The 125,258-nt window shown below is 40.2% G+C and overlaps 5 protein-coding genes across 14 annotated transcripts; 3 read left to right on the forward strand and 2 right to left on the reverse strand.

Annotated features, from left to right (window-relative positions):
- The first annotated feature begins 2,771 nt into the window (after positions 1–2,771).
- LOC127413869 (transmembrane protein with metallophosphoesterase domain) lies at positions 2,772–5,849 on the forward strand. The gene is made up of 5 exons (XM_051651391.1): positions 2,772–3,859; positions 3,965–4,075; positions 4,550–4,715; positions 4,856–4,995; positions 5,128–5,849. The coding sequence occupies exons 1-5, from the start codon at positions 3,142–3,144 to the stop codon at positions 5,316–5,318; spliced, it is 1,326 nt and encodes a 441-aa protein (XP_051507351.1). The 5' UTR covers positions 2,772–3,141; the 3' UTR covers positions 5,319–5,849.
- A 1,140-nt stretch (positions 5,850–6,989) lies between these two features.
- Positions 6,990–7,974, reverse strand: LOC127413904 (exosome complex component MTR3). The gene has a single exon (XM_051651476.1). The coding sequence runs from the start codon at positions 7,884–7,886 to the stop codon at positions 7,074–7,076; it is 813 nt and encodes a 270-aa protein (XP_051507436.1). The 5' UTR covers positions 7,887–7,974; the 3' UTR covers positions 6,990–7,073.
- Positions 7,975–12,481: 4,507 nt separating this feature from the next.
- On the forward strand, positions 12,482–21,880 carry LOC127413867 (putative sodium-coupled neutral amino acid transporter 8). The gene is made up of 10 exons (XM_051651376.1): positions 12,482–13,019; positions 14,074–14,272; positions 15,053–15,206; positions 15,421–15,525; positions 20,065–20,122; positions 20,271–20,385; positions 20,521–20,668; positions 20,778–20,977; positions 21,096–21,147; positions 21,365–21,880. Exons 1-10 carry the CDS (start codon positions 12,822–12,824, stop codon positions 21,465–21,467), a joined length of 1,332 nt encoding a protein of 443 aa, XP_051507336.1. The 5' UTR covers positions 12,482–12,821; the 3' UTR covers positions 21,468–21,880.
- A 266-nt stretch (positions 21,881–22,146) lies between these two features.
- LOC127413912 (gamma-secretase subunit Aph-1b-like) lies at positions 22,147–26,886 on the forward strand. The gene is made up of 6 exons (XM_051651484.1): positions 22,147–22,484; positions 24,506–24,676; positions 24,821–24,894; positions 24,979–25,101; positions 25,191–25,318; positions 25,513–26,886. The coding sequence occupies exons 1-6, from the start codon at positions 22,372–22,374 to the stop codon at positions 25,678–25,680; spliced, it is 777 nt and encodes a 258-aa protein (XP_051507444.1). The 5' UTR covers positions 22,147–22,371; the 3' UTR covers positions 25,681–26,886.
- Positions 26,792–114,962, reverse strand: LOC127413792 (probable E3 ubiquitin-protein ligase HERC1). 10 transcript variants are annotated; one of them, XM_051651247.1, is made up of 78 exons: positions 114,770–114,962; positions 112,108–113,065; positions 111,807–111,902; positions 111,420–111,614; positions 110,995–111,306; positions 110,785–110,881; positions 109,759–109,902; positions 109,435–109,562; positions 109,181–109,325; positions 107,564–107,735; positions 107,110–107,244; positions 106,093–106,258; positions 105,872–105,997; positions 105,554–105,766; positions 105,025–105,177; positions 104,792–104,924; positions 104,496–104,687; positions 103,614–103,829; positions 103,340–103,513; positions 102,371–102,485; positions 102,159–102,279; positions 101,890–102,064; positions 93,308–93,590; positions 92,699–92,819; positions 92,545–92,596; positions 90,792–91,060; positions 89,222–89,446; positions 85,950–86,070; positions 85,626–85,863; positions 84,631–84,800; positions 84,240–84,395; positions 84,052–84,158; positions 83,855–83,965; positions 82,062–82,232; positions 81,733–81,972; positions 81,532–81,615; positions 80,873–81,399; positions 73,004–73,785; positions 71,789–72,005; positions 71,244–71,404; positions 69,562–69,678; positions 69,238–69,445; positions 68,691–68,812; positions 68,386–68,615; positions 67,394–67,662; positions 67,241–67,293; positions 66,875–67,075; positions 66,229–66,403; positions 59,992–60,259; positions 59,623–59,836; positions 59,043–59,299; positions 55,690–55,817; positions 55,434–55,570; positions 55,107–55,307; positions 51,336–51,466; positions 50,959–51,170; positions 50,748–50,868; positions 50,473–50,619; positions 50,235–50,336; positions 49,947–50,120; positions 47,542–47,859; positions 47,341–47,406; positions 47,128–47,253; positions 46,896–47,034; positions 46,617–46,798; positions 46,015–46,170; positions 45,314–45,436; positions 44,242–44,344; positions 43,935–44,104; positions 43,676–43,814; positions 43,380–43,549; positions 43,093–43,262; positions 42,795–42,960; positions 42,564–42,640; positions 29,960–30,212; positions 27,971–28,123; positions 27,516–27,821; positions 26,792–27,425 (listed from the first exon to the last, which is right to left on the reverse strand). In XM_051651247.1, the coding sequence occupies exons 2-78, from the start codon at positions 113,035–113,037 to the stop codon at positions 27,240–27,242; spliced, it is 14,643 nt and encodes a 4,880-aa protein (XP_051507207.1). In that variant the 5' UTR covers positions 113,038–113,065; positions 114,770–114,962; the 3' UTR covers positions 26,792–27,239. The 10 variants fall into 10 exon arrangements, with proteins under 10 accessions (XP_051507207.1, XP_051507197.1, XP_051507176.1 ...); XM_051651237.1 differs by having other exon boundaries at positions 83,855–83,968; XM_051651216.1 differs by having other exon boundaries at positions 111,384–111,614.
- Positions 114,963–125,258: the final 10,296 nt, after the last annotated feature.

Here is a 125,258-nt window from a genome sequence, read left to right on the forward strand (position 1 = left end):
AAACACACCCCACTGATTGGGGACCATAAAACGCAAATCACACTCACATATGCTCTCTCTCTCTCAACTCAGATCACTTTAAGGACACCAAAAACTAAGTTATGACTTATCCTGTTCTGTAATGTAAAAGGTTTTCTGATCATACATGTTTGGTATCATTCAAGAGGTCTCAGTGCAACTGGTAAAACGGTCTCATTCCCTTTCAGCAAAGTCAAATCACAAGTAAGATTTAAGAACTTAGCAAAATACAGTATTCTATCTGGGGCATGACCCCTCCCAAGTCTCACACAGAGACCAGATGCTGTATGCAGATTAGGTACATTCTTTGTAAACATCAAACAACCTACTCAATCAAAGGTCGACTTACAACTCCCTAAATTGTAAACCAAATCCTAAATAACTACAAATCTGTGGTCAGAGTTGACTTAACTCAGCTACTTCAGAAGTAACTCATTAGTTAAGTATGTACTAAAAGGCTAAACGGCAAACCGAGAATCTATAATAGAATTTAGCCAAGTAGAATTAAACGGGAATACTAAGAGTAGGACCGGTAATCTGTAAAACAGAACTTAATTGACTGGGGCTAAACGGTGAGTCGAGAATCTATATGAACAGCCAAATCAGACTAAACGAATAAAGCCGAGAATCTATAAGGACTTAGTCTAAAACTTACTAATATCTGAAACTGATGAATTTGTAGTTAAAGGACCTGTGTCCGGCCGGCACAGGACCCAAATAACATTGAAATAACAAATGCAGTCTAGAAGAGAGAATTACTAAAATTCAGAGCATAGATACATCAACGAGGTTTTTCATAATTGGAGTCAGATGAAATAAAGAAAATAATTAATGATAAGATTAATAAAACATGGAACTCAAATCAAATAATCAAAGTATTATTTAATGTCACGCACGATAAGACAGAACACGCAGGAGACCTTCAGCCACGCCATTGGATACCGTCCTTGGACCAGTGGGTGACTTCCCCCTTACAGGATCAATAAATTATGAACAATTATACTTTGTAATAATATTTAAGTATTTTCCTGATTAATATGTAATCAAGTAATCAATCAAATAGTAACTGTAATCTGATTGAGTATTTTAAAATGTAATTTAATCTAATTACAAGTACTTGATTTTTGTAATCTGATATCGTAATTTGTTACTTCCTAGCACTGTGCCTTTGGGGAGTAAAGGAATACATGTAACGGGATTACGTATACAAATATTAGTAACTGTTTTCCACTACAGTTACAATTTAATTTGTTGGTAATCAGAATACAGTTACATTCAAAGAGTTTTTTGATTACTGAAGAGATTACTTTGCATTTTATTGTCATTTTTTCATTTAATATTTTGTCTGTTTAGTTGGAAATCATTTATCTGTATAACTGATGCGATGTGATCATCAATAAGGAACTTTCCCTTTTGGAGCTTAATAGAGAAAATCCACAAACGATCAGAAAAAGATGTGGTTGTGTACACTCTGAGGGGTTTTGAAGTAAGTTTGAAGAAGCAGAAATAGTTAACCTTGTGTAAATTGTCATGCGAACATTTAACGTTATGCTAAGCAAAAATGCTATTTCTTGCCCTTTTTCATGCACCTGTTACCAGCCATGATTATATTTTTTCCTTCAAGAAAATACACGTTAGATCAAATGATTATTTTCTTTAGTAAGACCTTTGATATAAAGTCGAAGATGTACAGCAAAAGTCTTCTTTATAGAAATGTTTTCCAGTTAATTTTTTAAATCCTCAAAACAAGATACATCTATAATTTATCTTGTTTTAGAAGCGACACTGCATAATATATTTAGTTTTTTTTTTCCAGAGAATGTATTTTCTAAATGAATGTATTTTGTCTAACTGTACTGGCAGATTTTTTTTTCACTTGTTATTAACTTGTTTATAGTCAAAACAAGTGAAAAAAATCCCAGACAGCACACACATGTCTCTGAGATGTCTGTTTTAGATCTTTCATCTGGAAAGAATCACATTCTTAAAATCAGATTTAAAACATTCTAAATCATGAATGTCTCAAAGACATCTGCTGAATGTCTTATTGACGTCTGAGAGGAAACATCTTATAGACGAATTGCAGATGAGCAAACAACCTAAAAAATACATTTCCCAGATGTAAACAAACACATCAAATAGACGTCTGAGTGATGTGCATATGCTATCAGGTAATCTTCCTGTGCTAAAGAACTAACCCAAAGTATTTAGAATACATTACTGACCTCGAGTAATCTAACGAAATACGTTACAGATTACATTTTACAGCATGTATTCTGTAATCTGTAGTGAAAAACATTTTAAAAGTAACCCTGACAACCCTAACTGTGCCTAATACAAAGTTACCACAGTTATATTGTAGGCTAGTAACAATAGTTGTAAATATACAGCAGTTGTTACTAGCCTGGCATTTTGGCGGAAAATATGAATACCTTGCTAAATTGGTAACAGATATACGATAATTGTTCTAAATGGAACATTTGATAATATTACATAATATATATGCATATTTAAAAAATGCAAAAGAAGTTCATACAAATACCAAAACGCCATACGTCATACTGGACATCATATCCAAGGTATGTGTTCCTAAATGCACAGCTGTGAAAACAAGAACATAAACGTTTTGTATGTCAGTCCATACAAAAGAGAAAAGCTGGTATGAATACTTCAAAATATTGAGTCTCTAACCATCCGCATTAAGAACATCACATTAGCCCCGCCTCTTTAACGTAATGAACCAATGATATTGCTGCACACACTTGTCTGCTGACCAGCTAGAAACGTGACTGGCAAATAACTGTCGAGGAGATACATACTTTTATATATTAAAGAACAAGAATTATTTAGAAGACGATTTTATTGCTTGGATTATTTTTTTTGCCATGACGGGAACCGTGACGGTACTCATGTTGTCTGTATAGGCTACAATCAGGTCTTTGTGTACGGAAGTATTTCTACTGTATGTTGTACACAGATGACGTATATTTGATAGGACGTATCTAAATGTACCATGAATGGAGATGTATGACAGACTCTTATAATTCTCAAAGTGTATAGTGTGCTGTCATAAGAATGCACACATATTTGCTTTAGACCGTGCCTGGGTCAGGGACCGAACACATGCCGGTCAGTACGTTTGGGTTCGGTCGCCTCTCCGCCGAGGGGAAAGTCGGAATCGCCTCGGGGGTTGTTTTTTTCTCCATACTCATTTCTAGAACAGTAATCTCGGAGCGGGTTGACAAAGACACACGTGCACTGTTGTTTCGTATTCAGTTTCTCCTGTTGCTCAACACCCTGCTGCTCCTCGGCTCTCTCTTCATCTGGAAACGTGTGGTGAGGCGTCTGTTGGGGACCAGAGGTGCACCTACATCCCCGCAGAAATGCTGGCGGCTCGTTGTTCTGCTGTTTCTCACTCTCGCTCATGGCAGTTACCTAAGCATGTTCTTCCTCGTGGACACAGAACCACACTGGTTGTCATTGCTGAGCTTCTCTTGTTTGGGTATTTATGTAATTCTGTTGTTCTTCCTGATGGTTTTTGGCTGCTTAAACCGCCTTCGCAGGCTTCTCTCCCCCAGCCGAGGTGATGAGGATGTGGTTGCAAGTGGATCAGCCAGCCAGCCAGTGCTGGCATTGATAGTAACAGCAATATTGGCAGTGTATGGTTTAGTAAATGCTGCACAGCCTCCGCAGGTAATAGAGGTGGAAATCCCACTGGAGAAGCTCCCAGAGTCTTTGAGTGGGCTCAAGTTGGTGCTTCTGTCTGACATACATCTGGGACCCACTATAGGCCGCTCCAAATTGCAGCGCATTGTTACTATGGTGAATGAGCTGGACCCAGGTGACTACATCTCAGCATTGTGAGGTATCAGTAGTGTTATGTTTTTGAGTGCTAATATGTACCCAACAAACCTTGACCTTCAGTGTTTCTGTGTATGAGCTGTAGATGTGGTGGTGATTGTCGGTGATTTGACCGACTCTCAGGTGACTCGGTTGAGGAGTGCTGCAGAACCACTGGGACAGATGAGGGCTCGACTGGGCTCATATTTCGCTACAGGTCAGATTTAGTGGTAGTACAACATACTATTTGCACTAAGTGTAAATAGCAACATAAAACATCTTTACACTAAGTGCAAAATGCAAATAGTGGCAGATACTGTTTGCACTCCTAATTAAATACTAACATATAGTATCACCGCATTGTGTTTATTGTGTTTATTTAGACTCCCACAGACACCCTACACCAACCACTACCCCTAAACCTAACCCTTACCTTACCTTACAAAAATGTACCATGGTTTTACTACAGTAACCATAGTATAACCATGATATTTTGTAGTCAAATCATACATGTAGGGAGTGAAGTTTGTCTTTAATTTCTGTTTTTCCACTTGACTATTTGAGTGCAAAAAGTATGCTGTGTAGCAGGTGCTATTTACACCTACTGCAAACAGTCACTCCATATAAAAAATAGGGATTAAAAATATGTACTAATGCTGTATGCATATAATGTTTTTGGTGTGTTTTTCAGGCAATCATGACTACTACACTGCTGATGTTGAAGGCTGGTTTGAACTATTGCGCTCAATGGGGATCGAGCCACTTCACAACAGCCATGCAAAAGTGTTCCGCCCTGAGCAAACTCAAGACTGGATTTGCCTGGCAGGCATTGATGACTTAGAGGCCCGCATGCTACGGTTAGTCTGCAGTGAGGTTATCACCCTCAGCTAAGCACCTCCTCTCCAAGAGGCTCCTTTGAATATAAACAAATCTAGTGCTTATAATATGTGTTGCCTTTGACTCACCACTCACGTCGGTGGTGTTGCTTTGGTTAAAGATACCCCGGCCATGGCATGGATGTTGAGAAAGCTCTTAGTGGTTGCAGTGCACAGAGGCCCATTATTCTTCTTGCACATCAACCCCATGCTGCCAAACAGGCCCTCCAGCAAAGGCCAGACATCAACCTGGTGCTCTCAGGTATTGTGCAAAGGCTTGATGTCAATGAGATTTTTTTAGTGGTGTTCCTGGGTGTAGCGTTGGTAGCATATTTTGGTTTTATTCAAACAAGTATATCTGTACATAATTAAATGCATTTCTGTGTTTGTGTAGGTCATACACATGCTGGTCAGCTGTTCCCCCTCACCGTCCTGGCATACCTGGTCAATCCGTTTTTCTGTGGACTCTACCATGTCTCTGAACACACTATGGTCTATGTTACCCCTGGGACTGGTTATTATGGCATCCCAATGAGAATTGCAAGCCGTTCAGAAATCACAAAAATTGTACTTACACGTGCCTGAGTGTGCACACATTTTCCGCCATACACAATTATCACCTTGCATGCTGTCACAATCAGTTACATTGTAATTATTTTGTAATGTATGCATAATTATGTTATCCCTAGGCATACAATCTTTTCAAAATGGAAAGTGTTTGCAATATGAATTGCTATAATATCTGCACAATCTTGATGAACAAAATGGCTCATGTGCAGCATCTTGATCAGAGACACACATTCATTCAGAAGTTTTGTTGTCTTTAAGCTAATAGCTTTTTTATTATCAGTGTGGTAATGTTCTGCTATTTGTTTGCCAACATATTTGAGCAATTCAAGCATTTTAATGTGATAATCATTTTCCAAAAGCTAATTTGAAAGGTTTTTGGACTGTTATACCCAGGCCTCTTTATTTTAATTGCAGATTGTGACAGCTTGAATCAAACTTGAATTCAGTGCACTGTTTTCCTTGTCACAGCTGTAAGTCAATCAGGGATTTCATTAATAATCTGCTGTGATCATTAAAAGCTTTGCTTATTAAAGGTTGTTACAGCAGCAATGCATCAGTCTCAAACTGTCTCTAGTTTGAGTAGGTTTTGTGAATTCTATCATCCAAATTATTATTCCAGTATGATCATATTTTTTTAAAAGCTATTGTCAAAAAAGGTCAATGTGTGTTAGGAAAAAAAAAAAATTCCTGGGAATTAATGGCAAAAATGTTTAATACCCGTTTTGTTGCCAAAACTCGAATCTACTCGAACTACTTTCTTCCGTGGAACACAAACGAATATATTTTATTAGCGATCTTATGTCTGTTTGTCCATTCAATGCAAGTGAATGTTGACCAAACATTCAAGATTAAAAAAAAAAAAAAAAAAGACAAAGGCAGCGTAAAGGTAATCCATAAGCCTCCAGTGGTTTAATCCATATCTTATGAAGCGATCCAATCGGTTTTGGTGCAAACAGACCAAAATATAACTCCTTTTTTACTATAAATCTTGACATCAGCAGTGTCCTTGGTGATAATGATTTCAAGCTCGATTGAACTTTTTAGCACCACGAGCTCTTTGCGTGTCAAGAACTAGGAAGTGTAATCAAGCTTGAAATCATGATTGGCCTAGAGACTGCAATGCCAAGATGTACAGTCAAAAAGGAGTAATATTTAGGTCTGTTCTCAAACAAAAAATACTTGAAGATATGGATCTAACCACTGGAGTCATATGGATTACTTTTATGCTACCTTTATGTCCTTTTTGAAGCTTCACATTTTTGGTCACCATACATTGCATTGTATGGACCTTCTTTTGTTTTTGGTGATTCGCATTCATCGTGCATATTGGGACCTACTGGACAGGGAGGAGAATTTATAGGAAAAAAGGACTTAAATATCGATGCGTCTCACCCACACCCATCACCGCTTCTGTAAATATGGTATAACCACTGGAGTCTTTTAGGTTACTTTTATGCTGCCTTTACATGCTTTTTGGTCCTTCAAAGTTCTGGCCTACAAAGCTGAGATATTCTTCCTAAAATATTTGTTTGTTTTGCAGAAAAAAAAAGTCATACACATCTGGGATGGCATGAGGGTGAGGAAATTATGACAGAATTTTCATTTTTGAGTGAACTATCCCTTTGAGCTTGCTACAGACTGAAAGTGCAGACAGTTTGATGAGAAATTCACTGCACTGCATGACGATAAGAATCTATTTACTTTTTATTTTTGTTTACACAAACATGAAATACAAATAGTACAAAAAACGATTCATGACGAGCAACAGTCTTATTTCTCAGGTGGTGGAGCTTTTCTCTTCACAGCTCGTATCAGAGCTTGTTGTACTACCGGGTAGAGTTTGTGGCAACCGTCCATGCATGTTCTCACAGCATCTGCCAGTGTGTCTTCCCGCATCTCCCCGTCCGCATTCAGACCAGACACTTGATTCAGATTGGGAAGAAGAGCCACGGTGACACATCCCTGATTCTCCCCGTATCCCTCCTGCCAGTTCCCACACTCTTCTGTGTATGATGGGTCGACGAGACAAGAGTCTCCATTCTGCCGCAGCGCACTACCCAACACCACATCGTACATTTCAATACCAGCATCCGCCAGCGCCATAGAGGCGCATGTGACTGCATGTGCGAGAATCGAGCCGTCATTCTCCAAAACCATGACGTTAACTTCGATCTGAGAGCGTGGGTATTTGTGCAGACAGACTCCTGGCTGTAAGCTCTCGAGCAGAGTGGCGGACTGGTCTCTCTCCTCGCTGCCCTGAATCCAGGCGCCCCGTTTAATGCAGGAAAACGGCGCAAGCCTGAAGTCGCAAATAAGGCGACCGGTTTTCATGTCTGTTTCGTCTTTGCGTTCAATTTCTCGTGGGCCGTACACAGAACATATGATCTTAGTGTTGCCAGCCTCGAGGTAAGCCGAGCCCTTCGCCTGACTGATGAGCCCACAGCGCACAAACACTGGCCGGATATCTCCATTCCCTCGAGCGCCCTGCCTGCTGCCTGCTTCAGGAATTTTGTTTGGAGAAAGAAAGAGCAGCGGGGTTTGCGATTCCTCCGGTCCACGGATACGTTTGGTGTCAACCGGCATTTTCAATAAACCCACGTGTTTATGAGAAGATGACTTTATCAGGAGCGATCTTGTTCGAGGAAGAAACTGTGACAGGAGATTGCTAGTTATGCACTACCGCCATCTATCGGATAGGCGTGACAAGACGCAAAGCTCGTCATGAAGAAGTTCCCTAATGGATTGCGAGGGAACTTTTTTTAAGTGATGAAGACCGTTAATGTGACGGGTAACCTTATAGTTTATGTATAGTATGTAAATGATAATCCAAGGCTAGGTGTGCGTTAAACGATTTTAAATGCACGACGTAGAGGCGATCCTAGGGACTCTGGGGAAAAAAAGAGGGCCTTCTGATATTTCAAATGCACGTATAATAAATTCATGCAATAATAGATTTTTTTTTAAAGTTCACGTTGTAATACAAAAAAAAAAAAAAAAAAAAAAAAACAAAGTACACTCAGGACTCCTTTTTCACTACACACAGCATCACTTGACACTTAGCCATAGTACGGGTCATCTGATATTATTAAAGAGATCTGACTGCCTTCTGTTGTTGTGGTGATGCCACTTTGGTGATGGCCTCTTTCTCTTTATGAGATGTTGATGTGATGGAAGTACCTGCTGTTGTGTTACTGCTGGTGGCACTGCTGGATGTGTGAAGATCCACTTCGTCTTGAGCAGAGCAGGAGGCTGCACTGGAAGTCAATGGAACTGCTAAATAATTAAAGTAAATAATTATATAAATTCAGATATTAGATACATTTAGCTTGAATATTCTCATTGTAACAGAGAATTAGGTCAAATAATTTCTGAGAGAAAGCCATATTGATATCAATAATACCACATTGTGATACATTGAATTCACATTCAATATGTGCTTGTCTGGGGTGTTGTTAAGACTTCAGTAATACTCTTAGAGAGAGAAAAGAAAGCACGGAGCATTTAATCTACTATCTTTCATTAACAAGCATTCATTTTTGTAACATACAGTATAGGTTCAAAAACTGGTAATTCCATCTCACAACCACTCTTTTCATGAAAAATAAATGATCTAATCTATAGCAGAAGTTGCTTATCTAAACTCGACAAAAAAAATAAAAAATAAACTAGCTGTGATGCAGTAACTCTCTTCTACCGATCAGCCATAACATTAAAACCACCTGCCTGTGGGGCCTGGGTAGCTCAGAGAGTATTGACACTGACTACCACACCTGGAGTCGCGAGTTCAAATCCAGGGCATGCTGAGTGACTCCAGCCAGGTCTCTTAAGCAACCAAACAGGCCCGGTTGCTAGGGAGGGTAGTCATGATTAGTGGTTTTTGCTCTCAGTGGGGCACGTGGTAAGCATGAGCCTCCACATGCTGTGAGTCTCCACAGTGTCATGCACAGCGAGCCACGTGATTAGATGTGCTGACTGATGGTCTCAGAAGCGGAGGCAAATGAGACTTGTCCTTGATTGAGGTGAGTAACTGTGCCACCACGAGGACCTACTAAGTAGTGGGAATTGGGCATTCCAAATTGGGAGAAAATATGCCCGTCTGGCACAACAATCATCCATGTGATTATCTAATCAGCCAATCGTGTGGCAGGAGCTTCAGTTAATGTTCACATCAACCATCAGAATGGGGAAAAAAATTTGATCTCTGTGGTTTGGACCGTGGCATGATTGTTGACCAAATTAAGAATGAAGTTGCAATTTGTCCTTGATTGTTAGCGCTTCACTGCAAAATGCTGCATGCATTTGTAAACAAACAGTGCAAACAAACATTTTGTATTGTTTTGTACCATTTGTAAACAAACAGTACAAACAATATAATTCCATTATATTAGCTATGCTGATGAAAGTGGTTAGGAAATGTTTTCAATTGCTATTGCTCACTCTGCTTGCTCTGTAATGTTCTGTTGCTATGGTTACAAACGGTGCATTAAAGGAGACCTATTATGCCCCTTTTTACAAGATGTAATATAAGTCTCAGATGTCCCCAGAATGTGTCTGTGAAGTTTCAGCTCAAAATACCCCACAGATAATTTATTATACCTCCTATGCCTCTTTTTGGGTGGAATCAAAAACACGCTGTTTTCGTGTGTGTCTCTTTAAATGCAAATGAGCTGCTGCTCCCCGCCCCCTTTCTGGAAGAGGGCTGTGCCTTTACAGCTCGTGCTTCGGATACTATAGCAACAACAGATCAGAACCAATATGACTGACACTGTAAATACCGGAGTTCAGCCATATACTGTATGTATGAACCAGAGTTGGACACTGATGAAGGCGAGACTCCGGCAGAAGTCGCAGCCGTAAATGACGCAAAACATAGGCATTTTGAGATTGTGATAGTGCTTCTTATGTAGAAAATCATTCCTGCCCTCCATCTGCATTTCACGTGACGTCATGTGCAAACAAGCTATAAAGACATAGCTCTGGACTCTGTGAATACAATCAGAGACAATGGTAACTTTAGCTGCATTAGCCGTGGAATCAGCTAACAAGCACATTCGGAAAGGCGATTTGCAAACATTCACAAAATATAAAGTGCGATACTTACATCTTCAGGATATAAAGCTGGAACATGAACAGTTGGTACTGCTCCATGCTTGAGAGTCAAATTTTTTGAAAATCCTTCTTTATATTGACCCTCATTCACAAAGCAGTCCAGTGTAAAATGATTTGCACATACATACACAAATTTTGGTATGTTTTGGGGCACATTTTCTTCAAAAACAAAACTTGTCGACTGCGTCTTCAGTGGCTCTGATGCCGGGAATACATGAATATGACACCTACGAAGTTGAGACATTATTCTTCTCACTGTAGCTGCTCCAGCGCGGAAAAAAATGGCGGACTGTGTGTCGATCACTCAGGGGATGATCTATGATAATAGGGTGGAGTCCGTCACCAGTCGTGGGTGTGGCCTGCTCTAAAGTGACGTCACTATAGAGCGGATACGAAAACCAGTCATTTTGAGACACTGTTTTTTATTAATAGAAATATAAGAAAGAGGAGTGGGTGGACTTTTAACATTGTAGGGTGGTTGTGTACACACTCTGCTGACTCACATTTATGTTCAAACACCATGTAAAAGTGAATTTTGCATAATAGGTCCCCTTTAATATCAAACAGTGATTAAAACTGACCAAAACTACCTGTGCATTCAACGGTTTGAACCACACGCATTCCAGCCAATCAGAATTGAGTATTAGAACAGACCATGGTATAAATATATATAAACAATGCAAAACCTGAATTAATTCTTCCATAAATTAATTATGACAAAAGTGGTTACCTTGCTGCAGAGCTGTTCATGTTGTAGTCCAAAAACCTGAAAAGAAATTTAGCATTTTCGAGCCAAGGGATCTCTCTGGATTTTCCTATGGGTTTTTATAATAAGATCTGTGTAAACTAAGGTCTGGCGTTTTGTTCTACAACATAAATTAAACACAGTCATACCTCAAACATAAATTTGAAGACGCTGTCTTTTATATTTGTATTTTTTTAAAGTATAATGCTAACATGTTGCTAGATAAGGACAACTATGGTTTTCCATTTCATCAGGCATGTTCACTAATATGCTCGTGGTATTTGTGGTCCTTATCTAGCAACTCGTTTGTAACATACTTTAATTTTTTATTTTTTAACCCTTTAATGCATGAGAATTTCACCGAACACTCTTAAATTTTCGGTCGGGTCTTTAGAGACCCGGCACTTATTTCTATCACAAATGGATGTACAAAATGCCCAGATAGTGTCAATATTTTCAAGACAATTAGAAAATAATAGAATAATTTTTTTTTTAATATATATATTTTGATGTTTTATTTTTCAAAAGATAAAGTAACAAATCAGGACACTGAAATTTCCTGAGATGCAACTGGCTGTCAAACACATAATGAGCCACACATAATACATTAGATACACATGAGCTACACATTATACCCCATTATAAAATCCCATAGGAAATTCCAGCGCGAACTTTTGGCGAATTAGCCTTCCGTGTTTGACATCACGGCTGAACAGCTCTAACCCATAAAAATGACTTTTGGTTGTGTAACCTAATATTTCATGTCTTTATCCCGTATGTAGCTATTTGAACTCTTCATAATTTATCACAGTGAACACTGATTTGATGACAACAGATAAAGCTGAAATATAAGTGGTTTACGTGGCAGTAACGTCAAAGCTCTACAAGGCAGGCTTGTTAGATTTGATAAAAAAATAAAAAAAAAAAAAAAAAAAAAAATTGTAGCCTACTGGTGTATCGTCATTATATAATATATGTTGGAAACATAAGCAATATATCAAATGATCTTACTACCTTTTTCCCACTTCAAGCACTGTTAAACGTTATAACATTTCATATAAATATAAGTAGGTCTATATCATATCTTCACATTTTCATTCCTTCAAAATGTAATCTAAGCAATGCACACACCGTCTTTCCCTTTTAAGAGACACGTGCCTCAAGTGAATGTTTACTCAAGGGGTTCGAACGGGGGCGCAAGACGAGAGCTAATTACATTTACACAACCTTTCACGTTTTGAAAACAACACCGTGCCAACGTCAATCCCTACTGTTCTAGGGGAAACGAGGGTCTCGTTTGAGCAGACAGTTGCTGTGCCTAAATAGTCGTTCTTGTGTGAAATCAACAGCAAATTCCTCATAACATGCATCTTCAGAGAAGCAATCATTTAGGCTCGGAATCCACTATTACAAACGCTAGCAAGTCTTTACAATATTTCTCACCTTGGGATGACATTTTTAAGGGGGCTTACTTGAGGCATCTGCTTCACTCGCAAAACTAAATTGAACCGTGAGTTTAGACCAGTCAAGAGCGGATGCATTGGAAACACGCTCCAGTTTAATAGAAATAAGCTTTTTGTTACATTGTTTCTATCTTAGAATAGAACAGAATTTCATTGATACATCCTCCTGCCGCTTGAGGAGGTCCGGCGCACGCACTGACCATGGAGGAGCTGGCCCGGGAGAGCATCCGCAGCATCAGCCTCCTATCCAAACCTGCGCGGGGTTCAGACGTCCCACGTCTCGGCTCATTTGGAGCTATTTTCATTATGCTTAAATCCGCCCTCGGCGCGGGTCTGCTTAACTTTCCATGGGCTTTTGAGAAGGCAGGAGGCGTGAAGACGGCCATCAGTGTGGAGCTGGTGTGTTGCATTTCTAACAAATGTCGACAAGTCATTTTTCTTTCTTTTTTTTTTTACACTAGAGCTTTTACACAGAAGTAACAATGAGTTAATTGAGTGTTTTGCCCTCCTGTACTCAATATTCAGCTTAATTTTGAAAATATTACATCACAATATCCTTGAAGATATCCTGCCCTACATATGTTTCTGGTATGGATCTGGTCTACAAGCATTTGTTTATGTGAAATACCTTCAGTAATTTATTAAAGTATCCTAGATTATTTATTTTTTATTTATTTATTTATTTTAAAAGGAGGGGCAAATCCAAATTATTATTTGAGGTAATCAATATTATGCCACAAATGCCTTTTTAAGGTTATTTATATATTATGTGTTCAAATGAAAGGTCATAGGTGTTTTAGAGATGGGTGGGATGTCCCTTTGCCAATTTTGTCTAAAACCACTTTTTGAAAAAGTCTTTGTAAGGTAAGTGTCTGATGCAGTATTCACACTGTATTACTAGATATATTACATCTGTAGTTGTGATGTGGTCCCTGTGTGTCAGGTTCCTCGTGAGGTTGTGGAGTGCTCCTAAATCTAGAAGTTCCTTGCCAGCCAGCTCATATAAAGCCTTACATAGTGGTGCTAATGTTGATGTAGCAGAAAAGAGTAGCCTACATTGGGGTTAAGAATTTTTTGGGGGCGGGGAGCAGCAGCTCATTTGCATTTAAAGAGACACACACGAAAACAGCGTGTTTTTGATTCCACCCAAAAAGAGGCATAGGAGGTATAATAAATTATCTGTGGGGTATTTTGAGCTGAAACTTCACAGACACATTCTGGGGACATCTGAGACTTATATTACATCTTGTAAAAAGGGGCATAATAGGTCTCCTTTAATGCACCGTTTGTAACCATAGCAACAGAACATTACAGAGCAAGCAGAGTGAGCAATAGCAATTGAAAACATTTCCTAACCACTTTCATCAGCATAGCTAATATAATGGAATTATATTGTTTGTACTGTTTGTTTACAAATGGTACAAAAATCAGCATCTTTCTGTCTGTTTTTCAGGTGTCTCTGGTATTTCTGATCAGTGGGTTGGTCATTCTCGGCTATGCCTCATCAATCAGCCGGCAGAACACGTATCATGATGTGGTGCGAGAAGTGTGTGGACAGAGGATCGGCCACCTGTGCGAGATCTGCTTTGTTTTTAACCTCTTCATGATCTCTGTCGCCTTTTTGGTGGTTGTGCAGGATCAACTGGATAAATGTAAGTATGGTGTTTGTGCCACTCTTACTCTGTGATTCCACAAGAGTCATTGTGTGTGCATGTGACTGTTGATTTGAGGGGGTGTTAAAGGAATATTTTGGGTTCAATACAAGTTAAGCTCAATTGACAGCATTTTTAGCATAATATTGATTACCACAAAAAATATTTTCGACTCGTCTGTGCTTTTCTTTAAAAAAAGAAAAAATTTGGGTCACAGTGAGGGAATTACAATGGAAGTTAATGGGGCATATTTTGGAGGGTTTAAAGGCAAAGATGTGAAGCTTATAATTTTATAAAGCACTTACATTAATTATTGTCTAAATTATAATTTGTACAATAATTTTAGGGTTTTAGGGTTTGTTAACAGTACATCATCGTGACAATGAAGTTCTAAAATTGTCTGTAACTTTACACAGAAAAGGTTAATAAGTGATATTATCACACTAAAATCACGTTAACACGCATTTTGTTTACATCATGTGGCTATTCTTTTGAAACAGTTAATATTTTAACATTTACGGATTGGCCCCCATTTGCTTCCATTGTAAGAAAAGGAGGAACAAGTCCAAATTATTATTTGAGATAATCGACATTATGCCACAAATGCTGTCGACTAATCTTAACTTGTATTGAACCTGGAATATTTCTTTAAAACAGATAACAGTGCAAATGCAAAGTTAGTGTAAATTATGTTTTTAGTGAAAGCTTCTATGTATATTTTTAATACATATGAGAGAGAGATCCTGTCCTCTGCTAAATGTAAGTTTCTGTGTGTTGCAGTGTGTCTGTCTCTGTATGAGACTGTGACAGGCACTACAGGAGAGATGCCATATATTTGGTACACAGATCACCGTTTTGCACTCTTTGTCATGTGCCTTGCTATCATCCTCCCACTCTCAATACCCAAAGAGATCAGCATCCAGAAATACACCAGGTGTGTGTTTAATATATTTGCTGATGTATTTTTCATTTAGTGCCGAGTCGTGTAGTAGTGAAGAACATCTAATTCTATCATCATTTTAGAGTCTGGTGAGAAGTATTGCAGTACTTTGCTTAGTTCCTTTTCCCCTCCTCTTTACCTACATTTACTTGCTTTATCAATTACTATCTCTGATTACTCAAAGTTTCTGTATGTTTAATATTGATAGTGTGCTGGGAACTCTGGCTGCTACATACCTGTGCGTGGCTGTAATTGTGAAGTATTACCTGAAAGATGAGCATACACCAGACCTTACACCAGAGCACAGTAAAGGGTGAGTTTAGAATGGGTCTGAATAGAAATGTGATATAATTAGGGGTGTCAATCGATTAAAATTTTTAATTGAATTAATTGCATGATACGCAGATCAATTCATTGAATTAATCACAATTAATCACATATATCAATATGTGCTGAAAAAAATAATTTAATACATAATAATTAAAATGTAATAAATATTTGTTTATAAATATAATACATTATAGAATAATAATAATAATATATACAGTATATTCTGTTACGACCTGGTCTAGGGTCAGGTCAGAACAGAAAAGAGTAGTGAGACCAAAGTATATAAAAACGTAATGGGATATTTATTTTGATTCCAGGGAATTAACTTCAGGAGCCGACAAGACCAAAATAACAAACAAAACCCCCAAACTTACCCATCCCGTAACCTCAATCAAAACAAAAAGGAAAACAAAAATACAGAGCTGTTTCCCTAACTCCCTAACATCAGAAAAACAATGACAAACAAGTACACAAAGAAAATGGCGTCGAACTCCCTACTTCCCACCCAATTCGCGTGAATGAATATTTACAAAGTATTTACAGACAATTTACACAAACTCTGAGCAAGCAAATCAAAATCCAAAATTGTAAACAGTTTTAGCTGAAAGGGTCAAATACACAAACAGCAATTTTCACTGTAGATCACAACAGGTAACAATGCACAAATAAAGACAATGATCTGGTACAAATTAGATTGGCGCGTCTTTTAAAGCCAGCTGATCTTGGCTGCTCCAATCATGCGAGGGCGCCTTTCTGAATTGGTGTCTCCAATGTTGTCCTCCAGGACACACCCACCTGCAAATAGACACAGAGACACACAAACACACAAGAAACAGACACCGAACAGAACTGCAAATTTACACATTACAACTGAGGTCATAACAATATATACAGTATATATACACTGATGAGCCAAAACATGACCACTCACATGTGAAGCGAATAACATCAATCACCTCCTAACCTATTAGATGGTAAGCAAAGATGGTAAGCGAACAATCAATGTGTTGAATGCAAGCGAAATGGGCAGGACTAAAGACCTGAGTAACTTTGACAAGGGCCAAATATTTATGGCCAGATGACTGGGTCAGAGCATCTCTAAACGCCAATGCCTGTGGGGTGCTCCCGGTCAGCAGTGGTGAGTACCTACCGACAGTGGTCCAAGGAGGAGCAAACCACAAATCGGCAACAGGGTGTCCCGGCGACAAGGTGACAGGGCAACGAAGGCTATCCAGTCTGGTCTGAACTGACAGAAGGTCTACTGTGGCACAAGTCACAGAAAATTTGAATTATGGTTAAGGGAGGAATGTGTCACAACACAGAGTGCATCGCACCCTGCTGCATAGCCGCAGAATGGTCAGAGTGCCCATAATGACCCCTGTCAACCGTTGAAAGCGGCAACAATAGGCATGCGAGCATCAGAACTGGACCTTGGAGCAGTGCAAGAAGGTCGTCTGGACCAATGAATCCTGTTTTCTTTTACATCACGTGGATGGCCGTGTATGTGTGCGCCGTTTACCTGTTGAAGTGATGGTACCAGGATGCACTGTGGGAAGACAACAAGTCGGTGGAGGGAGTATGATGCTCTGGGCAATGTTCTGTTGGGAAACCCTAGTCCGGCCATTCATGTGGACGTCAATTTGACACGTGCCACCTACCTAAACATCGTTGCAGACCAGGTACACCCCTTCATGGCAATGATATTACCTGATGGCAGTGGCCTCTTTCAGCAGGATAATGCGCCCTGCCACACTGCACGCATTGTTCAGGAATGGTTTGAGGAACATAATGAAGAGTTCAAGGTGTTGCCCTAGTCTCCAAATTCCCCAGATCTCAATCCAATTGAGCAGCTGTGGGATGTGCTGGACCAACAAGTCCGATCCACGATGGCTCCACCTCGCAACTTACAGGACGTGGAGGATCTGCTGCTAATGTCTTGGTGCCAGATACCACAGGATACCTTCAGGGGTTTTGTAGAGTCCATGTCCGGGTGGGTGCTGTTTTGGCGGCACACGGAGGAACAACAACATATTAGGCAGGTGGTCATAATGTTTTGGTGTATATATACATATACATATTCAATTAATATTCACATCAACCATTCAGTTAATATTCACATCAACCATTAGAATGGGGAAAAATGTGATCTCAATGATTTTGACCATGGCATAATTGTTGGTGCCAGACGGGCTGGTTTGAGTATTTCTGTAACTGCTGATCTCCTGGGATTTTCACGCACAACAGTCTCTAGAGTTTACTCAGAATGGTGCCTGTAACGAGGAGGAGGGCAGGGCCGGGCCGGGCCGTGACTATGCAAGCCCAGCCCCCAATTGGGCTAATCAGCCGAGGAGAGGGATTAGTGCAGCAGAATGCGGCAGTTCGAGAGAGAGAGAGAGAGAGCCACATGCAGCTGCCATGTGTGTGTTTATGGTTTTGTGTCTTTTTGTTTTCATTACACATTATTTTTACAGTTCACCTCCTTTCCCGTTTTAAACTTGTTACAGTGCCAAAAACAAAAAACATCCAGTAAGCGGCAGTTCGAGCTAACAGAAAGGCTACGGTAACTCATATAGCCACTCTGTACAATTGTAGTGAGGAGAATAGCAACACAGAATGCACAACACATCGAACCTTGAATCGGATGGGTTACAACAGCAGAAGACCACGTCGGGCAGTTTATTAGGACCATAGTGTTCCTAATAAAGTTCTCAGTGAGTGTATATGTACTATATATATTAATAATTATGTAGATCAATTACATTATTGTGGCAGACAAGTAAAGCATTGTTTAAAGTATAATCATTAGACAATACAAAAAGTGTCTTTAACCTCGTGCGACCCTGCTGCCTCATGCGAGGACTCGCTATTTTGGATTCGCTATACGCAACACGTAATTTAAATTCATTTAAATCCATTGCATACGGTTCAGGACACTCTAAGCAGTCATTTAAGGGTTAAACTTGTGACGCACAGAGTCACGTGACCAAACACCATAGTGTCGATTTCCGTGAACTGCATCTATGGGCGCAGCGCCAACATAAGTGCCTCTGGTAAGAAACCTCTTCAAATTTTTTCACTGAAACCTGTTTGGTTGTAAAGAGTAGTGTCTCTAGTTTCATTTGATATGTTGATTTAAATATGTCTTTCATTTTGTGTGCTTTGGCACGCTGACAAACATGAAGTGTTCAGATGAGTACTCTAGAACAGATTTCTGACAGAAATTCCAAAAATATGTCCGTTATTTTGAATAAATTTTCACAGTAACATATCTGTGGGTCATTTAGTTTCATTTTAATCTAAATGTCGTTATATTTTTGTTTGTTAACACTGTACAATAAGGTGCTATTCATTAACATTAGTAAATGCATTCCTATATATTTACTATGCATTCCTGGACACATAATAAACTATTTGATGAAAAAATCTATAGCTTGGTATTTCTTTTTTTTTTTTTTTTTTTTTTCCCCAATTTGGCATGCCCAATTCCCAATGCGCTCTAAGTCCTCGTGGTGGCGTAGTGACTCGCCTCAATCCGGGTGGTGGAGGACGAATCTCAGTTGCCTCCGCATCTGAGATCATCAACCCACGCATCTTATCACGTGGCTTGTTGAGCGCATTACCGTGGTGACATAGTGCATGTGGAGGCTTCACACTATTCTCTGCGGCATCCGCGCACAACTCACCACGTGCCCCACCGAGAGCGAGAACCACTTTATAGCAACCACGAGGAGGTTACCCCATGTGACTCTACCCTCCCTACCTAGGTGGTAGTCAGCATCATTACTCGCTGAGCTACCCAGGCCCCAGCTTGGTATTTCTTAAATTTTCACAACTTAGTCCCGATATCCAAATATGAGGACATACATTTTTAGGAAAACTATTTGCTCTAGAAAAAAAATATTATTTGTTTTTGCTTGTTTATTAGGTGTTACTAGTTACAAATCAAAAAAATGAAATGGAAAATGCACACAGAAGTCACGCAAGGGGCTCAGGAGGTTAAAGTCAATATATTTTTTGGTTTATCTTCATATCATTGAACATAAGACTATAACAGGCCAACAGTCAACAGCATGGAGGTATACTTGGGCTTGTGTTTCGTCTGTACATGCATCAGACGAATACTTTTGGAGAGTCTCATTGTTGTTGCGCTAGCCATTATCGTTTTAAGGACACAAGTTAAATGTAGTTTGAAACTTTAAAGCACTCTGTTCTGTCCAGCTGTCTTTGAACAGCTGTCTGTTCTTCCCTGTACAGCTGGAGTTGCGCTTACTGCCCCTGCTGACAGTGAATCACAAATACATGAAGGTGGAATTGCTCTGTTAATAGAAACATTTCTTATTACAGAATTTATGGATGGTCAGATTATAATTTTTTCATATTCACAAGGAATTGGCACATTGGCCTTTATTTTAATGTGTTAGTGTATTATATGTACATGTTTACTTTAAAGCTTTATGTATATTTGCTTTTCCATATGTGTGAGTCCATATCAAGTTTTATTTATATTTTGTGTTTGTAACAGGTTGGAGTCGTTGGCCTCCATGTTCAGTGTGGTTCCTACTATCTGTTTTGGTTTCCAGGTCAGATTGTAAAAAAAGTTTTCTTTACATCACTAGAGCATTTTTGCATGTGCAGATACAACAACTTCCTTTGTTGTATCTTTGACAATTGTAGTGTTTCAAGGCTCATATGTTGTACTGTTTATCAGTGAGTTAATTTATTTTACAGTGTCATGAAGCATCTATTGCAATATACAGCAGCATGGAGAACAAAAAGATTACACACTGGGTCTTCATCTCAGTTACTTCTATGGTTTTCTGCCTGCTTATTTATACTCTAACAGGTGAGTCAAATTACTATCCTCTGTGATATGCCCATATTTATAGAGCTTATTATTACCTTACTATGTGCAAATTAAGATATTGTGTAGACACTTTTTCTTACACTGAAAGACTGACATATTGTTGCAATACTGCAGGTGTGTTTGGCTTTCTTACATTTGGACGGGCAGTTGCTTCAGATATCCTGATGTCATATCCTGGAAATGATATAGTGATGATTATTGCTAGGCTGCTGTTTGGGATTTCGATCGTCACCATCTATCCTATAATACTGCTGTTGGGCAGGTACTGTAAACCATAAATAAAATAATTTGTATAGCTCACTGTGTTCACTGCACACATGTACATACTGTACGCACACACACTTATGTGCCAATGGTTGTCTTATTTACAGGTCTGTGATTCTAACACAAATACTGCGCTTCTGGGAAAAACGGGCTTTAATTGCATCTGTGTTTGAGAGTCGGTGCCGTTTGATTCTAACAATTCTCTGGATCACTGTGACACTCCTCATCGCCATCTGTGTACCAGACATGAGTGAAGTCATCAGCGTGATTGGAGGAATTAGTGCCTTCTTTATCTTCATCTTTCCTGGTAAGACACTAAATAATACAATACAATCTCATCCCACTTAACGGCCAGCACACAAATATCCACACACTCTCACTCACATAGATAATTAGATATTACATTCCAAGCTTATTCTTTGCAGGGTTGTGCCTCATTTTCTCCATGCAGACAGAACCTATAAGTCCCAGGAAGAAGTGAGTAATGCCTGTGTTGTCTTAATCATGTTTGTTTTAGAGGACCAAGTTACTTTATATTCATTTCATATCTCTGCTTCCCCTTTTCTATAATTTACTACTGTACCTTTTACTTATCATTTACTGTACTTATTGTGCTTTCAAAACATTGTTTTTAATTATTCTCTCTCTCTCTCTCTCTCTCACACACACACATCATTTTGTCACTCTTTTTCAGAATTCTCTTGACAGGCTGGGGTGTCGTTACTGTCATTACTGGAGCTTTTATCTTTGGCCAGAGCACCACTACAGCTGTTATGGAGTTGTTGCACAAATTCTAATTATCATAATTTTCAATAGCATTGCCTCAGTAGAGTGTTAAGAAAAATACGATTTATAAATTTATTTTGTTGATAAAATTTTTTTTTTTTATTATTATTATTTTTAAAAGTTGGTACATTTCAATTTCGATATGGTATAATGTCATTGAACAGAATTCTTTTTAAAAGAAAATGACAACACAGTGCCTTGTGTTTGTATAACTATTCAGTTTTGGCTCTTTTGCCTTTTTTAAGGAAATAGGTAGAGAGGGGTTGTTGTCTTTCAGTGTAATATAGAACCAATTAAATTATATTGTTGTGTTTAGACAAGAATAGGAGGATTAAACAAATGAGTTGAATGGAATAATGGTCTGTATGTGGGTGGGATGAGAGAATATGTATATGAATATAAAGAATGGCTGTGTTTTACATTTGATTGCAATAAATTATTAAACTCAGTTAACATTTTGTCTAAATGTGAGTTTTAAGTCTCAATTAATCTTTGTCCGTGGCTCTGTAGGGAAAAATATAAGTTAAAAACATATTTGACATTTTATGACAATATTAACTAAGTGTTACAAGAGGACACAAATAAAACCAATGTATTATTTACTGTTAAATTAATTAAATAAATTACCTGGTAAGAAGGAAAAATGTATAATAATGTTATCGAAACGTAGTCACGTGACTTGAAACCGGAAGTAAGCCTAGCCGTTGTGTTGCGGAGCATCAAGCGTATCGCTGAATCCACTCAACCTATTTCGAAGAAAAAAGGCACAAACGCCTCAATAACTCTTCATTCATGTTGCTCATAATAACCGACTGACAACCGCATGGTCTCCTGCTCATGGGTGAATAGTGTTGATTGCCTATCTGAGTGAAGTGGCCGGAATAGAGTGAATTAGCAGGTTAGCCGAGCTCAATCATGACAGTGGCGGTGTTTTTCGGCTGTACGTTCATCGCTTTCGGCCCGGCCATCGCTTTGTTCCTCTTTACAATCGCCCGGGATCCGCTCCGTGTGATCTTCCTCATTGCAGGGTATGTATCAGGGCAGATGTGTTGCTTTTCTCTCTCGTGTGGGGGTTTGAAGCCCCGTGATACAGCAGTTAATCTGGGTTTAGAACTGCTCTTTATATCGGGTGGCTAGGTTAAATTTGGGTCTTTAAATATTATGATTTCATAACAGGGCAAACTTTATCACACGATTGTCAATGCAACTGTAGAGAAGTTTTGAGAATGGAAAAATCAAACAAGCCAAGGAATGATGAAACGCCTTCAGCAGGAAATCAAAGAGGGAGCAAGTGTCACGCAGGGGCGGATTATGACTAGCAAATGCCCCGGGGCAAATTTTCATTTATTTTCACCAAAGGGGATTAATTTGTAATTTTGTTACTATTGTAATACTGACGCCATAGCTCAGTTCTCAGCTGTCCAGGTTTTTACATCTAGATAACTTAAAGGGATAGTTCACCCAAAACTGAAAATATTCTCATGATTTACTCATCCTCATGCCATCCCAGATGTGTGTGACTTTCTTTCTTCTGCAGAACACAAATGAAGATTTTTAGAGGAATATTTCAGCTCTGTAGGTCCATACAATACAAGTGAATGGTGACCAGAACTTTGAAGCTACAAAAAGCAGATAGAGGCAGCATAAACAATCCATAAAACTCCAGTGGTTTAATCCATGTCTTCTGAAACGATCCAAATGTTTTTTTTTTTTTGGTGACAACAGACCAAAATTTAACTCCTTTTTCACTATAAACCTTGACATCAGCAGTCTCTTTGGGGATCATGATTTTTAACTCGATAACAGTTCCTAGCGCCATCTAGCACTCTGTGCATGCGTCAAGCACTAGGAAGTGTAACCGAGCTTGAAATCATGATTGTGCCTAGAGATTATAATGGCAAGATGTACAGTGAAAAAGGAGTTTTATTTTGGTCTGTTCTCATGCAAAACCAATTAGATCACTTAAGAAGACATGGATCAAACCATTGGAGTCTTATGAATTACTTTTATGCTGCCTTTATGTGCTTTTTGGAGCTTCAGAGTTTTGGTCACCATTCACTTCCACTGTATGGACCTACAGAGCTGAAATATTCTTCTAAAAATCGTCATTTGTGTTCTGCAGAAGTCATACACATCTGGGATGGCGTTAGGTTGAGTAAATGATGAGAAATTTTTAATTTTTGTTTGAACTTCACCTTTAAATGTGAAAAGTGATTGATATGGAGAGAATAAAGATGGACCTGATTTTTAATGAACTTTTTCTCAAAATGAACCTTACCATGTTTTAGGCTAGTTATGAATTATGTGACAGTTTCCAATCTAAACAAACATCTAAACCAGTGTAATTTGGGTCATTGACAAACATTGTTTGTGATTTTTTTTTTTTTTTTTTACTAGATTAATGTGGTTACATGTCAAGTTCGTAGAAACATAAGCTTTGTGTGCATGTCAGATTTATAAATGTTTGAAAATAAGTTTTTAGCGTTTTCAGCAAAAAGAAAAAAAAAAAAATTAAATGGAAAAATGTCAAGTGAAAGCTATTAAAATACTTTCCTTGCACCTTAAATGTAGTAAAATAATCTTCCAGGTAAAAAAAAAAAACCTACAAAAAGTGTGAAATTTTGAATTACGAATATGGTTGGTCCATTTCATCTGAACAAAAAGTCAAAAAAAAAAATTTCATGTCATGATTGCCTAAAATGGTACATACATATATATGGACAAAAGTGTTTCAGATATTATTGTATATTAAGATAACTTTTTTTTTTTTAAATAAATAATTTTCCAAACTACTTATACCAACCTTTTTTTTTCTCAGCTGTTAAGAGTTTTTTTTTTTTTTTTTTTTTTACTGTCTCTGGAAAATTAAACCACTTATATACACTTAAGACTAAGCTCCAGAAAAAATTATCAAAGTGACTTTCACATGTATTCAACAAATTTTTTGAATGTAACTGAATAGATCCAGACCAATAAAATAAATGAGCTTCATGTCTTTGACCCATCTGCAATATGTAAAACATGTGTAACATGATTGTGTTTGTTCTAGGGCATTTTTCTGGCTGGTGTCTGTGCTGCTGTCCTCTCTTGTGTGGTTCATCACAGTTCAGATCAGCAACAAGAACAGTGCAACTCAGCAGAGAGGACTGCTTATTTTTGGAGTGGTGCTCTCTGTGTTGCTTCAAGAGGTTTTCAGATTTGGTTACTACAAGTTGCTGAAGTAAGAATTTAACATTCTATAACACGTAAAAATGCCAGAATTGTGCTTTAACTTGATTGCGATTCACATTGATATTTTGAAGGAAAGCTTTCTGCAGTGTCACACAGAGGGTTGTTCAATTCTGTTATTGCATCTCTCACACAGGAAAGCAAATGATGGCCTATTGACACTCAGTCAAGAGGACACCATGCCCATCTCCATGCGGCAGCTAGCCTATGGTATACGTCATGCTTTTGTCCGGGTAATTAATGTGAACAACTAATGTTATTTTGACTGTATATCAATTTGTGACTGATTTGCAGTGTCTGGTCTTGGCTTTGGGTTTATGAGTGGAGCATTCTCTGTGGTCAACATACTGTCTGACTCTCTGGGCCCTGGAACTGTTGGCATCCATGGCGACCCTCAACATTATTTTATATCCTCAGGTAATTAGATGGAAATTTCTGTTTAAACCCAGATAATCAAATTCAGTGTGGCTCCAAAGTTTTACATTTTGCTCTGTGTGTCTCCACAGCATTTATGACACTGGCCATTATTTTGCTGCACATGTTCTGGGGTGTTGTTTTCTTTGAGGCATGCGAGACACAGAGATGGTGGGCTCTTGGAGTGGTGGTCATCAGTCATCTACTAGTATCATGCCTGGTAAGCAAAAACATCATGCAGTTATGCTTTACTCAAAAGTGTAGAAACAGTCTTTCATTAGACACCAGGATCTGACTAACTCTGATCACGCACTCAATACACTGCATTCAGCTTTACATACCTTTTTATTGATTCAGTTGACTGCGAGCACTAAGTTCCTTTGATCTGATGGCTCTTTTTATTGTATGTTTTAGACATTTGTGAACCCAAATTATCAGGGGAGTCTGATTCCAACCTACATCATACTGTCTGTCATGGCAGTCTGGGCATACTTGTGTGCTGGGGGATCTTTGAGGAACCTCAAACTCTGTCTCACCTGTAAAGATAAAGACTTCTTGCTGGCCAATCACAGGCCTAGATAACCCATCAGCTCCAAACAGGACTTTCTCCAAAAACAGGCTCACAGGGCCAATAGTTCAACATGGCCAGCAGCCCTGGACTCTTTTAACTGGGAGGATTATTGTCTGGGAAGTCTGCAAAATAATTGTTGCCTAATAACAGAAATTTTTACATCTGCAGATCTGGCACTCTCTGTAATTACCTCCTCTTATATTTTTTGTTCTGTGTGTTAGAAAGTGCGAGACAGGGAAAACAAAGTGTGTGTGAGTGTTATACTGAAGAATTCTGTAAATATGTCTAGAGCTGCATTCTTGTGATTCTCACTTCTGTAGCGGGTTTTGAAAGAGGCCTTATATAGGGCTGACTTTGAAATGTTTTTGTTTTTTCTTCCTCTTGTGCCTCCAGTCATGTTTGCTTTTATCACGTTTTAATTGACAAATGAGGCTCAAAATGAACTTTTCTCTCCCCTCAGCAGTCTTGGAAAAAAAATCTTACAAAGCATTAGTCACCTTTAATTCTCAAACCCTGGAGTGCAGCATTGTATTATCCAATTAATGTTTGTAATTTTTGTCTCCTTTTTTTGCACACATGTTTTCAAGACCCTTTTCATCTCTTCCTAGGGCAGCAGTCTTGTTTTGCCATATATTTTTAACCACTTGGTACTCAAATGCATTGAAACTACTTTGTACAGGAACTTCTGAATGATATTAATTACATAGGTGGGTCAGTGGTATCTCTTCAGATGTCACATGCTATATGAAATTTCCATTTTTATTAAAGTAGATTGAGATCAAATCCTCAGTCTTTCTTGCATGAACACATGCATTCCTGTTCTGCATATGGAGGAGGAACTTGAGGGTTATTTTCCTTTCTCCACAGGAACTGTTTGTGAAGCAGCAAGAAAATCATTCCTGGTGTGTACTAAATCACGATCAATTAACCCTTACCCTTTCCCACAAGGCTTATTTTCTGAAAAGAGGTCCAACTTGGGTGCTTAAAAATGTGTAATTTCTAAAAAAAAAAAACACAAGCTAAAAGAGCCTAAATTTACAGCATCTAAAGGTGACTCAGTCATTCATTGATCCCCCTCTTCAGACCTTTGTATTTGTTTGACCCTGATGATTTAGCGGGAAGTTTTAGAGTGAAACATTTATTGCATGTCTGCCATAAGAAACCTGGTGTCTGCAGTTGAAAAAATTCAAATAAATACAGATACTCATGTAAAACAATTTCCTAATGAAGCATTATACACAATGTACAATTTTTTTTTTTTATCATTATTCTATACATTTTTTTAAATTAATCTTTCATGCAGAATATCCTGAAAAAAAGGCAGAGCCAAAGATGAATAGTGGAGAAAGACTGAAGGAATATACATAAAGCACACGTGTGTGTGTGAACAGATTGTGTGGCCCACCCAAGTTTATCTTAACTGCTATGAAACAAAAGGTGAAAATAAAAACTGGATTATGCTTTTAAGATGTATTAATCATAAAAAATCATAAAAGCCTGTACCTAATCATAAACAGTCCTACACAGCACATACACTTTGTGTGTTTACATGTGCATGTGGGGGGAAGGGTCAGTAATCTGTATCCGACCCTTCTGCATTGTCCACATTGCGGGACAGCATATAGTTGTCCATATCAATAGAACGGCAGTTATAAATAGCATAACGCAGCCGCTCTGCCATTACCGACTGACTAGAGTAAGGTGGGAGGCGGAGCTGGAAGAAGCAGGTCTGAGAGGTGGGAAGACTGTCATATGGCTGTGAAAGACAAGCGAGTGACACATTAGTAAATATACATAAGCATACAAGTCCATATTTACAAATACCCACACACACACGCTTGCTTACCCGGTCCACCTTCATGATCTGGAACCGCTGAGAAATGTCTGCAGTGTTGGCCGGCAGACGAGAGCGTCCAGAGACGAAGCGCATGAAGAGCACTCGCTCCTCATTGGAGAACTCATCTAGCGTTTGCCAGAACCACTGCACCAGCTGCTGCTGCTCGTCCACCTCCCTGTAACGAACCACCTTCTTTAGAACCTCCACGCTGATCTCAGGCAGCCCGCACACCATCTGCTCCAGCTGTCGAGCTGTTAATAAGGAGAGCAACGGAACAGACACGATCCAGGACATGCCCTCTCGCACTGCCGCCACCTAACATGCACATACAGATGACACCATAATGAAAGAAATGTGTCACAAATGGATCAAATGACAAGTAGTTAAAATAGTAGGTGTGGGAACAGTGGGTGTGAGGATACACTCACAAGAAACAAATCGTGAAACTATTGGCTCAAACAAACCTGCCGATCTATTTCATGGAGGCGATACTCAATGGCACGCTCTACATACTCCCTCCTATTGGAAAAGGTCAGCGGTATGCTGTTTCCACCTGGGATGATGGCAACCATTTTTCCATCAGCGCTTTGACCAACAAATGAATCCAGAGGAATCATCTATTAAAAAAAATAATGTCTTTGTCAAATGAACATAGTAAAACAAACTGACCAATTGGGAAACATTTCCATAAACACTTTAAGCTGCCTATGTCCACTGCATCTCGGGTACACTAGATAATAGACTAAATTTATTTTATTGAAAACAATGCTGATAAAGTCTATTCTCTAGAATAGAAATACAAAATTTGAATCCATCTGACTGTGAAATTATACTGGCTTGACGAAGCCAACATACTGTTACTCTACAAACTTTGTTTAGGATTTTTTTCAAAATTCCTAAACCAAGACCAAACACTGACACCACCTGGAGCTTTAAAGCTTCATCCACCAAAACTTGGCAGAGACCTTCAGACTGTTCTGGAATAGTGTGCTATGTCCTTTCTAACTTAGTGGACTTGTGGTTTTCACACAAGAGACAATAAAAATAAATAACACACCCATAGACTAACATTGACAAAATGTTTTAATGTGCAAACGTAACGCTTGAAAATTCAAATGTAAACAAACCCTTAAGATTTTATAAAAGACCTTGCATTAATTCTTCTGTTAAAACTCATGTATTATTTGAGCTGCAAGGTTGTTTAAATCGTCATTTTTACAATCGTTTTAGGTTTTGTTGACATAACATCGTCATAGCAACGAAGTTGTAAAATTGGCTATAACTTTACACAGAAAAGGTTCGTAAGTGATTTCATCACACTAAAATCACGTTAACACACATATTGTTTATGCCTTGTGGTTATACTTTTGAAACAGTGAGTATTTTAACGTTTATGGATTGGCCCCATTCACTTCCATTGTAAGTGCCTCACAGTAACCCAGATTTTTTTTTTTAAGGAGGGGCAAGTAAAAATTATTTTTGAGGTAATCAGTATTATGCCACAAATGCTGTCGACTGATCTTAACTTGTATTGAACCCAGAATATTCCTTTAAGCTCTCTCTCTCTATATACAGTATAGCAGTGTCTCGTTTGGAAGGCTGTGTGCTATGTAGGACGCGTCCTTTGAAGGCTGCAGTATACCGACTGTCTTCCTTTAAACAAGTCTCGTTTAAACGAGACGGTCTTCATAGGACAAACGGAAACGGAACGTATCATGGTTGCTATGACAGCACGCCACTCTTTAACAAGCGCGAGCGCTTTGAGTGAGAAGGGAACAAAGTCCATTTGGAAGGGAATGTATGAGGTACATTTTAGGAGAGTTATAATGATGTAAAGAGAAAATAAAATAGATTTTACAGGTGTACTTTTAGTCTAATACTTTATTTTAATTATATATTAATATAATTATACATATTATATACTCTGCACCCATCTACTGAGGTACTTCATCTTGGGAATTAACATTACTTGCATTTGAACATCATATTTATGGGCAAATTGGCTTATTGTTTTTAGACATTTCCGTTGAAGCAAAGAATTGTGGGTTGTGAGTGCCCACGAAGGATACACCTCATGCATCCTACAAATTCCCATGAAAGAACGTTGCATTCGAAGTGTCTTACTCGCTTTTCTGAAACAATGACGTATGCGGCCGACAAATGCGACCTCTGGAGGACGCAGCCTTCCAAACCAGACACAGCCTTTATCTGACTATATCTAGCTAGTTGGTTGTTTGTCTTACTGTAATGTCTGTATAACCACCAAAGCTAACACTTTTAAAACTAGTTAAAAATTTCAGACAAGCCTTTGTCAAGCCAACATCAAAGGTTTGTCAAGATAAACTATCTAGTTAATTATGGTGTCCTATTAGAGTAAAACATCTATTTAGATACTACGCTTAACTTTGTTCAACTCGGTGTATTGTGAGTATTTTGTGGGTGTCTTTCTGCACCTCATGGAAGTTCTGCTCGGTGATGCCACTGTCCTCCAGGTGCAGGATGCTGTTGAGGGTCTGCACATAGAGCAGGTCCACCTCCTCCAGGTCCTCAAGGATTAGAGGAATACAGCACAGCTGCTTCCACACCATTGGAGCCAGGTGCAAATCTAGAGGCTTCTTAGTGCGGATGGCCACTCCCATCAGAATACCCAAAAACTTAAACTGCAGCAAGTGCTCTTCCAGACAGGCTGAGGGGTTCAGTAAGAACCTGAGGACACACATACAGATCATAACTTACACATATGTATACAAGAATCCAAGATGATTTGTTCAGAAGACATTGGTTTGTGTGGAATAAAATATGCTTATTAAAATTTTCCATGCTTTCTAAGTGCTTGTATTTACTGGATACTGATTTAAAAAATTTTTTTTTTGATTCAAAACAGTTTGCCAATGAATCGTGATTTGAAAACAATTTTAATAAAATAAAGCTGCACTATGTATGATTTTTTGGTTAAAAATGAACAAACTGCCATTATTGAGTACATAAACAATCCGTTTTCAAAACAGTGTTCTTACCTTACCCCGATTTACTACAGTAAGCCTACAAAAATTATTTGTAGTTTGAGCTGTCGGGTCGGATTTGCTGCAAAATCGCTGGATTATGTCGTTCGTCATTACGTCATGTCCGTAAACACAGGAAGAAACTACTTTCAGTTCAGTCAGTCAGTCACAGTCACACAGTTCAGGACAGTCTCCCAGCAGTCTGGATGTTTATCTGTTATCTGTTTGCCAAAGATGTTTACCTGCTATAATGCTTGAATATGTTTTCTGGTAGGGTTGTTGAAGCTAATATTGGTTGTCATGCTTTTATGAATTGAACATTACTCATGTGTTAACCTTTTCACACGCGAGTTTTTCCTGTACTGATGGCCCCCCCAGCGTGAGTTCTTTAATGTGTACTGTAATTAAAAAAATCTTACCTAACACTTCACAGCAAATGCACCGGAGGACAGATTATATCACAACGGGTGCACTGAAGGTCAGGTTATATATTATCAAGCATTTAATGTGGTTTTTAGATGTTTATAATGATTTTTTTTTTTTTTTACGATTAACATTTTTATTTATTAAACACAGGAAAACAAAACATAATTATAAATACACAAAATCAACTTTAACACCCACTACCACCCCTCCTCCTCCCCAACCCTCAACAAACATCTCTGTGGTCTTAGATGAACACATATAGAAGAATACAAAAACAAAAACCAAACAACTAAAAGAGGAAAAAAGATAATAATAATAAAAATACATATATCTACAAATATAAAAAACACACACACTGACAGTTACCCCTCTCTCTCCACTATTCCACCCGAGAACCCTCCAAGAATGCTAAATATCCACCCCATTTTCCCACAAACAGATCCGGATTCTCCAGTCTTCTATAAGACCCCTCCTCTAAGGCCGCCACTCTCCCCATCTCCGAGCACCATTCCTGAAACGGGGGTGCTCCAACCAACTTCCAACCCCTCAAAATCACCCGCCTGGCGACCATAACACAGGTCAGAACCCAATCCTCCACGTTTATTCTCCACATTAATTTCTGCCCCATCTCCCAAAATACAGAGTCTGGGGCAAAATGAAACCCAAGTGCCCAAGACCTCACATACAAAATTCTGAACTCTCAACCAAAACCCCTGGATCTCAACGCACCTCCAAAAAACATGGGTTATATCTCCATCCTCTGATTGGCATCGCCAGCAGGTAGGTGTGTCTTTAAGACCAAGCCTATACAGTCTAGAGGGGGTCCAATAGAATCTATGTAAAATCTTGAACTGAATAATGTGAACTTGCATCTCTAGATACAGACTTGACATTTTTCAGAATCTTAGTCCACACTCCATCCTCCAAAACCAAATCCAAATCTATCTCTTAATAGAAGTTAAGGCTCTGTCCCCCAGACTCTGAATTAACAGGGAGTAATACACTGATGCCTCATGACCTTTTCAAAAAAGCCGCAATCACCTCACGCAAAGCATCTGCCTCCATAGGGGGATGTGTGCTACTCCCAAAAATAGTACGAAGTAGATGGCGCAATAGTAAATATCTATAAAACTGAGGTCTGGGGATCCCAAAATGTTGGACCAAGTTTTCAAATGATCTCAACACTCCACTTTCATATAGGTCACCGAGTGCAGCAACCCCCCTCACAATCCACTCTGGCCAGCAGAAAGGGGACTTGCCAATACGTAATCTTGGTTCTGCCATATACATGAGGCAACATTGAAATAAGTGTCCAATTTAAACAATCTGGACACTTTAGTCCATACTGAGTGTAAATGCGAAATAATGGGTGTAACTTAACTTTTCCAATTAGTTTGATAGAGATGCTTTGTAACGGCGAAATAGGGGCAAGAACTGCCTGTTCAGTTACAAACCAGGGAGGGGCTCTCTCAGGTGGAAGTGACCAATGAGCCAAATGTCTGAGACTGAACGCATAGTAATAAAACAAAATCTTGGGTAGGCCTAGCCCTCCTTTGTTTATCGGCCTATGTAACTTATTAAAATGCAATCTGGGACGTTTACCATTCCAAATGAAGGACTTCGCTATGCTATCAAATTGCTTGAAATAAGAGAGGGGGACATCTACAGGGAGAGACTGTAGCAGGTAATTAAATTTTGGAATACAATTAATTTTAATAACATTAACCTTCCCAATCATCGATAAATGTAATGAAGCCCACCTGCTGACATCGCTCGAAAACCTTTTTATTAAAGGGTCAAAATTAACACTAACTAAATCAGACAAATTTGCTGGGAATAATATCCCCAAATACTTAATGCCCTGTTTGGGCCACTGAAAGGCGCCCGGCTGAAAAGCCGTTACTGGGCAGTACGCTGTCAGAGCCAAAGCTTTGGATTTAGCCCAATTGACTTTGTATCCTGAGAACTTGGAAAAGGAATTAATAATTCTGTGGAGGCAAGGCATAGATCTAGTAGGTTCAGAGACAAATAATAAAATATCATCTGGATAAAGCAGAAGCTTATGCGCCACACCTCCCGCTGTCACCCCTGGAAAATCATCCTCCTTTCTTCTCGCAGCTGCTAATGGTTCCAGGGCAAGACAGAACAATAATGGGGAAAGAGGGCAACCCTGCCAAGTGCCCCTATCCAGAGTAAAATAATCTGAAATTAATCCATATGTTTGTACCGCTGCTACAGGGTGTTTATAAAGTAACTTAATCCAACCAATGAATGTACTCCCGAACCCGTACATTTCCTTAAACTCTTAAAAAGATAATCCCATTCTACCACATCAAACGCCTTTTCGGCATCAAGTGAGATGGCAGCGATTGGAGATTGATCATTCGCTACTGACCACATGATATTGATGAGACGTCTGATGTTATCAGAAGAGCTGCGGCCCCGAATAAACCCCACCTGATCTATATGTATAAGAGATGTCATAACTTTACTTAATCGATTAGCCAAAATGTTTCACAATATTTTTACATCTAGTTGGATCAGGGAAATTGGACGGGAACTTTTACACTCACTTGGATCTTTGTCCTTTTTAAGAATCAGACTGATCTGGGCTTGTGTCATGGTTGGAGGAAGCTTTCCATTCTTTAATGATTCAGTATAAACTTCTAACAAAAGTGGAGCCGGTTCTGTAGCATAGGATCTAAAAGATTCTGCGGCAAAACCATCTGGCCCCGGAGCCTTGCCTGTAGGTAGGGACTTAATTACCTCGTCAAGCTCCTGCAAGGTTTTCTCAGAATCAAGAGAGTTTTTTTGCTCAATCGTCAGTTGAGGAAGATCTAATGGTTCCACAAAGTTTCTAATATCTTCATCAGTAGATGAAGATGTGGAACTATAAAGATCAATATAGAAGTCTTTAAAGGCATTATTAATATCAATGGCTGAGGTAAACATTTCACCACCAGCAGATTTCACTGAGGGAATGGAAGAAAAAGATTCTCTCTGCTTTATATATCTAGCCAAAAGCTTCCCTGCTTTGTCACCCGACTCAAAGTATGACTGTCTTGCCCTGAATAACCAAAACTCCACTTTCCGCGACAAATAGTATTATATCTATATTTCAATCGGGTCAATTCTCTGAGGCCATCAGCTAACATACAGCGCTTCAGCTCTGCCTCTGCACTTTTAATATTTCCTTCCAACTCCACAAGTTCTCGTGCTTTGGATTTTTTGATGAATGAGGCATACTGTATGATCCGACCCCTAAGAACCGCCTTAAGTGCCTCCCAAGCCACGCCCACAGAGGATACTGAGGACCAGTTGGTCTCCATATAAACATTGATTTCAGTCTTTAACATTTGTTGGAAATCAGGATTTTGCAGAAGGGACACATTAAGGCGCCAACTATATGATTTATTTTTCTCTATATGTGGTATCACCTCTAAACTCACCAGGGTGTGATCTGAGACTAAGATATTTCCAATTGAGCAATCAACAACAGGTGAAATGAGGGATTTGGATATAAAAAAAAAAATCTATTCTAGAATAAATCTTATGGACTGATGAAAAAAATGTATAGTCCCTACCAGATGGGTTCAGAAGTCTCCAAATATCTGAAAGACCAAGATTTTTACACATCTTGTGAAGCGTCAGTGTTGCTCTAGGGGGCTTACACACTTTTGCTTCACTATGATCAAGTACTGAATCCATCAAAAGATTAAAGTCTCCTCCCAATATTATATCATGAGGGGTGCCAGCGGTTTGCAACATCCCTTCAAGGTTTATAAAAAAGCCCTGATCATCAACGTTAGATGCATAAATATTAGCCTAAATCAACCTTTGCCCTTGAATTTCAGCTAAAACAATAATTACTCTTCCTAATTTATCTTTAATCTGTTTGAGATATTTGAATTGTAAATGTTTATTAATCAATATAATGACTCCCTTGCTCTTACTTGAGCCAGCACTAAAGAAAGCATGTCCACCCCAATTTTTCAGCTTCAGCGGGGAGAGACGTGTTTCTTGAAGAAACACTATATCATATTTCTTACGTTTAAGAAAAGTAATAACCTTCCTTCTTTTTATGGGGTGCCCCAAGCCATTTACATTCCATGTGGTGAGAGATAGTACACTCATATTAACAACTGACGTATTGATATAATAGAAAAAATAAATTGTGTGCCAAAAACAAAATTATGAAGACCACATTCCCCATTAGTGAAACAACCGCCGAACAAAAAAACGTGCGCATTAACCCCGCGCACGAAAAGCGCCAACCGGCGACAATCCCTCTAAATTCAAAAGGTCCATGAACGCCCACGAGAGCCCACGACAACTTTGCCATCGGATTGCTCAATTTAATTACATAACAGAAAATACTTTGTGAAATAAACCCAGACAATAGGAAGAATGAACACAAAGAACATGTAGATTCATTCACAGAACTGTCTCAAGGATGTGATCTTCCACAAAACAAATTCCAGCTGATATAAAACCGTTCAGATTCCTCGGTCAGACAAACGAATGTTCAGTGAGCCGGCTGTTATGAGTTCAACAGATGACGTAATCATTCCAACGTCTCGTTAAAAAAAAAAAACTCAAAACAAACCACAGCCAGCAGGAGGAATAAGCACAAAGAACGAACAGATGAATCAACAGCTGTTCCAAAGGAGTGTTATTCAACAGAACAAGCTCCAGCCGCTAGGCGGAACCAATACAAAAAGAAACAAAACCGGCATCCCGGTTCCCCCGGATGATCGAGTCAATTCACTCAGAGGCTGCATAAAAGTATATACCATGACTTACACAATCCGTCAGCTTTATAAAAGACATCCTTTGTGTGAGCATGTAGATATTTTGCGGTCATCCGTAGTGTCCACTCTCAATCTGTCCGGGAACTTCAATACAAAAGTAATCTTTCATCAATGCAAAAGTTTCTTTAAGGAAAAGTGTTATTCACAAAACAAGCTCCAGCCGCTCGGCGGAGCCAACGCAAAAAAACTAAAATGTCGCCCAGCTTTCTCAAGAGTAAGTACAGCGAGTCAGACCCACTCACATGAGAAACATGCAATGGTTTACTCAGACATTGATTCTATAAAAGACATTGCCAGATTTGGACATGTGAATACTTTGCGACCGACCTTCGTTTCTATTATCAGTTTGGCAGGAAACATTAGAGCAAACGTGATCTTTTTCTGATGTAAGAGTTTCTTGCATTCCTTGAACCGATCTCGTTTCTCTCGTCGAACTCGCAAAGTCTGGGAACAAGAAAACATTATGGTTCTTCCAAGAAAGCTTCCCTTTGCTCCTCACCTGGTGCAACACAAGATCTTTATCGGATGATCTTAGAAATCTGGCCAGAATCGATCTGGGCCTATCTCCCTCAGCAGATCTCCGAGCCGGCACTCTGTGAGCTCGCTCGATTTCCAGCTTGTGGCCTGTTATGTCGAGCAGACTCGGGAAAAACTCGTCTAGGAATTTCACCATATCTCTGCCCTCCTCATGCTCAGGAATTCCAACAATTCGAACATTATTCCTGCGGCTTCTATTCTCAAGATCTTCGAGCTTTTCAAGCAGATGTTCCAAATCAACTTTGGTCGCTGGCGGATTAGCGGTTAATTCCCTCTCCGAAGATTCCAGAAAATCGATTCGTTTTTCAACATCAGTCACTGTTGTAGCTAACTCAGATAATTTTGTTTCCATCGCCGTAATCGATCGACGTATTACAGTGAGAGCCTCCAAGTCAGCAAGAATCTTTGTCAAAATCACCGACATGTTGGACAACTGACGCTGGATCTCCTCTCCCGCCGCACCAACCAAATCGAGTCCCCGGTCTGTAGGCCTGTCGGGGCTTTCATCCTGAACATGTAAGTGTCTTTTAATGTATCCAGAGCCCGAGTATTTTGACTTCTTTGCCAAGTTTTGCAACAAAGGGCAAATGTGTAACTGGGTGTATCAATTTCACCAGATTATAACATGAGAATAATCGAAAATTCAGCAAAGTGCGCAGAGCTGGTTGCTCACACGTCCGCTCCTTGCATGGCGTCACGTGACCCCGATGTTTATAATGATTGATTATTATAGATAAGATGTGATCGCCACCATGTTGTTTACATGCAATGCAACATGGGATTTTGAGTTCATGACAGAAGCATAGAAGGTTCTAAAAACCAAGTCCTTCCACTTTCCCGGCACCAGAAGTGGTTAGAATGAGTGACGGACGGAATGGGAGAAGGTTCGGTTGGATTGACTAGTTTGTATATTCTTTGTTTGATGTCAGAAAACATGGCCGCATCAAAACAGTGCGGTCCAACGTAACGCCTTTAAACTTTTATTTAGTGATTGTTTTAATGTTAGTAACATATATAACATATAAAAATAAAGATATTGTGATGTTGAAAAGACTATTTGAGCAGCTGGTTCATTTTGACAACCGCTTCTGTCCCTCTTTTGCAGGTAAACAGCAGCACAAATGCAGATCACACCAGTTTGATCGTACACATCTGAGCGCAGCCTAGCGTAATCACACCGGTGTGATCGTACGTGCGAAAGGGTGTGATCACGATAAGTTGTCGGGGGAAGTTACTTTGACATGTTTATTAATATTTATGACTTCTGAAACGGACTTCTTGTTACTGTTATACAGCATATTTAAGCATATTATTTTCTTGTTTAATAAAGTATAATTTATCCCCATCATTATTGAATCCTTGTTTTATTATGTTATGAACACATCTGCAACTTCCGGTTGAAAGGGAATGCGCTCCTCTCTCCCGTTTTTCATTGTTTTTTAAATTTTTATCTATTTATTTTGAGTGGTTGTGGGATTTTGGAGCTTTTGAAGTCCCCTCGTTACTTACCCTATTGCAATGCGGAATCACGTTTTATCCTTCGGACTGCTGTTTTTATCAGCGGGAATCAACCCTCCTGTTGCCCTGCCCAGGACTTACATTATGGCCCTCTACCTCTCCATGGCTTTAAGGTACACCGCTTGCAAATTGCTGAACCTAAATAGGAACTATTATTTGGCGAATGACTCCTATGAACTTTGCCGAACTGTTGGAATACTGCGACCTAAGTGCTATATACTTCGCTCTTCAAGGCGCAGTTCTATACACTCATCATGTTATGCCACCCGTGTTCCTATATTTCAGCGTAAAGGTCATAGACTGCTGTGCACTGGTGTTGATTTTAACAACCTGTCTGCGCTTAAATGCATGGAGTTTTCTCCGTTATCCTCTGTGCCCTCGCGTCTGGTGAAATCTGTGCTTTTTAATGCACGCTCTGTGAACAACAAGGCTGTGATTTTATCGGATATTATCACAAAGAAAAACTTGACCTTGTGTGCTTAACTGAAACTTGGCTCTGATGGACTTTTGTTTAATGAACTTAATCCTACAGGCTACGGGTTGTTTGATCTCCCGCAGCCCTCTGGGGGGGATCATTGTGCTGCATAATCAACAATACAACATAAGTCCCATGGCTATTCCCCAGTTTAATTCTTTTGAATGTCTCATTCTGAGTGTCCCTGCACCCTTCACTACTGCCATAGTCTACAGGCCTTCTAAGACAAATGTAGATTTTTTTTTATCAGAGTTTGCAGATCTACTGTCTATGCTGTGCCTCAAGTTTGAGAGAACTCTTATCCTGGGGGACTTTAACATCCATATTGACATAAAAGACTCTGTAATGACTTTTTGTCCTTACTGGAGTGCTTTGATTTGAACCAGCTTGTGAACTGTGCTCCACTTAATAAAGGTCACACATTAGACCTTGTGATTGCAAATGGATTGTTTGTGTCTCAGTTTTCCACAGCTGATTTAGGGCTGTCAAACCATTTGGCTATCTTTTTTAATATGGAACTCCCACACACTAACATTTCCTCTTCTCGCTCTGTAAATTATCGCAAATGGAAATTTATTGATCTCTCTGATTTCGCTGACTTTACTGACTCTTCTTTAAGTTGTTTTTCTCCATCTGACCCTCTGGAGGACAACATTTCTATGTTAAATACAATTCTCTTGTCTGGCTTGGACTCATTTGCTCCTATGAAATCACAGTCTGTCTCGTTTGTACGTTCCGCTCCTTGGTATAACGATGAGCTGCGCTCTATGAAGGCAGCTTGTCGCAAAATGGAGCGAAGGTGGCGTCTCTCTGGCCTGAACGTACAGCACCAGGCTTGGAAAGACCACTTGCATGAATATAAGGCAGAAATTGTATCCGCCAGGTCATGTTATTTTTCTCAGATAATTGTCAATAATCAAAGAAATCACAAACAACTGTTTCATACCATTAACAAATTGCTCATATGTAACAGTTCCTCTATTGTGCCTGCTTCAACTCACCTTTGTAATAGATTTCTTGACTTTTTCAGCACCAAGATTGACAATGCTCGTAAATGCATTCTTAATACTCCTGTCTCATCTGCTTCTCCTCTTAGTATTTCTTATTTCTCTGGCACCTCTTTCTCAAATTTCTCCTCACTTAACCTGGTTTCTCTTGGTAATGAGGTATCACAAATGAAAGCTGCCACTTCCATAGTTGATCCTATTCCAACTTGTTTGTTTAAATCAAGTTTCGCCTCTTTGTGTCCTGTTGTCTTGAGTATAATAAATGACTCCCTGTGCACTGGTGTTGTGCCAGCAGCATTTAAAATGGCTGCTGTAAGCCCTGTACCTAAAAAGACTAACTTGGACTTGGACAATCTTACAATTTTTTGTCCCATTTCTAATCTTCCCTTCCTTGCAAAAATTTTAGAACAAACTGTGGCTTCTCAATTATACACTCATCTCACTGTAAACAATCTTTTTGAGCCCCTTCAATCTGGCTTTCGCAAACTCCACAGCACTGAAATGGCATTAGTTAAGGTCACAAATGACTTGTTAATAGCTTTGGACTCTGGCTGTCTTTCAATTCTGATCCTTCTTTTTCTCAGTGCCACTTTTGACACAGTAGATCATTCTCTTTTACTCACTCGTCTTGAGACAGTCTTTGGTGTTACTGATACTGTATTAAACTGGTTCAAGTCTTATCTCTCAGATCGTCGGCAGTTTGTTTCCTTGGGTGGATGTAGGTCCAAAGTTGGTTTGGTTAAATGTGGTGTTCCTCAGTGATTGATTTTGGGCCCCTTTTTAGCATTTACATGTTTCCCCTTGGTCAGCTCTTAAGATCTCTTGGTCTTAATTATCATTTTTACGCAGATGACACCCAGATTTACATCCATTCAAAACCTGGTGATTGTGTGGCTGTCGCCTTTCTTGTACAATGTATTACTAAGATAAAAAAATGGATGTCTCTAAATTTTCTTTGTCTCAACAGTGACAAGACAAGAGGTTATGCTCATTGGTTCACCCCACCAGCTTCATAAAGCTGGTTCTTTAGCCTTAAATATGGATGGCTCTGCTCTGGAGTTTCAAACAAAATTGAAAAATTCGGGGGTGATATTTGATGCAAATGTAACATTTGATCCTCATGTCAAGAATACTGTTAAAACATCATTCTTCCATCTCAGAAACATTGCAAGACTGCGCCCCATGTTATCTTTCTCAGTGGCTGAAAAACTGATCAATACTTTTGTATTTTCTCGTATTGATTATTGCAATGCTTTACTTGTTGGGGTCTCTAAATCTAGCTTAAATAAGTTGCAGTTTGTGCAAAACTCTGCTGCTAGAATCTTGACTAAGACCAGGACAAGTGATCACATCACTCCTATTTTGGAGTCCTTGCACTGGCTCCCTGTCAAGTTTTGTGTAGACTTTTACATTCTCATGCTTACCTACAAGGCTTTGCATGGTTTGGCCCCTCAATACTTTTCTGAACTTTTAACCCCCTACACTCCAATTCGTGATCTCCGCTCCTCCGAATCTATTTTTTTAGCTGTTCCTCCTACTCATCTACATTTTATGGGTGACAGGGCATTTTCATCTACTGACACACAAATCATGGCTAGGATTAACAGTGATTGAATCGGCATGCACTTCACTTCTACCGGTCGACATTGATTTAGAAAAATTTTATTTATTGAAACATGAATTCAAATTCAAATTACACTTCAAACGAAACAAAAATATGATCAAAATAATGAAGGGGTCAAAAAAAAAAAAAAAAAAAAAACATACCAAATCCAAAGATTTTACTCTCTCCTTCCACCAGCCCCTTTTGCAGTGACTTAAACATAATAAAATAAATAATAATAATAATTGAAAAAAATAAATCATGACCTCTAGAAAATTTAACACAAATCTAAATTTTTTGATTCAACAAACGGTTTCAACAGTGATCGTCAAGGACATTATTTGATGTTCTGTACTTTTAGAATTTTGACATGAACTTTATTACCACCTGCTGTTGAAATCTCCAAACTGCAAATGCAGGAATTTGGACTTTTCGCTGAGTTAAGAGGTGGTATTGAAACGTCTTAGCGCAACGACCAAATTCTTATGAAAATAGCAAATTGCGCTTTGAGCCACTTCATTTACATACAATACACCCAGTTTGCAAGCCTACACCCACAATAGCGCAAACACTCCCATCCATGCCCATTTGTGCTTTGCACTGACACGAAAATTGTGCTTAGAATTAGCGCTCTCACGAAAATTGGATAAGTTGTTGCTCACGGTTGTAGCGCATTGCGCTGCGCTTTGCGCACTCACGAGCCCGGAATATTTCAGTTATATAATATCCCTTTCGCTTAAATATGAAAGAAATTCTCTTGCAGCTAATGTTGTCAGTTATACAGGGGACATTCATACTAGAAACATTACGAAAATAACATTTTTACTAAGGATATTTTATTAGTTTTTCATTATGTCACATTTTAGCTTTTTAGCAATCCATTAATTAAATCAATAAATATGATATATTGCATATATTATTTTTTGTTAAAAGTAAAAAAAAAAATGTATTGCATAATTTGTACTATTTACAGGTATTTACAATGATTTGTTGAACACGTGCAAAAAACGGAAAAGCCTCTAACACACCCAGCATTTCTGTAAAGAGCTTCTTTAAATCAATGCATATTAACAAGAGAAACTTGAACGGCTTTCTCATATGTGCTATGCCTGATTACATATATATATATATATATATTTTTATTTTTTATTTTTTTATTTATCAACAACTAACTGTAAAGAACATAAAGGGTATTAAAAGAGACATTATTCAATGACAGATCGGTCACGTGCATCTCGTTTATGGACACACGGAACAACTTTTACTCTCAACATGCAGTGAAGGATCTCTGTGCTGAATTTCTTCGCACTATACTACACAATTACTGGTGAGTGAAATCTAAACATTTACCAGCCAGTTGCCAAATATATACTATATATTTTAGTCGCATAGCAAAATTTGGTTGCAAATGCGAGTGATTTCCTCTCACTGTAGTGGAGGGTTGCGCATACTCTACACAATAAAATATTTTAGAGCAGAGTAAACTAGAAAAATTATATTCACTATAGAACTTGCCATTATTTTTGAGATTTTATTAGTTTCCATGACTTTTCCAGGCCTGGATAACACAATTAAAAAACTGATATTTCCAGGTTTTCCATGACAGTGTGAACCCTGTTGTATAAAAGCACCAATACATAGCAATAAAAAGAGCAGACAACATTCAGCTAGCTCTCACCTGTCTCTGTTGTAGCCCACCTCTGCAGCAGCATTGGGAGAAGGGATAAGAAGATCCACCACTCCTGTCTCCAGCTCCTACAGACAGTGACATGTCTCAATCAGACACTTCCTCACTTCAGTTCAAGAACATTTCTCTCAAATACCCTCCTCATTCTTCATGAGTTCCATGACTTGCATGTAATTTTGCACTGAGAACTGATTAAATGCATCGCTGTTAGGATTATCGTACCTGGCACATCTCTGTGATTGTGTCATCAAACACCCCTCCTGCATCGTCTGCTCCCTCTCCCACAAGCTTGACTTTCCAGGCTCGCGATGGCAGCCTCAGGTCAGATGCATTCAATTTTACAACCTGCCTGGCGATCTGCACAAAGATGGGCTTACACTTCCTACCTCTGGAAGAAAAGGAGGTAAGTAAATGATTACCAGCACTGAAGGTGTTCTTACAGTATATGCTACCTGTAATGTTATAAAAAATAGTGAGGTAAAGATTCAGTGTTCTGGTTCTTATTCTGCAAATGACTGACCGTGTGGAGATTCTTTTGACTGTGATCTGTGGGCCGTAATTCTTCCCTTGCACCATAGTTTTACCAATGGAGCGCACCATGGGCAGTGTGTAAACTCTAGGGGCCAGCAGGGGCCTCAGCTGACCTTGGACTATACCCCACGTTCCAGCATTATAGCGCGATGTGCAGCTCTGAACCAGAAGATACATCATAATTGTACTATCAAAAATAAATGTTCATGGAACTGTAGGATTTGTGTCAAACAGACATCAGCTAAACTGATGTAAACCTAAAATGTTTGTGTATACCTGGTTGTTGGGGCTGAGGTTGAGCAGTCTCCATGAAGAGTACATGAGGTCAGAGAAGTGGTAGAGCAGGCGTAGTCTGGCTCTCAGAGCCTCCATACTGATCTCTCTTAGGCCACTGTACTGAGGAGGCACACACATGGGCAAGCCCAGCTGCAGAGGCACTGACGAACCTGAGGATATAAACACATCCAGTCTCAATGACACTAATGACTGGAATCAGGCTTGCAGCTTGTGTGATCAGTGAGGCCAGGGTCGTAAAAATTAGCATAAGTAGGCATGTGTGTAGCTGTTTGGACCTGGAGCACGTGGCGGTACAGGTGTTGCGGTCCATGCTGCGCTGTGGCAGCGACCTGCAGAGATCTGCTGGATATTTTTGCCTTGTAAAGTGCTGATAAGTGTTGGCTCTCTGACATGGTTGGTGTGGCCCAAGCCAAGCTACAAACACACAAATTGTTTAATTCCCATGGTATTGCTTATAAAATCTATAAAAACCATGAAAGATGGGAAACATATTTGGCTTGTTGTCTGCAAAACTGACTAAAATTCCACACAGACCTGACCCTCTGAGTTGCTCCCCCAAGCGTAAACATCTCCAGTTGAAGAGACTGCAAGTGTATGCTCTGCCCCAACAGCCACATCATCTATGAACATGCCCATCAGAGCAGGGACCTGCTGAGGCCGGTTATGATTTCGTGCTCGGCCCTCCGGCAGACCAATCAAACGATCTATCACATCAGTGCAGAAATCAGCAAAATAATTTATTTTTCTAACAATTGTAAGAAATATTAGACTAGTTTTCACATTCTATGAGCAAACTGTTTCTATAAGTGTAAATCTGTGTCCATTTGTGTGCATGGTTTACCCTGGCCAAACGTGAAGACATTTCCATCTTTGGTTAAAGCAACGGAGAACTGGGTCCCACACGCCACCTTCTTTATTCCAATTCCACAAAGGACATCCACTTTCTGTAAAACAAGCACACAGACACTTTTGGAAAAGACCAGGAGTAGTTTTGAGTGTGTGATAGATGTACTAAAGTCCAGATCAATTAAAAATTAGAATTTTGTGTCTTTCAGTCCGTGTGTATGCAGGTGTTCTCCTAAAAGTTGACAAAATAAACTTGTAGCAGATATACAGCACTGTGCAAACATGGAAGAGATATGTATAATGAGGATATTTTCAAAAATAATGGCCTGAATAATTTTTTTTTGTCAATTCAGTTCATACAAAGTGCAGTAAACAGTAAACAATAAAACTAAATAAATATTTGATATTGCACCAGGTTGTTGGCAGATAGGATGTTCCAAGCTTCTTGGAGAATTTGCCACAGTTCTTCTATCTATTTAGTCTGTCTCAATTGCTTCTGTCTCTTTATGTAATCCCAGATTGACTCGATGTTCAGTGGGGGCTCTGTGGGGGTCATGCCATCTGTTGCAGGGCTCCATGTTCTACTTCTATTCTTTTCTATTTTTAATGGAATGTTTGGGAATCTAAAATTGACATTACCAATTAACACTCAAGCAGAATATATAAAATAACCATCTTAAGACAAATTATTTTTAAAACATCTTATGTGTCTATGGCTTTTGCACAGTACTGTACATGTTAAAAATTAACAGTCTCTTCCTGGACAACAAACCAAAATTACTGATGACTTATACTGCACTCATGAGAATGTCCCTCGCCTGCCTATACACCTGCCTATGACTAGCAATAGTAAGTAATAAATCATGTTCATGAATGTGACTTCAACTAAAGGCTAATGGTTATTTAAAAAGGGACAAGTCCTTTGATATGTCCCGCCCCCATATCCTGCTTTAATAGGAAATACATCAGAAAAGAAAACTGTGCTTATGAAGCTATTAAATGTGGTCTTCAAGCATTATGTATCTTGTGTACGAGTGTCCTCACAGAGGTGTGTCAGTTGTTGTCACCTGTGGAGATGATTTGGCTGTGGAGTTTCCCAGTCCCAGTTTGCCATAGTCTCCATCTCCAAAAGCCCAAACTGTCATTCCATCAGAAGATACTGCCAGAGTGTGATTCAGCCCGCATGCAACCTAAAAACATACATGCATAGACATGTTTAAATGAAAATAAACATTGGATACATGTACAGTACTATGCAAAAGTCTTAGGCACATAAGATGTTTCACAAAAACATTTGTCTTATGATGGTTATCTTCAAGCTTTAGTGTGTCAATAGGAAATATAAATGTTAGACTCCCAAACATTCCTTTTGCAAATAGAAAAGAATGGAAGAACAGGGAGCCCTGCAACAGATGGCATGACCCCCACTGAACATCGAGTCATTCTGGGATTACATGAAGAGACAGAAGCAATTGAGACAGCCTAAATAGATAGAAGAACTGTGGCGAATTCTCCGAGAAGTTTGGAACATCCTGTCTGCCAACAAACAGGTACCTATGAGAACTGGTGCTGTTTTGAAGGCAAAGGTGGTAACACCAAATACTGATTTAGCTTTTTATGTTTACTGGAATTTGTATGATGTTAACTGATAAATTAAAACTATTTATGGCATTATTTCTGAAGACATCCTCACTATGCAACAAGTTGAAAAAGACTTTTGCACAGTACTGTATATATATCTGCGAAGTGTGACTGTATTCAGATGTACCTGGCCGACCAGGTGACCCTCAAGAGCACCGACTCTCTCTGGCAGCTTTTTGTTAGAGGTGTTTCCAAGCCCAAGTCTTCCATAGTCTCCATTGCCAAAGGAGAAGAGCTTTCCATCTGCAGTGACCACCGCCGAGTGCTTAAAGCCACACGACATCTGCACACAATAATATTGCATTAGACAAACTCTTATCACACATACCTTAGATCAGTCTTTTGCTTCAGGTCCCAGATTATAAATTGTACAATCAAGTGGAATTTGAGAAAGTGACATCAAGTGAAAAGTACTGAAATTACCACCAGCTGTATGCATTTTCAGCCTAACACATGGAACAAACACTGGACTAACTATTGTATTAGTAGTATTAGTCATATGTGACAAATCAATTAAGTCTGCTCAGACACATATCCACTGAAAACAACAACAAAAGATGGTGATATATGGTTAAGTTGCTTTTTATTATTAGTTTTTTCCTGCAGTCCACAGCCATACCTACAGACCCGTGACCCATGTTTGGGTGTGTACATGTAAGTGCGAGTAATTAAGAAGTGGAAGAATAAGCAATAATGTGAAATGCAGTATGTTAAAGGTGTGTTTCTGACCTGCACCACCTCCTCCCCCTGCAGCGCCTCTATCTGTCGTGGTCTGCGTTGTCTGTCACTATTGCCGTGGCCCAGTTTTCCATAATCTCCATCTCCCCAGCTGAACACCTCTCCACTTTCAGTCAGTGCCATCGAATGGCCATCAGACCCACATGATGTTACAAGTTGGGTCACTACAAATCCTAAAAAAAACATTTGTTTACACTGCTGTTAATAATGCTGTGTATAATGAAAATATTTTTGAATTTTTAAGTACTTTATAGTTAAATTGTTGCATGCCTTGCAGAGCTGATATGACAGTGAGGACATGCAGATCGTCTGAATTTCCTTGTCCGAGGCGGCCATAACTGCCCTCTCCACATGCAGACACCGTTCCATTTGCCTGGATCACAAAGGTGCAGTTCTGCCCACAAACAACCTGACAATAAAAAAATAAAAATCAACCACATAAAATACAAAAGCGTGGAATAATAGTAAGAGTATTGGTATGTGTTTTTTTGTAGATGCATACTTGCTGGGCCTGAGAAAATGAGGAAGCAAGAGTTGGCACCAGAATGTTGCGTCCGGCCTCTGCGAGCTGCCCGTGCCTGCCAGCACCCCATAAAAATACATCACACTTCCCTCCTAGGTGCCAGTCCTTTAAGACACAAAGAAAACTGTATTTTGTATTTTGAATAGTGACCATGTATTTGTATGTTTTCTAGTGTTAAGTCTTTTCTCTCACCTCTGGTCTGGACGTGGCCCACGACATGATCTGTTCATCCATCCCAGACATCCACTTGCTGTTATCCTGTGTTTACCACAAAAATAAAGAGGACACTCTGTCACATAAGCATCAGATATACACTGAAATATTTAAAAATACTGTGACCAACATAATAAATACAGTTTGTCCCTAATAAATCTCAGTGGTTCTCTTTCTCACCATAAGCAGTGCCAGTTTGTCCTTGGCCGCAGGCTCTAGGTCTGGGACTATGAAAGACTCTGGGAAAGTGTGTCCTCGTGCGAGAGCCTCAGCTGTTTTGACGGTGGTGGAGAAGCAGTGCAGCCAAGCCCACTCACTGGTGGCCCAGGAGCTGTTGGAGGGGGAAGAGGAGGAGCCAGGCTCAAGTGGGCAGTGGGCCAGGTGAGGTGGGACAGGAGGGTGACAGAGCAGAGCATCCAGCTGTAGACCCACCGCCAGAGATGCCAGACACTGCATGTATGGACTGTGGACGAGCTGCTCTCCGCAAACCACATGAGGCTGAAACACACAAAATAAACATTGTAAGAGAGATTGGAAATTACCTAAATAAGCAAACTCGCTCAATGTGCTGCTTTTTTATTTTAACATGAGCACTACTTACTAAACTGATATCATAGCATTAATAAAGGCTGGATTACACTACACGACTTTACCACCGATTTTATCAACGCATTCTAATCAGGCTGACTTTGTGCTCGTCGGCTCCACTCTTCAGATTCTGAGCCAGTTGCAACTGACAGATTTCACAGAATACTGTGTATTATACAGTTAGTTCCGGTCCTTGAATCTGATTAGACGAGAGGCGTTCCAAGAGCGCTGATAGCTCAGAAGATCAGCACTGGGGACGCTTTACTGTTTGTATGACTCCACTTGTGTTCGTGGCATTCCAAATGTGTAAGCTAGATGTGTGAATTTTCATTCATCCCTGTGAAATTAAAGATCTGAGCCAGCAGGTGGCAACAAAACACCGTCTTGTGTGTGTTATGAACGAGTTTAGCTGACGTTGATGAACTGCATTGTCAGTCAGTGCGAGTTTCTTTGAAGTCATCCGGAATTGTCTCTCACTCCATGATCACTCGGATTACTACTACACAACAGCTAAGAAATAGATAAACTTACAGTTTCAGCATTACTGCCGATCACAGCTGAGAGTTGTGTCAGATGGATTAAACAAACACACTCGGGGTGCCTTCCTTATACCCAAGTTTCTGAGTAAGGAAAAGACTTTCAACATGGTGGAGAAGAAAATGCTTCGTGACAGTGTCAAAATAAGAGTTCCCCAAGAAATGTAAAAGAATGAAACTGGCGTCCTCCATGTTTTCTCTCTGAAAACAAAACACCTGAACGTGAGTGAAATAGGATAGGAGTGGATTACTACCACACTACAGCTGAGAAATAGAGTTAAACTAACTGCAGCTTTACTGTTCATCACCGCAACAGACTCAGGTAATCACATGCTCAGTCGCGCACACGCGCTCTCTCTCTCTCTCATAAACACACATCCTTGTTTCTCCAATAACTTGTTAGAAACAGCTCAAGCTGTCATTACTAGTTTTAAAGTGTAGTTTCTGAATTAGTAATGGAGGCTTGGGCGCATTTTTTGAACTAGCAGATCCATGGTGTAAGAAAGCTCCACACAAAAGAGCACTTTTTATGGGACAGTTCTTAGTTTTTCCCTACTTAATTATTTACTTGTTCGTTAAGCTGTTGTATATAAGCAATATCACACTCGCAATCATTCTGTATTGTCCATCTATCAGCACAATTACCTGCCGCACGAGGCTGCAGCACTCTTGCTCATGTGATATTGCTTTAGTATATGATGTGTACAGACTCCGATTTCTTACCCTCAGACTATGATTCCATTTAGTCAGATTATATCAAATGTTTGATATTTTAGAGCCGTTTTTAGAGGAAATCTAGTTCCTCTAGTTTTCGACTCTGTGACCAGTCAATATAAAAAGCGTGCGGGGCCACAAAGCTTAAGAAATGGATATGCGAACAAGCGCTTGAAGAATAGCTTTGATTTGGATGACAAGGGTACTGCGTGTTTCTGAGTGAGTTTGTTGTGTTCGGATCAACTTGACAATTGGGTAGTGTTTGATCCTCAGTCATTTGGTGTGTGATGCCCAGCTTTTTCTATAGTCATTAACATAGTCTATAAGTATATATAATATTGTGGTGATGGGGGCATTGCCGAGCGACGTCTGTGGAGAGTGAGGCCGGGAGAGTGAGTACGGTAAGGACTGACACCTGTGGGAAATCACTGCTAACAGCTGTTTTGTGTTTGCAGTGAGAGCGGAGAGGGATTTAAAGGGAAATCCAGACCGCCGGAGGGGAGAGAGAGAGAGTCGAGCTTGAAGCTGTGCGTGTGTGCTGAAAAGCAAATATTTGAGTGGGTGCTTATAGCTGAAAAGCGATCTTTTCTGTTAATAGAAGTTTGACGTTGGAATGTTCAACTGGCACCCTTTTCCTCTTTACATGACTGAACGAACCTGTTACAAATACCCAGTATTTATATCTTTTTAGATTTTAAAAGTGAAGTAGTGTATCCAGCCTTAACAGTTGTGTGCGTACACGTGTACCTTCTCATATGTGTACTGCTCCTGAAGCATGATGGGAAGTCTCTCCAGGAAAGCCCTCATGCATGGAGCCATATTCAGTCCCATAACACCCTGTTTCTTCAGCGCTGTGCGGCAGGTTGCTAGCACATGACTGGTTGCCATGAGCTCTGCTGAGCAATTAACAACCAGTACATCCTACAGAAAAAATACGGACTTCAGTAAGCAACATCTCTTCTAGATATTTACTCAAATTCCTCATCAAAATGAATGACAAATCAACTCAAATTTAAACATTCAGGATTCTTTTACCTTTGAGCGGTTGGAGCAGACAGCCACACCTATGTCAGGAATCCAAACAGTGTTGTGAATAGCTCCTGATCCAGCAACTACTGTTTGCAGCACTGATCCATCCTACATGCATACACAAAAACAAAACACATTTATTTTCATGAAAACACTGTTGATTCTTCACAGTTGGCTGGATTGTGAATTAGCCTGTATGTTTATAAAGTGTGTGAGTGTGTGTGTGTGTGTGACAGACACTGACCCGTAATGACCAGATGTTCAAAAGTCCGCCAACCCCCCCAGACACCAGAGCCAACCCATCTGGACTAAAAGCTACTGTCCGAACAGGAGTCATATGACCCCGCAGCTGGAGCACACACTTTGCTCCTTCACACCGCTGTGGGTCCAGCTAGAGAGAGACCAGGGAAGACTCATAAACACAAACATATTATCTCCAATAGTCTTAAAATGGCTGAGGAGCACAGCTAACCTGGGATAATTCAGAGGTATTTAAATGCTGAGAAATTGGTATTTTACCATAAATTTGGACTTGGATTCTGATTCCCACCATGCAACAGGGCAGGCAGTGCTGGACTGGGAGTATGATGAAGGGTCCTCTGGTACTGTCCACACTGATACCAGACCATTCTGACAACATCTACAAGACATAAAAATGTTTAGACAAAAAAGCCTAATTGCATCATAGCATTTTCCCATGTGTAATTGTGTGCACTATGTTTGGACATACGTGGCAAACATTTTGAGAGGTTTGGGTCCTTCACCAGGCAGGTTGCACCAGGCAACAGCATTGACAACAGCAGGGTGGGTGATACTCTGCAGACATGTCCAACTTTGGCCCAAATCCGTCCCCGATCCTGTCCATAGACGCACAATCTCCTCTTTGGCACAGCTTATCAACACTTGCCCACCTGGAGCCCAGCGCAATGAAGTGATGCTTTCCTACAGAAAAAAAAAACAAAGAATTGACATTCAATGGATCAATGAAAGCATGCTTAAGTAGTTTTTCACATAGATTATGTGCCTTAATGTGTGAAACCATAGTTATGTATCTGTTTATATGTGTGCATGTGTCAGTCTATATGAATATTAATCATGATGACTAACCTTGTGGGCATCAATAACCATCACAGATCCTTTTTCTAAAGGCTCTTTAGAGCCAATCAGAAGCCTTCCATCAGCATATCCAACAGCAAAGGGGCGGTCCTCACTGTACCATGCAATTTGCATCACAGCCACTGTAGAGAACAGTAACAGACAATGATGACAAAGTGAAAAAGTTTCTTAAAGTAGCCTTAGACCCATTTTATACCTGTATTAAAGATTAGTTCACTCAAAAATGAAAATTCTCTCATCGTTTACTCAGTCTCATGCCATCCCAGATGTTTATGACAAACACAGATTTTTAAAGGAATATTTCAGCTCTGTTGGTCCTCACAATGCAAGTGAATGGATACCAAAATTCTGAAGCTTCAAAAGCACATAAATGCACCATAAAAGTAATTCAAATGAATCCAGTGGTGAAATCCATATCTTCAGAAGTGATATAAGTGTGGGTGAGAAAAAGATCAATAAATCTTTTCAATTTTTTTTTAAATATAAATCTCCACTTTCAACTTTTTTTGTGTAGATTCTCTCCCCTTTTTCCCCACAATTCCCAATGTGCTCTAGGTCCTCGTGGTGCATAGTGACTTGCCTCAATCCAGGTGGCGGAGGTAGAATCTGAATCTGAGACTGTCAATCTGCGCATCTTATCATGTGGCTTGTTGAGCATGTTAACGCGGAGACCTAGCGCGTGTGGAGGCTTCACGCTATCCCCCGTGGCATCCACGCACAAATCATCACGCGCCCAACCGAGAGGAAGAACCACATTATAGCGACTACGAGGAGGTTAACCCAACGTGACTCTACCCACCCTAGCAACTGGGCCAGTTGGTTGCTAAGGAAGCCTGACTGCAGTCACTCCGCACGCACTGGATTTGAACTTGCGACTCCAGATGTGGTAGTCAGCGCTGCTTCTTTTGTTTTTGGTGATTCACATTCTTTGTTCATATTAGAGTTGGGGCACTCGAGTTCAAACTCGGACTCGAGTCCGAGTCACGAGTCCAATTTGAATGGACTTGGACTTGTCATGGACTCGGATGCATTTTTACTTGGATTCGAGCCTTTCGGACTTGGGATTTTTTTCTGAGTCCATGGCACTTGTGATGCAATGAAAAACAAACAAACAAACAAACAAAAAAATTACATAACATAGGGTGACCATACGTCCTCTTTTCCCCAGACATGTCTTCTTTTTAAGACCTGAAAAAAGCGTTCGGATGGGATTTCAAAATTGCCTCCAAATGTCTGGGATTTGTCTATGTCTTCATATTGATGTGCTCTCTACAGTTAGTCCTATCATACATTATGTGTATTTGATACTGCGCATCAGTTTTCACACACATACTGTATGTCCATACGTGTGATTATTCTGACTGAGAGCAGCAGTGCGCACTCTTTCAAAGTACTTTTTTAACTCTCGCCCACGTGCCCGTGCTGTATGCTTGTGCGGGAAAGAGATCACCATTCGCCAGACATTACAGAAATATCAATAATGTATGTACACTTTAAAAAGTTCCCCAACTCTGCAAATTATTAAATAGAACACATTTTATCAGACTCACGCTTACTACGCAAAATCATTTCTAACTGAAAATGTTGACTATATCGAGACAAAATCAAATTTACTATGTATCAGGGACATTTAAACTAATATGACGGATGAAATAGACCATGATGGAAATTGTATAACTCAGTCCGTCACATATTTGTAGCGCAACCTCTGTGTGTTACCTGGAAAGCTGGCACTTGTGTTTCAATGGCAAAAAAGTCAGAAAATACAATGAAAAACACAAGTGAGGGAAGAAGTCTCTATTCACCTATTATCCTTACTAAATATAATGTGAAAAGAACGAAACGTCAGCCCAAGGTGAGTTTGTCAAAAATTTGATCTTGACTTTAGGGAAGTAGGCTACACCTGGACACAGCAGGAGGACTGAAAAGTGTGTAGTACTGTAGTATATAAATATTTTTTTTTAATGGTATCTGATCTTTTCTGTTTTTATTTTATGTTGTTGTATTTGATTTTATCTGCATTATTAAATGTTTTAATATTACCATTTATTATATTTATTAAACACATTAAATGTATTTAATTACATTAAATGTATTTCACCCATAATTTTAGATAAAACAAAACTAAATTGAATGGACAAATTGAAAATGAAGTAGAAATAAAAACTAAATTAAAATCGAAATAACAACAACTCTGGTTGTAATAACTAACACAGCTTTCATTTTCTTTAGTCTATGTTTGAGTGGAGGGGAAAAAGCAACAAATAACTGAAATGTCAACAGAACTCAACAAGCAGTGTGTTGAAGGACAGTTTTGTCTTCATACACCTAAAGCAAATGCTTTCATTCTGAAACCACTTTGAAATTTGTTCAGCAGGATACTAATCATTTGTTTTTTGCATTTATATCGACAAATTGTTTTTCTTAGTTGTGAAGGTTAAAATAAGCTTAAAATATTGATGTTGAGTTTATGGTTACAATTTTAATTCAGATTCTTGAACAGATTCATTTGGACTCAGACTCGGCCTGTTACGGACTCGGTCTTGAGTCCGACTCGGCCCCTTTTGGACTTGGACTCGACTCGATTGTTTAAAGACTCAGACTAATGTGGACTCGAACCCAACACTAGTTCATATCGCCACCTACTGGGCAAGGAGGAGAATTTAATGAAAAATGACTTAAATATTCATCTGTTTCTCACCCAGACTTATCATATCACCTTTGAAGATATAGATTTAACAACCGAAGTCTTATGGATTACTTTTATGGTGACTTTATGTGTTTGTATTGGGAGGACCTACAGAGCTGAAATATTCCTCTAAAAATCTTTAAAAAAAACCAAAAAAAACAAACAATCATTTATTTCCAGGAGAAGAAAGGAAGTCATACCCATTTGGGATGGCATGAGGGTGAGTAAACGATGAGAGAATTTTCATTTTTAGGTGAACTATCCCTTTAAGATGCGTCTTGGGTGATCCGATCAAATGTGGTCAGGAGAGACACCGCTGTTTACACCTAGTCGCTCAAATGTGTTTCCTGTAACCACTTGTGTTCGGATTCCATGGGAGGGTCCCTGATTTCATGACAACATTCATGAATCACTATGTCAATGTGTTGCTGCATGATAATAAAACCGCTTAAAAGTCATAAAAGACAGAGAAAGCATGATTAAAATGGCACACTGTTTCTCCCACATGTGGCTGTAATTTTATCAAAGGACGAAACATTCGAGCAGAATTTGCATTATTTTTAATATGTTCCTGTATTAACTGAGCTTTAGATGTGTGTGCTTGACATCTGTGTCTCTGCATGTTGATATCAGACACACTGAAGGTGTTCCATGAAGTTCTCTTGCAGGTATGCTTTTTTTCCCCACATTTTCGATCGGGCGGTTATTTCCTTTTAAAGCCGGTCGTAACTGGCAAAGTCTAAACTTTTGTTTCGCTTCGCTGCTGTCCAGGATGCATCAGGACGAATTACCAGTTACACCTCAAATGCAGTGTGGTCACACGTGTTTTTGACTACCTCCGTATGTGGTTTTTGTTATCTGATCACAAAACGATTTAGACCCTGTTTACACCAGTATTAAGCGCTGGCTATTTGTGATCGGATCACCTGACCATGTGTAAAGGTGGTCTCATTCACAGATCAAACTTGAGAAATAACATTTCATAAATGTTTATACTACTCTCAACATTTTACAATGTGGCCAAGCGAGAAGCCATTTGCATGTATTTGTGTGGATGTTTCAAATGTCTGTACCATCTTTCCTGTAGCAGTGTTGGAGTTCAGTTCTCTGTATGTCAGAATCATCCAGAACCTCAAGAAGGCCCAGTGTTCCATCCATGCGACCCACCAATACCAGCTCTCGAGGCTCCCCACCCCACAGAGACCCTGCCTCCTCTTCCGGGCAAGCTAACGATGACACCCAATGAGGTTGCAGGTCCAGCGAAGCCTTCCCACCTTGTGCACAAACACACAAGATATATTTTCTAAGCATGCTTCATGAACACATTTGCTATTCCATCATAAATATGTACAATGACTCAATCATTAAATAATGTTATTAGCATTATCCTGGTGACCCACCACTGACTTGCCAGATGTTCACTATTTTCTCCATGGCTGCAGCCAGGTACTTCCCACTGACACTCCAGGCCACTGGAGCCAGGCTCGGATCAACTGGTGAGCCCAGATTATTCATACACTCCTCTGAGGTGTCATCTCTGACAACACATAAGAAACATGACCTTTCAGGAAGCAGCTTTAGCGGGTAAAGAACAGGCCAAATGTAATGTAATGTAAGGCTGTAATAAATCAAAGCAGGAGAAAGAAAAGAACTCACGCTTTGTTTAAGACACATGTCTGCTGCAGAGTGTACTGGTTTTTGGTCACGTTCCAAACACGGACAGTTCCATCATTTCCGCTGGTGGCCAGGAGACCTTTTTTATTACACCACCCACATGTGATCACCTACAAGAGACCAAATGATTTAGCATCAAAGCTAGAGCTTTACGGATTTAGTTTTTTTTTTTGTACCAATTATTTTTGTTTACGTTTCCAAATACCATGATGCTTTTTGACACAATAATCATTTAATTCATTACTAACTTCTGAATGTGAACAGCCTGCTTTATGAGACTAATAATGTGCATAGGCAACAAAGAATGAATTTTATTCTCTTTCTAACATTCGTTTGGTATCTCACTATAGGAATTCGCCTCAGGCGTATCCAACACTGTAAGCAATGACACCATGTCTGTCAGCTGACAGACCAGTCACAGCAGTGATAAGGGAGCCACACCTCCCTATATAAGACACCACCACATTTCTCTTCTTCATTCTCGTTCTCTTCCCCTTGAAGATTATTGTAAGCTATCCTCAGCAGGACTCGCAAGGAGTGGTCGCTAAACAGTTCGTTAGACAAGCCGTTCGGGTACATCGCAGAGTGCTGCTTATTTATTTTGTGAATATATTCACTGTCGAAGCGAATATACTTTTCTGCTGTGTCGATACTGTTTCTTCGGGCGTAAACCAGTGCGTCAAGGCAGGTTTACATATTTTTTCGGTAGAGTTAAAAGCGGTTATAGCTTCTACCCTCTCCTGCACGTCATGGTGGTGTGGCAGATCGGCTGGTGTTATCACATTAAGGAGAGATCGGGGATTAACACAGAATCGAGTGGCACATTGTGGTGAATCTGCCTGATTCCAGCCTTGCTGAAGCACCCTGACATCATCACTGATCCTCCACCAAATTTCACAGTGGGTGCGAGACACCGTGGCTTGTAGGCCTCTCCAGGTCTAACCATTAGACGACCAGTTGGAGGATCGGTGAAAATCTGGGGGTGCTTCAGCAAGGCTGGAATCGGGCAGATTCATCTTTGTATATACAGTTGAAGTCAGAAGTTTACATACACTTAGGTTGAAGTCATTAAAACTAATTTTTTAACCACTCCACAGATTTCATATTAGCAAACTATAGTTTTGGCAAGTCGTTGGCACATCTACTTTGTGCATGACACAAGTAATTTTTCCAACAATTGTTTACAGACCGATTGTTTCACTTTTAATTGACTATATCACAATTCCAGTGGGTCAAAAATTTACATTCACTAAGTTAACTGTGCCTTTAAGCAGCTTGGAAAATTCCAGAAAATGATGTCAAACATTTAGGCAATTAGACAATTAGCTTCTGATAGGCTAATTGGAGGTGTACCTAGGGATGTATTTTAAGGCCTACCTTCAAACTCAGTGCCTCTTTGATTGACATCATGGGAAAATCAAAAGAAATCAGCCAAGATCTCAGAAAAAAAAAAAAAAAAAAAACTGTGGACCTCCATCCATCTTGTCATCTTTGTAAATTGATTAGGTGGGTGTACATTGGACACTACAAATCAGTTGATGGTCTGCTTCGGCTAGCATATCTGTAATACAGGAGTTGGCTATATCCCATAGTGAGATACCGAATGAATGTTAGAAAGAAAACTTTAGGTTAACTCCGGTTCTCTGATAACAGGAGTGAGGTATCTCACTACACTTCCCTCCTTGCAGTTGCACAGAGAAGAGATATGAGGAGAATGAAGAAGAGACCTGTGGTGGTGTCTTATATAGGGAGGTGTGGCTCCCTTATCACTGCTGTGACTGGTCTGTCAGCTGACAGACGTGGTGTCATTGCTTCCAGTGTCGGATACACATGAGGCGAATTCCCATAGTGAGATACCACTCCTGTTATCAGAGAACCGTGGTTACGTGAGTACCTACAGTTACTCGTAAACACTGTTGTTTCCTGTTGAACCCTCCATTTATCAATAAACTTGATGTAAAAGACCCAATAACCAATTAAGTGGACAAAAGTGAATATCGGTGAACATTATTGGCCAAACCAATTGTCAGTCTATCTTCTAATCAAAGCAACTAAATAAATTAAAGTGGTCATGAAATGGAAAATAAAAATGTCCTTGATATTTAAAAATATAAGAGGTAACTGTACTACAAAAACATATTGTAAATTTCAGAATTTAAAAATTCCTCCCCAGTCTAAAAAGAACATTTATAGTTGTCACCCTGCTGAAACATCTCGTTTTGAAATCTGTCTGTTTATGACGTCATGACTCATTGCTCATTTGTATTTACACATCCCACAACATGCATCATCGCACCCTAAGCCCCGCCCACTGTCGCGCAGTTCAAGTCAAGATGGCAGGCCTTGTGTGGCTAACTATTCCTAACATAACACCAAAGGGGACCCATTTGGACTATTTTTAATTATTTTGTATATGAACATGAACTACACAGACTCTTTGACCGTTGTCATGTGTCTCGCCGCTTTTAAAAGATTTGCTGTCAAGTTAAAACTCTGAAAGTGAGTTTCCTTCATCTGCTGCCTGTGTTGCTTTGGAGCACAAACATGTCATGGACGTGTTTTTTCCGCCCATCTGTGCTATTTTTAATTGTTGGTTTATGTAAACATTGGACATCTTTGACAGTTTCGGTGTGTTTCCGGCGATGTGCACCTGAGTGTGCCTTCAGTATGTGTGTGCGTAAAATTCACTGTGCTTTGGACTATTACGAGTTTTTTCGGCTCATGTCAGTGTCGATTGTTTGTGAACCATCATAAAATGATTCCAGCTTTCCAAAAGAACTGTTATTGAAGGATGGGACAGTTAAAAACACTTCAAATACGTAAGTAAACTATTTCATTCAAGAATATTTCAAATGTCATGACTGATTGATAGTTTATGGTGCTGAGTGATAAAAGTTGTGCTTGAGATGAACAGTTTAATATACAGTATTCAGATGCAATGTGTTAGATGTTCTTTGTGTAAACCCTGCAATTTTGTTTTATAATGTTGAGGGGCTTGTACAGTCTCTTTCGGTTGAGTTTGCTGAATTTGAAGGGCTGCATGATGTTAGACAATCATAACAGTGGCCGTTTACGTTGAAGTTTTAAGGAGGTGCAGAGCATTTCAGACAAAGGGCTAAAAGCAGGGTGGAAAATGATCATATATTACTAAATTGTGACCATTTTGGTGCAAAAAAACTTTTATAAAATTATCATTGGACCTCAGGAAAGATAATAAAATTATTTAAAAAAAAAATAGCACTTCATGACACCTTTAAAACCATTCAGAGCTGTTACAGCAAAATACAGCAAACACATAGAATGTCTCCTGATTCAGAAAGCTGGAGGAACCATACCCGGCTCTGATGAGCCTCTAGTCTGAAAGTGGACCACTTCCGCAGGTCTCCTGCCACATCTGCGAAGGTTTGCGGCCGGCTCTGGTTGTCTCGGTCATGAGCGGCCAGTGTGCGCACCAGCTGCTGCGCGGCCCATTGGCGGTGCTGCGATGAGAGTCGAGATGAGAGGCAGCATGCCGCCAGTGCATTTGCCAGCTCCAATGGGCCTAGAGCAAGAGGGGCACAGGAAAGGTGGGCATAGAGAGGCGATATTAACTCTGCGACGACCATGCGGAGCAAAGCCAGGCCGCGAACGAGAGACATAAACAAACATACACACATTCACACAGACAAATACACACACATGCAAGCAAAACATGAGAAAAAACATAAGAAATTAAAATGTCAGTGATAGGCAAAGGGGTGAAGTTATGGATAGCAACAGCTCTGCCAGTCCCTCTGCTGCCAAAACAAATAAAATATGAGATTAACAAAACAATAATAATAAAAAAAATAAAAACAAAACTAACAAAAGATGACTGGAAATTTTTTTTTATAATATGGCAGGCATTCTCAAGTGGTTGGCTAGATGTTGACTGACCTCTCTTTTCCAGTTCGGCCTTGTCATAGCCGTGTCGAAGCCTGGCACCTTTATCGGCAAGCAGGGCCACCAGTGCCTGGGTCACCACAAAATTGGGCGACGTCACCAGCTTGTTCTCTTCTGCCACACCCCTCAGGAAGCTGGGCAGGAATTTCCTCTGTATGGGATCATCCACTGTGGTCAGATTCATCCCAGTGGCAGCTGATATCAGATTCTACACAGAGGGAAAAAAAGTAGGGAAGGGAATGACAAGACGAGTGAGACAAAACATTTTTGTCAATATCTAGATATCCATGTAAAGAGTAGATATAGTCATTGTCTGTTTATGTAAAATCTATACTCTAGATACTAATGAGGGCATTTGGCTACCTGAGTACACAGCTGAACCAGTAGTTTGGCAGCACTGGGGCTGTTCGATGCCAGGCAGCCCACAGCAGTGCTGAGGTATGCCAAACAGGAGATGGGTTTCGTGGGCTTGTTGGCCCCTCGTGGGCGTTCAGAGGATCCAGGGCCTAATGAAAGACCTGTAGACAGTCCAGCTCTACCTGCTGCAGCCAAACACATCAGACGCACCAGAGTCCTGATGTCTGTTAAGCCTAGAGACTCCAATCCTGCTGCCAGACTACAACTCGAACCGCTGAAGAGCAGACACAAATTACCATATATAGTAGGGCTACACGATAATAGTTCAAATGATAATCACGAATATTTTGCTCAAAATTGTAATCATGATCATTCTGTCATTATAAAAATTACATTACAGGGCTGCACAATTTGGACAAAATAAAAATCACACTTTTAAAATTATTATTGCAATATACAATAGTAATATATTTCTGTAATAATTAGTTGTTTCTGTGTTTAGTTTGAAAGGAGGAGCACAAAACTGTTGTCAACTCATACATGGTGAAATACTCTCATCACCTCCTCACTCCACACAATCCCGGTGCCATGGGGTTACATTAATAGTAGTAGTAGTCATTTTATTGTCATTTCACAAGTATGGTGACATACAAGAGAATTACATTTCGTGTCTCACAGGACTACGGTGTTATGTGCTAAAGAACGAGGTAGACAAGACTTAGATTCCAACTTGGAATTCACAGAGTGAGGAGAAAATATAGTGCAACGTACATTGAAAAATTGCAGTACATTATAAAGTGCAAATGATCATGAACATTACATATAAACCCAGCAAAAAAGAAACGTCCCTTTTTCAGGACACTGTATTTTAAAAATAATTTTGTACAAATCCAAATAACTTTACAGCTCTTTATTGTAAAGGGTTTAACCAATGTATTCCATGCTTGTTAAATGAACCATAAACAATTAATGAACATGCACCTGTGGAACGGTCATTAAGACACTAACAGCTTACAGACGGTAGGCAATTAAGGTCACATTTATAAAAACTTAGGACAATAAAGAGACCTTTCTACTGACTCTGAAAATCACCAAAAGAAAGATGCCCAGTGTCCCTGCTCATCTGCGTGAACGTGCATGCTGCATGGAGGCATGAGGACTGCAGATGTGGCCAGGGCAATAAATTGCAATGTCCGTACTGTGAGATGCCTAAGACAGCACTACAGGGAGACAGGAAGGACAGTTGATCGTCCTCGCAGTGGCAGACCACGTGTAACAATATCTGCACAAGATCGGTACATCCGAATATCACACCTGCGGGACAGGTAAAGGATGTCAACAACAACTGCCTGAGTTACACCAGGAAAGCACAATCCCTCCCTCCATCAGTGCTCAGACTGTCCGCAATAGGCTGAGAGAGGCTGGACTGAGGGTTTTTAGACCTGTTGTAAGGCAGGTCCTTACCAGACATCACCGGCAACAACGTCGCCTATGGGCACAAACCCACCTTCGCTGGACCAGACAGCACTGGCAAAAAGTGCTCTTCACTGACGGGTCGTGGTTTTGTCTCTCCAGGGGTGATGGTCGGACTTGTGATTATCGTCGAAAGAATGAGAGTTACACCGAGGTCTGTACTCTGGAGCGGGATCGATTTGGATGTGAAGGGTCTGTCAGCATCATCGGACTGAGCTTGTTGTCATTGCAGGCAATCTCAACGCTGTGCGTTACAGGTAAGACATCCTCCTCCCTCATGTGGTACCCTTCATGCAGGCTTATCCTGACATGACCCTCCAGCATGACAATACCACCAGCCATACTGCTCGTTCTGTGCGTGATTTCCTGCAAGACAGTAATGTCAATGTTCTGCCATGGTCAGCGAAGAGCCCGGATCTCAATCCCGTTGAGCACGTCTGGGACCTGTTGGATCGGAGGGTGAGGGCCAGGGCCATTCCCCCCAGAAATGTCCGGGAACTTGCAAGTGCCTTGGTGGAAGAGTGGGGTAACATCTCACAGCAAGAACTGGAAAATCTGGTGCAGTCCACAAGGAGGAGATGCACTGCAGTACTTAATGCAGCTGGTGGCCACACCAGTACTGACTGTTACTTTTGATGTGGTGTTGGTAGTCCAGATGAGAGCTTCTGAGATATGCACTCCCAGAAATGTAGAGCTGCTGACTCTCTCTCCGACAGAGCCATTGATGGTCAGAGGGGAGTGATTGATGCGATTCTTCCTGAAGGCTACCACCTCTGTTTTGTTAACATTAAGGGACAAGTTGTTTTCACCACACCATTCAACCAGTTGGTTCACCTCCTTCCTGTACAGTGATTAATCATTTTTGCTGATGAGACCCACCACTGTCGTATCATCAGCAAATTTAACGATATGGTTAGAGTTGAACTTAGCGGACAGTCATGTCTAAACAATGTGAAGAGCAGTGGGCTGAGCACACAGCCTTGTGGGGTGCCTGTGTTCAGTATAATGGTGCTAGAGGTGTTATGGCCTACACAGACAGACTGTGGTGTTCCAGTTAAAAAATCCAGGATCCAGTTGCAGAGAGATGTATTAAGGCCCAGCTGACTCAGTTTACAAATGAGCCTTTGCGGAATGACTGTATTAAATGCTGAACTGAAGTCAACAAACAACATTCTAACATACAAGTTATTTTTCTCCAAGTGGATCAAGGTTAAGTGGAGAGCAGAAGAAATCGCATCCTCCGTGGACCAGTTTAAGCGGTATGCAAACTGATAGGGATCAAGTGTATTGGGGAGGCAGGTCTTTATGTGTTGCTTGACTAGTCTTTCAAAGCACTTCATAATGAAAGAAGTCAATGCTACAGGACGGTAGTCATTTAAGCAGGTCGCGGGGGATTTCTTAGGCATTAGTATTATGGTTGCAGACTTAAAACACATAGGAACAACTGCCTAACTCAGCGAGGTGTTAAAGATGTCCATGAGAACATTTGTCAGCTGGTCTGCACAGTCTTTCAGTACCCAGGTATATTGTCAGGTCCTGCAGATCCTACTAAGGTCTTCCTCACATCAGCAGGCGACAAACAGAGTATCTGCTCATTTGGAAGTGGGGGTGATTTGTAAGCAGGCATATAATTTTGTGCTTCAAATCTCACATAGAAGTGATTGAGTGTGTCTGAGAAGGAAGCATTCCCATCACAGGCCTGTGGCAAAGGTTCGTAGCCTGTGATGGCTTGAATGCCTTGCCACAGGCCCCTTGCATCATTTTTGTCTATGAAGTATCTGTTGATTTTCTGTGCATAAAGCCATTTGGCCTTCCTGATACCATGGAGCAGATGGGCCCTTGTTGTCTTTAGGGCTGTTTTATCTCCCGATCTGAATGCCTCATCTCGAGCTTTCAGCAGCCTGAGGACTTCTGCTGTCACTCATGGTTTCTGGATGGCACATATAGTGATGGTATATAATAATAGCTGTGAACTCCCTCGGCAGGTAAAAGGGTCTACACTTCACAACAATAATTTCCACTAGCAATGAACAGTGGCTGGAGACTACAACCATGTTGTCACACCATTCTTTGTTAATGTACACACACAAGCCATCCCCGCGGGTCTAACCGGACAGTGCAGCTGAATGCCCATATCCGGTGTGCTGTCGTTCAGCCACGTTTCAGTGGAAACAAACACACAGCAATCTCTCATCTCTTTCCATGTGTTTCGTCTGAGACGAATAAGGTCCAGTTTATTTAGATTTGTTTACAAACTTGTAACGGCCAAATATATGTGGAATTATGCAAATGTGCAACTGAAGTAAATCTGGAGCACTTTAAATATAATGCGGTTTTGCACACGAACTGAACTGAGAGCACTGCTGTTCTGTATGTAACACACATGATCAAAGCACGAGATGGATTTCATGTGCATCGAGCACAGAACTGCTCTGAGACCGCTAAAACACCGCATTATGATGCGGAGTCTCACGTGTTAAACACTACAGATCAGAGTGGTGCACATACGAGACACCTCACCTGCAGCTCCATGTTTCGGAGCTTGTTCAAAAGTGAAACGGTGATTGGTCAATTGCGAACTTCTGAAGAGAGCGTGACCGGTGAAAAAGGACTTCGAAAGAGCTTGTCGTCCGTACACACAGCCCATTATGAAAATGAAAAACAATTTGCAAATTTACCTGGCTTATAATTTCTGCTTTTTAGTTCACTAATACGGTAGACGGTTATGCTCAATTAACCGTAAGAGGCATAATTGTGATCACGGTTAAAATACGATTAATTGTGCAGCCCTAATATGTAGAGAAACTCTGCCATATATACAGTGGTGTGAAAAAGTGTTTGCCCCCTTCCTGATTTCTTATTTCTTTGCATGTTTGTCACACTTAAATGTTTCAGATCATCAAACAAGTTTAAATATTAGTCAAAGATAACACAAGTAAACACAAAATGCAGTTTTTAAATGAAGGTTGTTATTATTAAGGGAAAACAAAATCCAAACCTACATGGCCCTGTGTGAAAAAGTGTTTGTCCCACCTGTTAAAACATAACTTAACTGTGTTTAATCACACCTGAGTTCAATTTCTCTAGCCACACCCAGGCCTGATTACTGCCACACCTGTTCTCAATCAAGAAATCACTTAAATAGGACCTGCCTGACAAAGTGAAGAAGACCAAAAGATCTTCAAAAGCTAGACATCATGCTGAGATCCAAAGAAATTCAGGAACAAATGAGAAGAAAGTAATTGAGATCTATCAGTCTGGAAAAGGTTATAAAGCCATTTCTAAAGCTTTGGGACTCCAGTGAACCACAGTGAGAACCATTATCCACAAATGGCGAAAACATGAAACAGTGGTGAACCTTCCCAGGAGTGGCCGGCCGACCAAAATTACCCCAAGAGCGCAGCGACGACTCATCCAAGAGGTCACAAAAGACCCCACAACAACATCCAAAGAACTGCAGGCCTCAATTGCCTCAGTTAAGGTCAGTGTTCATGACTCCACCATAAGAAAAAGACTGGGCAAAAATGGCCTGCATGGCAGTGTTCCAAGACGAAAACCACTGCTGAGCAAAAAGAACATTAAGGCTCGTCTCATTTTTGCCAGAAAACATCTTGATGATCCCAAAGACTTTTGGGAAAATACTCTGTGGACTGATGAGACAAAAGTTGAACTTTTTGGAAGATGTGTGTCCCATTACATCTGGCGTAAAAGTAACACCGCATTTCAGAAAAAGAACATCATACCAACAGTAAAATATGGTGGTGGTAGTGTGATGGTCTGGGGCTGTTTTGCTGCTTCAGGACCTGGAAGACTTGCTGTGATAAATGGAACCATGAATTCTGCTGTCTACCAAAAAATCCTGAAGGAGAATGTCCGGCCATCTGTTCGTGACCTCAAGCTGAAGCGAACTTGGGTTCTGCAGCAGGACAATGATCCAAAACACACCAGCAAGTCCACCTCTGAATGGCTGAAGAAAAACAAAATGAAGACTTTGGAGTGGCCTAGTCAAAGTCCTGACCTGAATCCTATTGAGATGCTGTGGCATGACCTTAAAAAGGCAGTTCATGCTCGAAAACCCTCCAATGTGGCTGAATTACAACAATTCTGCAAAGATGAGTGGGATAAAATTCCTCCACAGCGCTGTAAAAGACTCATTGCAAGTTATCACAAACGCTTGATTGCAGTTGTTGCTGCTAAGGGTGGCCCAACCAGTTATTAGGTTTAGGGGGCAATCACTTTTTCACACAGGGCCATGTAGGTTTGGATTTTGTTTTCCCTTAATAATAACAACCTTCATTTAAAAACTGCATTTTGTGTTTACTTGTGTTATCTTTGACTAATATTTAAACTTGTTTGATGATCTGAAACATTTAAGTGTGACAAACATGCAAAAAAAAAAAGAAATCAGGAAGGGGGCAAACTCTTTTTCACACCACTGTATATTTACTACACAGCTCTATAGATTAATTGATTACAAATATATTTGTATAATTAGCAATTAATTTCCAACACAGCTGTGCTAGTTTCATGTTTCGAGTATCACTCTACTGTCTCTTCCATCTCACATAATGAAATAATTTAAACTCAAATTATTTATATTTCCATTTATAAATTTACTTATACTTATGTGGTAAGCAGCTGTGTAATAAAAGAGTCAGCTAATCATAAACCCCTTCAGTTTAAAAGACCCCTTCATGTTAGAGTCCTGATTACCCTGTTGTGCTTTATTTTGATATGCTTATTTCTTAACACATAAACAAACACACTAACCTAACTGACAGCAGGGACAGAGCTCTCATGACCATCGTTCTGGCCAGCAGGACTTGTGCAGCTGTAGTGACTCTTTTCAGAGCCACCAGGCGATCAGCAGACGTCTGCAGACCTGCCGCCTGCTCCCCCAGAGACAATCGACCTGATGTGCTCTTATCCACTGAACTCTGGCAACCTATGGACAGAGCATGCATTACACTGAAATCAAAAGGCAGAAAAAATACTTACTCTCACTAGACAATGGGTCCTTTTCTTAAAACATGAGCAAAACATAACTTGTTCATGAATCAATTCTTAAATAAATTGCCCAGCTGAACTGAATGCATAACTTGCATTTATAATAGAAAAAAATTGTGTTTTTGTTTAACAAATAAGGTCTGGCATTAAAAACAGATAAAAATCACAGTAAAAATCACATTCATTTTAATCATAAACATTTATAAGATACATACTCCCCAATACTGTATTACAGTGGCAGGGTCAGTGAAAAGGTAACAAATTAAAATTCGCCCTTTTTACGTATTTCTTAAAACATTTGTTATTGTGCATGATTCATCAGAGCACACTGTTCTGAAGAAAACATTTTATAGTCATTATATTTTACAATCCAAAGGTGATGAAATCAAGTAGTAGGGTGTTATCATACCTATCTGCAATAGAGTTTCCTCCATGCTGTTGGTAGCAGTGACCATGGCAACAGATGCGCCGAGGGGGTCGGTGTCTGGAAAATGGACGGCCTCGGGGACAGGTCTGTGTTCACTGAGACCCAGCGGAGCAGAAAGCATGACGAACTCTTCCTCACCGGTCAGACGCTCTGCATCATCTACATCCAACATGTCCCAGTCCTCTGCAGAACAAAAGAGCATGTGTTTAGAAACACTGACCCAAACACACACACAAACAGGGTTCCCACTCCACAAAATATGGGAAGCCTGTGAGCACTTGTTCTTGCATGAAGTTTTTTGTTGTTGTTGTTGTGTGTATGGTGTGCATGATCTTCCACTTTAAATACCTTCATACACACTGTCTTGCTTTCCCAACAGGTCTGGAGCTTGACCTTTATACCTGAACAACAGAGGCCAGTAAAAAAACAATACATGTTTATCACGGGCTCATGTCTTGTATTGTAAGACATGCAAGTGATTGCTCTCTCTCACAAGCTCACCTCTCAGGCAGTGGTCCTTTGATTTTGCTCTTCATGTTGAGGTATTTCTCTCTGCAACTGCCACAGAGCAGGTAATAGGGATTCCCACTTCCACACTCCCCTCCAAACCAGCCGTCCACATAGGATCCATTACTGCGGTAACCCTGGCGATTGGCACTGCGACCACAGCCCGGATGACTCTTCTTCATGTGCTGGTTAAAGCTGGACACGCTCACCCCGCAGAGCTCACATGCAACCACCTCATCACGGTCGTCTGACTCACACACGTGCTAACACACATGCAGGCAGACAAGACAAGGCCAAACAACTGAGATTAGATGGTATAGAAAGTTTTGATTGGTCTCACACCGGCTTTTGTGCAACACACATTTTAAGGTTAATTAAAGCCAGTGGAACATAGATCAGTGCTGAAGCATCCCAGTATCAACGTATGCTGCTTTCCTGCAGTGGCAGCATGCATCAGTGTTAATGTGTGAGTGAACTGCTGCGCTTTCTGCAGAAGTTTGATTGTGTTAATTGAGTGCTGGTTACATGAGAACATGAGTGAGTGTACTGTATATGTGTATGTGTGAGTGTGTGTATATATATATATATATATATATATATATATATATATGTGTGTGTGTGTGTGTGTAGATATTTAGCTATAGTTTGGATATAAAAATTGTCCCCAAAAGTGACCTAATTCTGACAAAACCTCCCTATGAAAACATTCAGGGATGTCCTAAATTGAAAATCAATTACTACATAAAGCAAACACAATTTTCTTTTAGGGGTAGGGTTAGTGTTAGTATATAGTAGTTGTAATCAGCTTAAATGAAAACAATACAAGTCTATGTTATGTCCCCATTTAGATCGCGAAGTAAGCGTGTGTGCTTTGGAGAGTGTTCTCTGATTGAGTGTGTAAGCGTATTTTTGCATGTATAGCCGTGCAGTTGGGGTTAAAGGTGAGTAGTAAAGCAGCGGCAGCCCCAGGCTACTGTCACACACACCCATGTTGGCCAGTCCAGTACCTCTGGGATCCACATTCCCAGAATGTTGGAGTCAGATGCCAGCTCCTGGGTGAACATGGCCTCCATGGCCTCCTGATCCAGCTCCAGTTCCAGCTCTTCATCCAGATTGAAGTCGTACAGTGCCCCCAGAGGCCCAGACTCCTGCTGCAGCCCAGAGCCTTCTTGACGGGCTTGTGTTCGATGTGCCTGTACTGAGCGGTACAGACCGGCTACATGACAAAATACAATTTTAGTAATGCGCTTGTGAAGACTTTTGAGAGCTTGGGGTGCACGACTATATGTACCTGCACGAGCTAGTAAAGTGCGTGCAGCAAGGTCAAAGCGGTGCTTCCTGCTGGCTGCAGTGCGTCCTCTGGGAGTTGGACCAGCCGAGGCAGAGGCTGATTCTTGATCAAGTCCTTCAGGACTATGGAGAGAGAGATTAAAGTTGTTGTATGCAATTAATTTGATTACCACATAAAATGTACCTACTACTTGACAGATATAATTGAAATAGACCAATCACACCTGTCTCTGTGGGAAGCAGCATGCATTTTTTTTTAAAGCCAAATTTCATTTGAAAACTGGTGAATCAGAAAGGCTCTCTGTCTGTTAATCATTTTGCATGTTTGGGATTCCTGACATTAGATTGGCTGGACAGTCTTCAGAGTCCGGGTTTTAGAGAGAGGCTGTGTATTTGGTTGATGTAAGCTAAATGGTTGATGTCTTAAATCGCTTATAGCACCTTTAAAGTACCATAAATTGACCAAACCAAAGAATGACCTAAGTTTGCAGAGTGACTCTTGTTATACTATGAATCATGTCACACATTGTATAGGTGTCGCATTATACCTGTCACTGAATCCCTCCTCCATTTCTGCAGCATCAGCATTGGGGATGTCTTCCGGGGAGCGCAGGTAGCTCCTCTCTGTGCTCTTGCCCCCTCCTGCAGCCCCAGAGCAGGGGTCTGAAGACTCCTCAGAGTCTGCCGTCCCCGGGTGGTCGATCATCCACATCGCAAGTACAGTGATGTTCTGAGCATCTGCCTCACCACGAGCACCTACAGACAAACACAGAAAAGCTCTGAAAAACTAATATGGTAACATGATTCTAAACAGTAAAGTAAGAGATCTTGACTCTGAAATTATCTCTCTGTGAGAAAGAGTGTCTCTGTACCTGTTGCTTCTAAAGCTTTCATGATCTGTCTGAGCGAGAAGCCCATTTCCAACAGTGGAACGGCGATAGCTGGAGGAGGTGGAGATGTAGAGAGTCGACTACTGGGGTCTGATAATGCTTGGCGAAAACAAACACATAGAGAGCAGATTTGTACAGGATTAAGCAATTGAGTATGTGTATACAGACATGACTGCAGTTTTAAGTTTTACAAACAATTTTTTATGTCCTTTATATTAAGTCAATATTTCTTTGTCATATTCATTTGGTAAATTTTAGTCAATGAAAATAACTTTCTAGTTGACAATAATGCACAAAATGACAAAAGCATGTCAAACCTTAACATACCAAACATTCATACATTTAAAAAAAAAAAACATTAAATTAATAAATTGAAACATGTAAAAACATAAGAGCTGTCAGAATTAACACGTCAATGCATACGATTAAAGTTAAACAAGTTAATTTTTTTCTCAAACGCGACTGACGAATTTACTGTTAATACAACATGAACCAGCATTAACACACTGAAGTTCGGAACCTTTGCAATGTGTTCGCCTTGAGTCATTACACTGACGCACACTTCACAACACACACACATATATATATACACACACACACACACACACACACACACACACACACACACCAGTGCCCTTCTACCAAGGTGAGCCTACAAGCTTGCATAAAATGCGGCAGTCCCATAGACATTCTATGTGCGGTACTGTTGTAACACGCTAGTTGACCGTAACGCTCTCTCTTATGATAGAGCTGTGGAGGTATCTCAGTAAATAAAATAATCTCTGCACACACACACACACAACAGCGCTTTCGTGATAAAAATGATATAGAAAGGACATCGTAAGGACATTCAATGTACAAAACAAGCCCACATGGGACTTGTGATAGAAAGTATTTCAGCCTACGTAAGGCGCATTTTAATTACCACAGAAGCATGTCAAGTCTTAAATATCACAAAAACGCAGAATGAGACGTTTTTGTTTACAAGCGCTCTTCATGTGGAGTTCAAAGCAGCGCTGGTGTTGATGGCCTAATGTAAATCATGAACGCGGCCGTAGGAAAGCAGATAGCCACAGTCTACTGGCAATTGTGGAGGATGAGAGTTTAAGAGATTTAATGCCCATTGCAAAGAAAATGCAAACTATGTGGGAACTAGTTCTTTCAATTAGTCAAACTCCCAGTTAAACTTTGGGAAACATTTAATTTTACTTGAATTGGTGCTATTTTAGTGCATTTCTATCTTAATACTGTGGAAGGCTTTGTTTGGAAAATGCTAATTAAGCATTATTTTGTTACATTTTGTTTTGTTTTCTTTCCTAAGATGGAAATAAATGCATTTTGACCGGAAAATAATTATAAATAGTGTCAAATTTTAGCACTTTCAATATTTGCAATTATTCACGATTAACTACGAAAAATTAAACGAGTAGTCGCAATTACAAATTTTAATTGACTGACAGCACTAATAAAAACAAAATACAACATTCCTACTTTATCACTGTATTCTGAAGTATTTATACTTTAATTTTACATTTTTTAGACAGTGTAGCGCATTATTACCGAAACTTAGTTCAAGTTAATCTGTGTATTCGCTTCATTGGCTGTGCAGATGTCAGTTGTAATATTACGTTTATGTTGTGGATTATTTTTGTGTGTGTTTGTACCTGTCCTGCTGGTGGTCCTGGCAGGCTGGGACTCAGGTGATGTGAGGCTCTGTCTACGGCCATGCTCATCTGATGGCGAGGAGGGCAACGAGGAGACTGGAGGGGTCTGAGCTCTACGCGCCGGCAGCAAAGTGGTGGTTGGGTAGCTGGAGAACATCTGCCTGCTCAAACATACAATATACGTGCACACCAATTAATAATGATAATTGTTTTGAAAAAGGAAATTCAAAAGAGAGTTCACCCAAAAGTTCACCAAAAATTCTGTCATTATTCATACGCATGCTGTTCCAAACCTGTATGACTTACTTTCTTCTGTGGCATACGAAAGGAGATGTTAGGCAGAATGAAAGTGAATGGTGACTAACATCCTACCTTAAAAAAATATTTATTGTTCCATGGAATAAAGTCATACAACAGCATTGGGGTGAGGAAATGGCAGAATTTTCATTTTTTGTTAAACTATCCATTTGAAGATTCAATGTAAAAAAGATTAAATGTTAACATCCTCTGACAAACTGTGTGTGTGTGCGTGCGCATTTATGTACCTGAGCAGGCTGAGTGGCATCACTCCAGGTGACTCAGAAGCTGGTGCAGTCTCAGCGTCAGTGACTGGGGTGGTTGCTGTGGTAACAGGGGTGGTTGCTGTGGTAGTGTCCTCCAGCGAGGAGCTCATGAAGGAGGTGCTGCTGGAGGCTGAGGGGGAGGTAGTAACTGGAGTCTGAAACGGTTTATCTCCCTCAAACTCCTCACACTCTGCATCCACTAAATAAGCACAAACAAAGACATAGTTTATGAAAAAAAGAGATCTGAGAATGAGAATGTGATCTGTAAAAACTGTAAAAAGTTACTTAAATATTGATCTGTTTATCAACCACACTTATATCACTTCTAATGATATGGATCTTTCCATATGCAGTCTTATGGATTCGTTTTATGCTGCAGTTATGTGCATTTTGGAGCTTCAAAATTTTGGTCACCATTCACTTGCATTGTATGGACCTACAGAGCTGTGATATTCTTCTAAAAATCTTTGTTTTCTGCAGAAGAAAGTCATACACATCTGGGATGGCATGAGGGTGAGTAAATGATGAGAGAATTTTCATTTTTGCATGAATTTTTAAGCATGAAGAATTCAGAATACAGCAGGCTAACTTCTAAAAAGTAGCTAATACTTCAGTATATTCAGTTTATGCTATTCTTTCAAGAGCTCAGGTTTTCACATAAAGCATAGTTGTATTTTATGGAGCTTATCTTTTACTGATACACGTTTAAATTAAAAACATTTTTATAAATTAGTTATAAATGTTTGAATGAGTAATTAAAGTTTGGTCTGTTACAATCTGACATGTTTTTGTCATCATCATCAACTAAAAGATATTATTTGCGTTGACTAAACTTGTATGCAATTTTAGTCAGACTAGAAGTGACTACAATTAATGAATATGACATGACAAAAATACTGACTAATTTAAAGGACATTACTACAATTTAAGGGACAAAACTATGACTAAAACAAAAAACTGTGTGAACAAAAATAAAACTGTCATTTAATCTTTTTTCTATACAATGAAATTGAATGGTGACTGAAGCTAAAATACTGCATAACATCTCTTTTTGAGTACCATGGAAGTCATGTGGGTTTGGAACAACATGAGGGTGAGTAAATGATGAGAGAATTTTTATTTTGGGGTGAACTATCCCTTTGAAACTGTGCATGTGGGTTTACATGTATCAGATGTGTTTTAATGTTTTTGATGTACCTGGTTTGGCACTCTGGCCTTCCTGTTCTTCAAGTAGGCTATTGACCACCAGTTTATAGATCATAGCTTGTGCCCGCTCAAGGTCTGCCAGTCCAAGTGCCCTTTTTATGGGTGACCTCATCACTGCCCGCTTCACCATGTGTCGCATAAGAAACTGCAGAGCCGATCGCAGCTCTGCCTCCTCCTGACAGACACTCAACCCAGGACTGGCACAATCTGCATTATGGCCACTGTCGGGCATCACTTTAGGGATCAGCAGCAGTTCAGCATATTTACTACAGCTCAGCAGGACGCTCAAAGTCTTCATCGCTCCCAGATACAGATATGACAGCTGCACCGCATGCACCTCTAACTGCGCGTCTGCCTCCTGTGAGCTTCCCCGAGACACCGCCATCTCCTGCAGCCTGCGTCGTCCTTCTGCTGGCGTCTGCTGCATAGTGTCCTGCGTGTAGGTGGCCAGCTCATTCTCGGAGTGCGAATTGGGAGGTGCGTGAGCTCTAACTTCATCTAAGCTGTGAGATACGCGCAAGTCTCCAGTTCCCTCCTTTGGCTTGGTGCGTGATTCACTCTCACGTTCTTCCTGGGGTTCGTGCCGGTGTCTGCGCTCATGCCGGCAGGTGGAAGCAGTTTTGGAGCAGTCATCCTGCAAACTGGCGAGGGCGGTGAGGTCCAGCAGCAGAGCCGCGGTGAGCCCGCGGAAACGAGATACGTCAAAGGGCAGGGGCTCAATCGGCTCCAGGTTATAAAGTGGCGTGTCACTGGGCGACCAAAAAGTGGGGAAGCTTCAGTGAAAAAGAGTGACAAACCAAACACACAGAGAGAGAGAGAGAAAGAAAGTGAGGGAGCAGGGAGGAGGGCCAGGGACATGCAATGTCATGGAGCTAATGCACAGGATAAGACCAATGGAATGATTAGGGAGGAAGAAAATTGGACGCTGAGACCAAGGACAGCAGCAAATGGAAAGAAACAGAGTGGGAGACCCTTGTGGAGTAGAAGCGAGGTAAAAGAATTGTCTGAAAAAAAAGGCCTTATGCCCCGTTCATACTGCCAGCGACAAAGTGACCTGAACTTATTCATTTACAATAAGAGGCGGTGACTTCTGGTGACACAAATCAACAGCAATTGTTGGAGACATGATCTGGCCATGTCCAGTGACACGACAAAGTTGAGAAAGTTTAACTTTATGCAAATGAAGAGTGACTTTCAGCACCGTCAACCAATGTTTATATTCTTTTTTAGTAAAATTAAGAATATTTTTTACTATGCACACAACCCGTCATGTAAGAAGTCGAAATCCTAGTAAGAGATTACTTTTTCTCCCATAGAGAAAATAAATGGACCAACAAATTATATTACTGCGATTTTTCCAAAGTTTAACCCCTAACCCAAACCTAACCATTAAGCGTAACCCCTCACCAAACTTACCATGATTTTACTAGGAAAATCGCTATTGTATTACACAATAGAAAGAAAAACATATGGGTTTTGAACAAGTGTTCTTTTGATTTTTCATTAGTTTAACCCCTAACCGAAACCCCAAACCTAACCACAAAGTATAACCCCTTACCCTAAAACCTTTAGAAAATAAGTTTAGTGTACCAGGGAAGAAAGAAAACCCTCAGGGTTTGGAACGAGATGATTGAAGCGTATTCCGTTTATTAATCAGCCATTTGTATTGCATAAATAAATAAGAAACCAAATGTGTATACAGACATTTCTTAAATTAAAGTGTTGGAAATGTGGCTAGTTCAGATTTGATGCCTGTATTGTATCGACTTGAAATTCAGTTTGTTTGTTGGTTTGGTTGATTGGTCTCTATGGGAATAAAAGTCATACCTTTTTGTACAGGCCAAGTTGCACAATATCTTACGATTTTGTCATCTCATACAAATTATTACGAGTTGTCATGAGACTATGTCAAACTGGTAGATTGAGTGATGAAATTAGTTATAACCACAATTATTTGTTTGACAATTAATTGTCAGCCAAATTTTATAAACATGACAGCCAGAGTTGAGCAATTTCATTGCTCTATATGATTTGTCTGTAACCACATACACTAGTATATTGATGAAAGTTTGTGGACACCTGAACACCAACATTCATGTGTGCTTTTTGAACATGTAATTTCAAAACCTTAGGGAATAGTCCCACTCTATACTGCTATAACATATTCCATTCTTCTGGAAAGGCTTTCCACTTGATATTGGAATATTGCAGCATGGATTTGCTCCCATTCAGACACAAGAGCATCAGTGAGGTCAGACATTGATATTGGATGGACCCAGGCTCGTAGTCTGCATCCAATTCATCCTAAAAGTGTTCAGTGAGGTTCAGGTCTGGGCTTTGTGAAGGCCAGTCAAGTTCTTTCACACCAGACTCAGAACATTATTTCTTTATAGACCTCGCTTTGTGCACAGGGGCATTTGTCAAGCTGGAACAGAAAAGGGCTCTCCCTAAACTGTTACCACAAAGTTGGAAGCACACAATTCTTTAGAATGCCACAGTATGCTGTAGCATTAAGTCTTCACTGGAATTAACAGAATAGCTAAACATGTTAATTAAAATGGGGTGTCCACAAACTTTTGTCCATATAGTGTACATGTATATAATTTAACCCTTTAATGCATACCTTGGGTCTTTTGTGACAAGGAACCTCATTCCACCCCTGTACCTCATCCATTTTTTGGAGTCAAAATGGCGCCGTGGATGGCAGCCTTGGTGTGGAGCTCTCCAATTCTTTTGTTGTTTTTGTTTGTTTGTCCTGTGTTTAGTAATTGTTTCCCAATCAGTTTTACCAGGGACGAACTGCTGAACATTCGGCAGCACATACGAGACAATAATTTCCTGGTTTTGGACTATTCTGATGTTTTGATGGACATTTTAGTTGGAGGCACAGTTGTGTTGTTTAAGCATGCTATGAGACGCAGTCGAGGGAAGCGAGCCAGCACGCTGGTCAAGCTATGACAGCGCGGCTTTCAAACAGCGCTGCCGAGCATTCATCTAGCGAATCTCCGCACTCTTCCTAACAAAACGGACGAACTACATCTCATCTGTACAAACAAGGACTATTCAATCTCTGCAGCCTTGTGCTTCACAGAAACCTGGCTAAGTGAAGCCATTCCGGACAGCGCGTTACATCTGCCGGGCTTTCAGCTGTTCAGAGCAGATCGCATTGTGGAGTTAACAGGGAAAATGAGAGGCGGTGGAACTTGCTTTTACATCAATGAATGTTGGTGTACAGATGTAACAACGTTAAAGATGATGTGCTGTCCTAATTTGGAAGCGCTCTTTATCAACTGTAAGTCTTTCTACTTGCTGCGGGAGTTTTCCTCATTTATTCTGGTGAGTGTTTATATTCCTCCACACGTGTGTGTGAATGCAGTGCTGCGACAGCTGGCTGATCAGATCACAGACACGAAACAACAATACCGGGACTCACTTATTATTGTGGGAGATTTTAATAAAGCTAACCTCACCCTTGAACTGCCAAAATACAGACAGCAAATTACATGCCCCACAAGAGACAGAAATACATTGGATCATTGCTACACAGCAATAAAGGATGCATATCGCTCTGTAACTAGAGCAGCTTTGGGACTCTCTGATCACTGTCTGGTTCATCTTCTTCCAACCTACAGGCAGGACCTAAAATCAGCTAAACCTGTAGTAAAGACTGTAAAGAGGTGGACCAATGAACCAGAGCTGGAACTACAAACCTGCTTTGACTGCACTGATTGGAGTGTATTTGAGGCTGCAGACACCAATCTGGGTGAGCTCACAGATACTGTGACATCATATATCAGTTTCTGTGAGGATATGTGCATTCCTACTAGGACTTATTTAACATAAAAACATGGTTTACAGCAAAACTCAGGCAGCTTCGTCAGGAAAAAGAGGAAGCTTACAGAAGTGGGGGTAAAATCTTGTACAATCAGGCCAGGGACACACTGAATAAGGAATTCAGAGTGGCTAAAATAAGATACTCTGGTTAAACTGAAAAACAAGTTTTCAGCTAACAACACTGCATCACTGTGGAGAGGCCTAAAAGACTTTACTAACTTCAAGACACCATCCCCCAACACTGTAGGGAACCAACAACTGGCAGATGACTTGAATGTGTTTTACTGTAGATTTGAAAGTCCCAGTCTCTCACCCCACACCCGCTCTGACCTTCACTTCACACAAACATCAACACCTCCTGCAACCCCCCTCGTCCCCCCTACTGCTACTCAACCTGCACTTAAGATCTGTGAAGAGGAGGTGAGCCATGTCTTCCAGAAACAAAAGACAAGCACAGGGTCCAGACAGTGTTTCACACACTTGTCTAAAATCCTGTACTGACCAGCTGGCCTCCATCTTCACACAAATCTTCAATAGATCACTGGAGCAGTGTGAAGTTTCCTGCTGCTTCAAATGCTCCACCATCATCCCTGTCCCAAAGAAACCCAAAATCACAGGATTTAATGACTACAGACCCATCGCTCTGACATCTGTGGTCATGAAGTCATTTGAGAGACTGGTGTTGGCCCACCTGAAGGATATCACTGGACCCTTTCTAGATCCCCTTCAATTTGCTTATCGAGCAAACAGGTCTGTGGATGATGCAGTCAACATGGGATTGCATCATATCCTGCAACATCTGGACAGACCAGGGACATATGCAAGGATCCTTTTTGTGGACTTCAGTTCAGCTTTCAACACAATCATCCCAGCTATTCTCTGGACTAAATTACACCAACTCTGTTCCCACGTCTATCTGTCAGTGCATCACCAGCTTTCTGACGGACAGGCAGCAGCTAGTGAGACAGGGAAAATTCACTTCCAGCACATAAACGATCAGCACTGGTGCCCCCCAGGGATGTGTGCTCTCCCCACTACCCTTACCAATGACTGCACCACCAAGGACCCCTCTGTCAAGCTCCTGAAGTTTGCAGACTTTAGGGGGAACATCCCAACATTGACCACACTCACCATTCTAAACAGCACTGCGGCAGCAGTGGAGTCATTCAGGTTCCTGGGCACTACAATCTCACAGGACCTAAAGTGGAATACCCACATTGAGAAAAAGGCCCAGCAGAGGTTGTACTTCCTTTGCCAGCTGAGGAAGTCCAATCTGCCACAGGCACTGCTGATACAGTTCTACTCAGCAGTCACCGAGTCTGTCCTCTGCACTTCAATAACTGTCTGGTTTGGTTCAGCTATGAAATTGGACATCAGAAGACTATAAAAGTACAGTTTGGACTGCTGAGAGGATTATTGGTTGCCCCCTGCCCTCCCTTCAAGATCTGTACACTTCCAGAGTGAGATAAAAGGCTGGAAAAATCACTCTGGACTCCACTCACCCAGCCCACAACCTTTTTGAACAGTTGCTTTCTGGATGGTGCTACAAAGCACCAGAACCATCAGGCACAGGAACAGTTTTTTCCCCTCAGGCTATCCATCTCATGAACATTTAAAACTGCCCCACTGAGCAATAATTTTGTGCAATACACAGCTTAGTCTATTTATATTTATCCAACATACCCTACCTCTTCTGCCATTCATTCCCTTGCATCTATTCTTTTTTTGCACTTTCATAAATCATATTTTTATTATTATTTTATATCTATACAAGTTTACTCTCACAGGATATCTACAATGTCAGGCCAAAAAAAAAGTTGCATACTCTAATATTTCATAGGACCGCCTTTAGCTTTGATTACGGCATACATTCATCGTGGCATTGTTTCAACAACCTTATGCAATGTCGCAACATTTATTTCCCTCCAGATTTGCATTAATTTTTGGCCAAGATTTTGTTTTGATGATGGGAGAGTTGAACCAAGTCTTCTCCAGCACATACCAAAGACTTTCAAGGGGGTTAAGGTCAGGACTCTGTGGTGGCCATTTCATGTGTGAAAATGATTCCTCATGCTCCCTGAACCACTCTTTCACAATCTGAGCCTGATGAATCTTGGCAATGTCATCCTGGAATATGCCTGTGCCGTCAGGGAAGAAAAAATCCATTGATGGGATAACCTGGTCATTCAGTACATTCAGGTAGTCAGTTGACTTCATTTTATTGCCGCATAAGGTTGCTGAGCCTAGACCTGACTTATTGAAGCAAACTCAGATCATAACTGCCTCCAGAGGCTTGTACAGTGGGCACCATGTATGACGGGTGCATTGCTTCATGCGTTTCCCTTCTTACTCTGACACGTCCATCGCTTTGGAATAGGGTAAATTTGGACTTATCAAACCACATGACCTTTTTCCATTGCTCCACAGTCCAATCTTTATGCTCCCTAGCAAGTCGTTTTTTCCAATTAGTCTTACTAACAAGTAGCTTTTTTGTGGACACACATCTGCTTAGTCTCAATCATGTAAGTTTTTGTTGCATTGTGTGTGTGCAAATGCTCTTTCACTATTAAACATTGTTCTACTGTTGATTTTTAGCGATGTGACTTCAAGCGTTTTACTGATCTCTATTCACGATCATTCAAGATTTTTTTCCGACCACATTACTTCTACGAAGCTGACGGTTCACCACTATCCTTCTAGGTTTTAATAATGCATTGGACAGTTCTTAACCCAATTCCAGTGATTTCAGCAATCTCTTTAGTTGTTTTCTTTGCTTGATGCAGGCCAATAATTTGCCCCTTCTGAAACAGAGTAACATCTTTTCCATGACCACGGGATTCATCTTCCGACATGGATGTTTAACAAATAAGAAGCTACACACTGCATCAGTAAGAGTTGAAAGAATTGTTACCAGCTAAAACATATGAATCACTGCAATAATGATCCAATCAAAGACTATTAAGCATCTGCTTATTTAAATCAAAACGGTGACATATTTTTTGACCAGTCAGTGTATTTCTGTTCGTTACAAGTGAAACGAGTACTGTATTCATACAAATGACTACTATATCACATTGATTTTCTATGCAATAATGGTGAATTATCAGTATTCCATATGCTTCTACCCATACATATTATGCATGATATTTCTTACTCAAGGTGGCGCTGATGTGTCAGTGATTGACTTAATTTACATTTGACCTTGCTATTTGACAAAGAAGCAACATCGAAGTAAACTATAGCAAGTGCAACACATGAACAGTATGATATGGCTATTGTCATTTGGGTATAAGTTGTGCATCTAATTAGACTCAAAAAGTGTGTAGTTTGTGTGTTATGTGTAGCTCAATATGTGTTTGACAGCCATTTTCGTCTTATGAAATTTCAGTGTGGAAGTAAAGAATCCTGTTCTATATTCATTGCATCATCTCTTTGATATATGTAAAATAAAACATTAAAATATATCAGAATATATTCTATTTTATTATTTTCTAATTGTCTTAAAAATGTTTTGAAAATTTGACACTATCTAGGCATTTTGTAGATCCATTTGTGATAGATATACGTGACGGGTCTCTAAAGACCCAAGTATGTAATAATGTTTGGCGAAATACCCATGCATTTTATGGTTAAAATTATAAAATCGTGTCAGAAATTGTCTATATTCTAAGTGAGCTTGATTCAAACATTGATAGATCATTCATCTTGTTAATGATTTGATGCATTCAGCACTTTCACTTCCAGAATAATAATTTTTGGTGGCAAGAAATCAGATTCCTTGTCAATTTAAAATATCTTTTTTTATCTACAATATATCTCATTGTAATAAGATTTTCAAAAGCTATGGCCAGTTGTGCAATAAAGTTAGAGTGTCCAGCAGTAGAAAAGCCCACTAGCAACCTACCGTACAGCCACTAGCGACCTCCAGCGATAAAATCCCTGGCAGTTGGAATGGGACTTTAGCGTGATAAAGAGATCTCATATTCAGAGTAAAAGAAAACATCCAGACAAATATTTCTCTCTCACCTGATTGTGATCTCCGCCTCATCCCATTGCACCTTGGCTGATGTGCTCCCCTCCTTCACCACACCCAGCAGAGTGGCATGTCTTCCAGCCTGCTTGTGCACACACTGTCCCCCCATCCTCAACCCACCATCTACTCCCCCTATCAAAGCTAACACCGGCCACACCTGGTGGCACAGCGTTCGCAAGTGCACCTCCGACAGCTCTGCCGAAGCGTGCCGTCCGCTTCTTCCTCTCTCCTCTCTCTCTTCCTCTTTCTCATCCTGCTCCTCTCGGCTCTGTGCCGAGCGGCTCTTGCGCAGTCTGGTGGCCCCTGCTAGAGGAGCTCCTTCCCGCAGGCAACCTCTGATCTGCTGGAGGCGCTGGAGAATGCTCCGGTTGATGGTTTGCGTCCAATGCTCCGAGCGGTGCAAGATCCGCACCAGCTGGGTGGTGGCTTCAGCGAGGACAGTGGCGACAGGGCTGCAGATCGGGTCGCCGGGTAACAGGTCACGGGGTGTGCCCCTCATTTGCATGTCACAGATTTTTACCTGCAGGGTGAAGAGTTTAGAGTCCTCTATTTTAGCTCTATTTTATATAAATAGAGAAGATGGCGAGTACCACAGAGGTTAAATAAACATGATCTACTCCCCTTATTCTCCTTGTCTATCTCTTTGTCTCACCTTCTCTCCCGGGTTGCTGCTGTAGAACATGACACAAGGGTAGAGCTCCGTGGCATCAACATCCTCAAAGGCCAGTTTGGGTTCCTGCCACATAAAGCAACATGGTTTAGCACATATACATGATAGGAGGTCTATGAAAGGAAGTAGCGGGTTGTGAAAATGGTTGACAAAGTGTGTGTTTGTGAATGGATTGCACTGCACCTCTCCATTCTTGCCAAAGGACACAGTTCTAGCCTCCATGTCCAGCACACAGGTGATGTAGTCTCCCTGTGTGTAGCTGGACAGAGTGAGGGTCTGCTCTCCATTATGGTAGAGGTTGCCACTGTATGCACGGTAGAGCCACATGTCTGCTGTTGTGCGGTGGTTGAAGTCATGCATGGGCCAGCGCGACACACCCACACATGTGCCCTCATTGCCACGATTCTCCTTCACAATATAGAACTGAAAGCACATAATATCTTTCACTCACATAGACAGAGAAAGAAATGTATTTATATATTAGAATGTGTGTGCATAGAAGCATGTAGAACCTTCCACTGGTAACAGCCAGATGAAATGCCAGTGGAAGCCAGACCGTAGCCTTTGCCCCCACTGCCATGCGTCAGTCCCTGTCCACTTTCCACCACGCAGCACTGAGCCTTCTCAGGGTCAAAGGTCACCTCCTGGATAGGTAAATTTTCCTCTTCCTCCTCTGTCTCACCCTAAGACAGGTCCACAAACAGAAAAGTGTGGTGAATGTTGGATTTAGGTACATTAGAATCAGAATTAAACTATTTTAACCCTTTAAGCGCTGAAGATGTTTTTAAAGATTTCCTGTTTCAGTGGCATGCCTAAAATCAAAGGCTTTTTTAATTATATAGATTATGATAAATTCTGAAACTCTCAGCCTAAGAAACTGCTGAAAAATCAAAAAAAAAAAAAAAAAACTTGAGCCAAACTAATTTTCTGATTTGACATTATATATCTCAGGGTATAAATGAGGTAGCTCCGAAAAACTGCTTTTGTTTTGTTCCTAATCATGTCACCTGTAAATGAGTAAAATTATGTTGATACGACAAAGCAATCAAAAGTTATAGAATTACAAAAATAATTGATCCTAGTGTCCAAAAATTTCTTCAAGTGTCTAAAAGCCTCTCCAAACAAATAAAACACAATAATTGTACATAAGAACTAATTACACATACAAATACAACAATGACTAAAGGTATGCTCTCTCTCCAAAGCATGCAGGGATGAGTAACGAGATCTCATTCAGTTCCATTCTGTGTCATTTGAGCCATCATTGAGTCTGTTATGTATTTGGTGACATCTCCTGGTGGCCATGTAATTAGAGTGAAAGATCTTCTCTGCCCATATTTGAATGACTTCCACCTCTGGTTGCAGCGATCTGAATCCTAATATGATTGGTTTAGTATTCCATGAAGCTGGACAAGGTACTACATAATTTCCGATGAAGTCATCTGATTCAGGAAAGCTAACGTGTTTTTAGCCAGATAGCACATTATGTGCTGTGTGTGCAATGTGCTTCGTGTGGATTATCTAATGATCTATGCATCTGATTACGCTGTGTGTGGGATCGTTTTAATGGGAATCCCCTCCTCTAAGTAAAGGTATGTGATGTTTTATGTTCTGTTTATTTTTCATGAAGTTATAAGCAAACCACGGCTTAAAAGCAACACCTGTTTACATGAAACGTGTCAAAAACATGTTCTTAGCTATTACTCAGTATATTTTTTTCTGTGAATAAAACATATAGGCTGGTTGTATTCTACTCTCTGAAAGTTTTCCAACAACATATGACACATAGCTATTTGATCAGTTTGATGTTTTTAACAATTACAATAATATGGGGAGTGCAAAACTATACATACATGATCAAAACGGAACATTTTTGATTTGTCTGACAATTTCAAAGCACTTGTTAAGTTTTGGTCATAATGCCTACATACATTGTAAAAGTACAGATTCTAAGCTTTTAAACGATACTTATTTTGTGTTGGTCAAGACTGTAGTTATCGATATTTGTATAATGTTTTCTTGCGATCCGAGCTTAACGAGTTATGGGTGAGTTTCCTTAATGAAAATTCTGTCATTTATTCACCCTCATGTTTCTCCAAACCAGTATGACTTTCTTTCAATAAGAAAGCTGATGCTGCTCTTTTACCATACAAGGAAAGTGAGAGGGGAACCAGGCTGTCAATCCATAACATTCTGTCTAAACATCTCCTTTTGTTTTCCACTGAAGAAAGAAAGTCATCCGAGTCTGGAACAACATGAGGGTGAGGTTAAACCTCATACACTTAACCACCTGTGTCTCCCTCACCTGTAGTTTGAGCTCCTGCTCTCTCTCTTTCAGCTGCATGGTGTGTTTGGCTTGAGCAACAGGAGCCTCCCACATACATTCAGACAGCAGGGAAAACAATTTATCCACCACCTGCTACACAGTGACAAATCAATTTAGAACTGAAACACATTGCCCATTAAAAAAACAAAAAACAATATGGGTGTGTGGAGTCAGACCTGGGTCATCTGATGGTCCTCCACACTGCTCTCACAGGCAGGAAGAACAGCTTCCAGAACATGCAGGGCTAACAGCCGAGTCCTCAAATTACCAATCAATGGAATGCCTGAAAAATTCATATATTTAACTAATCCTAAAATAAATAGCACTAAGACAGTTACAGGTTGATGGGTTGGTGAGCTGTTACCTGAGCAGCATTTCTGAGCAGCAATGTTGAGAAGAACTTCAGTCCATTTAGGAGTGGCCATCTTGGACTGGATGGCTTTGGAAGAGACGACACGACGCAGAAACACCAGGAAGTCTCCAAGGTGCAGTTCTGCAGTGTGTCTCTTTCGTAACAAAGCTGCATCACACAAATACAATAAAACAAATATATATATATATATATATATATATATATATCACAACCAAGAGTGCTGTATGGCCCTATTTCAGCATGGCTGTGATTTGGCCGCAGCAACGAATATACTGTATTTATATTATACAGTGTATTGTTATATAAACAATATATAAAACCACACAACAGAATAACTTTTGTGACTTTTGTAACTGGTGATGGATGCTGTTGAGTGTCCTACCTCGAAAATCTTTTTTCTGGGCATCTGCGCAGTCATCAGTCTTCTCCAGCAGTTCTGAACTTGCACTGAGCGTACTCCCCGCAGCTTGAGACAGCAGAGTCTTCAGCTGACTACACAGAAGATCCAACAGAGACTGGACCACCTTTGGACTCAACCTGTCTGCATATGTTCTGATAGGGGACAGAGCAACAGTAAGTGAACTCTAAAAGGCCAAGAACCAATGTGTTTTTAAAGTCTTAAAGGAATATTCTGGGTTCAATACAAGTTAAGCTCAATCAACAGCATTTGTGTTATAATGTTGATTACCACAATTTATTTCGACTCGTCCCTCCTATTCTTAAAAAAAAAAAAAAAAAAAAAAAAAAATCTGTTTTACAGTGTATTGTACAGTACAATATGTGTGTTAACATGATTTTAGTGTAAAAATCACTTACTAACCTTTTCTGTGTAAAGTTATAGCCAATTTTACAACTTTGTAGCCATGACGATGTGATGTCAACAAACTCTAAAACGACTGTAAAAATGACGATTTAAACAACTTTACAGCTCAAATACTACATGAGTTTTAACAGAAGAATTAATGTAAGTGCTTTTATAATATTATAAGCATCACATTTCTGCCTTTAAACCTTCCAAATTGGCCCAATTCACTTCCATTGTAAGTGCCTCACTGTAACCTCGATTTTTGCTTTTTTTAAGAATGAGTTGAAATAATTTTTTGTGGTAATGAACATTATGCCACAAATGCTGTCGACTGAGTTTAACTTGTATTGAATCCAGAATATTCATTTAAAAGAGGGATGTTGCCAAACAAACCTAATTTACTTGACAAAAAAATTAGGGAACGTGACAAAAGTGCCATAATCTTACAGTTGGTCTAAATTTCCTTTACAGAATAAACTTGATTTAGCATCTCAATTTAAAACAAAGCATCTGAGGTTTCGATCTTAATTAACTATGTAAAGTCAGACTGTCTGTGAAGTAATGTGTCATACCCGGTGCTGATGGCTAGTATCTGCAGCAATCTGGTGCTGGCCACTTTGAGCGCAGTGCTGAGTTGAGATCCTGCAGGCTTGTGAAGTAGTTGCAGGGTCTGTCCAAGGAGAGTTTCTGTCCCACAAAGCTGAGAGAGAACATCCAAGAGGCCATTGGAGATAGCCAATGATACATCCACAGGCTGGTAACGCACACTTAAAGCAAAGACTGTCACCAATAGCAACCTCTGCTGGGCCTCTGGAGATACACACAACATTATGAATACATGTTGAACAGGTAAGAAGTGTTATCACTGTATGAGTATGTGTGTCCAGACACATTACCTATGTGGTGCTTGTTAGCTTGCAGGGCTCTCTCTAATGTGACTGAAAGCTGCTGGTATATCTTATGCACAGCTGTCTGAATTTCCATCTGTAAACTTTTCTTGGCTGCCCTGGCTCCATCCTATAAAGAAAGACAAAGCTGGTTACATAATGATAACATTCAAAAACTTCAAAAAGTATTTTCCTATGGGACATAATTTACCTGGCCATATCAAATAATTTACATGATTTCTTTTTTTAGGAAGATTTAATTGATTAGTGTATAGTATGTAGAATGAATCCTGTAATGTATAGATGGAGAGAATTCTGCTCAAGCCAGTCTGATACATTTTATAAGCCTTAAATGTTCTCCCACATTTTAAAAACCAGGACTGTCAATCTATTGCAATTTTTTACAATGAAATTAATTACATGATGTGCTGATTAATTAATCAAATTAAATAACAAAAATAACAAATAACCAAAAATATTTAATGATTTAATAATTATTAAATAATAATATTTAAATAATTCACATTGGTTGCATTGCGTATCAAACACAGCATTTAAGGTCGCTGTAGAGTTAAATGTAGTTTGAAATGCAGAAAAACACGTCTTAAGACCCCTTTTTGAATGCAAGACCACGTTCTCATCTTGTGCTGTCGCTGGTGTCAAGCAAGCCTGAGTGGGGTTTGTTGTCTGTATAGCTACACACTGCCTATCCAGCTTTGCTTACTGCCCCCTCCTGAACACAGGTGGTACTTCAAGCTTGAATTGCTCCGATGGCACACCGCCCACCATTTGGCAAATCGGACCACTCTTCCGTTCTGCTTCTGCCCGCTTACAGGCAGAAACTGAAACAGGAAACACCCACCCTCAGAAAGATTCAGTGCTGGTCGGACCAATCAGTCTCTATGCTACAAGACTGTTTTGATCACGTGGACTGGGAGATGTTCCGGTCCGCCTCTGATGCCGACATTGAGCTTTACGCTGATTGCGTCACGTGTTTCATCAGAAAGTGCGTAGAGGATGTTGTTCCGTCCAAAACAATACGGACCTACCCGAACCAGAAACCTTAGATTAATAGCGATGTTCACGTGGCACTTAATGTGCAAACCTCCGCTTTTAATTCCGGGAATGCGGTGGAGCATAAACAAGCCAGTTATGCACTCTGCAAAACGCCAGTACAGGGACAAGATTGAAGGACAGTTTAACACCACCAACTCTAGAAGCATGTGGCAGGGAATTAATATCGTCACGGACTTTAAAGGAAATAAAAACTCCGCCGTGAACACCGCTGCCTCTCTCCCGGATGAGCTAAATACTTTTTATGCACGTATCGAGGGAAATAAATGCTCTGACCCCCATCATCAGCAAATGCTTTGAGAGACTAATCAGAGATTACATCTGCTCTGTGCTGCCTCCCTGGACCCACTGCAGTTTGCTTACGGCAACAGCTGCTCCACTGATGATGCCATTGCATCTACAATACACACACTGCTCTCTCCCACCTGGAAAAACGGAACACTTATGTGAGAATGCTGTTTGTAGACTACAGCTCAGCATTCAACACCATAGTGCACTCCAAGCTTGATGAGAAACTCTGGGCTCTGGGCTTAAACAGCTCGCTGTGCAGCTGGATCCTGGACTTCCTGTCAAGCAGATGCCAGGTGGTTAGAATGGGCAGTAACATCTCATCACTGACTCTCAACACTGGAGCCCCGCAGGGCTGTGTTCTCAGCCCACTCCTGTACTCCCTGTACACACATGACTGTGTGGCAACACACAGCTCCAATGCCATCATTAAGTTTGCTGATGATGCGATGGTGGTAGGTCTGATCACTGACAATCAAATGAAACAGCCTACAGAGAGGAGGTGCACACTCTGACACGCTGGTGTCAGGAGCACAACCTCTCCCTCAATGTCAGTAAGACAAAGGAGCTTGTGGTGGACTTCAGGAGAAGAGAAAGAGAACACAGCCCCATCACCATCAATGGAGCACCAGTGGAGAGAGTCAGCAGCTTCAAGTTCCTGGGTGTCCAAATCACTGAGGAACTCACATGGTCTGTCCACACTGAGGCCGTTGTGAAGAAGGCTCATCAGCATCTCTTCTTCCTGAGACGGCTGAGGAAGTTTGGAATGAACAGCCACATCCTCCCACGGTTCTACACCAGTACTGTAGAGAGCATCCTGACTGGCTGCATCACCGCCCACAACCGCAAAGCCCTGCAAAGGGTGGTGCGAACTGCCAGACACATCATCGGAGGTGAGCTTCCCTTCCTCCAGGACATATATACCAGGCGGTGTGTGAAAAAAGCTCGGAGGATCATCAGAGACTCCAGCCACCCGAGCCATGGGCTGTTCTCACTGCTACCATCAGGCAGGCGGTATCGCAGCATCAGGACCCGCACCAGCAGACTTCATGACAGATTCTTCCCCCAAGCAATCAGACTTTTGAACTCTTGATCTCTCACAATCAATATACATCAGCACTGCACTTTATTAATCTTATTATCTCACACTGGACTGTCATAATTATATCTCTCTTAACACACTGGCAACTGACTATCAACCGATGGCCTGAATGTCAATACAACCTACTGTACATTTTATATATACTATATATACTAATTTTTATTGTATAATGTGTATTCTATATTGTGTGTATTGTATAATGTACATTGTATGTTATTATTTGTATATTGTGTTGTGTGTAATTATGTGTATACTAGATTTTAAATTGTGTTGTGTTAATCTGATGTTTATTGTAAATTGGTATATGTCTCATCACTGTCACAACTGCTATGTTGCTTGGAACTGCACCCAAGAATTTCACACACTATTGCACTTGTGTATATGGTTGTGTGACAATAAAAGTGATTTGATTTGATTTGGCAGGAACATTCTATATTATGGTTCGAGGTCATGATTAATTGCATACATTTTTTTAACACATTTTTATTATTATTTAATCAATCATGTTGAATTCATGTGTTAAATTGACAGCCCTACTAAAAACTTCTGCTTATCTTTTTGTCAAGAAGCATAAGCACTGCTAAATGCACTCGTATAGAGAGAGCATAACCTACACAAAAAAAAAGGCCATTTAAAGCTCAACTCAGCTTGACACTAAACCAGTGATGATGGCCAATGTGCAATACTATATTTGTATTGTATTATAGTATACAGACATTGGTGTGGCATAACTTTAAGATTGTAATCAACATTATGCCACCCATTCTGCAGTGCCTCTATTACGTCTAACTGAATTGAAATTATTCAGATTAATTACCTGGTAGTGGTGTAGTTGGACGCTCTCCCCCTTGAACCCCCCATTGCTGAAAGCACCCAGGCCAAAACACCCAGACAGGAACTGTAGTCTGACTGATGTTAGCAGAGAGGCAGAGTGAAAACTAAGGCCTGTTCGTCCAGCTGCACCTCCAGTGCCAGCCTGACTGCTCTTCTCCTCCATCCCAGAAATTAACACCACAATCTGATGAAGGGCCTCCAGACGCAACTACAGAAACAGGTGTGTGAAGACAGATATAATGGGATCTTTAATCATTAAACACACAAATAAAAATGTCAGAGTGCATGGAGATACAGTGGGGGAAATAAGTATTGAAGTATTGAAAAAATATATATTTTTAATGAGGCTATTCACATGAAATTTTCACCAGATATCAGTATTAACTCAAGAAATCCGCAAATGTAAAGAATTCACAACATTAAAGTCCATAAATAAAGTTATGTGTAATAAAGTGGAATGACACAGGAAAAAAGTATTGAACACGCTAAGAAAAAGCAGTTCTCCAAGGCAAGGTAAGGCCAGGAACCAGCTGAAATCCGTAAGTAGTTAGAAAGTAATTATACCTCCTATCCGTGCAAATTAATATCAGCTAGGTTAGTAAATTGATGGTCTATAAAAAGGCTTTTCGTTACCAAGGTGTCACACAAGAAACATCTCATGATGGGTAAAAGCAAAGAGCTCTCCCAAGACCTTCGCAACCCTATTGTTGCGAAACATATTGATGGAATTGGATACAGACGTATTTCAAAACTTCTGAATCTTCCAGTAAGCACCATTGGGGCCATTATCCACAAGTGGAAGCAACATCACTCCGTCATCAACCGGCCACGCAAAGGAGCTCCTCTCAAGATTTCTGACCAGGAAGTCAGAAGAATAGTCAGAAGAGTAGCCCAAGAGCCAAGGACCACTCAGAAAGAGCTCCAGAAACACTTGGAGGCAGCAGGTACCATCGTCACAGAGAAAACAATAGGTAATGCACTGCACCGCCATGGCCTCTATGCATGCTCACCCCACAAGACTCCATTACTAAAGAAAAGGCATGTCGAAGCTCGTGTAGTCTGTGTAGTCTGCACAGACGAGAGCAAAATTGAACTTTTTGGCCATCATACTACACACCATGTTTGGAGAAGAAATGGCACTCACCTGATTTAAATCCAATTGAACATTTGTGGAAAGAGCTAAAGATCAAGGTTTACAACAGGGCCCCTCGGAATCTTCAAGATTTAAAGACAATATGTTTAGAAGAATGGGCCAAAATCACACCTGAATACCACAGCCGATTAATTTCTTCATACAGGAAGCGTCTTTGATTTCAGTTAGTGTGTTCAATACTTTTTTCCTGTGTCATTCCCCACTTTATTACACATAACTTTATTTATGGACTTTATGTTGTGAATTCTTTACATTTGCGGATTTCTTGAGTTAATACTGATATCTGGTGAAAATTTCATGTGAATAGCCTCATTAAAAATATATTTACTGAAAAAAATGTTGACGCGTTCAATACTTATTTCCCCCACTGTATACTGTACTTGAGCGTGAGGGCACATACCTCTGCTCGGCTCTGCTGCTGCTCCATGGCTATAATCATGGCTTGTGGGCTGCTGGAAACACTCTCTTCTGGTTCTTTAAAAGCAGGGGCATTCCCAACATCTCCACTGATGAAGTTCACTATGTTCTCGATAAGTGCATAGAGCTTGAGTGAGTTGCTCAGATCAAGGTCTGACTCTTCACAGGACTGTGGATAGCTGTATAAGCATTCACTGGCCAATCGTCCCCCAAACCAGTCAGCAGAAGAGTCTGGAGAACTGTAAAGAAAGCCTAAAAGACACAAAGAGATTGATCATTAATTGAAGCTAATTGTAAGCAGAGTGAAGTCCTAAGCCAATTGTACCCAATCCTGCTCCTGGAAATCTACCCAGTACTTCCTGCAGAGTTTTTTCAATTCTGCTCTAACACACTTTCCTTTAATGTTCAAGTGCACCCAAAGACCTTAATCAGCTGTTTCAGGTGGGTTTTATTAGAGTCAGAACTAACTTTGCAGGAAAGTGGCTCTCTAGGAGCAGGATTGTGCACCCCTGTCCTATAGACACATTTTTATTTTTTAAATAAACAATTATATCTGAATATGTTGGGAGTTTAAAATTCATTTGAATCCTGTGGAAATCTGCAGATTTCTGTGCCTACACATTCTGTTGTGGGCACGGACATGAGTAATAAGCATTGCTTTAGAGTGTTGGAGATTAGGGGTAGGTAAAAATATAGACTTTCCAATGCATCGATTATCGATAGTGTAGTAGAGTGTAAATATTCAGCAGCAAGATCTTTCACTGCGTGCTGACAGTAAAAGATGTTCCGTCTAATGTGTGTACAAAGACAAGATCCATGTGACCCCTATGTCATTGAATACTGTCTCTTTTATTACCCTTTCTGTCCTTTACAGTCAGTTGTTGATTATATATAAAAAAAACTTTTAATAGTAATTATGCATGAGATAAAGATAATGCTCTTCACAGAAATGTTGGTTTTTGTTACAGAGAGTGTACCGGTTTTTAACACAGGTTCAACAAATCAATTTAAATAGTACAAATTATGCAATTAAACAATAAACATATAACAAAAAATAATATATGACATATAATACTGATTTATTGATTGAATACATGGATTTGGTCAATTTTAAAAAGCCAAAATTTGACCAAAATGATAAAAAAATAAAATAATAATAATAACAATATATATATATATATATATATATATATATATATATATATATATATATATATAATTAGTAAAATTCATATTTTCGTAATGTACCTAGTAAGAAGGTCCCCTGTATAATTAACAGCATTAGCTGTGAGATCATTTCTTTCATATGTAAGCAAAAGGTACATTATAACTGAAATATACCCATATGAATCAAAATCGGATCGAGAGCTTGTGAATCGGAATAGAATCGAATTGGGAAATCTGTATCAATACCCAGCCCTAGTGGGGATCAGACCTGTATTACAGAATTTTGCTATGGCACTTTTTTTCTCCACAATGTAGCATGGGGCTGAATTTTGGCAGACCATGAAGAGGATACAGAGGAAAGACCAATGCGAGAAGGAATCCACTGTCCCCTCTCATTTTACAGCCACATTTGGCAAAGAAGAAGAAAATAGATTGACACACAGGGTTTACATGTGTACTCATACAGACAAACACACATTCTTGCACAGATATGAAGATTAAGAGAGCAGTACAATCCGTTCCATCAGAAGTACGAGAAGGACTGAGAGTGTTGGGGGAGGGGCTTTTACCTCTTTTTTTAGAAGTGAAAGCTAAATCCAGATCCACATTTCTCCTCGCATTCTGAAACAGGTCACATCAACAGGTTACATAACCACAATTTATACAGTCATACAAAGAGTACCTCAGATAAGATGGAGGGAAGTGTGTGGTGGTGGTGCTCACCAGTGAATATCCCTCTTCATCAGACTCTGGCTGAGAGAGATCAGACTCACTCCTGGACTTTGTAAGTCTGTAACTGGGACTGCTCTGGATGGACCGACTCTCAGCTGAAAGGCTCTCGCTCCTAAAAAACACACACACACAAAATGAAAATGAGAAAAAAAATTATAGTTCCTATGAGCTCACATAACACATAATCAAGTAATTAAGAAATATGACCCAATTATAAATGAATATCACTAATGACTGACTAATTCAGTAATGTTTATTTAATGAAATGAAGTATCAGAGTAACCACTGCTTTTAAAATAATTGCATTTGGGTCAGCCTCAAAAAGGTCCTTCAGAATTAGGTCACACACAAGGTATTTGGCATCTGGATAATGTAAATCTGAAAAGTAGGTCAGGCATTCCTAAGGAGGCTGTAGAAGAGAGTGCAGCAAGAACGAGTTCAGCGAGAACTTTAGGCTTCAAAGATAAGGGTTACGATTGTAATAGATATAGTTAAAAATGTTAATTAATGTTAACAGGACTCAATGTGCATCAGGTTAAAAGGTTCAAGGTATGTTTGTACTTGTTTTAACAGCTCACTCTACTTGATGATGCCACGCACCTCGTCATAAACCCGCCTCCGTCCTGGTTGATCCCACCCATCAGTGGCTGCTGATTGATGTGTTGTGTGAGTGGTGTGCTGACAGCCAGCAGGAGCATGGCGCAGCGGTGGATGACGACATTGCATGCAGTGGTGTAAAGATCCTGTCCTTCCTGAGGGGTGGTGCTGCTCCTGCGCTCCAGGGCGGGCTGAGCTGGCTCCTCTTGTACACTCATGCTGCCGGCTCGATCCCGGTCTCTACCTCGCGCAGCTTCCCGTGCTGATAGAAAACATTGAAAGATTTCTGTGTCCGCCAAAACATAAGACACAGAGCGGCCAGGTTAGGAAAGCAGCCAAGAAGCATGCTGTTATAAAGTGTCTAAGGCTGGCTATTACACAATGCCATTATGTCACTGTATATTTTATTCCATAAAGACAGTGAGGTTACTGTTCAACATTTTTATTGGTTTTCTATAGGGTTCCTGTGGCTCAACTGGTAGAACATGGTGCTAGCAACGGCAATATCATAGATTCAATTCCAGGGAACACACAAACTGATAAAAATATATACGCTGAATGCACCGCAAGTCGCTTTGGATAGAAGCATCAGCTAAATGCATAAATGTAAATATAAATGTTTCTTAAAGGAAAAGTTCAAAGTGAAAATTCTTTCATTATTTACTCACCATCATGTTGTTCTAAACCCGTTTGTGGTTATTTTTTCAGTGCAACACAGAATTTATTGAAGAATCTTAAAAGAATAGTTCACCCAAAAATGAAAATTTGCTGATAATTTACTCACCCTCAGGCCATCCAAGATGTATCGGAGTTTATTTCTTCATCAAAACAGAATTTAAGACTTTTAGGATTTCATTTCAGGCCTCCTCCTCTAAACAATGCAAGTGAGGGTTCATGTGACGCCATGCGAGAGGCAGACGTGTGAGACACGAGCTCTGCCAACTTTGCTCGTTTTTTAATTATTTTCATGTTGTGATCCTGTGAGATTTGATACACCCAGTTACATACTTGCTCTTTGAGGTAAACATGGCAAAGAAGTCAAAATCCTTAGACTCTGGAGACATTAAAAGACACTTACGTGTTCATGCTGAGGCCTCTGATGGGACTGCGAGCCGGAGACTCGATTTGGGAAGCGCGTCAGGAGATGAAATTCAGCGTCAACTGTCCATCTCGGTGATGCTGAAAGAAGGTTGTTGCTGACTTGGAGGATCTCGCTGTAACACGTCGATCGATTACGGCGATGGAAACAAAATTCTCTGAGTTGTTTACAAGAGTGACAGAAGTTGAAAAACGAATCGATTATCTTGAGTCATCGGAGAGGGAATTAGCCGCTAATCCGCCCGCGACCAAAGTTGATTTGGAACGTGTTCTTGAAAAGCTTGAAGATCTTGTGAATAGAAGCCGCAGGAATAACATTCGAATTGTTAAAATTCCTGAGCATGAGGAGGGCAGAGATATGGTGAAATTCCTAGAGGAGCTTTTCCCGAGTCTGCTCGACATAACAGGCCACAAGCTGGAAATCGAGCGAGCTCACAGAGTCCTGTCTCGAAGATCTGGTGAGGGAGATAGGCCTCGATCCATTCTGGCCAAATTTCTGAAATCATCCGATAATGATCTCGTGTTGCGCCAGGCGAGGAGTAAAGGGAAGCTTTCTTGGAAGAACCATAATATTTTCTTGTTCCCGTACTTTGCGAATTCGACAAGAGAGAAACGCGATCGGTTCAGGGAATGCAAGAAACTCTTACACCAACAGAAGATCACTTTTGCACTGATGTTCCCAGCCAAACTGAGAACAGAAACGAAGAATGGTCGCAAAGTATTTACATGTCCAAAACAGGCACTTTGATGTTTCTTATATTAGACTGCCTCGCGGTTGAGAAACTCTATTATCTGAGAAAGCTGGGTGCCATTTTTGTTTCTTTTTGCACTGGCTCCGCCTAGCGGCTGGAGTTTGTTTTATGGCATAACTCCAAGAAACTTTTGCATTGACGGAAGATTCCGGCCAGATCGAGAATGGACACTATGGATGACCGCAAAATATCTACATGCTCACATAAAGGACGTCCTTTATAAAGTTGACGGGCTGAGTAAGTTACGGTGTTTTTTTGGGGGGTTTTTTGCACGGCCTCCGAGTTAGTTTGGCTCTTGATCATCCGAGGAACCGGGATGCCGGTTTTATTTTTCGTGCTGGCTCCGCCTAGCGGCTGAAGCTTGTTTTGTGGAATTACACTACTTCGGGACAGTTGTGGTTAAATCTGTTCGTTCTTTGTGCTAATGCCTCCTAGTAGAATGATTACCTCATCTGCTGCACTCATAACAGCCGGCTCACTGAACAACTGTTTGTCTGTCCGAGGAAACTGAACGACTTTATATCAGCTGGAGTTTATTTTGTGGAGGAACACACCTTCGAGACAGTTCTGTGAATGAATCGACATGTTTTTTCTGTTATTCTGCCTATTGGCTGGGGTCTGTTTTACAAAGTATTTTCTGTTATGTAATTTTGCCTCACGAAATTTGTGCAGAAACATCGGACTTGAATAATCTGATGGCAAAGTTGTCGTGGGGGTTCTCGCATGCGTACATGGACTCTTTGAGTTAAGAGGGATTGTCGCCGGTTGGTGCTGTCGTGCGTGGCGTTAATGCACACATTTTTCTTTTTTCTGTTTGTTTTGTTTGGGGGGGAATTTTGGGGTTTGATGGTTGCATTAATGGGGAATGTGGTCTGTGTAATCTTGTTTTTGACACACTCATTTTTTTATTATATCAATATGTCAAATGTTAATATGAATAAGTTGTCTCTCTCCACATGGAATGTGAATGGGTTGGGGCACCCTATAAAAAGAAGGAAGGTTATTTATTTTCTTAAACGTAAGAGATATGATATTGTGTTTCAAGAAACACATCTTTCCCCGCAGGAAGCTGAAAAATTTGGTAAGATATGAGGTGGACATGTTTTCTTTAGTGCTGGCTCAAGTAAGAGCAGGGGAGTCATTACAATGATAAATAAGCATCTACAATTCAAATGTCTCAAACATATTAAAGATAAATTAGGAAGAGTCATTGTTGTTTTAGGAGAAATTCAGGGGCAAATGTTGATTTGGGTTAATATTTACGCACCTAACGTTGATGATCAGGGCTTTTTTATAGATCTTGATGGGATGTTGCAAGCTGCTGGCATCTCTCATGACATAATATTGGGAGGAGACTTTAATCTTTTGATGGACTCAGTCCTTGATTATAGTGAAGCAAAAGTGTGTAAACCCCCTAGAGCAACACTGACGGTTCACAGGATCTGTAAAAATCTTGGTCTTGCAGATATCTGGCAAGTTTTGAACCCATCTGGTAGGGATTATACATTTTTTTCATCAGTTCATAAGATTTACTCTAGAATAGATTTTTTTTTTTATATCTAAGTCCCTCATTTCATCTGTTGTGGATTGCTCAATTGGAAACATTTTAGTCTCAGATCACACCCTGGTGAACTTAGAGATGTTGCCACATACAGAGAAAAAGAAATCATATAGTTGGTGCTTTAATGTATCCCTTTTGCAAAATCCTGATTTCCAACAAATGTTAAAGACTGAAATCAATGTTTATATGGAGACCAACTGGTCCTCAGTATCTTCTGTGGGCGTGGCTTGAGAGGAACTTAAGGCGGTTCTTAAGTGTGCCTCATTCAGTATGCCTCATTCACCAAAAAATCCAAAGCACGAGAACTCGTGGAGTTGGAAGGAAATATTAAAAGTGCAGAGGCAGAGCTGAAGCGCCGAATGTCCTCTGATGATCTCAGAGAATTGACCCAATTGAAATACAGATATAATACTATTTTGTCGCCGAAAGTGGAGTTTTGGTTGTTCAGGGCAAGACAGTCATACTTTGAGTAAGGGGACAAAGCAGGGAAGCTTTTGGCTAGATATATAAAGCAGAGAGGGTCTTTTTCTACCATTCCCTCAGAGAAATCTGCTGGTGGTGAAATTTTTACCTCAGCCATTGATATTAATAATGCCTTTAAAGAATTCTATCTTGATCTCTATAGTTCATCTACTGATGAAGATATTAGAAACTTTGTGGAACCATTAGATCTTCCTAAACTGACGAATGAGCAAAAAAACTCTTCATTCTGAGATAACCCTGGAGGAACTTGACAAGGTAATTTAGTCCTTACCTACAGGCAAGGCTCTGGGGCCAGATGGTTTTGCCGCTGAATTTTTTAGATCTTATGCTACAGAACTGGCTCCACTTTTGTTAGAAGTTTATACTGAATCATTAAAGAATGGAAAGCTTCCACCAACCATGACACAAGCCCAGATCAGTCTGATTCTTAAAAAGGACAAAGATCCAAGAGTGTAAAAGCTACCATCCAATTTCCCTGATCCAGCTAGATGTACAATATTTTGGCTAACCGATTAAGTAAAGTTATGACATCTCCTATACATATAGATCAGGTGGGGTTTATTCAGGGTCGTAGCTCTTCTGATAATATTAGGCGTTTCATCAATATCATGTGGTCAGTGGCGAATGATCAGACTCCGGTCGCTGCCATCTCACTTGATGCCGAAAAGGTGTTTGATATAATAGAATGGGATTATCTTTTTAAGATTTTGGAAATGTATGGGTTCGGGAGTACATTTATTGGTTGGACTAAGTTACTTTATAGACACCCTGTAGCAGCGGTACAAACAAATGGATTAATTTCAGATTATTTTACTCTGGATAGGGGCACCCGTCAGGGTTGCCCTCTTTCCCCAATATTGTTCTGTCTTGCCCTGGAACCATCAGCAGCCACGATAAGAAAAGAGGATGATTTTCCGGGGTGGTGGCGGGAGGCGTGGCACATAAGCTTCTGCTTTATGCAGATTATATTTTATTATTAGTCTCTGACCCTACTAAATCTATGCCTTGCCTCCACAGAATTATTAATTCCTTTTCCAAATTCTCAGGATACAAAGTCAACTGGTCTAAATCCGAAGCTTTGGCTCTGACAGCGTACTGTCCAGTAACGGCCTTCCAGCCCGGCGCCTTCCAGTGGGCCAAACAGGGCATTAAGTATTTAGGCATTTTATTCCCCACAAATTTGTCTGATTTAGTCAGAGTTAATTTTGATCCCTTAATAAAAAGGTTTTCGAGCGATGTAGACAGGTGGGCTTCATTACATTTATCGATGATTGGGAAGGTTAATGTTATTAAAATTAATTGTATTCCAAAATTTAACTACCTGCTACAGTCTCTCCCAGTAGATGTCCCTGTCTCTTATTTCAAGCAATTTGAAAGCATAGCAAAGTCTTTCATTTGGAATGATAAGCGCCCCAGATTACATTTCAATAAGTTACATAGGCCGATTGACAAAGGTGGGCTAGGCTTACCCAGATTTCATTTTATTATTATGCATTCGATCTCAGACATTTGGCTCATTGGTCGCTTCCACCTGAAAGAGCCCCTCCCTGGTTCTGCATTGAACAATAACTTCTTTCCCCATCTTGCCATTGCAATGTCTTTCTACCAAGCTTCCCGGAGAACTAAAGACACATCCCATTATCTCACACATGGAGTTAGTGTGGACAAGTGTTTCCCGCATGCTCAATTCGGACATTTACCTGAACGTTGCCGCAAGTATTTGGTTAAACCCTAAACTGTGTATTAATAAGTCCCCTTTTTGCTGGACAGAATGGATTGAGAAGGGAGTTGCTACGCTGGGTGACCTGTATGAAAATGGAGCATTGAGATCCTTTGAAAATATTACACATTGGTCTGGAATTCCCAGATCTCCATTCTTCAAGTACTTACAGCTGCACCATCTACTTTGTACCATCTTTGGGTGTAGTACACAGCCCCCTAAAGCTGCAGACACTCTTGAGATGGTACTAGCGGTTTTTGGAAAGGGTCACGAGGCTTCAGCGTACTATTCCTGGCTAATTCAGAGTCTAGGGGATGGGGTTTTGACATCTCTCAAGAAGTTATGGGAGAAAGACTTGAATTTAGTACTGGTGGATGAAGAATGGGGTAAGATTTTAAAAAATGCCAAGACTATGTCTAGGGATGCAAGGATGCGCCTCATTCAATTTAAGAACCTCTAGATTGCATAGGCTTGGTCTTAAAGATACACCCACCTGTTGGCGATGCCAATCAGAGGATCAGGACATAGCCCACGTTTGGTATTGTACTAAGATTCAAGAGTTTTGGTCGAGGGTTCAGAGTTATCTCTGTGAGATTCTTAGCACTCAGATTTCATTCTGCCCCAGACTTTGTATTTTGGGTGATGGGGCAGGGGTTAACTTAGCGAACACACACATTAAAAACTGGGTCCTTACCAGTGTGATGATCGGCAGGAAAGTGATCCTTGGGGGATGGAAGTCGGCTGGTGCACCCTCATTTCATGAAAGGTGCACCAAATTGGGCACAGTGAAAAGATGTCGCATAGGCGGCTGGCAGCTTGGGTGCCTTTGAGAAGAAGTGGGGCACTTATTTGGCCTTCTTGGAGGGTGCCAGGGAGGAACAGTGGAGAGGGACAGTTTAAATGGTGTGTATGTAATTAATTGATTTGTGGAACTCTTTTTTTTTTGTAATTTTTTATGTCTGAGTATTTTTTTGGACTGTCTGCTTGTATGTGTGTCTGTTATTATTCGGTGTCTGACCACTGGGATGTGTGTTGGGTGGGTGGGGGAAGGTGGGAGGGAGCGGGGTATATTTTGTTGAAAACTGATTCCGTGTTTTCATGTGCTGTTTATGTTGATTTGAGTGTGGAATCAATAAAAATTGTTAATGACAAAAAAAAACAAAAAAAACAATGCAAGTGAATGTATTCCATTTTTTGACGGTCCAAAATGCATATTTAGGGTGCATCAAAATAATCCACACGACTCCAGTCGACAAATAAATTTCTTCTGAACACAAACGATTGATTATTTTTTAGAAACAAAACAATACTTATATACTTTTTAACTACAAATGTTCACTTCAATACATCTCTGTGAAGTGCACTCATGTGAGGGATGACGTAAGCTCGTTGGTAAAGTCACGCATCACGTGGAGGAGGCAGGAAGCATGTCATTGTTTACAAGAGAAACTTGCACAGACCGCCGTTCACAAACCAAAACAGTCCAAAACAATATAAAATAATAATAAAAAATAAAAAAAATAATTTCCAAATAATAATAATAAAGAAAACATTACTGCAGTAAATAACCATCCTTTATTTTGAAGCAATGCCATTGCGTTATCTACTTGTGCTTTTTCTTTAGCAGAAATACATAGGCTATATGACTGTGAGGAATTCAAGCCACACAAGTTGTAGTTAGGTGAAACCGAGCGAGAGCATTTACTGAGATTTACAGGGTTAACACAGTGAGACAGTGAAGTGGCGTGAAGGTGTTATTTATGCAAGCAGTGATAAGCGAGTGAATTGAGTGCAGGTGCGGTGAATTAGAAATCAGCTGATGAGAAGCAGAGCGCTGAGGGAGGTTCAGAGCCCTAGGGAGGCGTGACAATGACAAAGTTTTCACACACACCTGAGTTCGCTGGAAAAACAGCACGGGCACAGCCGATGGATACATATATCAACCCTTTGTTTCTTTCGATGGTCTAAAATCCTCAGGGGTAAAATGTTCACTGCACACCCTCCAATAGTTGAGAGAATGTAGGGGTGTACTGATATCCAGGTTCATCGCGATAAGCCAGAGCTTCAATCGCTCATGATCATGTATAGGCAATCGATGAAAAGTTCATATTTTGCCCGGCATGCATTTTCTTTAGGGTTTCTGAAGTTTGAAGCATCCAGTATACACACGCCAAACGACCATTTTGAACAATACAAATCTACAGCAAAGACAATTAAACTTTTGTACAACGCTGCTCCTCTTGTAAACAATGACACGCCTCCTCCTCCAGTTCTTACGTCATCCCTCTCATGAGCGCACGTCACAGAGATGTACAGAAGCGTTCATTTGTAGTTAAAAAGTATATAAGTATTGTTTTGTTTCTAAAAATAATCAATCGTTTGGGTTCAGAAGAACTTTATTTGTCGACTGGATTATTTTGATGCACCCTAAATATGCATTTTGGACTGTCAAAAGATGGAGGACATTCACTTGCATTATTTAAAGAGGAGGCCTGAAATGAAATCCTAAAAATCTTAAATTCTGTTTTGATGAAGAAAGAAACTCAGATACATTTTGGATGGCCTGAGGGTGAGTAAATTATAAGCATATTTTCATTTTTTTATGAAAACTCAGTTTTTTTCAATACAACACTTCATAGTGATGACATTGTTTTGAAAAGAGATACATAAAGATTCTCCAAAAACTTAGTATCCCAGTTTTGAATGACATGAGGGTGATTTCAATTTCTGGTGAACTATTCCTATATGTATATATTATGTACTGTAACACAGCACAGTGCATTTGCCCTGTGTAATGTTCAATCAATAACATTTATACAATTAAAAATCTATACGATCTCTGATCTGGGATGGGAAACAGTCAAGGTATAAAGTGTGTGTGTATGTGTGTGACAACTCCACCCAATGCCACCCAAAGCATCAGCCAATCTCAGCACACACACATGCCCTTCAGACATGCGTCAAAACTCACTTCCAGCAGTCATGACCTCATGCTCTCTCTCCTCCTCATCATCTTCCTGCTCCTGGTGTCCTTCCTCTCTTTCTCTCTCTCTGCCTCTTTCTTCCATTTCGGCCTCCTCGTCTATGGTTCGGGTGAATGAGTGCTCCTGAGGGTCCATCTCCACCGAGTCCACATTATCAGAAATCTGAACGTTGCAGACATCAATGAGAAATGACATTACGCTCATGTGATGACGTGTGAGAAGGAGAGCATCTGTGTATCTGTAAGTGAAGTTGTACCCTGCGTTCTCGGGATGACGAACGTGTCTGGATGAGCTCCATGTTCTTGCAAGCCAGGAGGCGATTCCGCACCTTAGAAACACTGCGATACACCTCTGCCAACAGCTTACATGGCTGATATCTGCAGGGAGAGAGAAAATGTGTGATAAATGTTTCAGTAGTGTCCACAGCTTGTACCAATTTCTATAGTGATGTTGGGTTCAAGGTCATACCTCCCCTCTCCACATGCCTGTCCCAGCAGCCCTGTGTGTTTCAGCAGTACAGCAAGTACGAAACGTGACACTGTGTCTAACAGAGCCTCGTTAGGCAGCGACGCACTGTCCCAATCTGTCCCAAAGGCACACACACAAGACTAAAAATCAAAGCTGTTGGCTTGAACAATTCCTAACAAATGCAAGTTGAGATAAGAGTCAACTGCCATTAATTGTGCTGTAACCTCAAGGTAGTAAATGTAGAAAAACATTGTGCCCTATTGCAGGGATCTGAGTTCAAATATGATGTATGATCCATGCTGTAGTAGGTTCAGGACAAATATAAGAAACACAACTGAACTTCTTAAACAGCAATAGCAACTGAACTTATTATTCTTTAGGACAGTGTTTCCCAACCATTTTTCCCTTAAGTACCCTCACAGCACCATCAGTAAGGCTCAAGTACCCCTTCATCAACAAGATGTGTACTAAAGGCTAAATATTATTTATATGTACTGTGTGTGTGTGTGTATATATATATATATATATATATATATATATATATATATATATATATATATATATATATACACACACACACTGTATACAGTATATATCACACACACACACACACACACACACAAACACACACGTGCAGTACATATTAGCTAAATGGTTCTTTATTGTTGTTTTTGATCAACCAACTGACTGTAAAGAACAGAAAGGATATTAAACGAGACATTATCAATGACAAATGGATTCCGTGGATCTCAACTTTAGACATGGAATAAATCAAACCAAACTCAACACGCAGTGAACGGATCTCTGTTCTTTACTTCGCATATTAAAAGATCAATCTTGGGATGTTAAGAATGGATTTCGAGATCGTTCAAATAAAAATTGCGATTAATGAGAAAATCTAAAAATGCATAACCCCTGGTTGGTAATCACTGCTTTAGGAGATAAAAAGCGAGTATGAGTGTGTCATACCCTTACTGATGGCATAGTCCTGCATGTTTGTCCACAGGCTGTGTGTGGGCTCTTTAGTTGATCCAAGGGCCAAATCCACAAGCACACTCATGTCAGCATGCAACTGACAGTCAAAGGGTCTTTGCTCCTCGTTCCCACACAGAGCCACTTCCAGCAAAGAGCTGATACAAGTATCTGAAACATGAACATACTAATTTCAGCTTTAATATCTGATCAGAGACCAGCTAACCCTGTGATCTAGGAGTTTTGCAGGAATAAAAAAGTATGTGTATACCAAGCTGGGGTATGTCAGTCTCTAAGCCATTACTGAAGAGTGGTGTTTTCAGCCAGTGAGCAGTGTGCTGTTCTTCTGGTGAGGGTGGGGCTCCCTGCAGCATTCCCCCAAGACAGCGTCCCACCAGCAGGGCTACGGTGCGCTCCAGATCCACCAACCACACCCAGCACTGTGCTAGTCCTGACACACACATTGGATCAACCAGTTCTGGGGTGCCTACAGGAAGACAGGGAAAGAAAAAGGTTCTCAGTAAATTATGTGAGTGAAATCAAAATAATACTAATTTATGTCAATTTCAACAATCAAACCTACAAGTGGTTCAGGCAGAAAATACAAATAGAATCGAGTAATTAGGTAGTCATTTAGCCGCCGTTTTATCCAAAGTTACTTACAGTGCAAGTGTGTTTCTAAAGGACACAATGATGAAACTGGTGAATTGTCCCTTCGAATGGGGTTCAAACTTAAAATCTTTGGGTTACTACCCAAGATCTTTAACCGCTACACAACAGATCATATTTGATCATTTCAGAACAACACTGCAACAAGGACCAGATCATGGTACCATGATGCCCTAGGCAAACTTAGGCACACTTCGACCTTTTGGAGTTTTTGCTGTAATATTTTGAGAATTTAAATAGTATTCAAATAAGTAGTAATTCGTCGAGGGGCCCAGTGGCCCTACTGGTCAATTCGCACTGGATGTGCCAAGGGCCTGGTACAGTCTTGGTTTACGCTGCTTGAGGCTTTGGAAGCCCAATGGCAGTCCAAGGCCCCAGTTCCTAATCCCACCCTGACTGCAGAGCAAATTCTTGTACATTTCAAAACACAGGTAAAACTGATATGAAAATCAAACCGAAAATGTTAAAGTGAATAAAGTCTGACCATGTAGAGGCCACTGTAACTCCTGTTCTTCTAGAGGTGCAGCAGCAGGAAGGAGTCTGTTGAGACGGTCCAGAGGGGGCAGCATGTCTAACAGGTAACTGAGCAGTGGCCGTGCCACCCATACAGGCAACAAAAGCAGGGACGTCACAATCTGACACAACATACTGCCTGCTGCAGACATGTAGATCACATCTACCACATCCACGAACAGAGATTCATAGAGAGAATATTAGAGATATATTTTACATATATGTTAATTCCAAATGAGTTTAAGTACCGTGTATATATTCTTATACCTTGTAGCTTCTCACGCACACTGCCATTTCCGGAGCTTTCTCTCAGAAGAGTTGCAGAGCGATTATAGATATCTGTGGCATAAGGCAGCAATAACTGCAAGTGCTTATGAAGAAGAGCCACACTACTGGAGCCCTGACAAACACAGACACACACATACAGAAGAAAATTATTCTGGCAGAACATTCCAAGACAGTGCATCTGATTTGTGTACAGATATGCATGTTGTATGTACCTCTGTAACGCAGTTGATATGGCAATAGGCCAGTAGTTGCTTCTGTAAAGAGCAAAGTAGTTCATGAAGGTGAGCTGGCTGGCTACTATCAGAGGATGATGTTCCCTGCAAGATTTTATCACTGTTCTTCTCCAGCTCTCCAAACGCCTGGTCCTGTGAGGTTCACAAACACACACGCACATGAAAACAGGCTATTGTTTAAGACTATAGGAAAGCGCAGTTGGAACCCTGTGGAGTCAACCAGTAGTATATATATGAGGCGTGTGTTGATATATATACTGTATTGTAAACACCAATTACCTAGATGCAAGTAAAATGACCAGATATCAAAAAGCCTACAAATCCAAATCAGAACCACATATGAAAGTGGCCCAAATTAGATGCGAAAAAATCTTATATGCGTTTTTAACCCATGAAACAAGATCTGATCTGTGCCAGATTTCAGTTAAAAAAAACAACAAAAAAAACACATAGGAGTTGGTTGACAGTGTAAAGGCAGCCTCGAGATCTTGATCTGCCGAGGACTGACCGTGTAAAAGCCTAGGTTCCTTAGTAGAGTTTTCATGAGGATCTCTGCCAAATGTGTGTCAGGATGTGAATCAGGGTGTGTGCCAGGTATGTGCGTTGAGTCAGAGGGTTGACTGGGAGGTTCAGAGGCATCTGGAGGAGAGCTGTAGCCTAACAGAGATGCCACATGGGTGTGATCCTGCAGGCTGGTGAGAATTATGTCCAACTGCATCCTCTGTGACAGAAAACACACACACATTCACATGAGCATGACTGACAGATGCTTATGCAAGTTAACTTTGACCATCTGTTCCTTACAAACAGGCGCACACACACATACCTGTCCTTTGGAAAGGCTCTCCCAGCGGTCTGGTCCTTGAGGAAGGAGCGAATGCAGTAGTTCCATTCTCTCTCTTAGAGGAGGCAGCAGCATTGTCGCTCCCACTGACAGAGTCTCAATGACGGCCTACAGAACAGACATAACTTTATTAAATTAAAGAAAATGCGGGTCATCAAATGCATCACACAAACACATCCAAGCACGCTACCACAAATATAGACCTCCTGGATTTCATCCGGCACTGACGCATCCATCAGTCTGAAGAGCAAATTGCGGAGTGGCCGTGCTTGACGTCCCAAGATACTGGTAGCCACGCCCCCTGCAAGCGCTAGAGCCAGATGATTGGACAAGAGCCTTAGGCACAGTTTCAAGAAGTTATGATGCTCCCTGTTAAACCAAAATCAAATTTACAATCTGAACTTCAGGATGCAAGAAAACACACTCAATATTCACACTTAATATCTTCTCTATGTTTTTTTTAAATGTAGAGTAATGGAATATTGTGGGGTTAATAAAAGTTAAGCTCAGTAGACAGCATTTGTGGCATAATATTGATTACCTCAAAAATGTATTTTTGACTCGTCCTTTTCTTAAAAAAAAAAAAAAAAAAAGCAATTAGTTTTAGTTGAAATTAGTTTTTTGTGGTAATCAACATGATGCCACAAATGCTGTCGATTGAGCTTAACTTGTATTGAACCCGGAAAATTCAAATAAATTCAAATAAAATTGGAGTTGGCTTCTAGTATGCCATCTATATGTTAGTGTACTCCTAAAAGTAAACTAAATTAAATTTCAGCAGATATCTGCATATTTAAGTCTTCCTCATCCTGGAAAATTGACCAAAAATACAAATGACTCCCACTGCACTCATGGGTGTATACAAACTTTTTGTCCAATTAAATACTCTCTAGAATGAGAAATTTTCCCTCCCACTAAACCACCTGCCTCTGATATGTTCATGGCTGTGATGTAAACTAAAGGCTATTGGCTATTTAAAAAAAAAAAAAAAAAAAAAAAAAAAGAGACAAACTCTTCAGTATGTCCCATCCTGACTTCCTGTTGTAGGAAAAACATCAACATAGGAGAAACCGTGCTTGTCAAGACATTTCATGGGGACCAGTGGGACTCAACGAAATCTCATTAGCAGCAGGGATTCTTCAATGATATTCTATCCAAAATAAGGGTCTAAACATAAGGGACCAAACTCCACTAATCTATGGTAGTGGGAGAATACACACTTGGAGGATGGAAAAGGCAGTGGTGGGATTTCGTTGTTGATGCCATCACAATATCGTTCCAGAAATGAGCGGAGGTGAGAGAAAGTGCTTTCTTCTAGGTCCACACAGTACGGCCTGTGCCATGCCACCACCTGCCTGTTTACACACACACACACACACACACACACACACAATTAATGGCTTAGATCTATAGAAATCAGACATTTTGAAAATAAAGTAACTAAAGGTCAAGAAAGGAAAAAGAGAGGAAGACACCCAAAGAACAGAACTTCTTGCCATAAGAATGCACAAACTAAAACGTTACTTGAAGAGCAATACATACACATTTATAGAATAGAATTTAAATGTGATTTATTTTGGTACTGAATGAATGATTGGACAAAATAAACATTTTCTTTTTAAAAGACTTTTGGCAGCAATTCCACTCATACTGGGGTTCAAAGGTTTTGCCAACCTGTCTCTAGGTAGAGCAGTCCATGCCAGGCTGTGGGAGGTGCCAGCAGAGATCTGCTGTATGGCCACTCCATCTAAACCAATCACCTTCTTGGGTTTGGTGATGGGGCCGGTGGAATTCCCTTGACCGCACTGGCCCATGGAGTTATTGCCCCAGGCATACACTTCATTGTCTTCAACAAACACATCCACATGAAAAAAAAACACTCTGATCAAATCCACAGTACATCAGAACAGTTTTAAACAGTTTTATAAAAAAGCACATTATTTCAGGCTTATGCATTTTGTGGTGCAGATGTGTGAAGCAGTCTGGCCTGAGCTGACAATCTGACCCCTCCATTTTGTGAAATGCACATGTTTGGTTTAAGCAAACAGCATCAAATTGTTTCTTACATCACATGTGAGGGCCCCTTGCTTCACCTTATCTGAGTCTCTATGAGTCAGCACATACCCTGCTACTAATGCTAACCCCTCTCTCTCTCGCCACTATCTCAAACTACAGTACAAACAACCCTTACAGTACAGCTCCAAGAAGTAAATTCAAAAACCCAACAACAGCAACCTATCACCAGCCATTGATCCTTCAATTTACAATAGAAAATAATGTATATTTCTATATGGAACAGACTGAAAGTGAAAACTGGATAATGATCCAAGGGAAATTTGAGGAGGAACATAAATGTAACTATATACTTTTATCATACTGCATTTATTATTTGTTATAACATGAAATACAATAAAGTATGTGCAGGAATGATTTGATGCAAGATCATTTACCACCTCATGTTGTTTCAAACCCATATGGATATCTTTTTCCGTGTTACACAAAAGAAGAAGTTAGGCAAAAGACTTATGCTACGTCCACATTTATCCGGATACATTTGAAAACGGTGTTTTCACTTTCGAAAAGAGTTTTCAAAAAGTTGCTCCTCCACACTAAAACATATGAAAACTCAGATTACCTTACTGCGCATGTAAAAAAAAATTTTAAAATATCGCCATTCCATGCACGGTCTGAAACGCAATTGTCCTCATGTTTCTTCGCCGGACAACAATTCAAAGTAAACTTCCAATGGCCTTTGAAGAAATGCAATGTGAAAGTTGTACAAAGTGACATTTATCTTTAACAACACTGTCAAAGTGGGTAGCAGGCATGACAACGCCGCTACAACATGGCTGCCATTTTGATTGTTTTGGGTTGAATGGATCACATGACTGCCTCGCACGACAACAAATAAGTCATCGTTTTCAGATATCTCCATTTTCCCTGTCAACACTATGATGAAAAGATGGCATTTTCACATTTATTCCTTTAGACAAAGCGTTTTCAAAAAGCTCAGTTTTCACTGTCAAAAATGCCATCTCAGTATGGACGGAAGGGCAAAACGTAGAGAAAAAGTGGACGTGGCCTTAGTCACAATTTACTTTCACTGCACCTTTTTTCTATACAATGAAAGCGAATGGTGACGGAGGTTGTCATTCCCTAACCTCTTAGTTTGTGTTCCATGCAAAAAATAAAGTAATACAGGTTTGGAATGACATAAGGGGAAGTAAATGATGACAGAATTTTAGATAGAGTTCTATCTTTCAATTCAAGTAAAGTTTGGTACCATCTTACCATGTGATAAAGCAAGGCAGTGGCTGTCTCCAATGGAGATGTCCACTACTCTGGTTGTAGCGAGCTCCTCAATCAGTTTTGGTCTTAGAGCCGTGGCCTCTGACGAACCACATCCAAGACATGCACCACAGCCCCAAGCATATACCTACACAATAAATACATAAACCAGGAATTAAATACACTGAACTACGACATCAAACTGCAAAGTGAGATTTTGTACGAGGTAGATTTCAATAATCAGTTTCATGACATACCTGACCAGTAGAGGTGAGGGCCAGGGATGACTGGCTGCCAGCACATACTTTGCGAATAAACATTCCCTGAAGTGCCTCCACCACCTTAGGTTTATACACGCGATTAGTGTCTCCATGACCCAGTTTACCTGGAGAGAAGCATCAACAAAGGATGATGAGTGGTTTACCTGAACATTCCATCACCCCATACATAAGCAACTCTACATACAATATTCACTATATGTGGATAAAACAGAGTAGATAACATTAGCACACCTAGTGACACAACGAACAGCACATCAGCCCCATACAATTGTTTCCTCTGTAACACTAGTGTCAACTCACCATTGTCTCCACCTCCAAAAGACCAGACAGTACGTCCATCTTTAGACAGGGCAATGGTGTGGGAGCTTCCACAGGACACCTCACCCACATTACTGATGTCTTTAACAAGTGTGGGAATATTCCTACTGTTACTGTCACCATGACCTACATAAAGTGTAGACAAACAAAAGCACTGACCCACAAACACAATACAAAGAAATATATATAATCATTTAGCTGGCAGATACAGCGTTCCTACTAATTTTCACAGATCCATTTCCATGACTTACCCAGTTGCTCACGATCACTGGATTTTTAAAATCATTTTATAGAAATTGCACCCAGAAAGAGCAATTTTGATTTTTCCAGCTTTACCATGGATATGGGAACCCTATAGATATGTAGTGTATATAGGGCTGGGTATTGATACAGATTTCCCGATTCGATTCCGATTCACAAGCTCTCAATTCGATTCCGATTTCTATTTGATTCAATATCGATTCATATGGGTATATTTCAGTTATAATGTCCCTTTTGCTTACATATGAAAGAAATTATCTCCCAGCTAATGCTAGTAATTATACAGTGGACCTTCTAAATAGGTACATTACGAAAATATTAATTTTACTATTTATATTTTATTAGCTTTTTAAAAATTAACAAATTCATGTATTCAATCAATAAATATGATATTATATTGCAAATATTATTTTGTTACATATTTACTGTTTAATTACATAATTTGTACGATTTACAGGTATTTACATTGATTTGTTGAACACGTGTTAAAAACCAGCACTGTCTCTTTAAGAAAGCCAGCATTTCTGTAAAAAGTGCCTGTAAGGCTTTATCTCATCTGTCCTATGCGTGATTAGATTAAAACGTTTCTTTTTTTTATTTTTTTTTATCAACTACTGAATTTAAACAACAAAAAGGGTATTAAAAAGAGACAAACAAAGATCACGTTGCATTGGAAAATCTATATGTTTACCCACCCCTAGTGTGTACGTGATAAATATAGCAGAAATATAAACAGTTAGAATATACCTAATCTTCCAAAGTCCCCCTCTCCCCATGTATAGAGCTCTCCATCTTCACTGACTGCAGCACTGTGTCTATAGCCCGCTGACACACAAACCACCACCTAAAAACAAACAAACACACACAAGCAATCCAAGATATTAATCATTTAAACTCACAGATATGTTCTGAGAGCCTGAAATTTTCAAGTGATGCATAACTATATAAGCCAAGTACCTTTCCTTGCAGAGGGCCCTGTATTAGTTTGGGGTATTTCTGGGTTGAGCTGTTGCCGTGACCCAACTTGCCATAGTCTCCGTCACCCCAGCTGAACACCTCACCCTCACTGGTGAAGGCCAACGTGTGGCCATCTGAGCCTTTGGATGATGAAACTTTCTTAATGGCACGGTGAGGTTCAAACGTCAGCTTCTTAAGAGTGGACTGGTTATTGGAGTCACCCAGTCCCAGGCGGCCATAGCTACCCTTCCCACACGCTCGGACTGAACCATCAGAGGAGATGACAAAAGTGCAATACTGGCCAGCTTCAATCTGAAAAATTGAAGATTTGGTCAGTAAAACATACCTGCTAGAAGAGAAAAATTGTGGGAACAGAGGAGAATACTTACAACACTATGAATGGTTAATATGAGGATGCTTTGTACCGTTTGTGCATCGCTGAAGCTGGGAGCTAGTTTTGGTTGTAGGATTTTCTCTTGAGTGCCCTCTACAAGCTGGTGGCTGCTGTTGCTGCCCCACACATACACCTCACAGGTCTCAGATACCATAGCTGCCTCGCCTGCCTGGATGCTGTCTGGACTCGCACAGGTTCTTGAGTAGTCTGAAGCCATGCGACACACCTATAACATTATGAAATCAATACTTTGGTATATGAGAAAGGGCACGTTTATTGCAAAGCTTTGGCACTTTAACACGATCCACCCATTCGCATGTGATAACATATTTAGCCCTTAAAAAGCAGTGGCATGTTGACTACACTGAACTACATAAATACATTTTCACAATAGTTTAGACCACAGTTTTTGTGTTACCTCCTCAAACAGACAAAGTGCAGCCTCATACAGGGAACAAAGGCCATCATGTGTGTGGGTCGGCTCTCTCAACTGGCTCCGATCGGCAGATGAACCCTACAACACCAGACATCCAAAACACAAGCTAACACACCTCTTGCTAGAAACAATACCATCTCTCCACTCAAACATCCCGTAATTGCAAATCCAGAATTTTTTTTTTATGTAGCATGTAACCAGGGCGAGAATGAATGTAACTAGGGTTTAATTAGCATTAACAATGGTGTCATGACAAGATTGTTGTGTTTTAGTGATTAGGTACCAGTGAATGTCTCATCTGCATTAGAATGTTCATGAAGCAGTCATATCCCATCAGTCCCTCTTGGCTCTGTGTATCCTGGCTGGGCTCAAGGCTGCTGACAACAGCCGACGCAGCCAGTGCCATTTCCACCCATTCCAGCAGATAGCGCAGTGATCCCCTTTGTGCTGCCAACCCCAGAAGCAACTCACATGCCAGCCTTCTCCCCACCACATCCGCCCCTGAATTCCGCATGGTCACTCCTTTCAAAAACGTGGTCACTTGGGCCAAGCAGTCCAAGCCCATTGGTGGAATCTTGCTCTCATTGGCCAGTGATAGCGGTGGAAGGGAGCCCACCACTTCGATGGCTGTAGTGATGACATCATTGCAGAGGTTGATTCCTGGCCCTGCCGGAGGAAGAGTCCAGCTCTGTCTGAGCAGAGCGAACAGCAAGCTAAGACCTGTCCGCACGCCCATCTCAATAAGAGCATCTGTACTAGAGCGAGGTCGCTCACTAACTGCTTGCAAATCAGCAGAACCCAGAGTGTTCTCAGTTGAGTGCTGCTGCTGCTTGACCTTGCCCTTGTCATGGTATTTGTTGGAAAGTGCATAAAAAACCCGCTGCAGGACCAACAGGCGTTTGCGCAAGGCAGATGCGAAGGGTGAGTCCGAGCAGACCGTCTTGGCCAGAGCCAGCTGACTGGCCAGCAACGCGTCCAGATAATGCTCCTGTTCATCGCTGGACAGACAATCCCGCTCGAAATCCGGCAGCTGCGGGCCCTTCAGACAGAGAACCTGCTGAGGGAGAAGAACCACCTCCTTGTTGGCCAGCAGCTTGCCGTACAGCAGAGCGACTCCTTCGCGCGTGGAGATGGACTCGCTATCCTCAGCAATCCAGGAGCTGTTGAGGTGCTCCAGCCATTTTAGTTTTACTGGCGGTATCATCACAGCCATGGTGCAATTTACATCCACAATGTCACATCTGAGAGATAAACAGGTACAGTAAATCAACTGAGCCGTGAACTGTCTCACACACATTACCAGATAAACCTGTTTTCCTTACTCAGTAAATAATGCAAAAATCAATGCATCTGTTTAAAGTAGACATTAAAAATGTCAAGAAAACTACTAGTCTAGACATTTTGGTACAATCATAAACAAAGATTTACAATCCAAAGTGGCGAGTAAACATGCATTAAATGAAATGGAAACAGCAGCTGTCAACTCAGCACTAACCTAGCTAGAGTTCTTCAGGTCTAGAAGAGCCTATGATGACACATACTTGTCAACTTGCCAAAGTAACTATCGAAATTACAGGCTTTGGATATTTAGCACGAGGGTATACATCTAGGTCTTGAATCATCGCATTGATTGTTAACTTATTTATTGATTCAGCAAACTTTCATAAGTAGGTCGACTTTAGAATTTTGTAGGTCTGATTTTGCTCATCATATACCATTGTTTGTTTAATCATATAAGAGACTAGGCCAAAAAGTATGGCACTAGTGCAATAGGCAAATGTCGTCTAATGCTTGCATGGTATATCCCTGATAATTTTCTACCGTTTTTTAATTAAAACAATCCAGCCTACAGCTCTTTAATCTTTTTAAAAACATTTCACATGACTCTATGATAACATGCGCTAAATCCAATATTTCGAAATCATATGTCTGCTAGTTCCTATCTGTTTCAAAGAGTATATGAGCATAAGTTTTATACTATATACAGCAGTAATTATTCTTATTAGGAAGATGGGTCTATACTGCTGGTAGTGTAGCAACCTCATCTACTTTTCAGATTGTCAAAAGAATACAACACCAGTTCTATAAGTTCATACTGCCAGTTATCTTATAATATCCAACTTGACTTTGACTTGAGGTTGTCAATTAATGTACTTTAGCAGCAAATCTATTTAGCCTCTCGGTTCTAGAAATTACATATCTTTCCAACTAGCCTGTATGGCAGGTGAAATCACTGTGACGTTTTCAGCTAACTGTTTAAGGGTCACTGGTTTCCAATGATTACTAGAGCCAGTTTAGCCAATCTTGGTTTGCTTAATCATCTGGCTAAACCATCCTTTCACATAGCTGACTGACGGCAAACCTTCCGTAAACTGTACTTTCTCCTGAGCCCCGTTATAAAAGACGAGAATACATGTTATTTGTGTTCAAAACGAGGATATTTTGTGCATACTTTAGTAAACAGTTAAGTGTTCACGTCTATAAGTTATAGACGTTAGCATGTTAGCATGAGTGAAGCTAACAAACCGGTAGAAGCCAGTAAGCTAAGCTAATTCAGTGTGTTTTTCACTACCATCGCATTTCATGTCGTGTCACTACATTAAATTATATGTATGTATGTATGTATGTATATGTGTATTTGTATATGTATAGCATGAGTAGCTTGTCGCAATAGCCCGGCTGTGCAGCTGCTTGTGTGTAGTTGCCAGTCTCTGATCAATCTCCTCCGCCTATGTACATGAGTCAGCTGCTGATATTTCACAGCAATATCATGCAATATCGTCCTTATTTCACAGTAAAATCAATCTAAGCATGCAGTTGGCACATATAACATTACAGTCACTGAAATGCAAGCTCAGAATATTAAACACAATGTCACATTTGAAATGGTTTGAGCATGTCGCTGTTGTGTTAATAAAGAACTGAAAGGTGAGGCTGAAGCTTACCATAAACTGCCAAAGGCCAATTCGGTGCATAAGCGAAAGATGCGTTCATGGTGATTAACGATCTCTCTGCACCTGCATGTAACAGTGCATTGAAAATGCTGGTAACCGCCGGACTGAGGATCTCGTAAGGCAGAATAATTGGTAGTGAGGAGGGCAGTGAGTGCTCGTACTCGTGCTCCGTGTTCAGTCCCTCCCTACCATTCATTACACACGCTCCACAGAACAACAGCGCTCACGAGCCTGAGCGACGTACAGTGTAAAACCATATCTGTCTGATGTATAAAATATAGATTATTCTTTATTTGAACATTTTTCATATGCAATATTTTATTTATACATTTACGCAAAATTAAGTATCACCACTGAGTTTTTCAATGAATTAAAGATAATTTGAATTTACTTGTTTAAAAAAAAAAAAAAAAAAAAAAAAAAAAAACCATTATGCAGACCACTTGGCTTTTTTGAAGGATGTGCATTATGGTTTAAAAACAAGAGAGATTATTTATTTGTACTGCACACATACAGCAGATAAGCACTTTCCAGAGTTATCTTAGCCCACACAGCAGTGTACACATATACAGCACACACACACACACACACACACACACACACACACACACACACACACACACACACACACACACACACACACACACAAAACTAAAAAACTAACAAGCAAACAGATACTGGGGTTGTGAGATCAAGAAAGTATAAAAAAGATATTTAAAAAAATTATCTTATGAATTAATTAGAATAAGCTATGCATAAATTAATTTTAGGGGTTATTCTTAGTGTGTCTACAGTAAAGAAACTTTACTGTATTCTTAAACTTTAGCTAAAATGCAGCTCTGTTTGTCTTTTAATTTCATTTGAACATTCAATCATCCTTGACCTGTCTAACCTTTCTAAGCGACAGTAGCCAAACACCATTGGGTCACTGCCCTTACTGTTAACTAACAACAGAAAAGGGTCCTGAGACCTTGTGACACTTATTAGAAAAAGGGATCAAGTGCCACTAGGAAAACATTATTATAAAATTGAGAGGTAAATACTGCCCCTGTAGGACAAAAATGATAATACAGAAACAAGGGTTTTACTATTAAATTGTGGTATGCTGTATAGCAGAGTGGGGACTGGGAAACACAAAATCACTGACATTGTTGCAACATTCTGGCATGTGTTGATGTCTGTGGATTATTGTACTTTTTTGTAAACAAATTTTCTTGGAGTTGAAAACTTAAAACTTGTCTCCAAGGGTTCTGCCTACTCTGCAGCAGCAACAAAAGCTCTGTTTTTCTCAAGAGGCAAAACAAGCCAAATCAGTGTGACAAAGTCACAACCCAGGCAGTGCTGGTTTAACCTTACAGTTGACCTTACACAATCTGGTTATGTGTTATATCTGTATGACAACATGTGACAATGCAATTGAAGATACATATTGGGGAGAAAAGTCAAAGATACATAAATTATGTTTAAATTAAATTAAAGAAGCACAATACTCCATGAAACCACTTTTTTTTTTCCCTAGGAGAAATAAGAATTATAGTTTTTATTAAAGTGTATACCCTACAATGTATTCAAAGGAAGCTTTCAAGAAATGTCATCAAAGTATGAACAGATGAATACAATGTAACATACTAAAAAATTACAACATCAAAATTGTTTTTGATATGATGAAGTTGTTGAAATGAAATAAAGTCAGCATTGAGCTATGTCTGTGTCAAAATGATCCTGCCCAGTTTCACACAAACACAAGCTTAAATTAATTACCAGTAATAGGCAGAATGTGGCAGAAAATTAAGAGACACAGCATTATGCAATGACAGCTTGTACACAGTGACTTTCTTTATGAGTCCTTAAGGAGCTTACCTCAACAGTTGACTGAGAATCAACATCCAGTTTCAGTACTGTAGTTTCAGTACTGTAGTTCCAGTAGTGTATTCTGGTATTCAAAACAGTCTTCTCTCTTATAAGTCTATAAGAGCATGTTGCAAGTGGCACTAACCACTAAACATCACCTCTGTATCTTTATCACTGTTAAACACAATCTAAAACCAAACACATGCAACACATTCTCTGAAAAATACATTCCTCTGAAACACTACACAGTTGACAGAAATAGAAAAAAGAATCAAAATCAGAAACTGGGGGATATACTGTACATATTCAAAGATTATGGATAATGAATGAATGAATGAACGTTACATTTATATAGTGTTTTATAGACACTCAAAGCGCTTTACATAGCATACGGGGACTCTCCTCAACCACCACCAGTGTGCAGCATCCGCCTGGTTGATGCAATGGCAGCCATAGTGCACCAGTACGCAAACCACACACCAGCTATTGGTGGAGAGGAGAGGGTAGAGTGATAGAGCCAATTCATGGATGGGGATAATTAGGAGGCCATGATTGATAAGGGCCCAAGGGGGGAATTTGGCCAGGACACCGGGGTTACACCCGTATTCATTTTGAGAAGTGTCCTGGGATTTTTAATGACCACAGAGAGTCAGGACCTCGGTTTAACGTCTCATCCGAAGGATGAAAATAAAGCTGAGTTTAATCAAATAAGCTTGGTTCACTTTCCATTTATAGCTTATTTGTTTATTGGTAAACAAATAACCAACAGTGGACACTATGTTTTGTATAAACATTGCACCACAAAACAAGTAAAATTACAGGTAATCACATAATTTTAAAGAAAGGAAACACAGGAGTCGTGTGGCACCATGCAAGGGTCGGATGTTTGAACGGCGAGCTCTTCGTAGTTTGCTAGTTTTAATGCTATTTGTGTCATAAACCAGTGAGATTCTATACACCCTGATTCTTAACTGTTCTATGAAGACAATATGTCAAAGAATTCAAAATCCTCGGGCTCTCAGGGAATGCAAGATTCTCTTTCATCAACAGAAGGTCGCTTTTGCTCTGATGTTTCCAGCCAAACTGAGAATAGATACTAAGGATGGCCGCAAAATATTTACATGCCCACAACAAGCATTGACCTTCATAAAGACAATGGAGTGAGTAAGCCATCTGGTGATTTTCATGTTGCTGCCTAGTGGACCTGACTCACTGAGCATACACTTGATAGTCCGAGGAAGCTGGGCGCCTTGGAGTCTGTTTTGTGGAATATAATTTCTTCGGGACAGCTTGTGCATGAATCTGCACGTTTTTGGTGCTTATGCCTTCTGTGGCCTGGAGTTTGTTTTGTGGAATATCTCTTGCAGGACATTAGAGTGTTTGGGTCTTTTGTTGCACTCATGTATCGGCCGAATGGGCTGGCTTACTGAACATTCGTTTGACTGCCGAAGAACTGAACAGCCCCTTTTTCTTTTCTATTTTCTTTTCCCTTTTTTTTTGTGCTGGTTCCGCTAGCGGCTGGAACTTGTTCTGTGGAAGAACACACCTTCGGGATAGTTATGTGGATGAATCTATGTGTTTATTCCGCTTATTGGCTGGAGTTTGTTTTATAGACTATTTTTTGTTGTATTTTTATAGAAACACCGGACTTGAGCAATCCAACGGCAAAGTTGTCACGGGTACTCTCGTAGGCGTACATGGACTGTTTAAGTTTAGAGAGATGGACGCTGGTTGGCGCTGTCATGCGCGGGGTTAATGCGCACATTTTTCTTTTTTCTGTTTGTTTGGTTTGGGGGGATGTTTGGGGTTTGATTGTTACACTAATATTGGAATGTGGTCTTTATTATCTTGTTTTTGACACACAATCTATTTTTTCTAATATGTCAAATGTTAATATGAGTGGATTATCTCTCTCCATGTGGAATGTGAATGGGCTGGGGCACCCCATGAAAAGAAGGAAGGTTATTTATTTTCTTAAACTTAAGAAAGTTTTCTTTAGTGCTGGCTCGAGTAAGAGCAAGGGAGTCATTACAGTGATAAGTAAAAATCTACAATTCAAAGGTCTCAAACAGATTAAAGATAAATTAGGAAGAGTCATTATTGTTTTAGCAGAAATTCAATGGCAAAGCTTGATTTTGGCTAATATTTACACACCTAACGCTGATCAGGGCTTTTTTTATAGATCTTGAAGGGATGTTACAAGCCACTGGCACCCCTCATGATATAATATTGGGAGGAGACTTTAATCTTTTGATGGACTCAGTCCTTGATCATAGTGAAGCAAAAGTGTGTAAGCCACCTAGAGCAACATTGACACTTCACAGGATGTGTAAAAATCTTGGTCTTACAGATATTTGGAGACTTTTGAACCCATCTGGTAGGGATTATACATTTTTTTCATCAGTCCATAAGATTTATTCTAGAATAGATTTATATATATATATATATATATATATATATATATATATATATATATATATATATATATATATATATATATATCTAAGTCCCTCATTTCATCTGTTGTTTATTGCTCAATTGGAAACATCTTAGTCTCAGATCACGCCCTGGTGAGTTTAGAGGTGTTGCCACATTCAGAGAAAAATAAATCATATAGTTGGTGCTTTAATGTATCCCTTTTGCAAAATCCTGAATGTGATGCCATGTGAAGGGTAGACATGTGAGAGACAGCTCTGCACACTTTGCAAATTTTTTTAATTATTTACATGATATAATCCAGTGAAATTCGATACACCCAGTTACACATTTACTGTTTGAGATAAACATGGCAAAGAAGTCAAAATCCTCGGGCTCTGGAGATATTAAAAGACTCTTACGTGTTCAGGATGAAAGCCCCGACAGGCCTACAGACCGGGGACTCGATCTGGATGGCACGCCGGGAGAAGGAATCCAGCGTCAACTGTCCAACATGTCGGTGATGTTGACGAAGATTCTTGCTGACTTGGAGGATCTCGCTGTAATACGTCGATTGATAACGGCGATGGAAATAAAATTCTCTGAGTTAGGTACAAGAGTGACTGATGTTGAAAAACGAATCAATTTTCTAGAATCTTCGGAGAGGGAATTAACTGCTAATCCACCCATGACCAAAGTTGATTTGGAACATCTCCTTGAAAAGCTTGAAGATCTTGAGAACAGAAGCCGCAGGAATAACGTTTGAATTGTTGGAATTCCTGAGCATGAGGAGGGCAGAGATATGGTGAAATTCCTAGATGAGTTTTTCCCGAGTCTGCTCGACATAACAGGCCACAAGATGGAAATCGAGCGAGCTCACAGAGTCCCTGCTCGTAGATCTGCTGAGGGAGACTGGCCCCGACTGATTCTGGCCAGATTTCTGAGATCATCCCATAAAGATCTTGTGTTGCGCCAGGCGAGGCGCAAAGGGAAGCTTTCTTGGAAGAACCAAAATGTTTTCTTGTTCTCGGACTTTGCGAGTTCTACAAGAGAGAAACGCGATCGGTTCAAGGAATGTAAGAAATTCTTACATCAGAAAAAGATCTTGTTCGCTCTGATATTTCTGGCCAAACTGAGAATAGAAACGAAGGTCGGTCGCAAAGTATTCACATGTCCAAATCAGGCAATATCTTTTATAGAATCAATGTCTGAGTAAACCATTGGATGTTTCTCATGTGATTGGGTCTGACTCGCTGTACTTGAGGAAGCTGGGCGACATTTTAGGTTTTTTGCGTTGGCTCTGCCGAGCGGCTGGAGCTTGTTTTGTGAATAACACTTTTCCTTAAAGAAACTTTTGCATTGACGAAAGATTACTTTTGTATTGAAGTTCCCGGACAGATTGAGAGTGGACACTACGGATGACCGCAAAATATCTACATGGTCACACAAAGGATGTCTTTTATAAAGCTGACGGATTGTGTAAGTCATGGTATATACTTTTATGCAGCCTCCGAGTGAATTGACTCGATAATCCGGGGAACCGGGATGCCGGTTTTGTTTCTTTTTGTATTGGTTCCGCCTAGCGGCTGGAGCTTGTTCTGTTGAATAACACTCCTTTGGAACAGCTGTGGATTAATCTGTTCTTTCGTCGTGCTTATTCCTCCTGCTGGCTGTAGTTTGTTTTGTTGAGTTTTTTTTTACGGAACATTGGAATGATTACGTCATCCGCTGAACTCATAAGAGCTGGCTCACTGAACATTCGTTTGTCTGTCTGAGGAATCTGAACGGTTTTATATTGGCTGGAATTTGGTTTGTGGAAGATCACATCCTTGAGACAGTTCTGTGAATGAATCTACACATTCTCTGTGTTCATTCTTCCTATTGACTGGGTTTATTTCACAAAGTATTTTCTGTTATGTAATTTTGCCTCACAAATTTGTGAGGCAAAATTGAGCATTCTGATGGCAAAGTTGTCGTGGTGGCTCGTGGGCGTTCATGGACCTTTTGAGTTTAGAGGGATTGTCGCCGGTTGGCGCTTTCGTGCGCGGGGTTAATGCGCGCATTTTTCTTTTTTCTGTTTGTTTTGTTCCGGGGGATGTTCGGGGGTTGATTGTTTCACTAATGGGGAATGTGGTCTGTATAATTTAGTTTTTCACACACAATTTATTTTTTTTATTATATCAATATGTCAGTTGTTAATATGAGTGTACTATCTCTCTCCACATGGAATGTAAATGGGTTGGGGGACCCCATAAAAAGAAGGAAGGTTATTTCTTTTCTTAAACGTAAGAAATATGATATAGTGTTTCTTCAAGAAACACATCTCTCCCTGCAGGAAGCTGAAAAATATGGGAAGATATGGGGTGGACATGTTTTCTTTAGTGCTGGCTCAAGTAAGAGCAAGGGAGTCATTATATTGGTAAATAAACACCTACAATTAAACGTCTCAAACAGACTAAAGATAAATTAGGAAGAGTAATTATTGTTTTAGCTGAAATTCAAGGGCAAAGTCTGATTTTGGCTAATACTTACGCACCTAACGCTGATGATCAGGGCTTTTTTATAGATCTTGAAGGGATGTTGCAAGCCGCTGGCACCCCTCATGATATAATTTTGGGAGGAGACTTTAATCTTTTGATGGACTCAGTCCTTGGTCATAGTGAAGCAAAAGTGTGTAAGCCACCTAGAGCAACATTGACGCTTCACAGGATGTGTAAAAATCTTGGTCTTACAGATATTTGGAGACTTTTGGACCCATCTGGTAGGGACTATAAATTTTTTTCATCAGTCCATAAGATTTATTCTAGAATTGATTTTTTTTTTTTCATTTCATCTGTTGTTGATTCCTCAATTGGAAACATTTTAGTCTCAGATCACACCCTGGAGAGTTTAGAGGTGTTGCCACATATAGAGAAAAATAAATCATATAGTTGGCACCTTAATGTATCCCTTTTGCAAAATCCTGATTTCCAACAAATGTTAAAGACTGAAATCAGTGTTAATATGGAGACCAACTGGTCCTCAGTATCCTCTGTGGGAGTGGCTTGGGAGGCACTTAAGGCAGTTCTTAGGGGTCGGATCATACAGTATGCCTCATTGATCAAAAAATCCAAAGCACGAGAACTTGTGGTGTTGGAAGGAAATATTAAAAGTGCAGAGGCAGAGCTGAAGCGCCATATGTCATCTGATGACCTCAGAGAATTGACCCGATTGAAATATAGACATAATACTATTTTGTCACAGAAAGCGGAGTTTTGGTTATTCAGGGCAAGACAGTCATACTTTGAGTCGGGTGACAAAGCAGGGAAGCTTTTGGCTAGATATATAAAGCAGAGAGAGTCTCTTTCTATCATTCCCTTAGTGAAATCTGCTGGTGGTGAAATTTTTACCTCAGCCATTGATATTAATAATGCTTTTAAAGACTTTTATCTTGATCTTTATAGTTCCATGTTTTCGTCTACTGATGAAGATATTAGAAACTTTGTGGAACCATTAGATCTTCCTAAACTGAAGACTGAGCAAAAAAACTCTCTTGATTCTGAGATAACCTTGGAGGAGCTTGACAAGGTAATTAAGTCCCTACCTACTGGCAAGGCTCCGGGGCCAGATGGTTTTGCTGCAGAATTTTTTAGATCCTATGCTACAGAACTGGCTCCACTTTTGTTAGAAGTTTATACTGAATCATTAAAGAATGGAAAGCTTCCTCCAACCATGACACAAGCCCGGATCAGTCTGATTCTTATAAAGGACAAAGATCCAAGTGAGTGTAAAAGTTACTGTCCAATCTCCCTGATCCAACTAGATGCAAAAATTTTGTCAAAAATTTTGGCTAACCGATTAAGTAAAGTTATGACATCCCTTATACATATAGATCAGGTGGGGTTTATTCGGGACCGCAGCTCTTCTGATAACATCAGGCGTCTCATCAATATCATGTGGTCAGTGGCGAACGATCAGTCTCCGGTCGCTGCCATCTCACTTGACGCCGAAAAGGCATTTGATATGGTAGAATGGGATTATCTTTTTAAAATTTTGGAAATGTATGGGTTCGGGAGTACATTTATTGGTTGGATTAAGTTACTTTATAAACACCCTGTAGCAGCGGTACAAACACATGGATTAATTTCAGATTATTTTACTCTGGATAGGGGCACTTGGCAGGGTTGCCCTCTTTCCCCATTATTGTTCTGTCTTGCCCTGGAACCATTAGCAGCTGCAATAAGAAAGGAGGATGTTTTTCCAGGGGTGACAGCGGGAGGTGTGGCGCATAAGCTTCTGCTTCATGCAGATGATATTTTATTATTTGTCTCTGAACCTACTAGATCTATGCCTTGCCTCCACAGAATTATTAATTCCTTTTCCAAGTTCTCAGGATACAAAGTTAATTAGTCTAAATCCGAAGCATTGGCACTGACAGCGTACTGTCCAGTAACGGCTTTCTAGCCGGACGCCTTCCAGTGGCCCAAACAGGGCATTAAGTATTTGGGAATTTTATTCCTAGCAAATTTGTCTGATTTAGTTAGTGTTAATTTTGACCCTTTAATAAAAAAGTTTTCGAGCGATGTGGGCAGGTGGGCTTCATTACATTTATCGATGATTGGGAAGGTTAATGTTATTAAAATGAATTGTATTCCAAAATTTAACTACCTGCTACAATCTCTCCCTGTAGATGTCCCCCTCTCTTATTTCAAGCAATTTGATAGCACAGCGAAGTCCTTCATTTGGAATGGTAAATGTCCCATATTACATTTCAATAAGTTACATAGGCCGATAGACAAAGGTGGGCTAGGCCTACCCAAGATTTTGTTTTATTACTATGCGTTCAGTCTCAGACATTTGGCTCATTGGTCACTTCCACCTGAGAGAGCCCCTCCCTGGTTTGTTATTGAACAGGAAGTTCTTGCCCCTATTTCGCCATTACAAAGCATCTCTATCAGACTAATCGGAAAAGTTAAGTTACACCCCGTTATTTCGCATTTACACTCGGTATGGACTAAAGTGTCCAGATTGTTTAAATTGGACACTTATTTAAATGTTGCCTCGAGCATATGGCAGAACCCAATATTGTGTATTGATAAGTCCCCTTTCTGCTGGCCAGAGTGGATTGTGAGGGGGGTTGCTACACTCGGTGACCTATATGAGAGTGGAGTGTTGAGATCGTTTGAAAACTTGGTTCAACATTTTGGGATTCCCAGACCTCAGTTTTATAGGTATTTACAACTGCGCCACCTGCTTTGTACTATTTTTGGGAGTAGCACACATCCCCCTATGGAGGCAGATGCTTTGGGAGAGGTGATTGCAGCTTTTGGAAAAGGTCATGAGGCATCAGTGTATTACTCCCTGTTAATTCAGAGTCTGGGGGATGGAGCCTTAACTTCTCTCAAGAGAGTATGGGAGAAAGATTTCAACTTGGCACTGGAGGAAGGAGTGTGGGTTAAGATTCTTAAAAACGTTAAGTCTGCATCTAGAGATGCAAGGGTGCGTCTTATACAATTCAACATTTTGCATAGATTTTATTGGACCCCCTCTAGACTGTATAGGCTTGGTCTTAAAGACACACCTACCTGCTGGAGATGCCAGTCGGAGGATGGAGACATGGCCCATTTTTTTTGGTGGTTTGTCGAGATCCAGAAATTCTGGTCGAAGGTTCGGAATTTTGTGTGCGACGTGGTGGGCACTCGGGTTTCGTTTTGCCCCAGACTTTGTGTTCTGGGCGATGGGGTGGTCATCGATGTGGGGGATGGCCATATTGAGAACTGGGTTCTGACCTGTGTGATGATCGGCAGGCAGGTTATTTTGAGGGGTTGGAGGTCAGCTGGTGCGCCCCCATATCTGGAGTGGTGCACGGAGATGGGGAGGGTAGCGGCTTATGAGTAGGTGTCATTGGGAAGATGGGGTGATTTAGATTTGGTTGTCCGGAAATGGGGCAGGTATTTGGAATTTTTGGGGGGCTCTCGGGTGGGGTGTGGAGAGAATATTGTAGTATAGTTTTTAAGTGAGTATGATTATTATGTGTGTATATGTATGTGTATGTATATTGAAATTGCATTCTAACAAACACAGGGCCTGAAATTCATTTCTGAAAATGATGGGGGGCTCATATAGGGGCATTTTTGTTTTTTATGTTTACAAAGGTAATTTTTTTCTAGCCTCATGACTCCGTCATCCTTTTAAGTCAAATACTTTAATTTAAACAATTAATTACATTTTAAAA

Source organism: Myxocyprinus asiaticus, chromosome 2 (genome assembly GCF_019703515.2).
Source record: "Myxocyprinus asiaticus isolate MX2 ecotype Aquarium Trade chromosome 2, UBuf_Myxa_2, whole genome shotgun sequence".
NCBI lineage: Eukaryota > Metazoa > Chordata > Actinopteri > Cypriniformes > Catostomidae > Myxocyprinus > Myxocyprinus asiaticus.

Coding starts and splice junctions, on each gene's coding strand:
- LOC127413912 (XM_051651484.1), top strand. CDS start 22,372: ATGACAGTGGCGGTGTTTTTCGGCTGTACGTTCATCGCTTTCGGCCCG. Junction 24,895..24,978: donor CATGCGGCAGCTAGCCTATG/GTATACGTCATG, acceptor ACTGATTTGCAG/TGTCTGGTCTTGGCTTTGGG. Junction 25,102..25,190: donor ACATTATTTTATATCCTCAG/GTAATTAGATGG, acceptor GTGTCTCCACAG/CATTTATGACACTGGCCATT.
- LOC127413792 (XM_051651212.1), bottom strand. CDS start 113,037: ATGGCTGTGATGATACCGCCAGTAAAACTAAAATGGCTGGAGCACCTC. Junction 109,903..110,784: donor GGGGGACTTTGGAAGATTAG/GTATATTCTAAC, acceptor CACTTTATGTAG/GTCATGGTGACAGTAACAGT. Junction 47,035..47,127: donor CATTTTCTCAGGCCCAGCAA/GTATGCATCTAC, acceptor TTTTATTGTCAG/GTTGTTTGTGGGCAGAACTG.
- LOC127413867 (XM_051651376.1), top strand. CDS start 12,822: ATGGAGGAGCTGGCCCGGGAGAGCATCCGCAGCATCAGCCTCCTATCC. Junction 13,020..14,073: donor CGGCCATCAGTGTGGAGCTG/GTGTGTTGCATT, acceptor TCTGTTTTTCAG/GTGTCTCTGGTATTTCTGAT. Junction 15,207..15,420: donor AGCATCCAGAAATACACCAG/GTGTGTGTTTAA, acceptor TAATATTGATAG/TGTGCTGGGAACTCTGGCTG.
- LOC127413869 (XM_051651391.1), top strand. CDS start 3,142: ATGCCGGTCAGTACGTTTGGGTTCGGTCGCCTCTCCGCCGAGGGGAAA. Junction 4,076..4,549: donor GGGCTCATATTTCGCTACAG/GTCAGATTTAGT, acceptor TGTGTTTTTCAG/GCAATCATGACTACTACACT. Junction 4,996..5,127: donor CATCAACCTGGTGCTCTCAG/GTATTGTGCAAA, acceptor GTGTTTGTGTAG/GTCATACACATGCTGGTCAG.
- LOC127413904 (XM_051651476.1), bottom strand. CDS start 7,886: ATGCCGGTTGACACCAAACGTATCCGTGGACCGGAGGAATCGCAAACC.